General features: G+C 41.2%; 5 protein-coding genes and 1 long non-coding RNA gene across 7 annotated transcripts; 3 read left to right on the forward strand and 3 right to left on the reverse strand.

The window, feature by feature from the left end:
• The first annotated feature begins 3,258 nt into the window (after nucleotides 1-3,258).
• Nucleotides 3,259-21,151, forward strand: cfap58 (cilia and flagella associated protein 58). The gene is made up of 18 exons (XM_061085357.1): nucleotides 3,259-3,267; nucleotides 4,162-4,431; nucleotides 5,198-5,346; nucleotides 5,438-5,588; nucleotides 6,383-6,577; nucleotides 7,004-7,141; nucleotides 14,774-14,933; nucleotides 15,692-15,774; nucleotides 15,978-16,169; nucleotides 16,277-16,438; nucleotides 17,740-17,886; nucleotides 17,998-18,138; nucleotides 18,227-18,450; nucleotides 18,839-18,947; nucleotides 19,081-19,185; nucleotides 20,332-20,451; nucleotides 20,808-20,932; nucleotides 21,040-21,151. Exons 1-18 carry the CDS (start codon nucleotides 3,259-3,261, stop codon nucleotides 21,149-21,151), a joined length of 2,592 nt encoding a protein of 863 aa, XP_060941340.1.
• A 10,719-nt stretch (nucleotides 21,152-31,870) lies between these two features.
• Nucleotides 31,871-32,230, forward strand: LOC133019955 (fasciculation and elongation protein zeta-1-like). Its single transcript, XM_061086553.1, has one exon. It carries the CDS (start codon nucleotides 31,871-31,873, stop codon nucleotides 32,228-32,230), a length of 360 nt encoding a protein of 119 aa, XP_060942536.1.
• A 1,890-nt stretch (nucleotides 32,231-34,120) lies between these two features.
• On the forward strand, nucleotides 34,121-43,819 carry LOC133019024 (fasciculation and elongation protein zeta-1-like). The gene is made up of 9 exons (XM_061085358.1): nucleotides 34,121-34,188; nucleotides 35,435-35,584; nucleotides 35,981-36,068; nucleotides 38,972-39,058; nucleotides 39,975-40,143; nucleotides 41,085-41,416; nucleotides 43,473-43,548; nucleotides 43,633-43,698; nucleotides 43,803-43,819. Exons 1-9 carry the CDS (start codon nucleotides 34,121-34,123, stop codon nucleotides 43,817-43,819), a joined length of 1,053 nt encoding a protein of 350 aa, XP_060941341.1.
• A 2,235-nt stretch (nucleotides 43,820-46,054) lies between these two features.
• Nucleotides 46,055-102,840, reverse strand: esama (endothelial cell adhesion molecule a). The gene is made up of 7 exons (XM_061085865.1): nucleotides 102,461-102,840; nucleotides 53,443-53,594; nucleotides 51,223-51,421; nucleotides 50,991-51,146; nucleotides 49,814-49,936; nucleotides 49,508-49,640; nucleotides 46,055-48,686 (listed from the first exon to the last, which is right to left on the reverse strand). The coding sequence occupies exons 1-7, from the start codon at nucleotides 102,525-102,527 to the stop codon at nucleotides 48,155-48,157; spliced, it is 1,362 nt and encodes a 453-aa protein (XP_060941848.1). The 5' UTR covers nucleotides 102,528-102,840; the 3' UTR covers nucleotides 46,055-48,154.
• A 6,945-nt stretch (nucleotides 102,841-109,785) lies between these two features.
• LOC133019671 (myb/SANT-like DNA-binding domain-containing protein 2) lies at nucleotides 109,786-115,008 on the reverse strand. 2 transcript variants are annotated; one of them, XM_061086229.1, is made up of 4 exons: nucleotides 114,580-115,008; nucleotides 111,558-111,813; nucleotides 111,409-111,472; nucleotides 109,786-110,786 (listed from the first exon to the last, which is right to left on the reverse strand). In XM_061086229.1, the coding sequence occupies exons 1-4, from the start codon at nucleotides 115,006-115,008 to the stop codon at nucleotides 109,868-109,870; spliced, it is 1,668 nt and encodes a 555-aa protein (XP_060942212.1). In that variant the 3' UTR covers nucleotides 109,786-109,867. The 2 variants fall into 2 exon arrangements, with proteins under 2 accessions (XP_060942212.1, XP_060942211.1); XM_061086228.1 differs by having other exon boundaries at nucleotides 114,571-115,008.
• Nucleotides 115,009-136,941: 21,933 nt separating this feature from the next.
• On the reverse strand, nucleotides 136,942-138,083 carry LOC133019515 (uncharacterized). Its single transcript, XR_009682889.1, has 3 exons — nucleotides 137,496-138,083; nucleotides 137,283-137,376; nucleotides 136,942-137,191 (listed from the first exon to the last, which is right to left on the reverse strand). It is a non-coding gene; the product is annotated as an uncharacterized LOC133019515 (long non-coding RNA).
• Nucleotides 138,084-144,179: the final 6,096 nt, after the last annotated feature.

Genomic DNA, 144,179 nt, shown 5'->3' on the forward strand with positions numbered 1-144,179 from the left:
GCATTTCAGCCCTGCGACAGAAGGACCAGCCAACATCATGTCAGTGATTCTCTTGTTAACACAGGGGAGAGTGTTGATGGGGACAAGTCTGGAGATCACTCTGTCATGCTGATTTAGACAGAATACCTGACTGGAGGCTTTAAAAGGAGGGTGATGCTTGAAATCATTGTTCTTCCTCTGTTAACCATGGTTACCTGCAAGGAAACACGTGCAGTCATCGTTGCTTTGCACAAAAAGGACTTCAGAGGCCAGGATATTGCTGCCAGTAAGATTGCACCTGAATTTACCATTTATCGGATTATCAAGAACTTCAAGGAGAGAGGTTCAATTATTGTTAAAAAGTCTTCAGGGCGCCCAAGGAAGTCCAGCAAGCGCCAGGACCGTTTCCTAAAGTTGATTCAACTGCAGGAATGGGGCACCACTAGTGCAGAGATTGGTCAGGAATGGCGGCAGGCAGGTGTGAGTGCATCTGCACGCACAGTGAGGCGAAGACTTTTGGAGGATGGCCTGGTGTCAAGAAGGGCAGCAAAGAATCCCTTTATCTCCAGGAAAAACATCAGGGACAGACTGATATTCTGTCAAAGGTACAGGGATTGGACTGCTGAGGACTGGGGTAAAGTCATTTTTTCTGATGAATCCCCTTACCGATTGTTTAGGGCATCTGGAAAAAAGCTTGTCTGGAGAAGAAAAGGTGAGCGCTACCTTCAGTCCTGTGTCGTGCCAACAGTAAAGCAACCTGAGAACATTCATGTGTGGGGTTGCTTCTCAGCCAAGGGAGTGGGCTCACTAACAATTTTGCCAAAGAACACAGCCATGAATAAAGAATGGTACCAAAACATCCTCCGAGAGCCACTTCTCCCAACCATCCAAGAACAGTTTGGTGAGGAACAATGCCTTTTCCAGCATGAAGGAGCACCTTGCAATAAGGCGAAAGTGATAACTAAGTGGCTCGGGGAAAAAAACATCCAGATTTTGGGTCCATGGCTAGGAAACTCCCCAGGCCTTAATCCCATTGAGAATTTGTGGTCAATCTTCAAGAGGCGGGTGGACAAACAAAAACCCACAAAATCTGACAAAGTCAAAGCATTGATTAAGCAAGAATGAGCTGCCATCAGTCAGGATGTGGCCCAGAAGTTAATTGACAGCATACCAGGGTGAATTACAGAGGTCTTGAAAAAGAAGGGTCAACACTGCAAATATTGACTCTTTGCATAAACTTAATGTAATTGTCTAAAAAATCCTTTGACACTTGTAATTATACTTCAGTATACCATAGTAACATCTGATAAAAATATCTGAAAACACTGAAGCAACACACTTTGTGAAAACCAATACTTGTGTCATTCTCAAAACTTTTGGCCACATCTGTATATAGAGTATATAAATGCGGTGGAGTGGTGTTTTCCTAAAGGCTCTTATATACTACTACGTGTCCGTTTCTCGGAGAGGTCTCAGCGTGGGGCAAAGAGTCTTTTTGATTTTTACTTGTCCGACACAGTCTGTCGGAAAAAATTCATCGCCAAACCCATAGGTGGCGCAACGGAAGACGAGCTCAGAGAAGCCTACCCCATTTGGGAAGAAGAAGTCCACGTGTCTCTGTTTACATGTTAGCCTGCCTCCCACACACTGAACCATGGCAACTAACAGAAATAAATAAAGTGACACCCAGCGGGTCAAGATGCTGATGTAATCGTTTCTTAGCGCAGCGGTTCCCCGGTCTTGTTTCCGAACTGTGTTGCTGATTCCACAGCTTGAATCTGCTTGAGGCTACATGTAGCTAGAAGCTACCCGGAGCTAGCTCCCCCCCAGCTTCCACACACAGTCAGCAGGGACTCCCGACACTAACAACTACTATCCAGTGTTTGCTTCTAACCTGACGGTATTATAGAAACAGTGTCATGATAGAAGTGGAATTAAAGTCGTGACGGCGGGTTCTTAGAGGGCGTTTCACGACGGATAGGGCGGTCTTATCTGTCCGTAATAGAAAAAACGGAGAGGCATAAATTGGCCTTAACTCCTTGTTGAAGTTAAGCTGGTTACTTTATTACCACATCTCCTTAAATATGACCATGTAGCAGGGCCTTCATCTCAACTCTCAATTCATCTCAACTGTAAAAGGTTACAGCCTTGTTACATGAATTATTAATTTCCTCTGTATAATCAGTGTAGGAGGATTTTTTTTTTATCAATTCAAGTAACACACACACACACCTAAGTGAACTAGGTGAAGTGAAGTAGATTTATAATTACACTTCTTACCGTCAGTTCAATAAATAGTAAAAGTCAAACTACATGTTCAACAAACATATATAAACTGTTTGGCTTGTCTCACCTACTTTAACACAGGCTGTTTAAGGTACTGCATGGTTAGAGGTCTGAGGCAACACAGATACAAGTAAAAAAGTTGGGCGGGGAGGGTCTCTTTGGTTTCTTGGTGTCCATTGGTGCATGTGTTAAACATAAACATGGTCGGTGATTTATGTAAGAAAAACCTCCGACTTCCATCGAAACGTGTGTAAATCCTTGTTCTATGATGTGATTGTGTTCTTATATTGAAACAGGTTGGACTAGGTTCCACAGTCCACTTCCGTGTACAAACAGAACAACAGTGCATGTTGTAGCAACACTTCCAAAGTTGCTCTATTCCACGGACCTGTCAACCCGCTCTGCACCGGAGGCTCGTTCTCTCGCGAGATCACCGGTTGCTTAGCAACAGAAGTCAACAGCTCTGATCCGCCGTGTTCTTCCTGAGAGGATTCACTAACAATTATTATAACTATACATCCGCTGTTCAACACCCATTATGGAGGTAACTTCTCTTTCTGACACTTGTGTTAACATATGAGGCTGGTGGTTTTTCTTGTCATAAAAATGCGCTTCAACTTATTGAAATATGGTCAATGTGACGCCAGGTCACTCTTTGATCCGCACGCTATGCAATATCCTTCTAATGCACAACATGGGTCAAAAATATATCCGTATTGATTTTCTGTTTCATGCATGGCTGGGTGTTTCTTTGCTATATTATTTTATAGCTTATTCTTCCTTCTTCATTAAGGAGACAGCTCCTTTGATGACATACAAGATACTTCGCCTATGTCATCAGAGGAATCTTCTCCTTTTAGAATACACACCCACAGCTCCAGCTTGATCCTGTGGAACATAGTCTAGGTTCTCAGCTTCAGGTTTCAGAGTCAGAATCAAGACCAAGAATTGGCTCCTCATTTCCCTCATACTGTTGACAGTATCTCTATTACCATGTCAGACGTAAGTCTGAAATGATTGTGACCAGCTATACTAACACTCCGGACAAAGAAAATCAAAAGCATATTTTCAAATGCATATAAATCAGTCTATTATATACTATTATATATACATACTGTTATATTCAGAGTTTTATGTTGATGATTTAGCTATGATTAGCTAGCCAGAAAAGAAGCTAGCCAGCTATCAGATAGTCAGTATTGTACATATTTCTCTTTAGTAATGGATTGTAAATTAAGACAAACATGCATCAGATGTGCAGAAACAGCTTCCCTTAGTGAATACATACTCTGTGGGTCATTTTTGACCCATGTGTGTAAAAGTGATTTAGAAATACATAATTTAAGTGTATTTATAAAGGAAGGAAGGAAAAAGAAAAAAAAAATGATTTTGGGAAATCAAAAACAAGATATTTAATGAATACTTTGAATATTAAATGTTAAAATACATTTATTTTAAAAATGTAGCAAAGAGACAATCATGCATTAAATAACAGGAAATGGATACGGGTCATTTTTGCCCCAGGTTGTGCATTGGAAGGGTAGTGATACAAACAGGATGTGTAGTTGCTCTATCTGTAGCTTATCTGACTTGGTTTGAGTGGTGCATTATAGCAGAAGAAGCTTGAAGAAATTTGTTTAACATACATTTTGAAGACAAAATATAAAAAAGGGGTACAACTCATAAATTGTGCACTAAAATTGTTGCCATTGTTGTTGTTTTCTTTTCTAAAATGTCCAAATCAACTTTCATCCATTCATTCAAAACTATATTTTTAACATGAGGTTACTTTGATATAACATAAGGCTGCATGTTAAATGTGGTTTGTATGAGTGGAGTCCCTGTCTCACAGCTCATCTCTCCCATGCTGAGTGTGTGTCTCTGCTGTCCCTGCAGGAGACAGGACAGGGAGCAGAGGACCCTGCTGACTCTCTGGAAGAGTTCCAGATGGTTCTCGGTGAGCTGGTTGGGGACGAGAGCATGGACAGGATCAGGGTGGAGTACGAGAAGCTGATCCAGGCTCTGAAGAAGTCGCGGGAGAATGAGAAGAGGCTGATGTCCAAATGCAGGGAGCTGAACGGTGAGATTGTGTCCAGCTCAACTAAAGTCGTAGCTGCCCTCAAACTGTCCCAAGAAGATGAGTCAACTATCAGCTTACTAAAGAGGGTAAGCCGTCATGGCCACAACCAAAGAGGCTACTGCAATGTACAGCGTGAATTATTTGTTAGTTTAAGATTATTTCAAATACAAAGGTTATAAAAGTATAGAATCATAGGCTGAATCAAAAATACACATTTGCACTATTTAAAATAAAACACAATAGTATCATGATCATTTTTATCCGAACCAAACAGGACAAGAGAACATTTCTAAGTCTCTCTTTTGTACATAGACAATGACACAGAGGAATCCTGAATTCACATATTCGTTTCACAAATTTACTCCCATATATTTAATAGAAAACTGAATATAGTATATAAATAACGCCTGTCTGGTTGGGTTATTATGGGATTTGTAAATATTAACTAAACTAAATCTAAAACTATGAAATAGATATGTTGTCTTACATTTCCTGGTAAAAAATGTACTCTCATATTTTATATTCAGATAAATTCAGTGACATAATTGAAAATAAAATCAATCCGTTCCCTACGAAATGGTTGACCAAAAGTCATAATACTTCAAACTGCAATTTCATCATTCTGAACAAATTGTTTTACTTTGCTCAATATCATATTTTCTGCAAATAATATGAAATGACATATTTTACATTTGATGACAACTTACTTCTCTGAAACCATACTAACTAACTGAGAATGAGTTAGTTTTAATTAAGTCATGTTGAATGGATGTTTTATCATTTATTCTCTGAACTCTGACTATCAGTTCAATGAAAGTTTTTACTAAAAAGTGTACTTTGCCCCCACTAAAGGAGCTGGAAAAAGCTTGGGAAATGATCAAGGCTACTCATGATCAAGAGAAGAAGGATAACGAGATCATCAGGAAACTAAAAAACAACATAGAAGACCTTACTACACATACTGACAAACCAAAAGACTTCAATACACAGCAGGAGCAGAAGTGAGCCATGTTTGATCCTCCCCACCCTCTTAATAATCTATTGTTTGAATACTGTGAAAGTGAATGGAACCTACTGTGACCTTCTTTTCAGTGATCTACTAAAAATGAACGCGGAGTTGACGAAGGAGCGTAATCAGCTGCTGGCATCTGTGGAGGGCCTGAGAGAAAAATTAAACCAGGCCACTGTCACCCAGCAGGAGATAGAGGCTCAAAGACAGAGTGCTATGGAGAACACGGCTCAGGTAAATATGGAGAAAAGACTCAGACAGGACACCAAGTGACTTCTGATGTCATTCTTATTATATGACATATTTAAATCAATGGTTGAGACCAAGTTTTTTATTCACAAATACATCAGAATTTTTGAAAACAGAGTCTACATGAAAAATCAGATTTTAAATTATCATTAGAAAGTGTTTTTCACAGCACTGTCACCACAGAAATGACTCTGCACATGGTCTTACTGTGTCCACATGAAGACTGTTACAGTTTGCAGGCAAAGGGCAGGGCAACTGAGAAGGTAGGAGATAGAAGGATTCATACAATGCAAGCCTAGAGAGGACAGGCAAAGTGTGAGTCTGGGAGGATGATAGGGCAGGCAAGCTCAAAGTCCACATTTTAAAAAAGACAAAAGGAAAAAACATGAACAGAAAACAACAGGAAATAAAACTGAAAGCCTTATAAAACCATTAGAAACATGCAAAACCAGGAACATTAATAGAAACAAACATAAAGGGTGGTGCAGACAAGAGGAGGGAAAGTTGACAAAAGACATGTAATAAAGCAAGAGACACACAAGGAAGAAGCTACAAAGTAAAATACACTAATCAGTCTAATACACTCAAAGTCTAAACAACTGAGATATAAGTTTGGGTATAATGTGGGATATAATCAAAGTGGTATAAATCTAAATTGAAAAACCAAACACAAGGAAATAACAAGGCTAAAGTCTACTAATACAAGGGTTTGACCTCTATATTATACTAAGAAAGTGAAATAAAATCCAGCTGAGTTGTTCTCTCTGTTTCCAACCCAGCTCCAGCAGGAGCTCCTGGTACAACAGAACGAGATTTCCCGGGAAGTGAGGCTGAAGGAAAAGCAGGATAAGGAGGTGAAGCTGCTGCACGTCGACTTGGAGGCAAAGACGGCTGACATCAAAGCTCTACGTCTACAAGGTCAAAGATCAAAAGAGGAGCAGCTGAGACTGGAGCAGCAGCTGAAAGAGCTAAAGGTGAACACTGGAGTGGGATGCATACTCTTTATGGTGTCACAAAACGATGTTATATAATATTAGTTGAAAATATAGACAATCGTGCAGTTGTTGTTATTGTTAAATGTTTTCTTCAATGCATACGGCATGAAAAGGGTTGATTTATACAATATATATATCTGTGCATTTATATTTTTGTACAGTATGAATCCTAATGAGTATATTCAAATACAAATAAACAGAAAAAAGAACATTGAAATTGATCACGATAAGCCTCTAAATCAGCCTTGGTACACCTTTGTATCAGTCGTGTCAGTGCATCACTTTCTTTATAGGCTGGTTGACTACAACATACAGTGTGTGTAATAACATACACTTTGCTAACTGCATAGCAGAATGCAACGATCCCTTTTAACCCACGTCTTAAACCCCCTTGTGACTGTGCAGGTCCTGAATGAGCGATCTACCAAGGATCTGGAGCAGGTGCAGCTGAGGAACTCCAAACTGCATCAGGAGTGTGAGAAGCTCTCGTCACTCAAAGAAAATCTCTCGCTGGTTAATCTGCAGAACGCAAATGAGCTCAAGGTACACATCTGTCCACTGACTCATGAACACGCAAACACACACACACACACACACACACACACACACACACACACACACACACACACACACACACACACACACACACACACACACACACGTTGTGCCCTGAAAAGGGGAGATGTTAATAACGTCACTCAGACACGGTGCTTCTGCTTCAGTAGCTGCATCAAGAATCGTTTATAATTCACAAAATCAATTTACAACATTACAACAAATGAACAGGTAACAATATATATATATATATGGCCTATTAATCTTTGAACAGTAACTTAAATTATTGATAATTAACAAAATACCTTATCTCTTATTATTTACAAACATAACATACTGAACATTAATCATACACAGACATCAGCAATATAATACTTTCTTTTAGCTGTCTTGCTAAATTAAACATGTGAACAATGCACACAACATGTGGTGCACTCATGCTCACCACGTGGTGCTACCTGCCTACACTACACAGAGCAGAGCTACATAAAAAGTGTGAACTAACTGCACAAACAGGACACAATCACAAATTCAACCATACAAACATTATAATCTTGTTGCTAAACAGGTCAATAATGTATTCACAGCACATAAACATTAATTTCCTACCTGAAAAGGGGAGATGTTAATAACGTCACTCAGACACGGTGCTTCTGCTTCAGTAGCTGCATCAAGAATGACACCCGTGCTCAGAGCTCCCCTAATCCGGCCTCTGCAGGTAAAACATTAGATGTCGTCCCGACATCACAGCAGTTATGAAATAAGGGTTCCCAGCTTGGTATGTCTTAGTTATCTTCACTGTGTCTTGAGAGCGATAGCAATATAGTGACTGTTTTTTGGCCTAACGATAAATATGACTGTACTGCCTATACATGACTCTACTATATGTAGTGATCTTTTATTTTTAGTCAAACAGACCCCTTATGTACCGAACAGCCTAGATCTATTTTATACTTAGTATCACTGCATGAATAAAGGTTGGTAAACGTGCAACGGGTTTGTCCACATGGTCACTGGTTGAACTTCTCTATATAGTAGAGGTTGGTACTGGTAGAGCGTTTCATTTGCACCTGCTACACTATAACATGCTGGAGTTCCAAGTTGATCATAGGTAAAGTATTTAGGGGCTCGTCTTTCTCTCCTCTGTAAGTAATGTTCTTGTTCCCTGTCATCCTCGCCTGAATCCGAATACTGAGGATTCTGGATCTCGTCCTGTGCTTCTCCAACTGGTAGTGAATTTTCACTCTGATTATCCTCTTCCAGTAGCTCATCCTCTTGCTGTGTCTCAGACTCATTTGTGTCCGTTGTAGACCTTTCTTCAACCACTTGCTCGTCAGAGTTTAACAATGGTGTCCCTCGATCCTCGTCCTCCTGTGCGTCAGCATACTCAATGTATCCACATTCGTCTTCGTCATCTTCCTCTTCTTGATTTGCATTTTCTGCAGCTGCTTCCGGCATCCTTTTCTTTTGCTTAGATGTTGTTTTTGGCTGCAATTCTAAAGGTAAGTGATCACACGGTAGCAACAGGTTGCGATGTAAGGTTCTTGATCTTCCTCTTCCCTGCTCAGGCTTGACTTCATAGACTGGAATGTCTTCTCCAACCTGGCGGATCACAACATGGATGTTCTCTTCCCAATGATTACGAAGCTTTCCAGTGCCTCCTCTAGGTGTCATATTTCTCACAAGGACACGATCACCAGCATGCAGAACTGAGCTTCTCACTTTTCCATCATAATGTCTCTTACTTCTCTCTGTTGACTTGTTTGCATTCTCTTGCACTATGCCATATGCCTCCTGCATTTCTCGTTTCCATTTCTCCATGTATGTTCGATGGTCTGCTTTTCCTGTCTCAGATGTGATGCCAAACAGGAGATCAATGGGTAACCTTGGTGACCTTCCGAATAAAAGGTAAAAAGGGGAGAAACCTGTTACTTCGCATCGTGTGCAGTTATATGCATAGAGCAGCTTGTTCAAAGATTCTTTCCAGTTTGTCTTCTGTTTAGTGGTCAGTGTCTTTAGCATTTGTAGCAATGTTCGGTTGAAGCGCTCAACCTGTCCATTTCCTTGTGGGTGATAAGGTGTTGTTCGTGATCCCAATACACCACAGTTCTTTTTCAGCTGGGCGAAGAGCTGGTTCTCAAATTCGCCGCCTTGATCGTGGTGTATCCGTGTCTGCAGTCCAAACTTCAGGGCGTAATCATTGAAAATGCGATCAGCAACTGTTTTGGCAGACTTTGAGGTGGTGGCGTAAGCCTGAGCAAAACGAGTGAAGTGGTCAACGATTACCAATATATACTCATATCCACCTTTACACTTGTCCAAGTGAAGAAAATCTATCGACACAAGTTCAAAGGGTTGTGTTGTGACAATACTGGTAAGAGGTGCCCGCGTTTCTTTACATGGTGTCTTTTGTTTCAGGCAAGTACAAGTCCTTGCCACATAATGCTCAATTTCTTTTTGCATGTAAGGCCAAAAGAATCTGTCTCTGATCAGCGATGTTGTTCGATCAATGCCTTGATGGCCCATCTCATCATGCAACTCTTTGAGTACAGTGGTCTTATACCTCTCAGGTAATACAAGCTGGGTTTTGTTTGTCGTCTTCCTGCGGAGAATGCCATCTTCATCAATATGAAGTCTTTCCCATCCACGCAGTAGACACTTGCTTTGTACACTGAAGCTGTTAAGTCCATGTCCGGTTGGTTTTTGGTTCCTCATCTTGCACTGCATTACTGGACCAATGTTCTTGTCGTCTTGCTGTGCTTGTCGAATCTCAGCCCCTGACAATGGTTTGTGCGTCTCTTCACTCACTGCTGTACATTGGAGAGAGGTAAATACTGGACAGACCCATGGTGAACTGGAGTCTTGAGTCTCAACAGCTTGGGTTGTTGCTGCCACACAATCTGATGCCAACTCTTCTGTACACTGTCCCATTATCATCTCGATATCTAAAGGCATTCTTGACAGACTGTCAGCATCCACATTTTCTTTCCCTGGCCGATATCGAATGGTAAAATGGAAATCTGCAAGCTCTGCTACCCATCTGCATCCAGTTGCGTTTAACTTGGCACTTGACAGGACATAAGTGAGCGGATTATTATCGCTAAACACAGTGAAAGTCGGTGCATAATATAGGTAATCTCTGAATTTTTCTGTGACTGCCCACTTTAAAGCGAGGAATTCAAGTTTTCCTGAGTGGAGATGGTAATTCCGTTCAGATGCTGTCAGTGTTCGGGAACCGTAGGCTATCACGCGAAGTTTATCATCCTGTTGTTGATATAAAACTGCCCCGAGCCCTTGGTTTGAGGCATCGGTATGGAGAATAAATGGCAATGAAAAGTCTGGAAACCCGAGGACTGGTGGTACGACCAGACAGTCTAAAAGTCGTTCCAATATGTGTTGATGCTCTTCAGTCCACACAATTGGTTTGTTTGATGGCACGCCTTTACTCTTCACTGTAACTCGTCTAGTGTTTATCCTATTCTGTGGCACAATGTTATCTTCTGTTGCCCCTTTCAGCAGGTTGTACAATGGCACCGCGATACGGGAGAAGTCCTGTATGTATTGTCTGTAATAGCTTAACAAGCCCATAATAGCTCTTAGTTCTCCTACGTTGCTAGGTCTCTTTTCTTTCAAAGCTCTCACAGCTATGGTGTCGGCTGGATCGATTTTGCTGCCTTCAGCTGACACAACTCTTCCCAGATAGCGGACCTCATGTTTGAATAATGAACACTTGCTGGGTTTTAGTTTAATTCCGTATTTCCTCAACAGCTGAAGCACTTTTCTGACATGGTTAACATGATTTTCAAATGACTGACTATACACTAGTGTGTCATCCAGGTAGGGGATACAGATGTTGTCTCGCACGTCTTCCAAACACTCCTCCATACAGCGTTGAAAGGCTGCAGGTGCGTTCATTAATCCAAATGGAATCCTTATCCATTCATACAAGCCCCATGGAGTCACAAATGCAGTCAAAGGTCGGCTGTCTTCATCCATAAAGCCCTGATGATAGGCCTTTCCTTGGTCTAGTAACGAAAACCACGAGTTGCCACCAAGACTGTCAAGGATGTCCTGCACTCGAGGAATCGGTTGTCTATCAGGATGAGTCTTTTTGTTTAGGAGTCTGTAATCTATGCAAAGGCGTAGGCTGCCATCTTTTTTCCTAACACACACAACCGGTGAAGCATAAGGTGAATACGATTTCGTCACCCATCCTTGCGCAATAAGATTGTGCAGATAATCTTTCATCTCCTTATATAACGGTTTCGGCACCGACAGGTAAGTGCGCGCTACAGGATCCATATCCTTCAACGATACGCTTAACTTCAGCTTTTTGATACATCCGATATCATCATCTGATTTAGAAAAAGAGGAGCATTCTTTACGAAGCATTTTCTGCACTACTACTCTCTCAAGTTCATTTAGATGGCTCAGGTCAATTGGTGGATTCCATGGAGTTTCAGTAACTTGCTCACTCTCTGCATTAACTTGACTCACTGACACGGGAGGGCTATGACTGGGTTTCTCAAACATGTTAGCTGGGTACACAGCCTGAACTTGCTGTAACGTACCCACAACAGTTCTTCCTGACAACTCAATATCATGATCAGTGGGATTTTGCACATCCAGCACAATGTAAGGTGAAACACCACTGCTGAGCTTCACCAACGTCTCACAAAACTCAAGGCCTTCAGCCCACTGTGGGTTTATGTCCGGCTCAAAGAGAAGGGTAATGTCTTTCTTCAGTGGCAGTGTCTGCGCTTTACAATCAATCTGAACAGAGGTGTGTTTAGGTACAATTACCTTCTCTTTTATCGTTTTCACAACATAGCCACATGACTGCTCGACAGTTACCAGATCAATGAAGCCGGTAACATCTTTTTTCTCAAGGCTAGGGAAAGCTACTCTTAATGTCTCATGCAACTGCTCTCTTCCTGTAGCACTGTTTTTTAATATTTGCTCAATAACATTAAAGCCTAGGATTGGCTGTGAGAGACTTCCACCTCTCATCACTAGCATGGGGACAACAAGTTCTTTAGGGTCGGCTCCCTCTGCAGCTAATCCAAAAGTGACCTCAATGAAACCCTTATAAGGCATGCTCTGTCCGTTAGCTGCTGTGATTTTCAAATCGTCGGTGGCATCAAGTAACTCAGAGACATCTCTTAATTTTTCACATGGCAAATGTCTCCTTTTCCACTTTTCATCCACAATACAGACTTGAGAGCCTGTGTCCCATAATGCTTGAGTCCTACGGCCTTGTATATAGCACTCAACCATACATCGTTTCCCTACCAGAGCAACAAGGCTGGAATGACTGTCCTTCTTGGTGTGGCTGGCATTTGTTCTTGGGTGGGAGAGCTGGTTTATTTGTGGGTGAGGGTGCTGGTTGCATCGTTTTCTATGTTTTGGCCAATGTTCAGCCTGACAGCTTTTAGAACAATAAGTGTCTTTTTTACAGGATGCACATGCTCTTAGTCTTTGGTCTTTTCCATGGACACCACAGTGGGAGCAATGCTGTTGGGACATTCCACTGTTGACGGTTACTCCATGTCCCGTGGGGGTAACCCTCTTCCGTTTAACGGAACATCATTTTCTTGTCTGGTTCCTCTCACTCTGCAACCTGCGAGAAAGTGTTCGCTGCTACCACATCTGTAGCAATGAGTGCAATATTCACTTCCACTTTGCTGACAGCCATTACATCTTCTCAGGCGTGCACGATACGGAGCAGGATACTGGTGCTGTGGTAAGAAGCTTTGTTGATATTGGGCTGCATCTCCTCTTCGTCCTGGTCCTGGGGGAGGCCAGTATCTTTGTGGTGCATTCTGGAACTGGGGAGGGGGAATGCATTCATCGATCACAGGTGAGGCAAGATACTGTGGCTGTGAGGGGTTCGGCTGTCGAATTGACTCTCTGATTTGTGCAACCTCAACGCTTAAATTTTTCAATAATGCCATATCAGAACGCATTTCTTTTAATTCATTTAGTACATCAGCCTGGATTTTGCTGGTGTGTTCTGAATTAGGGTTTTTTCCTTTTTTATCTTCAGGTTCTTCATTAGACTGAGCTGAGTGCACAGTGGTTGGCCGCTGTTGAATAAAAAGCTTCTTTTTATTTTGTCTCTCTGCTTCGTTTGCGCAAGCAATGTTGAGTTTCTCGAGGAGCAGCTCATCACTTGTTGTTGTCTGTTGCAGGTACGGTTGGAGGTCGCTTCTAATGCTATCATTTTGCAGGCCTGTTAGAACAGAATGGAGAAACATACTCTGTACGAGGACGGGATCATATCTTAGACCAGATTCTGTTTCCTGTGAAGCAAACAAGATTTTTTGTCTCAAATCTAACGCACGGATCAGAAAGTTTTGTGGGGTTTCCTTACTATTTTGGACCTCTGAGGTGAGCTGTTTATACAGATCTGTTGCACCCTTTTCTTGGTAATGGGATCTGAGAATCCTCCTTAAGATAGGTAAGGTAAGGTTGTTTTTTCCCTCCAGGTAGCTGCGTAACTGCAAGCCTGGTGCTATTGCCCGAATCACTGCATCAACTATTTCTATTTCAGGAAATCCCTTGTTGATGCCTTGCTCGATTTGGTGTGCTAAACTAGAGAAGGTAAGTTTGTCCTTTTGCCCTGGGTCACCAACCTGACCTGATATTTTGAATTCTCTACTCCACTGTAAGGAGACACGAGGTTGTGGGGTCTGTTGAGCTGAGTCATGTTCTTGTTTAGCATTATTACCTTCCCCACTCACTGACGTTTTGACTCCACCGGTTTGAGTTGGTCTCTCCTGTTGTGATAATGCTAATGCTAATTGTAATTTCTCGATCTCTTTTCGCAACCGCTCTCCTTCACAGCACATAAACATTAATTTCCTACCTGAAAAGGGGAGATGTTAATAACGTCACTCAGACACGGTGCTTCTGCTTCAGTAGCTGCATCAAGAATGACACCCGTGCTCAGAGCTCCCCTAATCCGGCCTCTGCAGGTAAAACTAATCGATCAGCAGATCATTCAACCAGGCTATACTAATAGAGTGCAGATGGAAATCATTCATTCATTTTAACTTTATTCATACATTTTAACTATCTATCACACACACACACACACACACACACACACACACACACACACACACACACACACACATACACACACACAGAGTGGTGAAGTAACAGCAGTGATAGTGGGTTCACACCCAAAAAACAAAAACTCTGATGCTTAATCACTAAACATGGAAATATGACAGCATGGTTGTTCCCTCAGAGCTGGTTTTCCATTATTATTTGTCTGGTCACTGTGGTAAGTTTGGTGAAAAGATCCTTACAATATTTATTTTTTTAGGATGTTGTGTTTCTGCCCTATTAGGCCGTTAGGGGGCGCTGCAGTGATATGTGGTGAGGAGGTCAGAAACGGGTCTGCTGTGTTTTATTGTCCAAGAAATAAAAGTCAGCAAACAAGAGAAAAGGAAGATTATGTTTGTCTTGAGAATTTGGAATGAGGTCTCTTTAGTCAGTAGGACAGACTAAATTAGGACTGCTGCCCTCAGGAGAATACTGTATGTGATCCACTCTCCTTGTCTGACACCCTTTCTCCCTGTTGCGTTTGTGTAATTGTAACACAACTGTTAGATGAGAGACGATGAGATGACTCAGATGCGTCAGACGATTGCCAAACAGACAAAGATGAGAGAAACCATCCAGAAGAACTTAAGCCAAATGGAGGATCAGAAAGCTGATGTGGAAGTGCAGAGGGAGACACTGAGAAGTCAGATGGCTGCTCTGGAGAAAGGTAAGGGTTCTTGTCTTGTCCTCCCTCTGGGGTCCCAGTGTGTCCATTCCTCACTGCAGCCCCATCTTAGTTCCTGTCAGTTCATCAGCGTCAGCTTTTAACTTTCTGTCATGCTTTTGACATTCCTTGTGATTAGTAAGAGTACAACACAAGGTGATGTTCAAATAGACAATAAGCTATTAATTAAAATCTATCCAAATTTCTAAGAATCATCAATTTATATAAAATGGGTATGAACAAATGTTTCAAACCTTATTATGTTCTCGTTTCTCTACACAGTATAGTGAGCTCTTTACACAACTGTTAATCACATAGTGGATATATATTTCAAAGTTCTGCTAAACCCATTATGTTCATTAGGATGCATCTACACAGAGAACAATAACTGAATGATTACTTGCACTGAAATCACTTAAAGAATGAATCTCTCTACAGCATGTGTGAACAAGTGGAATAATGACGTTGACCAAGAACTCAAGTATCAATAACTTACTGTATACACTGTATATGCATTTTACGACAGTCCTGACTATCGTATATCTGTTAACTTGAGTACATATATAGGCTTGAAGGACTTCTTATATAATGGTGTACATTGAACTGCAGATATTTTCTTCAATCTTCACGGAAAACTTTCGGTCTGCAAAATGACTTAAGTCACATTGTGGCAAACTCTTTTAGGAGAGAGCTTAGTTAGGAAAGAGCTAGGTTTCAGCTTTGATCATTAATACAAACTCTCTGCATCTTTCTCCCCGCAGACCTTGAATCATCCCGAAAGCAAGTCGAAGCTGACAAGAAAGTCACAGACGAGCTGATGCGAGAGAGAGACATCATAAATAAGGTATATTTATCCTGTATTAGTTCTGACTCTGAGCACACATGTCTCTCTTTTCTGTTCCTCCCCTGGTGGATAATTAGTAGGGAGTAAACTACAGTGCCTGCTTCTCAATCAATCTAAACCCTGTGTCAATGCCTCTCAAAGATTTTCAAAACCAGGATGAAATGTTAGGCTTCACAACTTTGTGGTTGTATTTCCATCAACAGAACATGATTAAAGCTGGACATTCGACTGAGAAACAGCAGAAGCTAGTGAAGCTCCTCGAGCAGGACAAGACGTCGCTGGAACATGAGATCAGTGGATACCAGCAGGAGGGCCAAAAACAGCGGAAGATCATCCAACAGCTGGAAAAAGAGCGAGACCGCTACATCAATGAGACCAGCACCCTCACGCAGAAGGCAGGTTATGACCTAGCTTCATGGATTTCATTGTTTGTCCTGGTCTTTATTTTACAATATGTTTGGAAAAAATCCTAAGCCTGTCTGCAACTCTCCCCCTTCCACAGGTGCAACAAAAAATGGCTGATGTTGAAGTAAGAGAGGTGGAGATATTTGATTGGAAGAAGAAGGTGACTGAAGCAGAGTACAAGCTCAAGCAGAAAGAGAACCAGCTGGATTCTGTTGTGACTGAAAGGAACCTCTACAGCAAAAACCTCACCGAGGCTCAGGTAAGAGTGATGAGTTCCTGTCAGCCATTATCTTCAGATCTGTAACATCATCATCCAGTCAGGAGTGAGTCAGCTGCAGACTGCCAGCATGCAGTAATGTTTGGAGTGAGTTTTCATTTTCTGTACTTTCTAGTGTTTATATCATGTATTTGCCACAGTTTGAAAACTGGCTGTGGTGGAAAAGTTAAAATAATGCTCTTTCATAACCATCATTTTTTGACACTGATGGAAACCTCATGAGGTCAAGGAAAGATATGAAGGAGAAGTTGTAAGGAGTTTTGAAAGAAGAACTCCTGTGCAGAGAGCTCCACTTACACTTGAAGTTTAAAAAAAACGTTTATTAACAGTAGAAGATACTCACAGACTTTACGGTACAGTGATAAACTTTGTGCTGTGTGCTGACAGTTCAGGGAAAGTTTCCTGTCCAAAACAGAATGACACATGACACGTCCTAAGAGAAGATGTTTTCAGTTTATACAGACGGATCATTTAACCATCAGTTACTCACAGGATATAACAACAAAAGAGATTTTATTTGATCAAATCAATCATTATTTTTATAGCCCATATTCACAAATCACAATCTTTCTCATAACAGGGTGCAGTGGCCTTTGTCCTTTACCATTAACAAGAATAGGGAAAAACTTCCCAAAAAACCCAGATTAAGAGGGGAAGACAAACATATAAACCTCAGAGAGCCACATGTGAGGGATCCCAGGACCAAAAGAAGTGCAATAGATGCTGTGTTTTATTGAAAATGGTAGTAAAACCAACAGGACTAGTGTAGATGTTTTTGTGTAGTGTGTGGGTGTGTGTATGTGTGTGATACGCTGTGTGAATGTATCCTCACCTGTGTACTTGTTGGCATAGGCAGGTGATGGTTTTTCTTTATAGGGGTGTAGCCGGTGAGCATAGGGTTTTTGCATCACCACACTTTTTTGTTACTTGATTGCCAAGTATATTATATATATTTGTACTAGTTTGATTATGATACTGTAAATTAATTTGCTTGTTGTTCACTGTGACTCCTGACTGGAAAGATATGAGAGAGAAGAAATCATCTGTTTCTTTTTCAAAATGTATGTAGGTCTACTGCTTTAAATGTTGCTGCTTCAATGAATTATGGGAGAGCATTTGCTCCTTTCCCTTCATAAAGGACGGTCTGGTGTTTCCTGTGCTAAAGGAAATAAGTTAGGAAGCATTGAAGCTCCTCTCCGTATCATTTAGAAAACTTCTGCATCATTTCATTCGGTTAGGAACCTTCCTAAGTTAAATGCACCCTATGTCTCCCTCTGCTTCAGGAAGAGATTGGAGAGAACAAGGGGAAGATGAAGATCATGAGCAACCATTTTGAACGGCTGAAAGACGAGATCACAGGGAAGGAGCTGGCCCTGGCCAAAGATCTCTTGGAGCAAAGGCGCTTAGAGAGGGATAACGACTCCCTCAAGGTATAACTGTCTGCCTCAGTGGTTCTTAGAAAAATCAAGCCATGGAAAGTGGGTTTACACCTCCTGAGCAATACCAACACCCATTCCATGGATCTGTGTGTCCTGTTACAGGTGGAGCTGAAGACGATTAAGCTGCAGCTTGAAGAAACAAGGCAGAAGGTTGAAATTCAAAAAACAGAGGAGCTAAAACTGCAGAAGACTTTCGCCGAAGCTGAGGCTGACCAAGTCCAACAGAAGCAACAGCTGTTCCAGGTAAAGATGATGAAGGAGGTAGATGAATGACCAGCACAGGGACCAGAGTCTCATGATCTAATGAAATGTTGGTGAAATGTCTCTCTAGGTTTTCAGAGAGCGAGACAGCCTGGGAAAACAGCTGCTACGACGCAACGAGGAGCGCGCCCTGCTGTATGAGAAGATCAGGATCCAGCAATCCATCCTCAGCAAGGGCGACTTCCACTACAACCAGTGCATGGACGACCTCCGTCTGCTCAACCTGGAGATGAAGAGGCTCCGGCGCAAGAAGACCATCATGGAAAAGACAGTCCCCAACACTAAGGACCTGAGGTAAGACAGGTCCTGGTCTGGATGAAGGGAAATGCAAAGAATTTGGAATAGACAAGGAGAGGCAGGACGTGGCTACTGCGCACAGAGAGAGAGCAGGATGGATAAACAGTGAGCTAACCTGCAGAGAGTAGATTAAAAGTGCTCCCAACCTGCATAACCGGACAGACTCTGCCCTCTTCATTCGTTGTCTTACATTAGAACTAATATTTCCAACAGACTTTTGCATTGTGAATGCTGGACCTCTGGCCTGTTATCTTGCTGATATTTGTCCTGTTATTTGTTTGTTTGATAAACAACAGGGCATATTTCCATTAAGGTGGTTGTTCCATGATTGTATGAAGCTGTATAGACCTGCTGTGTGAAACCCCATGGGCCTTTTCTGTTGCAGGCGAGAGATGTTCCACCTGCAGGGGGAGCTGCTCAGAGAGAGGATGAGAAACGGCGTCCTCGAGGAACAGCTGAAGCCCATTAATATTCACAGATGGAGGCGACTGGAGGTAAAGGACTTGTTGAGTGTCTGTGTGGGTTAGCTTAAAGCCATAGCAGCTTTGGTCTGCTCCATTGGTTCCTCTCTGCCTCCCAGTAACATGAACAGAGTAGCAGAGCTAACCCCTGGACTCTCTCCTGCAGGGCAGTGACCCCGGCAAATATGAACTCATCCAGAAGATTCAGGCCTTACAGAAGAGACTTATTGCCAAGTCACAAGAGCTTGAGGAACATGAACTCCTACTACAGGTAAACAGTGGACACTCCGTCCTCAACGTGCAAACACAAGCACACACACTCACACACCTGTAAGGTTAGTCTTATACTTGAAAAATACCTTTTTGAACAAGCAGGTCTACCTTTATCAGTAAATGACTGTCTTTTTATTACTCAAAACAAAAATGACCAAAACCAAGACTGCACCAGTCTGTATACTGTGTATTTAAGTCATGAATAAATACTTTCACTTTTTACTTCCTAAAACAGCTGAGCACTGTAGTTGTTAACAACGGTTTCTTGAACAGAGTGTAGTACAGTTCTTGTTAGAGCCTATTTTTATTGGTGGGATAGTACATATTTGTTGTGTATGTGGGTTTTTAGTCAAAATTAAACAAGTGTTTATGTACTGAGGAAATAAAGTAACATGTTATTCAGTTCAACAGTCCTACTCACTGGTGTGTGCAATAGTTTTTTGACATCGGTTGGGCTCCATGACTTTGGATACACACACAACGGTTGTTAGGAGGATATATTCAAATACCTCTCCATGGGATTTGTTGAGGGCGGCTGTGGCTAGGGCGGCTGTGGCTGAGGGGTAGAGTGGTCGTCCTCCAACCTGAAGGTCGGCGGTTCGATCCCCAGTCTGAACCATCTGCATGCCGAAGTGTCCTTGGGCAAGATGCTGAACCCTCAATAGCCCCCCATAGAATAACAAAGTGCTGCAAGTAGATGCACTGTATGAATGTGTGTGTGAATGGGTGAATGTGAAACTGTACTGTAAAGCGCTTTGAGTGGTCTTCATCAGACTAGAAAAGCACTATATAAATACAAATCCATTTACCATTTACCATTTACAATAATGATGCTTTCAAAAAAATATTTTCAGTAACACTTAAAAATATCTGACTTTGACTCTAATCAGTGATCGTATTAGGAAAGACCACCAGCACACCTAAGAACAGGAGAGCCTTTCAACCATATTTTCATTAGAATGATTCAGGTCATTTTTTAAGTAGTACTTCATCTTTGTTGTTTTGTCGTTAACTATCATGTATTTCTACAAGACTCTAAAGCGGCCGAAGCAGTTAACAAATCCTGTGCAGATTGTAGACAGAGCGGGGGCAAGTACACTTTGTCTCTTTTTCCTGTCTTATTTCTTCTTGTTTGCCCACCAAGGAAAAGGAGAAGCTGTATGTGGACCTGAAGCAAATCTTGGCTCGGCATCCTGGTCCAGAGGCGGCTGAGCAGCTCCAGCAGTGTCAGTGGCTCCTCAGAGAGAGAACCACTAAGCTCAAGGTCGTCACTCACCATCATCTCACAGTCCAAGCATCCCTCTCTTCATTTGTGTTTTGCTTGTGTTCCATTCCTCCATGTCCTTCCCGAGTTAGGGACCCTATGTCTGCGTCCGTCCCGCCATCTGTGTTTTCATTAAAACTGTGTTAATCAAGCACACTCCCTCTCTTAACGTCCACACACACTGAAAGTCATTTTATTTACATTTTAACTATAAAGCCTTTTATTATTTTTTCAAGCCACATGTTTTTTACACATGTGTTTGTTGCTGAAGTTGGCTAAACACCTAGACATAATGCAAAGATCGTGTTTTTCAAAGACTGTTGAGTTATGTGTTATATCTCTTTCTGAATTCGCAGGTGCTGATAGCAGAGCTGAAGATGCTTGACTCCAAGAATAACGAGTACAAAAGTGAGAATCAGAGATTGGACAATGAGCTTGCGAACATCAAGAAGAAGTACCTGAGTCAGAAGAAGCTCCAGAGGTGAGCTGCTGCTTTGTTCTTAACATGTTGTCTCCGTGGTGAATTTGATGGGTGCAAACTGCTTGATTGTTGTTATTATTAAATTAAATTTAATTGTGTCTCCTCAGTGAGCAGAGGAGCTCGGCCAAGGTGGAGCAGCTGGATCATCTGCCCCAGCTGAGCAGCAAACCTCACTATACTGGAGGAGGCTTCAGGACTGACAACCATGAGAGAAGATGAGACAGATTATTTTGTAATTCATCTATTTTAAACCTTTTTAAAACCAGATATTCAAAATACAGAAAGACTTGAAGAATGCATTGAGCCTCAGTCATGTTCTTCTTTTGTCCAGGTTAAAACCATTATGTGAAAATGTCTCACAAGTAGTAGTAATACGTTGTTCGTGCCTGTGTCACATCCTGAGGAGACTTCCATTACTTTGGTTACTGCATGTATTTGACTTTATATATGGTGCAGATACTAATGTTTGACACAGTGTATAAATAGCTCTGTTAAGCATAAGATAAGCGTGATTTATCCTTGTATCTTACATGATAAATAAATAATCTCTAGAAACCAGTTCATTCATTGAGTCTTAACCGGACTTTGCAGGGTTGGAGAAACTTGTGAAATGTATTTTTAAACAGAAAAACAATGTTCAGCACTCTTTACGCTGTGCAAATATGGACAGGTATCCCAATATGCAGCCAAATAGATTTCTCAAATGCAAGGGATCATCAAATGAAGCATGTACACCTTCTCTTGCCCATTTATTTATGGGCCCACTGGAAAGTTGACTACATGAATAATTCATATTATCTCAAGCTACTACAGAAAATACAGTTCATAGCTTTAAAGTTCAATAACACAATTACATTATTTGTAAAAATGTATGTAACGTTGTTTCCTCTGCCCTGATGGAGTCCTCAGGTAAAACAAGCTCGGATTTAGCATAATGTTATTTGAATAAAGAACACATTATAGAGTCAGTTCACCAAAGACACAGCAGCAAAACTATTTATCACACACCACTAAGAAGTTTTCGTTCAAAACTAAATTTCTTTACTCAAGAGGAACTCCAGCACAGTCACTGAGTATAAAAGGAAAGAATTGAGAAAATACAACACACAGAGAAGAGCAACTCTCAGCTTTATTTTCTGTTTTTGCTTCAGTCTATTTAAATACAAAGTGATAAGAGCTCTTAAGAAATTCTGCCAGTTACTGTATCAAACCCCAAAATTTACTTTAGACATTTAGCTGCTCCTCATGGAATAACAAGTTTAATTTAAAAAAAAGATGTTGATTGGCTTAACCATTTAGGATGCATGTATTACTATGCTTTGATTACATTGACAGGTGAAGCACTTTGATTTTAAGCACTTTAAAATCAAGTAAAGTGTTTTCAATCAAACATCCTATATTATTATCATTATCATCAGAAACCTTTGAGCGCAGGGTATTTGATAAGAGATTCAATGGGACTTTGTAGCTTTGTGATATTTCAAAACAGAACTTACTTAAATTTCCTCTGTGAAACAAAAAAAACTATTGGAATACTGCAGGATGCAGTACTTGTCACTTTATAATCATTATTTTGTTAAACGTTATGGAAAAATATTAGTTAAAAACATCTATATGGAGAAGCCATTGAGATACTGTACACAGAATACAGCATCTCCGCTTAATACTTCAGTGATGAAGAGAAAAAATGTATGGTGTCTGTGGGGACAAACAAATTTGAAATCAGGGGAAAACTGGCAGTACATTTTTTTTCACTTCATATTAACGCAGATTCAGTGAGATAATGTGCTATCAAAATATGATTATGTATTATAATAATAATAATAATATCATATTCATATTTGTCCACCAAAGGAGAGATATCCTGTGGCAGGATTTCAACTTTGTTGGTTGAGCAGGTTTTTGACATGGCGACACCACTAGATGTCAGCAGAATACAGACAAAATGTATATATGTACTGTATATGTATAGCTATTCTGTACATGGATGGAAATGTGTGTTTTAACATTTATATTTTGTTTTTGATGTTAATGCATTTCTATCCATATTCGGTTGTGGTATAATGATGCATTTCATACACATTTCCAGCATAGTAGATCCCTGATTAAATGAATTAAAGGAGATGATCAACTCTAGTGTGCTGATATTAGTGTGTGTGTGTGTGGGGGGGGGGGGGGGTAAGGTGTAGAAGTGTACGTGTGCTCTTTTTCTCCTTGGTTATGAAACACAGGCAAACTGTTCAAACTAGGCCAGTGTCACTCCTGTCACACTGTGGCCTGTGGCTGGGGTGCAGTGCACAGAGAAGCCGTAGCCCTGTTCTCCTCTAATCCTCATAAATGTGGGATATATATGCAGAGAGAACATTTTTCTTGAAGGCTTTATTCATGGCAAATGGATCCTAACTACTGATCCACTGTGTTTTAATAAACTCAGCAGGAGCTCAATCAGTGAAATCAGATTCTGAAGTGTCGTAGAGGAATAATGCCTCAACACACACTTTATCTGTTTCCATCCAAATTATGCTGGATTTGTATACTGGTTAGATTGTGAGATGATCAGTCAGCACAGCCTGTATAAACAATAGGATGCTGAATATTATCATGATAATTGTCAATGCCAAAACTTTATTTATAAAGATGTTTGAAAATGAAAAATTGAAGGCAAACTTTAGGTAACAATTATAAACGACCTGTTGTTCACACAACTGTAGGGCACAAATACAAAGATAAAAAGTGTTACAGATGAGAAACAGTAAAATAGCAAGATCAAATAAAACAATGTGAAGTGATCAAGATCATAACAACGTGTCTTTAAGAGAGATTTTAAAGATGATACAGAGATGCCAGATGGATCTTCTCAGGGAGTTGGTTCCAAAGAGTGGAGTCCTGACAGAAAAGGCCTGGTCACCCTTGGTCTCAAACAGTGTACTTAGGTGCAAGTCTAAAAATGGGCCTTAGTCAGCAAACCAATTTTAAAATCATTTCTAAAACTTTATTTGAAAACAGTCAAGAGAAGCGGAAATCTGAGTAATACTCTCTATAAGTCAATTTGTTGAAAAGTCTGCTGCGTTTTAAACGAGCTGTAACTCCACTGTGACTTGTGGGAATTGCAATATTCTAAAGGAGAGGTAATGAAGGCACACTGGACGAATGTGCAACTACTTCACTTCGATCAAAGCACATCAAGCATTCCATGCAATTACAAACAAACAACAAAAAGTTCTACAGATTTTAAATACTTTGCCATAGTTTGGTCTTGTTCAGGCCTGAAGCGTTCTCACTAGTGATCACACAAAGCCGGTGCATTAGCAGTAAAACTCTGGTGTGTGGACAACACTGAGATTTATTCTTATTCCACCCTGTTGCTTTCTTTGCAAGTACAATTACATCATAACCATGGCAACCGTCGTCTATGCAGTGCTGGCCTGTGTGAGCTACGTTGCTGTAGCAATGGGAGGCCTCTCTAACAGGCCACATCTCCTTTCTTCCTTTTCTTTCTCTCTCTCACTGTGTGAGGACAAAGCAGCAGCTCAAACACACACTGGATGCAAGTGTGTGTGTGTGTGTGTGTGTGTGTGTGTGTGTGTGTGTGCTGGATGAGATATTTGAGATATGGTGCAGTAAGTACAGTGTAGTCTCAGATTCATTCGTCATCGTGTCAAACCAAGCAGGTGGGAGCGGCTCCTCCTGTGTGCTGACATCTTGTGCTTGCTCAAATATGGAGCCTGTTGTCTGAAGATCAAAAAACATTTGATCCATTGATGATATTCAGTTATGTGCTGATCACCAGCTTGTGTTCACTGGAGTTCTCTCTCCGGAGGCCGAGTTGTGAATCCTGCCTGGACCTCCAGCTGCATGGCTCACTCCACTGACTTTCAGCCTAAATACATAAATGCCATAAAAATAATCATCATAATAATCATCAGCTTGGAATTTACACAAAACTATTAGTGGAGTTGTTTTGCTATAGGAAAAAGTGTGACTTCTTATTGTCTCAATTCCCTCTCATTAGGCTGTTAGAAGATACACCAGGTCGACTCAGAGACGTGGCTGTCCCAGTGCACTGCGGGTGTGATGATAACATGAGAACTGCTCCGTGTTTACATGTGTTAGAGCTGAGGATTTCAGACAGGAGGTCAAAACCCTGATCACAGATTGAGAGCAGGGATTATAACAGATTTTAAAACACAGACTGATGAAGGCACAAATTCATGATACGTTTACATTTATCTGTTTTCATACAATTTGCTGGTTGAGGACGACATTTCAATTCATTTCAAATTGTGAGGGCCTCCGAATTTTTGCGTGGGTTTCATTTTTCGTTTCTGATTATGAATTATATTTCTACAATATCTGTGAATACCCTTGTGTTATTCATTGATTTCAACGAGGGCAACACTGCGAAATGAATGAAATATTGATGAAGTGGCGTTTTATCTGTACAAATCAGGAGTTACCAGAACTCAACTCTGTATAATAAAAGTGGCAGAAAACTGAAACTTCTTCTTATTATTATTATTAATGCCTCAACACGTAACAAATATGTCACAAACCACATACACAATGCACTTATTATAAATAATAACAAACTACATAGATTAGAACAGGATGTTGTTTTATACTATATGAATCACTAGATCAGATAAACTATTACTAATATACTGATATTATTCATCTTTAAATATTCAGTGTTTGGATTTATGTTTTGTAGTGCAGCCAAACAACACTCATTTAATGTGGTACTGTTCAGATAAGATTCTGGTTAATCTGTTATCTCACACAGAATGAGACATTCTTCAGTCTTCAAATGTTAGTGGATCTAAATATTTTGATCTCAGCTCTGTGTCTTGTTTTGCTCAGTGCTTTTATTCTGCTATTTATTTCAATATTGTTAAGCTTGATAGACGTATATATCCTCCTACTCAGAGATTAAACTGGGATTTGTTGTGTGGGGGGGCTCTGTGGTTTCAGGGTTGCCATGGGAGTATATGTACGACAGTGTATTACGGCCATTCAACTGAAATTCAAGCCTTGATCCTTTGAAAGACTGAAAGCTTGTTCCTGTTCATAAATTAAAGATGTGTTTCCCTCCCCAATTTACCATCCACCTCACTGTCTGCCATCTGTGAGACTGACCCACAAGTGATCGCCTCACCCCCCAGAGAATTCTGCCTGTAAAATTGTCTCTACTACATTCTAATACTACAATTTGAATTAATGCATATTCTGAATTGGTCTTCCTGATGGTTAACATGTGATGAATTATTATACATTCCTGGAAACATTGAGCTGAAGCCTTTTGTGAGGCTATTTGACCTGACGCTTGTTCTTAGGATGCAAACACTAACAGACTATAGTGATGCACTTACCAGACATTACATTACATCTCATTAAGCTGACGCTTTTATCCAAAGTGACTTACAATAAGAGCATCCACCATGGGGGTACAAACCCAGGACAACAAGAATCATATCAGTACATTACCTTCATAAAAGCCAAACTACAAGTGCTACATACAAGTGCATCTAAACTTTAAAAAAAGTATATAACGGCAGAATTGACGTGATGCGAAGTACGTGATGACCTTCTGCTGTCCTGATGTCAATGGGGTCGGGGGGCTCGTTCCACCATTTCTGAGCGGGTAGCTCGCAGTGAGGGAGCAGCAAGCCGATTGGCGAGAGAAGTAGTGTGAGTGAACTAAGGTAGGTTGGAGACCAGTTGAGCTGCTGGATGAGCTGCAGAGGTCGGATGGCTCTAGCAGGTAGACGAGCCAGGCGGGAGTTACAATAGTGTAGACATGAGATGATCAGAGCCTGGACCAGAACCTGAGCCGCCTTCTGAGTGAGAAGGGGACGTATCTACAGGAGTGGGTTGTTGCAGTATTGTTGGAAGAGTTGTCTGTTGAGTGTCCCTTGCAGTCTGGGTGGGGGCTACCAGGGGCCAAAGTGGTCTGGGGTGTGAATTGTTTGCAATGTACAAACAGATGAAATAGACAAAAGGCAAAATAGTTTTATATCTGTTAAGGACTTCAGATAAGTAAATAACATGCAGAAGACAAAATGTAAAATTGGGAACAACAGTATGTCAGGTACACACAATCCTTGGCTCAAAATGAGGCTTTGTATTCAATTGCAATGTATTACACCTTTTAAACGTGCTGGATTTATTAGGAACAAGAAAAGTGTAAGTGGAACCTCTGCACCTCCACAGAAAATGTTTGGACCAACTTAAAAAAACGTTAAAACTCCTTATGCCAATTGGAACACATAAATAAATAAAGTTATGTTAATAAAATTGATAACTTTAATTTGAAAAGAAAAAAAACTAAATTAGGGGTTGTTTTTCCTAACTCTAGCTGAGCGTTAAGGGCAAAGGCCACTGCACCCTGTTAAGCCCTATGAGACAGATTGTTATGAATATGGGCTGTACAAATTATGATTGATTTGATCAAATAAAATCTCTTTTGTTGTTATATCCTGTGAGTAACTGATGGTTAAATGTTCCCTCCGTATAAACTTAAAACATTCTCTCTTAGGATGTGTCATCTGTCATTCTGTTTTGGACAGGAAACTTTACCTGAACTGTCGGCACACAGCACAAAGTTTATCACTGTACCATAAAGTCTGTGAGTATCTTCTGTTGTTAATAAACTTTTTTTTTAAACATCAAGTGTGAGTGGAGTTGGATTTTCTCTGCACCGGGGTTCTCCTTTCCAAACTCCTTACAGCTTCCCTCTTCATATCTTTCCTTGACCTCATGAGGTTTTCCATCAGGGTCAAACAAATGGTGGTTATGAAAGAGCATTATTCTAACTTTTTCGACCACAGAAAGTTTTCAAACTGTGGCAAATACATAATATATACAGGAGAAACCACAGAAAATGGAACAACTTGACTACCGATGTGAGGCTTATTGTGATTTTTCCTTCAATATGGGCTGTATAAATAACAATGATTGAATTTGATTGATGGATATATAGAGACTCTTTAATGTTTCCCTCCGGAGAGATTATCCTTTGTGTAAGAAGAGGTGTCCCTCAGTTTATTGCAGAACAGTAGATTGAGTTGTCTCAGCACAGTGATCCTTCTTCTGTCTGCAGTGCACATTTCTCTCAGGTGTGCGGCACAAAGATTTACCAGAGAAGCTGGTGACACAGAACCATCTTCTCCCCCTGTTCTCATGAATATTGGGGAATTAATGCGTGCAGTCAGGCAGGGAGGGGGGAGGCAGGGACAAAGGGAGACAGGAGGATAGAGCGCAAACTAAGGAGGGAGGGAGGGAGGGAGGGAGGGAGAGAGGGAGGGGGGAGCAGATGTCGTCAGAGGCCTGGCAGTGCGCAGGCTCCGTGCGCGCTGGGCTTGGATGCGTATTGATTGGAAAACAACGGGCTGTGGGAGAACGGATCAGGGAGGCTGCGGGCTAACGGGTGAGGGAAGGGACACGGACCAAACCACACCACCACGCTGCCATCTTTACCTCCCCGTGTTATTTTCCCTATTCCTGCCTTTTTCTCCATTTCACCCTGGAATGACTGGAACCGCCGCTGCTCGTCCGTAGCTGCGAAAGAGGGATTAGACACAAGATCCCGATCGCCTGAGCAGCTCCTCCATCACCAAGCCTCAGCACCCAGCGGCTCGGCCACTGCAGGTAATCCGTCTTCTCTCTGCCTGTCAGCGGCCGCACACGCCTCCGCCTCCGCGCCCGCTCCCGAGCCCTGACCCCTCTCCGAGGTCCTCGCAGTGCATCATCTCCCCTCCATCCTCCCTCCTCCTTGTAACCATGGTTTCCTCCGTCCATTCCAACCTCTCCTTCCTCGCAGCTCTTGTCTCCCTCCCCCACTCTCCTCCTTGTTCTTCCTCCGATGAGCTGATACCATGCGCTTGCTGATTGAATGATCTCCATTTCCGCCATGGACGCTTGAATATTGATGTGCCTAAAATGCGCCTCATGTATATTTGTGGGACAAACCCCTCAACGATGTCACTGTTATTTTTCCCCCAGTAGTGACTCTGAGTCATCCAATGGCTGTGACTGATGGGAATGATCGTTTCAATTCATATTCCTGATCCACACCAGGCTGGGTTATAATATATATTCTATTATTGCTCTTGACTGAAATACTAAATAACCACCATGTAAACAATGGACAGTCTGTATGTGATAAGCTTGAGGGAGAATAAAATAACAATGTGCTTTGGATATCAGCAGTGGAATTGTTGCTCAGTTTGTAGCTGGATCGCATGTGGTCCCATTGGCTCCGTTACATTAAATGACCTCTGATGAGCTCTTGTGATTGGCTCTTTTGTCTTACCTGAGGGGGATGCACCTGAGACCAGCCCCACTTTCAGTGAAGGTCAGATATCCCCGGAAAAAGAACACCTCCACACCTTCCACTCTGCGGTCCGCTTTAATGCAGAGGCTCTGATTTTACATTTCATTTTCCTCAGTTGAATCAAAAATGTTGTGCCGCGTCCATTTTGCTGAATGGATCCAGCAGTAAATAGAAAGGCCACAGCAGGACTGGAAAGTGCTATGGGCATGTTTTCACCATGTCAAGCAGCAGTGCATCAGAACCTCCTGCAAAGAAACCCTGTGGCAAGGTGAAAGTCAGCTGCTGATTTCCGTGCTGACATTGAAGACTGGAGCACCTTCAGTCAATGATCTCGAGAGTCACCCCTTGTCAGTCACTGTCTTATAAAGGAGGGGGGTCTTGATCCGCTCTTAAATTAGAAAAACTGTGACTTTATCTAACATTGAATTCAGTTGAAAACAAAACGTAAATAAATACACACTGAGGAACACAGACAGAGACAAGCAATAAAGAGAGAGAGAGAGAGGGGATGTAATTGTGCAAAACAATATCCGGCTGGAGACGGAGCAGCACTCTGCTGAGTGGCGTGCTGGGGGGGGGAGGCTTGCACAAGCTGGTTTTGAAATGGACTCCTCTGTACTCACCCACTTAGACCAGGCCACGGTCCAGCAAAGCACACAGGAGGAAATGTAGGCCTGACTACTGTAATTACACTGCGTCAGACGGCCTCACTTAAAAGTCTAACTGCAGCATTAAGTCCACCATTGACTGATGCCACCTTCTGCAGGACTACACCCTTTCAATATTTTATGAAATTGTATACAATTTTCCAAAAAAAGAATGGCTCTCACTAGCACCAGGGGAAGTTCCCAGTACTTTATTTGATCAGTAGACTGTACATTTGACCTGACATGATCTTACAGTTTCTGTGATTTGCTCTATATTAATATATATTCAATTTTTGTCAACTTTTAAGATAATTAAATGAAGTACAGTTGTATGAAGAAGCACAACTACCATTATAAACAAATCAGAGACATAAAGCCTAAGTGTTCTGGCTGCTCCTTCTCATTAACTAATGTTGGAAGGTGCGGGACAGTTTCTGTTGTTGCTTTTAGGTTCATTCTTGCTTGTAATTGTCACATGTCACATGAGTAGAACAGGAAACAAGGAATGCTATATTGTTGTGCCCAATAACAAGACGCAACATTAAAACTACTAGCTTTAACCAATAAGCTGTTTTGAATCATCAGTACTGTAATTTAAAGCTTATTTTATATTTAATCTATTGTTTTCCATGGTCTTCATGACTTGACCAATTCAAAACATGGTTGTAATATTATGGCTGATATCATAATCTTTAATATTAATAAAAAACACAGATACTTCTTGGTATGTGATAATACTGTTCGTCCCAGTAGAACCACTGGAGGTATAAATCACACATGCCAACAACAACAAACCCTGCTCCAGTTGATTGAAGAATGGAAGGGTATAAGTGTGTATATATTTATGTTAATGTGGGGTTAACTGTTAGTATTACAAATATATTACATACACATTAAGATTTGGTGAATATGTCTTGGATAATTCAGGAAACCATATTCATGTCGTGAAAACCTAAAAAGTCTAAAGTATTTTGTAGACTGCATGAGCTCTTCCGCCTCTGTGGGACAGAGAAAAGGCTTCAAACCTTTTAAAAAACTATAACTAGTGAACAGAGGAAATTCAGAATGATAACTTAGGGACTTAGACTTAACAAATTCAAAAGGGTTAGGGTTAGTATTAATATTTAAATAAAGCTCATCCTGTCAGCACCAAGATTTGCCTTAATAGTCCTCCATGGTTCACCAAGCTACCCCATTAACAGACTGAACTAAATGCTGACAAGGGATATAATGAAATTAAAATAAAAGACCCAATATATTACTATTGATCTCCTGTGTCCTCCTGGTCGCCTGACTCTTTGTTTGGTACTGTATTTAAACCAAGATTAAATATTTAGTATTAAGTTTCCAAACACTGAAGGTGGTAAGGGATGAGCTGTAAAATGTATCCATGTTTAAATCTGACATGTTTGCATTGACAATGACTGTTGACTCTCAGAGCAGCAGTATAATTATCTATCACATTTAGCCATTGGCCCGCAGTATACTATAACCTCACTGTGTTACATGATGTGCCTTGACATATCGTCCTGTAATTTCATGTCCCAGGAACTTGGTAACCTCATCACTGAAATCCCTATGGAGTCAGTTAATTAACTGTGGGTTACCAGTAAAGCCAACTGGTTTGGTTCCCTTTGGGGCCTGGTCCCCTTCTGGCACATGCACCACCATCTCCTCTTTGTCTAGACAACATGGTGCCATTTCTGATGAGGTGAGGCGGCCATGATTTAGGAGACGCCAGATAAATCCTTCTGGGTTATTAGTAAATCTTGCAGATGGGGACATATTAAAATAATGAGAGATTTTTGTGCTTTGACTGATCGGGTGTTCAAACATGTCCTGCAGCAGTGGCCTTTGAGAGAAGGCTAAAGAAACGCAGAGCATCAGTTTCATGAGGATCAAAACCTTCTCTGTGTCTGTTTCACGCAGGGCTTGGACATCAACCTGACAGGGGACATCATGGAAGCCCCTCTCGTGTGTTTGGATGAGGAGTTTGAGGATCTGCGGCCGTGTCGGATGGACGAACTGGACAATCCGGAACTGGACAATCCAGAACTGGACGATCCAGAACTGGACCACTCCTCCTACTCCACCACCACCACCGTCCCACTGGCCACCATCACCCGGGAAGACTTCTCTGAGCTGGAGAACTTCTCTGAGATGATGAGCTTCAAGTCGATGGAGGACCTGGTCAACGAGTTTGACGAGAAGCTCAATGTCTGCTTTCACAATTACAACACCAAGACGGAGGTCCTGGCACCCATACGCAACCAGTCACACAACCAGGAAGATGAGGAGCAGCTGCAGGATGAAGAGTGAGTGACTAATGTTAACATTGTGTAACAAGAAAATTGTTTACTGGAGCTCTCAGCCCATCAGCAGCCATCTGCTCATTTGTGATTTCCAGCCTGCAGTGACGGGCTGTCATAGAGACAGTTCAGAATTAAAATGAACTGGTACTTTTAACACTTAAAAACAATTTTTAAATGTTTGTAACCTCTACTTTGGAGTTTTTATTTACTTGCATCTAGAGTTCTTGACCATTGAACAGAGACAAGTCAAACCGAGGTTAACATCATGGGGACTAAAATGGACAGGTCGCCATTGTATAGTATTTGCAGTATAATCAATATGATTTTATTTTAGAACATAGGGCAATTATCAATATCATAGTCATGTTCACATGTGGCCTTCGAATCAGCTTGGGGAGGTTGCTTCCGGCCCATCGTGGGTCTGAGGGGGAGAGAGTCGGCTCATTTAGGTTTGGAAGATGGAAGGCAGAAATTAAGTGAGTTCTGTGGACGTCAGATCTCTACAACAACTTCCATGCCATCTTTAATCTACATAAGAAGGATAGCAATAATAAACAACTAAAAAGGAAAAGAGACAATGAAACAAATGAAAGAATTAACAGAATTGCAAGGAACAACAAAGTATTGTTAAGTGGGGGGGCTGCTGGAAGCTTCAAAGTTAGAAATAAATAACAACAGTGTTCATGGAAAGTATCTAAAATCATGTTCAGCTGCATTGTTTTATCGATTGCAGATAACTGAAATAATATCCCATGTTTGTTCTATTTCTCCATTACCGTTGATCTCATAATATCCTATAGATAATAATAACCACAAATATGGTGACATGATGAAATACCACAGCCAGACTCTCAGCACACACTGGAGCAGGAGCCTCCGGCCCTTTATGTAAATCACACTTGTACAGTCATTATGCTGCTGCTCTCACAGCCGAAGTCCAGGCCTAAACAGTAGCTCGGCAGCCGGGCACGGCACACATGACGACAACCAGAGTGTTTCCACACACACAGACCGCAGCATCCCAAACAAGCAGTCAATCAGGGGCCTGACCCCCCCCCCCCATCTCCAACAGTCGGGCTGCGTGCTGAATTATTCAAAGGGCAGCGTCGCATGCCTCAGTTGGCTTTGGCTCTGTGGGTCTGTCTCCGTCTCTCCACCAGCTGACTGCCACATACTCCACTGCTTTTTTCTTTTTTTTTTTTAAACACAGGCATCCTCACACTGTGAATATGAATCAGGCTAAAAATAGCCTGAACGTAGGTGTAGCAGGAGAGCGCTTGGAGGGGGATCACATGATTCTTCAGACATTATTAAATCGCCTGTATTTATGCTGCGCACGATGATTAAGGACACAGGACTGTGGGTGGATAGTGTTTGATGGTACTACACTAATCTGCATGTTATTACCTTGAAAATAATCCTAATGCTTTACACTGATTGGTTATGGCACACATGAGGAAAGCAGTGTAGATATATTCAGGTCAAGCATACCATCTCCAATCTATTGAGTCCATTAACAATGTCTCATCGCTTATGTTTTTTTTTAATAACAATTCTCCTCAATAATCATCAATTGAATTTCCTAACCATTCATTCACCTCAGTGCCACTCAGACACAGAATACAAGCAGCTATTAATAGAAAGTGATACAGTTCTGAAGCTCCTAACACTGAAAATATCTCTTTTCATTCTGATTTAAAACCAAGAAAAACACAGATCCACAGAATTCTCTCGACACTAAATCTGCCACTTGGTTAAAAACACAAATTTGTCACAAATGAAGTCCCAATCTCTTAAGTTAACTGATACGATACAGAGAAATTAGGGAGAAAATGAAACAGCATGATTCCTCCTCTGTGGCTGAGGGCCAACAAACAAAGCAGGTCGATGTTGAAACATGGGGATCCAGTTCATGTTGGCCAGAGACCACGCCCCCGTTCTACGGAGGCAGCATGTGCCGGTCATGTGATGTTGTTGTTTTCTCTCTGGTATTTTTGATTCTTTTATGTCATTGTTTAAGATTCAAGAATATTACAGTCAGGGTGCAGGCAAAACAAATCTGCGAAAGTGTCATCCTCGATTCAGTACCAGTTGTAAAGATTAACTACATTTATGAAATTACAAAATATGCAAATATTAAATAAAACAACTTTATGTTAAAATATAAGCTAAACAAAATCAAATGAAACACAATTTTTTTTTACTCCTAGTTCTAACAACATATTTGAGTTGTGATGTGCTCCTGTGTTGTCATCCAAGTATAAGCTGCAACAACTACTGTTCAGAAAGTTTACCGCACCAAGCTGAGCTTTTACTTCTTCCTTGGGTCCGGTTCATCCCACAGCAGCTGAGGTTTAATCTGCAGAAAGTGCTGCTCTGTTCCGGTGAAGCCTCCGTTGGCTTCTGTTCCTCTAATGGTTTGGCTCATTATGTTGCTGTAGGATGAAGCTCTGACCACAGCTGTATTGGTCTGTCTTGCTTTCTTACTTGTCTTTCTCTCACCACTCTGACAGAACTCCATAGTTGTGCTTCCTGCAGACTTTGTTCCAACACTGCTGTTGTACTGACAGAGGGTTCATCAACTAATGTTGTTGTACCTCTGAGAGCTGTTTGAATTAATCTGCAACGTTTCATTTACCTCTGAAAACGCATATTTCTATGAGGCTTACATGATTTTACAGATTTTGTTATTTTAGCCCTAGTCAATGTTTTCACTGGACTTACCTGGAACCGGGAATTTAAGAATATTTTCTTGTTCTAAAAAAATTCAACATGAGATTAATATGTATCTGTTGTAATGTACATGTAGATACATACAGGTATGCAGTCAGCTGCTGGTTAGCGTAGCATCAAGACTTTAAACTCTAAAGGGCTACATTTTCAATAACTCTTTTTCAGTGTGCTGGAGACAGACATGGTTCTCTGAATATTCAGTCTGTATATTAACAGAATGCAGGCAATCCAATTTAATTAGGAAACAATACATTTAGCCCAAATTACATCAAACATAAAAATGGGTAAACAGTGCAGTTCAGTATTTAGAAGGTTTATTTCATGATCAAAGTTTATTGTTTAGTTTTCTGCTAAGGGTTAAATGTAATAAACGCTGACCCTGTTTATGTGCTGGCTCTCACATCCGTGGCCCACAGACATGGCTGGTGAGGTAAGCTGTGAACTCAATAGCGTCCTCTGTGTGATGGGGTGTGGGCAGTGCCACTGGGAGCAGGGCAGCAGGCCTGGAACAACCTCTGCAGAGACACAAAGGCTCTGAGACAAAGGAGACTTCTCTTTCAGTTCTCTTTCTGTCCTGCTCAGACAGACACTTGCTCCGGGCGCAGCCAGAGACCAGCAACACGATGATGTGAGAAGCTAAATCTCTGCTAAGGAAATCTTTTAACGAGTAGTAAGCTGTGCTTTATTTTCTGTTGTGCATTGTTCCTCTGCAGCCTCCAGCTCGGCACATTGACCACCATCAGTGACTTTTCTCATTGAAATATTGTCTGAGTTGCAGGCTGCTGAAGACGGGTCTGAGTAAACCGCCTTTACAAGCTGGCAGATAAAACAACACACCAAATCCTTGTCTAATGCTGTTATATAACAGTGTAACTACACCATGTGTGGATACAGCAGCTTAACATCGTAGATGGCCTTTTAAAGCTAAGGGCACGAACCGTGTTTTTGTTTCTTGTTGATATTTGTGTTACCTGAAAGCTTCTCACATGTGTGCATCTCTGTGTTTTTGTGTGTGATTTGACAGTGTGTGGGATGCTCTAACTGACAATTACATCTCCACCTGGGACGGTCTGGATTCAGAGGGACTCAACGGCAACCTTTCTGACCAGGAGGTAAATGGCATCCACATCTTTCTTTACCTGCTTTATTGGGAACGACTATTCGGGTTTAAGTAATTTTAATTTATTTCCTATAACCTTTCGCCACATGTATTGTATTTTGTATTTATTTATTTTATTTTGCTGAGAAACCTTTTTTTGAATTACTGTCTTATTGAAATGTTCTTCCCTCTTCCCTCTTCCTCTTTATAGTTGGTCTACATTGTATTCACCTGTCCTCAGGAGCAGTTTATTATTGTTGCAAATTCCCTGGGATGATGTTTAGTTTAATGAATCTGTGCCTCAGAAGCATGAACCATGAATGGACAGTCTGATTCTGTTTCTTTACACATGTTGTGCTGCAGTGAGTGTGATTTGATTCAAACTATTACTGAAGGTCTGAGCCAGGAAACCGACTCACAGCCCCAGAACGGGACATGTTTGTTCGTATCTCTTATTCCAGTGGCTACAGATTGTTGCATAAATGTTCTGTTGTCAGCATTTTAAATCATGATCCTCACACATTATTGTTTAGTCCCTTGACATGGTTTGAGATTTCTGTAACTGTGTTGTGGAGGAATACTGAGCTGCTGACTGGCTTGTTCTCTTTGAGGCTTAATCTCGTGCTGACACGTGAAGACCATGCCTGAGCAGCCCTGACGGCTCTGCCATTCAGCAGAGCTCCACCCCCCCCCCCACCCCCCCCTTCTTTAATTGGCTGTCACATAGAACTGGACAGCAGCTCTTAGCAGTCAAGGCCGTGTTTGGGCTGGTCAAGGCCTGAGCAGACGTTTCGTCCCAGAGGGAGAGGCTTGCTGTGAGAATGCACCATAGTACTCATATTCTGTTCTTGTATTTTGTCTTAGATTCTCCCTTTTTTCAAAAGTAAACCTTTTCTTGTGGTCTTTTGGTTTGAAGGTCAAGCAGTTTTATCTTTGTCTTTAAATAGGTTCACATGTTCTGTCCTGAGCTGCCTGTTCTAATGAGGTTAATCTATTTATTTTAAACAAATCCACATTATATGTCTTTCTGCTGTAAGCTGTGAATTCTTCAGCAAATAGCAAATGACAAATCTGTCATGTACTGTCCCATTGTATCAAATTAATTATTATTTATTTATTTATTACTTTTATTATTTCTACTTGTTTTGGTACAACTCCTCAACAAGGAAGACGTAAATGAGTTAAATCTACTATAAAAATGACTATAAAATACTATTAACATAGACACAATATATGAATGAAACATGAAAATGAGCAAAAAGTAAAAAAAAAAAAAGGTCTGAGACAGAATCACAAGTGCAGGCGTGCAGTAATTGAGCAGTTGCTGCACAAGAGCTGTTCACCTGCTAATTCAAAGTTCAGGGAAGCTCGAGTCAGTAAACACAACCCCAAACTGGAGAATCAAATGTGATTTTCGTTCTCCTGATTGACAACATCACATAAGTTGATGAGTTCCAGCCTCAGCTGCTATAGAATTTTAGTCACCTAATTTTTCAAAGTATTGAACCTATCATGTGTCCAAATCGCATCAAACTCCACACCGACTCTCTTGGGCCAACAATACATCAAGTGTGAAGCTGATAATATGAACAGTTGTGTTCCACATTCAGACGGACAGAGATTTCTTGATTCATTAGATAGATGTGGCAAAAGTGGGTCAACAGTAAGTTATCAGTGTAGCAGAACACTGATGGAGATGTGCAGAAAGAGGAGGAACTGGATGGCCACAGGAAGGAGGACTGACATGAGCACAGTCTGAACCTCTGGCTTACAGAGTAGAGGTTGGGAGACTTTGTCCATGAAGGAGAGAAGTAATGACAACATCCTCCTCTCTGTGGCTACACACACAGGACTGAGCTGCTCCTCTGCATCACTTTGTTGTGTCTGGTGTCGTACGCCTACTCTCAGGCCACTGCCAGCAGCCCACAGGGTAGAAAAATGGCTCTGGTCACCACAGACAGCTAAAACATCTGCAGCATGACACTGCAGACGATGAAGGACTCTGACTTACTGACATGAAGTTCAAGGTGTTGAGTCAATAATTAGCAGTAAAGATAGATGTGGGCATGCAAAGAAAAATACTTAGATTGTTCCGTCTGCTAACATCTCCTTGATGCTGTAATTGGCATAAAGGTGCTTTAAGCCAAATAACACCACCCTATGCCCAGTTGCCCACCATGACAAAAGTTGGCATAAAGGTAAATAGTGATGTTTTGCTTATGTAATGTTCTATGTTGTTCATCTTTTAGTTGAGCAAATGTTTTTTTTTCCATCTGCACTAAATTGGTGGATTGGAGTGGCATTAGTTGTGCAGGAGTTGTCAGATAGCAAGGTGACCTATTGATTTGAATTGTTCTTGAGTGGAGAGAGATGAATTTCAAGACATGTAACACATGCTTTCAAGGAAGGAAAAGTCAGGGATCCCTAAAGTCAGAGAGATTCATCCTCTAGTACCATAAGTGTCAATAAACCAATTCCTGAATCCATCCAATAGTTGTTGATATTTTTCAATCTGGACCAGCAAAGCCCACATTGCCATCCCTATAGACCCACTTCACGCTGCAATTATACATTCACTATAAACTGACAAATACAAAACATTGCAAATAAGTCTATAAATAAATTATAAACTATTTAAACAAGTTTACAAATAGAATCGTTGATTGCTTTTTAAGAAGCAATAATTAATAATGTAAAACCTTTCAAATTTTCAAACATGACACTTGCAAGTAAGTGTGATCCGAGACTGATCTCCATATCCCAGACACTGATCAAAAAATGATGATGTATTTAGTTTAATATTCCAATGCAAAGTGGCAGCTACGAGTCTTCTTAGCCTAATTTTCAAAGTTAGGCCTTCTGTCAGTATTTATTTCTCTGTTGACTGATTTCCATGTTGTGTCCTGCTATCTGCAGATTCACGAAAAAGAGGAGGAAGAGATGAATGAGAAGAATGACAACGCCAAATGCTTGAATGAAGAGCCTCTCATAACAGCTGATCAGGTGTGTGTGTGTGTGTGTGTGTGTGTGTGTGTGTGTGTGTGTGTGTGTGTGTCTGTCTGCCTGTCTGACTGTTGTGGGCACTGTGTGGGGTTAGCAGGGGTGTGTAGAGTGAAATGTGATAATGTTGAATGGGCCTTGAAAAGCTACATTTTAAAATCAACTCCAAACACCACAGGTAACCAGGAGAAAAAATGTCTCAATCTTGAATGAGCTACTGTATTTTCTCCAAGCTGGACGTCTGTAAAGTAGGAGTTGAGGTAATTTAGATGTCTGCTGAAAGAAAGGCATTAACAAAGGTTTATCCATCGCAGAATAAAATAAAGATCTGATCCTGGCACTGCTCTTGAGCTGGCAGACACCTGACTTAGTCATACTGTTAGAATAGTTGGAGACGTTCCAGTCACCCTCAAAAAATGCTTACACACTGCAACTCAACAGAGCCTGTCTTCTTTAGGGCCAATCACCATCACTTCTGTTTTATTTTCACTAACATTAAATGTTACCGTTGTTCTGCAAGATTGTGTACATAGACATGTGTATTAGAAACCTAACAGGAAAAATCAACCTGTCATTGTTGATTGGGGCCTTCACATTTTGATTGTTCAGTCTCCATGTTGTCTGAATTGCAATTGCACATCGTCTGAGTGCCGATGGGCATGTTGGCATGTGGTCAGGAATATTGTTGTCCAACTGGAGCTGACCTCCGCTGCTGCAGCCTGTGTCGACATAAATAATGGATTAAAGTACATGTATCCTTCAGGAGGAGACATTTGGTATTTTACTCGTTCCATTTTACTGATAAATGACAGACATGAATGTGTGTGTTCTTACCGGTGTCTGCTCATCATTTTGCTGTCGGTCTACTCGTCATCTCCCTATATCTCTCCATCTAACCTAGTCACTCTCTCTCTTCAAGGTAATTGAGGAGATAGTCGAGATGATGGAGAACTCTCCGGATCCTGGTGAAACAGAGGAGGAGGAGGATGAGGAGGAGAGCAGCCACTGCTCCTCCAGGACCAGCCCCTCTCTGCTGGAGGAGATCCGGCAGCTGTCCGAGGCCTCCAACAACAACTGCTCCTACGAAGGTGAAACTAGAAATAATCCATGTTAATTCTTTTGTTTAATTTATGCAACTTCCTAACTGACACTGGGGCAGCAGCTGTGGAGAGTACTTTGTTGACTCCGAGCACTGTTCCTGCATTTGTAAAGGTAAATCTCCGTTGGTCCAAGAAATAGTTCATCAGTACAATTCAAGTATTGTCACTGAAACTCATCAAACAAGACCTTGCCCCAGGCTGAACATAAAAAATTTCATTTTCATGATTTATAGATTTTTATATTAAGACCAGTTAAGATGACACACCAGCACAGACTGTGGAGACATATGGAGCTCATGCTTCAGGTTACTGTCTATAAATCTTTGTTTAGGGGAGAAAAGGTGAACTGAGCACCCTACAAACACACACACACACACACACACACTGACACACACACACTGACACACACACACACACACACATTCGAGTTGTCTGATTTCTGCAGGACCATAGGTGAGAGTTCAAGACGACAGTGTTCTCTGCCATAAGGCCTCCTTTTGCTGAGCAGATTGGAGATCCATGCGGTGGGACTGAACACATAGCTGTGTGAATAGCTACTGTCATGTATTCAAATCATACATAGTTGTTCATTTGTTCTGGACTTAACTAGCAGGGTATACATTTTAAGGGGAGAAATGTCTTCAGTGCTAAAATGAGCCATAGCCATTTGGTTAATATCTTTCTTTTTTTTTTAAATAAATGATATTGCCACAATGTTACAGAAACCAAAAGATTGCAGAAACCTGCAGTAAATATTATCTCTACTGATTTTGCAGTTTATTTGTATGGCACATTATCATAGACAAAGATCAGTCAATGTGCTTTTCAGAAAAAAGAAGCATAAGAAAGCAGAGTTTAGCACTGTGTCTGAAAGTTTGGGTAAGGAAAAATATTTTTGCACAAAACAACATCCAACTGTCTGCGTTCAGGCCTGAGCCTGATGCCCAGCTCAGCTCTGGTGGAGCTGCTGCACCGGGTGGAGGCTGCCATCCTGGAGTACTCAGAGGAGCTGGTCAGTAATCTGGCTCGGCGCGAGGAGCTGGAGTTCGAGAAAGAGGTGAAGAACACTTTCATCACGGCCCTGATGGAGGTGCAGAACAGGCAGAAGGAGCAGCGAGACAGCAGCAAACGTCGACGCCGGGACAAGGCCCTGAGCCTGCAGGGTGGAGGCACGCAGGCTGTGAACGTGGGGAACACAGGGAACGCCGGGAACACAGGCTCCATGGGACGCACAGAGAAGACAGGGAGCATGCCTGTCAAGGTGAGAGGGAGGGAGGGACGGCCTTGTTTACTTCATACACTTCAATTATTAACATTTAATGAGTACATGTATGTGACCCATAATTGTTTGTCCTGTCACACAAACCTTTCTTAACCTAGTACTCTCATCAGTTTTACTACATCAGAATTGATTGTGCAAATAAGTATATTCTTGATTAGGTTTGCTGATGAATATGGAAGTCCATGTTTAATCCTGTGTAAAACAGAGAAAGGTGAAACAACAGTGTGTGTCAGCTCTACACCCCCCCCCCCCTTACTGTGATCATAATGAATGTAAATGAAGTGAATGTAAACATGACAAAGTGATGCGGATGCAATGTAAACAACCAGGATCAGTGTATCTCATAGGGATTTAATGATAATAATAATCCTTACAATTTCAATAGGGCCTCACCTGACCTTTGTTCAGTGCTCGGGCCCTAATTACTAGCATAGTTTGTTTGACATGCTGAAAATGAAAATGAAATATTCTTCATCTTGTATTAATCAATGAATTGTGTGCTTGTGTTTGTGTGTGTGTGTGTGTGTGTGTGTGTGTGTGTGTGTGTGTGTGTGTGTGTGTGTGTGTGTGTGTGTGTGTGTGTGTGTGTGTGTGTGTGCGTGTGTGTTGTGCCCTGCAGCGTTTCAGCATGGAAGGACTGTCCAGCATCCTGCAGACGGGCATCAGACAGACGTTTGGAAGCACAGGCAACGATAAACAGGTGAGGTCAAAGGTCAAAACAAATGCCATCTACAATTATAAATTCATGTTGGCTCATCAGAAAGAGCGAGGGGGGGGGCACAATTTCTCTGACACGCCCTGTACACACTGTAGCCTGGTAACCTTTTAGTTCTGTGCTGCTTCCTGCACTTATGGATAGAAACATATTGATACTGGACATTAGACAGCAGTATTACAAGGAGTACATTTGTAAGACTGATTATTTAATAAATTTCACATATTTCATAGAACATAAAGTCATCAGAAAACCTGGTTGCAGTTTGACATATATATTTAGACACAAACTAGAAGTATAGGATTATTGTAGGGTTCTTTCTCCTGGGTGCTTTTCATGTTACAGCCGTGAGGTGACAACATGTATTTACAGTGTGGAGGGGCCTTCACTGTGTTGTAGCTGCCGTGCTGATGGCTCATGCTCGGGCCCTTTCAGGCCGTGGGCCCCAGAGCAGTTGCTGCAGCTTCACTGGCTTTGTTTACATCACTGCCTCAGCACAAGGCTCAGCTAAGGTCATATGATCGTCCCTCACTGTGTAATTTAATCTCTGCTGCTACTGTAAGCAACAACTCTGATATACTGCAAGAAACAGGCCTGTTTTAGTTCATGTACTGTAAATGTCAAACAGATGCTCCCATGACAGGTTCGACTTTATTTGTTTAAAGTTTTAAGTCATAATTGGAAATATTGGTCTGCTTAACTCCAGTTATCCTCTCAATAGGTTTGGGAGTGACTGCAGGTATTTTGTATTTACCCTTGTGTTTATATGTGATCACAGACTCATATGACGCATTATACAGTCCATTAACTTTTAATGGACCTGTTCTGCATTTTGAGAGATTTGCTTCCTCATCAAGCATTTGATGAAAAGATCAACAGCAGCTAATAAGCTTAGTTTATAGACTGGAAACAGGAAAATGAAATGCACATATAGAATGTTACTGGTCTCCACCACTGCTCAAAGAGCTTTACATCACATTACCCATTCACAGTCATAGTGTTCTTATGTTCCTAGTACTTTGTCTAGACATTTATTTACACACTCACACCCGCCCTGAGTCATTTGGGGTTCAGTGTCTTGCCAAAGGACATTTGGACAGGCAGACTGGAGGAACCGGATATCAACCTACCGACATTTCAACCATCCAATCAGGCGACTTGCTCTACCTCCTCTACTATAGCCGGCCCAGCTTATAATTAAAGGACAGATTTGGGAGCAGTAACAATCTTTTAATCTGACTCTGTCCTCACCAGTGACAGAAAGCTGTCGTCACAACCAGCTATTAACTTGACCTTGAAATTTCCCCCTTTTATTTTTAGTATCTGAACACAGTTATTCCATTTGAGAAGAAAGCCACCCTTCCATCTGTTGACGACCTGCAGATGCTCACAAAAAGTAAGTGTCCAAAACTTTTCTATAAATCTGCAAATGAAAACAAAAGGGCAAATATATCCTGACCCTTTCGACATCTTCTACCAGTTCTTTATGCCATGAAGGAGGACAGTGAGAAGGTGCCCACACTGCTAACTGACTACATATTGAAAGGTAAACGCAACAACACAACTGACTGCTGAAGATAAAGTCAACTTTAAAGTGACGTTGTCTACTCACACTGAGACGTAACTTTATTCTCCATTATTCTCTTACAGTCCTGTGTCCTACCTAAACCACCGGTATGCCAGGAGCCACAGTGTGACGGAGGGTCCCCCCCCCCCCGAGGGCCTTTCCAGACCCTCCTCACCTCTGGCCCGAGCTGCATGACCTCCCATCTTTGACCATTATCAACCACGGATCCTCACCATCGACATCATCGTGTTCACCTCAACTATGACTACTGCCTTTTGCTGAGCTCACCTTCTCCCTCCCTGCACATTTAAGTTCAGGCCAGACTGTAAAATGGCCGCCGTCTTAATACTTTAACAAGTGGGGCGGTAAGTCCCGTTTGAAAGGACTTCACTAACGGAGCAGGACATGCTGTTACTGACACAACACCACTCTGGTACAGGGATCCATGTCATCGCTGCTTTCTGTTCCTTAATCTCTTTAGATTTGTCTTCTTTCTTTCCTCTAACAGAATTTCAGTGTTGCCAAGTTTTACTCATCAACTGACGTCTTAACCACAGTCCATTGTTGTATTCTTTGATTCTGTTTCAGAAAAAAAAAAAAGTGATTCATTTGAATACAAAAGCCATGCACCTTTTTCTGCCGACTTAGTACTGTAGCTCCATGTGAATAAACAGAAACACACAACTATTACGGGTGCGGTGCATCACAAAGCTTTTCTTATTTCGTTGTTTCTTATACTTTTTGTTTCACTGTCTTATATCCAGTGCTCTTATGACTTTTTACTAATTTCTTTTCATTTGTATCTCAATATTTGATATAAAGTCTGATTTTGTATTTTATTTACTGTCTTGAGAGCGACAGTGCGCTGTGAACTCCACCCTGTCCAGCCACATGGAGGTGTATTTTTGAGTTATCATCCCCTGACGAGACGAGCTCATTTCAATGAAGGCGTGCATATTTGCATATTAGCATATTTAAGACTTCCTTTGCGCCATGTAGGTGAATGTTACATCCTAAATCGCAAATTCTAATAAACATTCTGCCCGAAAGCTGTGTGACATGTGTGTCTTTCTGTCTTGACCCCTCTCAGGGAACATCCTGTGAGGTTTAATTTTTCTTTTTTTTTTTACTTTACTATCTTTTAGAATTCGTTCTTCTGACCAATGCATCAATTGAAAAGCGTGCCGCAAAACACCATACAGTATAATTATAATGTTGAGCATGCAAATGTCCTCTTATTTAAATGTTGTTGTTTCAAATGTATCTAAAGGCCCCATTCAGACATGACTACAACATATAAAATACTGAATTCTCTTAGTCATATTTTTGCCACAACTCATCTGCATTTTTTATGTCCTAAAATCCAGCTCATAAGCCCACATGTAAAACTGAGATTCAAGGTTTCTATACAGAAATATGATGCGAAAACAGTTTCTAGTTTCAATCTCTGCACATGGTTCATTCTTCATTCACACTACCTCTCCGTCAATATGCAAAGTGCATATTGTCCTATTAACCTAAATGCACAGCTTGACCTTGAGGCAAGAGGAAGAAGGGTTAAAGAATAAGTATTAAAATAAAACATGTCTCTATATAATCAGTTAGGCGTCTTATCATACTCATTTTAATGCTTTATTGTGTTTTCCAGCAAGTCCAAGGTTTTGAATAGTCACATTTATACATTTTTCCACCTCAAAATGCATCATCATAGTTTCTTCACAGAAATATGATAATGTATACACTACTTATAATAATCTACGATCATACATATCTGTTGAATCAGTTTAACAATGATTGCTTTAGAGCAGCTGATCATCAGGATTGTTCCTGCCTTTCACGTACAGAGAAGCTGTGCTGCCCCCTGGTGGCGGAGCTGCAATCTTAACGTCATGTCTGGGAATGTGTAACATCAAATAGTAAACTTCAGTAAAATACACAAATTTCCAATAGAACCTGAAATGCATGAGGAAGTGAATTTAATATATAAACTTCGCAAACCTCCAAAAGGGATGGTTACAACTTATTAAAGGCAGCATCACTCACCACTGAATAGGACGCACTGTAATGTTTTACTGGTGGAAGTTACACAAATCGTGTATAAGATATTGTTGCAGGAAATATGAATGGGAATTTTCTTTCCCACCTGTAGTGGCTCATTATGGCCACTAGAGGGGGAAACAATGGACTTTGATTTCTGATCAATTGACCAAGTAAGTTTATATTCAGCTCGTTTCTAGAACATAACCTCAGTCAGTGCTCCTCCAAGCTGTCGCTCTAGCAACCAATGTAGGTCACTTTTAAAATGGAAATACATTCTCACAAACGCACACACACATCTGATCATTTGTAGTTTAATTGAAAATAGCATACAAAGCATTTCCATGAACATAAATATGGAGGATACAAGTGCACGCTGCACATTCATGTCCATAGTTGAGGCCGACTGTATAAATAAGCCTGTTTGTCCACAGCAGTTGTACAATCCATCCTGACTCACTGACAGTGAACACTTCTTTATTCCATAAAACTAGCAACTATTTACTGATTATAAACTCTGCTCATGTGCTCTCATACGTGACTGTATAAAAATAAAGGTTTGTCTTGAGTACATCTTCATATTCGTAATCTACACTTTTTAAATGACCCATTCACCAGTTGACAGAGTCTATTAACTGTAGCTGTAAATGTGTTACTCATCAAACTGCTTTTCCTCGACACTTTCAACTTCCCTCGACACTTTCCACATCTAAGTCTTTCCCCGCAGCTGCGATCGCTGTCACTTTCCTGCCAAGCTCGTGTCAAACAGACAATAATACTCTGTGTGAGTCTGTCGAAGAAGCTCCTGTCCTTTCTTTCAGCATCATTGAATTTCACATGATCCATTTGAAAGTGTTTGTTGCTCTTGCTGTGCACACTAAGAAAAAGAAAAACAAACCTATGCTCCAGTGTAGTGACAATACAGCCTAGATGGTGATGTAGATCACTATCATTATACATAAAATAAATGTGTTTTAAAATCCAGATGATATTTATCTATATTTAGGCATTTGTGTGACTAAGAAGTGGACAGAACAAGATGAGAGAAAATCATGTTTGGATACAGTTGTGACTCTGCAATAAAATAAATATAAAAACTAAGGAGACATTGTTAACAGTGTTTGAACTTTACTCCCCCAGCTTTAAGGAGGATGGTGTTGTCTCACCATACTAATAATCTGCCTATTTATGTTCTTCAAACAGAGAAACTCATATAAGCTTGTAATTGTCATCACATGGGGAAGATGTTTTCTCTGAAGCTCCTGAACCCTGTAGCAGTGAATTGTATCATATTAATTAAAACTGACCTAGCATCTCTTTATATACCACAACATACAGAGAGCATGTCAAAGTAATGAAGTGATACATACTGAATGTCTTTGGTTCACTATCCAGTGTTGCAGGCAAACACATTACTTCAATAAAAGTTGTGGTCACAATGCTCTGTTCGGCATTAAACAGGAAATAAATATCATATTTACAATGTCAATGCTGCCGGCAACTTTAAATTATTAAAACCCAAGTGTGGACTTGTGTATTAGCAAAGTCATCACACTGCAGTTCTGAATGGTGCTCGATATAATAAGGAGCTTTGACTAATCTATGTTTGAAGAATTGAGTCTGAGAGCGTTTTATAAGCTGAGCCACAGACAGAAATGACGCCAGAAAAGGATTAGGATATTTTTGCAATGGCAAACTTTTTCATTATGTGTATATTGTTGTCTTATCTTTTTTCCCACAAGTCTACGGCAGAAATACACTCATCACTACATAGATCTTCATATATTACAGCCAGCTTCACTGACTTCCCTTTGAACATTCACTGCTCTGAACAGTTCTGTTATAATGTGCTTACACCTATTTTGTTCTGCTCGCGTCCTCCTTCAGGTTCTTCTTGAAGTAACAATGACAAAGTGCAGCAGACCTGCGTCTTATTTCATCTGCATTTCTTCAAAGGCTCCAGTGAGCATTTACTTGCTGTTCACTTTGAGTTGTTAGTTCAGCAGGAGGACAAAAAAAATACATTTTACAACATTTAAAAGATACATTTGAAAAAATAAAATAATTAGAAATATAAAGTAGAAAAGAGGACACTGGACAAATGTATGAAAATCATGTGTATACACAGTTTTCAATGTTCAGTATACAGTGCATACAGAATATAAAAGATGTAGGTATACTTAAAGCAAGTCAACACTCAGAGTCTGAGAGTCTTGCCATCGAAGCTTCTTTAAACAAAAGCAGAAGTGAATAAGACATTTTCATCTAATGTAATTCTTTGCTAAATAGTAGTTTAAGTGTTCCCTTTAAAAACGGATCAGCAGCCGACCCTTTCACAGAGACAGCAGTATTCCACTGGCTTATGTCAACAGCACTGTTTAGCCAGCGCTGGCTGGTGTTAGACCAGCGATCCGGCCTGGTTCTGTGCTGGCACCATAATGGGCACCCCTCCCATACGGGCGATGTTAGCGGCGGTCACACCAGAGTTGGGCAGTGGTGGAGGAGAGGGAGCGGCCTGGAGCTGCAGCTGAGGATGGCTGAAGGTCAGTGGCAGCGCCTGGGCCTGGGGCAGCTGGGCGTAGCGCTCCGGTCTGGGTGGGGAGCCACCGTTGGTGTTGGCTTCAGAGGGGACGGCCTGCCCACGTGGCAGGGTGGTGTTGTTGTTGTAGCTGTAGTGGGTAGGGGTGGAGGCTCCGTGATGGCGTGACGGCCTGTAGCCGGCCATGCTGCCAGTGGCAGTGATGATGGAGGCGGTGTCCGAGGGCGGACGCTGGGGGTAGTGCTGCATGTGGTGGTTGTTGTGGTGGTTGGAGGGGTCTTTGTGGTGCGGGCTGGAGGCGATGGACGACAGGGTGCCATTCTTGGAGATGATATCTGAGCCCATGCCGCTCTTAGCCCAGGACACACGCTTAGGAGCTTGAGCGTCCTCCCTGGAGGTGGAGAGGACAAAGAGGTTTGACACAAAGCTACTCTACCTCCACTCTGAATACACCCATCCTAAGTGGTGGTGGTGAAGATGACTCATCAAGAAGTTTTTTTTTCTACTTTTTATTTATGTATTAAAATTTAAAAATAAGAAACCACTAGCTGAATTTTAAAGCCACACTCAAAACAAGAGAAAAAAGTCGAAGGCATTAATATCAGATCACAAAGTTACAATAACGCTGCACAACACAACACACTGATGAAGCTGATCCTCACTGAATATCTGAGCTTTCTCTTATTTACTGACATCTTTTCCAATCTGCATCTTGAAAAGATCACACTGTGAAACAACCATCAGCCGCATCACACTGAGAGTGAATCTGGTGAGTGTGTTTTAAGGAATGCCTTTTTTCTGTTAGTTCTCTGGGGATTTATCCTCCATGAACATCTCATGCATGAACTGAAAAAAATCACATGTTCAGAGTATATTTTCTGTCCTTAACTCACTGATGTATTGTCCAAATAGTTTGCTTGTATTTCATTATTTATTCATCGCATGAATATTTGATTTTTTTTTTACAGATGTTTGCACAAAGGAACACAAACTGTCACATATGCAACTTTGATTTATAACTTTGTTCAACTACATACGTCTCTTAAATGTATCATAGCTTATAAAAAACAAACTTTCCATTAGTAAAATGGCCGTCAAGCATCTGTGTCAAGCATCTGTGTTTGGTAATATGATGTAAACACAGCGAACTGCTCCCATCAGTTATGTCCTTGTGACCGAGCACTAACTGCTGCTGTAACCTCGTGAACTCACTTGATTTCGTTGGCCAGTTCGTCCTCGCTGTCTCGCCGCCTCCTCGACAGGAAAACGAAGCAGATGAGGAGGAGGAAGATGAAGCCGGCCACTGAGCCAATGGTGGCGCCAACGATCATACCCACATTGGTGGCTGTGGTCAGAAAAACACACAACGGTCACGTGTTGCCAAAGCACATACATCTACATAACATACAAAGTGCAGAGTTAAACAACGGCAGAGTGAAGGAAGAGTCAGATTCCAACTGTTATCATTTCCTGTTTTTCTGAACATGATGGTTGCTGGTGTTGCTGTGTGGTACGTACATGTGACAATCTCCAGGTTGATGAAGCAGGTCTCGGAGCCGGCTGGGTTACTGGCTGTGCACACGTACTTCCCCGACATGTTACTGCTCAGGTTGCTCAGCTTCAGAGTGCCGGTCTTCTCATCTACAACAGCATTGAACATGGAGGACGACAGTCAAGCATGAACACATACAATTGGTTCTATGCAAAAATACCTGTTGTATCAATTTATTAATAAATCCACAACATAATAAAGTTTGCAAAGAGTGACAGGTACAAATACTTATACCACAGACAGACACACACACACACACACACACACACCCTCACACACACACACACACACACACATACACACAAACGCACGCACGCACGCACACACACACACACACACACACACACACACACACACACACACACACACACACACACACACACACACACACACACACACACACACACTTTGTGATGTCTTGTTTCTGTATTTGATCCCCTTCTTCTCTCCTTGTCTTCTCCCTCATCTCTAACCTCTCCACCTTTCCTCTTTGTCTGTCACTCCCTTCACTTCACACGGGAGTTGCTGTTTTAGTTTCTCATTCTCTTAAATAATCTTAATTAACCAATGTCAATATTGAGCTTTTTAATTACCTAAACAATATACTGTCTCAAAGCCAGATGGAGATATAATATATTATTTAGAAATGTGTTCGTATTCAGTGTGTGTACAAAATAACTCAATAACATATATGTGAATTTTTTTAGGTAAAAAACATTGTAAGAAAAACACATTTTCCAAGATATTCCTAATCTAATCTATATTTAATACTGATCAGAAAATATATTCCCATCATATGAGTCCGAAAATTAGGTCATGCATAGTTAAAAAATTTGAAATATCAATCAATCTGAAAGTATCGTCATAAATGTAGTATTGCATTATCTTTTGCAAACCATAGTTTGTCGAGATTAGCCAATCATTTGTCATCATCATGAATCATTATGAAATTGCATTATCACAGTATCTTAAAGTCAGCATTGCCTGATTGGTGGACATACAGTGCACATGCAGGGTACCCGTCACCCCTCTGATGCTTTTTTATTTTAAATGAATCAATCGGGAGAAACACAAGAACATCCGTTAATCTTCTGCTGTTACTTCTGAGTGCAAATAATTAATTTCTGATCAGTCTCCACTCACTGAGCATGGGTGAAAAGAAGACCTCAGAGGTGGGACTGGTTTTCCTCCACTTGTACACAGGGATGGGTTTCCCAGAACTGGACTTGCAGCTCAGAGTCACGTTTCCTTTCAGCACCGGCTTCCCTGATAGCGAGCACTTAGGAACACCAGGCGGGACTGAGGAGAGACAACAGGAGTGTTAGATTGTACAACATACTGTACGTCAGTCAGTTAAACAGGATCTATATCTTACCCTTTACATCAAGACTGAGTTCTCTGGATAAGATTTTATCGGCCGTGATGACCTGGCAGAGGTAGCGTCCTGAGTCGGACTCCTGGGTGTTGTTGATGTACAGGGACACGTCCCGCGAGGGCATGCCAGTGGAGAAACCAACACGGCCCCTAAACTGGGAGCTCCCCTCTATCATGGAGCCTTTGGTGTAGGAGATGATCTGGACAAGAGAGCAGGGAGCCAGTGTTAAATGTAAAGAAATATACAGTAAGGAGTTTATGAGTAGAGTTCAGTATATTCATATGGTGTAGGAATAATTGGAAAAATAGTTCACAACCAGGACAATTCATGTGAACGCCATTTCAAGTGAAAATCTGTGAAAATATTCTCACACTCAGCTATTAGCAATTTACAGCATCCATGGTATTTTCACATGTTGAAACTTAAAAAAACATGAACACACTGACGTTGGAGCAATGACTTCACACACTTTGAAAATTAGACCTTTCGAAGAGCATGTGAATGCACAATCTGATCAGGGCCAACAGAGGAACTCATTAAAAGTCAAGTCAATATGATTGTTTGTGTTAAGCGGTTTATCCTGGGTCCAAAGCTCAAAGAACATAAAGGGATTTTAAATCTCAACACCTCTAAATAAAACTGTGACTGGCATTTGGTGAGATGCGTTACAGAGAAAATGATTTACTCTTCTCAGAGAATCCATTTGATTATTGTGGGAGGGACCGTTGTCGATGTAACAAAGTGACCAATCACAAGGTATTAAACATACAATTACAAACTAGTGAGAATTCAGTCTTCAGATTTAAAAAAGAATAGTTAGTAAAAGAGTATTTCAATTGAGGATTCTGGCGATATTCTGTATTTTCATAATAATCAACAAATCCAATGTCAAGACTTGAACCATATTGCCAGTGTATTCTGAGCCTGATGTATGATATGCCTTCGAGCAATGCGGTTCCATTGATGGTAAATGGTAAATGGTAAATGGATTTGTATTTATATAGCGCTTTTCTAGTCTGATGAAGACCACTCAAAGCGCTTTACAGTACAGTTTCACATTCACCCATTCACACACACATTCATACAGTGCATCTACTCGCAGCACTTTGTTATTCTATGGGGGGCTATTGAGGGTTCAGCATCTTGCCCAAGGACGCTTCGGCATGCAGATGGTTCAGACTGGGGATCGAACCGCCGACCTTCAGGTTGGAGGACGACCACTCTACCCCTCAGCCACAGCCGCCCGATGATTGATGTCCAAAGACTATTAAAATCCCTTCACTGATGAAGAGGGGGACATGCTCCTTCATCACCATGACCACACACACACACAGGCTTATTTTGACTCAGTACCACATATCCTGCTGCCCCTAATATGTGGATTAATCCACAGCTAAAAATAGTCCTCACCAAAAGCAGTATTTTATATATATTTTCTAGGTGTCCCTTTGTCTTTTTCTCCATATTACTGTATATGGTAGAACAGAGCACACATTTTAATTCACTAGTAAATGTATGAGTGTTGATGTCCTCTCATGCTGCTGAGCTGTGAGCAAACTGATCTGGCTGGACTCTCTGCAGAGATTGTAGCAGAGCTTTGAAGCCTGAGGTTTTGTCCTTTTATTTACCTTTTTGGATACAAATGAAGGTTAAGCATTGAAACACTGGATGTCTGTCCAGACGTTAAAAAAACTCTACCGTGTCTTTTCAAGCTCTCTGAGTTCTCTTTTCCCCTGCTTTCTTTTGAAATGTGATCCTCTTTTGGGTCCTCCATCTGTACAGCCCAATAATCTGCCCTGACCTGAAGGATATGTAAGCTGAGCCACAGCCTGGTCCCAAGATAACATGTTTAAAAAAAAAACAATATGAGGAGGGGGCTGATCAGCTGGGCTCTTTATGTAAAAGCCCTCTGCTTCATGTTATGTTTAAGCAATGATTTCACAAAAAATCTGATTTGAAAAACACACAGATCCTACAGTATGGTGCATTAAAGCAGTAAAGAAATAGTACAGTGTTTATATGGATTAATTTCCAAGGGTTTACAAAAGAAAGAGCTTTGCCAGATTAACAGTATAAGAACAAGCAAAAATCCTTCATAACTGTAATCCCAGATATCATAGCCACAGATGGCAAAGTGTAAAGATTTCACTGCGGGCCTGTATATACTGCATGTATATACAGGCATAGACATGAGTGTTTCTCCAGCGTCTCCTTTCTTACCGACTGGGTGTCGTTGGAGACAAAGTTCCACAGGACGGTGTTGCTGCTCAGGTCACTGCCTGGCGTGGAGCTGTACGAGGCCCTCAGCACCACCACCTTACCCTTGATCACATCCATGTTGGTTTGGGGCATCTGGAGCTGGGCTAATATGCCTGAGAGAGAAAGGCAGAGAAAGGAAAACTGTCAGTATGAGCCTTCTGCAAACCTACTATCAATATATGCTAAACTGTTACGAATAATACATCATTTGCATTCAGCTGTGGCTTCCACTAGAACAATATGCTGTCATTTAAAAAATATCCTTACCCCACCTGTAAATATTAGATAAATGAATATGTATTCACAATTTATTACAACAAAGACAAAAAAAACAACTGTGGTGAGGAGCTCTGACATCATCCATATCCAAATAGGATCCTCAGCCTAGTGTTAAACACGTCACAGGAATGTCCTCCAATGACACCCACGAGAAATATTTTAGAAAAATGTTTGAAAGTTTCTAACAAAAAGAAGAAGAAGCTATGAATGATCCAAAGCCCATTTATCATTATCAAACTCTAAGCTGAAGCTGTTCCCACCAACCAGATATTATATCCATGAAGCCGAGCACTCGAAGATTTTCTGGAGGTTAAATCTTCATTGATCTACAGTAAACGATTTCTGAGATGATTTTTTTCATCAGGCAACCGACCAGACGAGCACTGAAACAACTTTAGTCACTGATGAGCTACTCTGGTAAATCTCTCAGTCTGCATGTACGCTACTTTTTTTTTTTTTTTTATGTTCACTAATAATCTTCAAAACAAATTCATGTTGTTTTCTGTTTACCGACCGCAGCTTTAAAAATGTTTCATCTCTGACGGATTTAATCAGAGGGAATTATATGTGACGTTGATATGTGACGCTATGACAGCAAAAGGTTAAAAAAAGCTTAAATTCATAGTTTATGTGAAAACATAACTGTCTGTACTGGTGCTGCTGTTAGGCGACAGTAACTGGTGATTAAGTGCAGTGATCATCCAGGAAACAATGTCAAATATTTACCTCTGTACTTATTGACCTTATTAGAAGAAAAGTAGAAATTATCTTAGTGAGCATGTTAACAAATGACAGACTAAACAAGGTGTTGTAAAGGTATCTCCTGGATAAGATGTTCTTATATGATTGTCTCATCTTAGTGGGTATTAGAAAAGTATCTCTATTAACTATAAATGTTTAGTTGATTCATTATCTCAGTTTAAAGTTAAACAGTTAGATGAATATAATAATAAGCAAAGAACAATCTGGTTGAGGTTGTAAAATGGCAAAGTGAACAGCGGTCAAGAGTTATGTGGAGTGGCCTGATGTGAACTACTCAGGGCTCATTGGCAGAGTAAAGTGTAGAGTGTGTTTATGGCCAGAGGGAGGCAGCAGAGAGTCGAAACAGATCTGCTCAGGAACAAATGTCATATCAAAAATATGTTAATGTTAATTCATGTTAGAGATCATTATATGTGAAAATATTTTTAAATGATTTTTTGTATTGTACACGTGCTATGAAAAAAAAGGTTGTTTATGTACAGTGACTGAGCTTGATTTCTATTTACTACAATTAAGGGTATTGAGGGTCAAATTAATAATGAATTGAATCAAGCTGTTAAACACCCACACCCACACACCCACAGACACACACACACACACACACACACACACACACACACACACACACAAACACACACACACACACACACACACACACACACACACACACACACACACACAGCATGATGACAGTATCCCTTTCCCTTCTCCATCACCCTCTCTTAACCTCTCTCCTGGTGTTCTCTAACCTCTCATCTCTAACCTCTCCACCTCTCCTCTCTGTCACTCTCTACCCCTTTAAGCTGTATTGTTCTGATCAAATCCAACATGGAGGAGAGGCTGTCGGAGTAGCATTTGAACAGTCTCATATAACCTGCAGCGCAAAGTGTGTTAGAAAACATGCAATATGAAGGTGAATACACATAAAAGAGATGGTAATTGTGTGTGTGTAAGTGTGTGTGTGTGCCCTAGTTGTGTGTGTTAATGACTGACAGACATCTGACAGGACCCAGAAAAGACAAGGTTCTTAAATATGCACAAGATTGTTTTACACAATCATGACCCATGCATACTTTATTACTTTATTATTCGGCAAAACATTCCAACTAATTAGTACCGTTGTTTTGGTGCCACAATTGTCACTAACAAGTAAAGAGCTCAATAAACAGGAAGTTATGCAATGGAATGCAAGTGCTGAGTGTTTTCTGAACTGAGAGGATGTTCTGTCCAGACTCAACATCTTCATCAGCTCTGGACCAGCTGGACACTAAAAAGAAGAAACTTGTGCCATGTCCCAGCATATTTCCATACTCACACTTTCTATTTTGAGTGCCTTTACACTGGCAAGTATGGCAAGATGCAATGCACTATAAATACCTGGTGCACTCAGAATGGACTAAAAGTTGAGTGTAAAACGATGGACACCTCTCCCCCTTAACAGTCGCCATCTTGGCTTGAATTAGATTTCCTTTTATTTTCATTGCACATAGCATGACAAAACTTAATAGTAATCTTGTCATTCTCTAGTTAAAAGTTGCTGGTTTGATCCCAGGCTCATCCAGTCTGCATTTCCAGTGTGATAGAAAAAAGCCCTGCGTACAGAAACTTGTACTTTGATCGCTAGGACTGGAAAAGCACTTTATAAATATAGACCATTTAACAACTTTGAATTTCACTGGTGCTGCTTCTAAAAGTGCTGTGCTCGCTCAAAGAGTTCAATGTTTAGGATTTAGTGGCATCAGGTGGTGAACTTGCAAATTGTAGCCAACTGAATAGGACTCCTCTCTCATCCAAGTGTGTTTGGTCAACCTACTGATGCCTTCAGGTAATGTAAAAACATGGAGGGCCCTCTCTAGAGCCAGTGCTGGGTTTGCTGGTTCTGGCTACTGTAGGAACATGGCAACATGGTGGACTCCATGGTGGAAGATTTTAAATGCTTTGTTTTAAACATAACAAAACGAGTGAAAATTTAAATGAAGTGAAATACAACACACATTGTTACATGTACTCCCTTTTATGTGTGAAATTAATGTTATTAACAAAATTTTGCAACCAGAAAATGTACTGAGACATGAGAAGACTGCTGCTGCCGCAGGTTCGGTTCTGACCCTTTGCTACAAGTCTTCTCCATTCTCTCTCCCCTGTCATTGTTCGATTAAAAAAAGGCCATGTCCAAAAATATCTTTTGAAAAAATTGGTGAAGCTGTAGGATATTGAGTAAAGATAGTGGCACAATGGGATTGTTCAATGAAAGTAGTTCCGGTTACAGTGAAATTATACTTTCAATAAGGCATTTCATTTTCACATCTCATAATAATAATAAAAAACATTGGATCAAGATAATCAGCTTTGGAACAAGATTAGTATTTGAAAACAATTAGTTTTCCAATATCTGGTTTTATCTGGTAGGTGTCAAATAAATGATGTTACTGTGATTTTGGGGGAAACGCTCTTGTGTTTTTTAGGCACAGTTGAAATTAGAATTGCAACAATAAACCACGTAAAGAGATCTCTGCAGACGGTGGAGTAGATTTCAGTTTCTCTGTCACCATGGAGACGGATGGAGTGGATAAGTGACAATGACGAGGGAGACAGAGAATGTGGGAGATACTCCTACTTAGAGAACATTGTTTGTAATGAAGAAACACGCTAATGAAGTCAAGGAGATGGACAGAGCTAAGGAGGAAAAGGAACATAAGTGGAGGAAGGCGAAACAGATAACAGGACAAAAGAAGGACAAGAGACGGCCAACAATAAGAAGAGTCATAGTGTCAATTACTCTTTAGACCCTAAGAAGATTTGCAGCAGCAGTGAGAGTAAGACCTCAAGTCAGTGGAGGTGCTGACTGACGGCTGGCAGCTTGGAGCAGTGGATATGTAGAGATGAGAGAAAGAGGCTTAAACATAAATGTAATGAGTCACTGAGGAGCAGCTCTCAGATGATTGCAGTGAGTCTGGAACAGGCTCCACGGAAAGGCTCAGAGAGACGGATGGAGAAATCGATGGATCAACACATTCGATTGATGACAATAAGAATAAAGACAGAATAAAGAAATATTACAAGAATTACAAGGAAAAAGTCACAATATTACAAGAATAATGTTGTAGTGTAGAATAATAATGTCCTGAAAATCTTTAAGGAAATAAGAAGCTAGAAGAATCCATTCGTGCTTTATTTATTACTTATACTGAGCTTAACAAGAAGCTTTACAATCCTCATCTTAAGGCAGGTAAAAAAATTATATTCTGATATTTTCCTTGTAAAATGACACGTAGCTTAAAACTATGACTTCAGTTTTGTAAAATTACATCTTTATTTTGCAATATTACAACTTTATTCCTCATATCTTTTCTTATTTTCCTCAACATTGCCCTAATAAGGCATTAACTGAAAAACAGTAGCGTTGTTTTTAGCCTGTTTTTGCTTTCGGTGAGTAGAGTTTTCTTACTCACTATTGTGGATTTTCTTCTTACACAGCACTTCATGACCCAACGTGTGTACACACAACTTCCCATCAGGCACCAACATCTCACTGGAGAAAATAGGCCAAATCTTCAGCTACTCATTAGTGTAGATGGGCTGCTCTTCATGATTCAGCCTGATCAGATGGGCATATTTCCCCCCATAAAAATCTTGCCAAGTGCTGCTTTAAGAAGATTTCCCGACAGAAATCCTCCCTGATTCTGATGAGAGTGCACCACAGCTGAGGAAAAGATGAATGAATGTTCGTAGAGGTGGAAAACAGAGGGATGAATAGAGAAAAGAACAAAGCCACAGGGCTCACATTCATAACATTCATTCTTCACTCTTAATTTGGTCAGTGAGGCTTAATCTTCCCCTCTGTGGCAGGTCTGAAATCCAGTGCGCAGGCTTCAGGACGATTGGCTTTAAATATTCCATGGTGACTGATGGCGAGGCAGATGAGAGCGAGTTCTCTCAGTGTAAAGACAATGAAGGGAGTAATGAGGTCTGGATGATGCTCACTTGAGGTAATGGAGGAATTTCACTAAGTCTGATTTAACAAGGTGTTTCATGGTTAGGTTGGTTCTATCTTTGTAGGCGAGCATTTATAAGAGGATTTGTAAGAAACATGAGAGCAGGATTAAGGAAAACCTTGATTTGGATTACCTTGATTACGGTCATGTGAATTAAACATGTAAAACAACAGGGAGGAAGTTGGGAGTGAATAATAAGAGCTGTTTAATGCTGACAGAAAACAGAGAAGAAGAACTTGCTGCATCAGCCTAAAGGAGAAACGAAAGAAGCCTACTCGAACATATTAGTATCTAGTTTTATTAAAGGCTCTGACAATGTGTTTCCACACTCAGCTGCAATATGAACAAGGTTCTACATGACTCATCGTAGAGGATACAGCATTTGACTGTGCTCTCCTCACTGGTTTGGCTCAATTGAGCTTTGGAATGCGTAACATCCAACACATAGTAACTAAATGATACTTAATACCAAGGATACTGCTGGGCCTCTGTAGAGGTATGTGCTCCATTGAGAGACTCCATTGTAGTTTCTTAACTTTTACTTTAGTAGTGATACATATTCAATATTTTAGAGAAATACTTAAAATCAGAACTGCTAAGTTTCTTAAAGTGGTATATTTGAGGATGACCCGCTCTACCCCCTGAGCCACAGCCACCTCTGTGCATAGCAAATAAATTCAAACATTGCCATTGGACATTTCCCAAATAATTTTTTACAAGTTAAATTAATTAATAAGTATTCAGCAGAAAATAACAAAACTGAACTAGTTCCCCTACGTTATTACATTTTTGTAATATTCATGTGGGTAGTTTGTACATATCTGGTAGGCTCTGTATGGTGGAAATATGCTGGTGATTTGTCCAAATCAGCTGAGATTGGCTCCAGCTCCCCCCAGTGACCCTCAAAGGGTAAGCATTATAGATAATGGAAGGATGGAACTAACTAATTTTACCTTTGTGTAAAATCTGGGTAATTAACAAATGTATATATATTTGATCTGCAGATTTGATAAAACTCATATTTCCTCTTAGAAAACTATCCTATGCTGTTCCATTCCATTCCATTCTATTCTATTTATAATAGGTTACCAGTATGGTAGCTCTCGGGAGAAAGATATTTCCAGTACAATGCTCTTTAAAAAAGGCCAGGATATTACACACGATCCTGCTTTAAACTCTCATAATGGAATCTTGTTTAGTCATGTCAAGCTATTTCCTGATAGTGAAACAATGAGATTGGCTCCTAACATGCTGTCACTGAGAGCGACGGTGAAGCCAGGCTGTTGCTGTGAGCGACGGCGGTAAAACCGAGGTGTTTCTGTGGAAAACAACCAAAGAGGACGCTGGCCACACATTATTCATGTGTCAGGGTGTGTTGAATTCAGTGCTCCGGCCCAATCTCTCTCTCATGTGTAGGTGGTTTTACTGTGGCTGAGGACTGGCAAATACAGAGCAAGGACATGAGCCAACATGTGATTGCTGAAAAACATCTGATGAATCGGCCTTTTCCTCCGTTCAGTGTAAGAACGTCAGAGCCAAGTGTGTATAGTATACATGAGTCGGTTGGCATTCCTCAGCGCCCGCTTAGGAGGCACAACAGAGCCTGTTCTTTCCCTTGATGATAGTTGCTGCCTGTGTGTGTGTGTGTGTGTGTGTGTGTGTGTGTGTGTGTGTGTGTGTAGGTTTCTGTATGTTCATATCGCCTAATTACAGGAAACACTTTAAATTGAGCCTGTTTATCTCTACAGGCCTTGGTGAAGATAAAGCAGAAGCCATGCAGCCTTTGATGAGGGACAACATAACTAGTGTCTTTCATGCTACAAAGATGGGCGCGGTGGGCAGGTCGCTTCCTCCCAGAGTCTTATCGGCTACTTTGAGTAAACTTCTACAGTGACTGAGGTAGAGAAGTAGCTGGAAAATAAGGACGTCATATGTAAACTATTGTTTTCTTCTGCATTCTAATTTTAAATACGTCAAGAAGCTTGAAGTGAGGGAAGAGATGAGAGGATGATAGGATGAGGACAAGGTCCTGATTAAAGACAGAGTGGTGGGGGAGGAGGAAAAGATTATATGATCTGCATGATCAGCAGTGAGAGGGAGTTCAGTTTGAAAAGATGTCTCCCTGGAGAGCGACAGTCGTCTCTCTGGAGGCTGGGTGGAGATGTGATGCTATGTGTTCTCATGCAGATAAACTACTGGAGCCAAACCCAACACAATCATCCCAGATCTGTCTTTGTATTTGTGGGGGCTCCTCTGTCAGCAAAGTGTAGCAGCAAACATGTAAAAATGGAAATGGTCTGTATTTAGTGAGAGCTTTTCTCGTCTTGATGACCAGTCAAAAGACATTTGTAGCACTGATGTGGTGCACTGTCTGCATCACAGATCCCTGGAGCAGGTTGTTTGCCTGAGTCAGGAGCCTGTCATTCTCTGAGCTATGTTACAGCAGCTGTCAGGCAGATGGAAGGTTCAGCGTCTCAGACACACTGAGTGTTATTTCCCTCTGACATGGGACTTGTTTGTTTGCCTTATCCCTAAGCTGCAGTTTCCTTCCTCGGAAGTGTCACATGCTGCATCAGATGTGTGTGTATATACAATTGTCTTTGCAAAAATAGTGAAGGATTTCCACTGCTATAAAGTGAGAACAGTGTGAGGATGATGTCGTGTGTGGTTTGAATTATTTAGTCAAGCAATAGAAGACCACACAATCACTGCTAAAACACTTTTCACCTATCACCTCCAACATGTAAAAATGGGCATCATAGATTAAGAACAAATTACCCTAATAAAGTGCGGCCACGTGGTTAGAATTTATGTCAATGGATATGTTTTAGTTTGTTGATAAACCTTAAAAGTAATTAACTAACCCTAACCCTAACCCTTTTCAAAATAAATTGAATTTGTTATCAACAGACATTTTTTTAACTCATATTAGATACCATTCCAAAGAAAGACCTGCATCATAGTGTCTGGTTTCAAGATGCGGTACTCTCACTGAGACTTGAATTTTTCAAAGTGTGTTGTAGGTTTGTTCCACTGAGATCCAGGGGTTTTGTCAAGTGCAACATTAGCAGCACATTTACACACACACAGAACAAAAGCATTTCATCGTGAATAATTGATGGGACAAAAGTGAGAGCAGAGGAAAAATATGCACTACTGAAACAGTGGCCGCCTGCATGCAAATCTAGTCCAAACATCTATACCCAAAGTCATTCAGAGCAAAAAGGTGTTGAAGTTCCATTAGGGGGTGATGCTTTAATATGCACACTCTGATTTTAAAATGTGTTTAGGCGTGAATATTTAAATAAACATGGAGAAACAGGAATCTAGGTTTCAGACGAACATGGTGTGTTGAACATTTGTCAAAAAATAAACTGTGGGCCCAACTATTGACCAACCTTCCTTTCAATAATGGTCATGCTCAACTGACTCCTCTCTAACACAGAAATAATGCAGAATTAGTCTCACTACAGCGAGAATCCAAAAATCTATTTAATCTCAATATTCTTGTATGGACAGCGCGAGAGTACTCATGCATGTACACACACACACACACACACACACACACACACACACACACACACACACACACACACACGAACACACACACCATTGAGCGTCTCATTCACACAGGACTCAGGGCTGGAGAGCGAGGCAGAGCTTATCATCTGATAACTGTGCGAGTGACTCTCCTCTCAGTATAATTAAAGCATAGACACAGCGGTGGGACTCTCAGAGAAAAGAATGTGTCATCTCTGTCCTCGAGCTGCAAAACTACCAGCCACTCATCAGTCGGGTACATCGAGAGAGAGAGAGAGAGAGAGCAGAGGAGAGCAGACGAGACAAGAGGAGAGGAGAAGGAAAGCATCTGCTTAATTGGGGAGCAGAGATAGTATGAGGCCAGGAGGGTCAGCAATGTTTGTGTTTGTGTTCGTAGCGGCAGAAGTCTGCAGGTGTGTTCACATGTTTCTGTATTCCTTCTACCTACACTGCACACTATAGGATAGATACACATCTTCAGTGCTGGACTCTTTTGTCTCCCTCGACAGCACCAAACGTGTCCTGGGATGCATACTGAATGCTTCGGGGTCCCACTTCATCCTGCACTCTGACTGCTAAACATACAGAATGATAGCATCTGCTGCACAGTGTGGAAGGTCCTGGTGACCTTGCACATGGTGTGACAGTACGTACATTTATCATGGTCGCAATGCTAAATATGGTATGTATACATGCATCATATAATAATTTGGCAGGGCAATCAGTGACCTTCACTGTTAACATGTGACATGCACTCATCAGTTAGATCTTGAAAAGGACTAGTTTTGTTATTACAGTCAGTAGAATGAGTTAATTTCCCTCCAAAACGTGAATGGTTAGAGAAACTTGGTTGTCTCATAGAGGGACAGTATGTTTATTAGTGGGGAACAACTGGCCATGGAGGAAAAGTTGTTATCAACACTGGCCATAAGCCAATCAGATGACTGCTCCTCCATGTTTCGTTACTGATATCATTTGATTACATAATCACTGCCTCGCCGTGGAAAATGAAAATCAGATTAATTGCAGGTACTCAGATTCTCAGCCCTCTACAGTTTAAGGTCCATAATGATTATGATTAATCTCAGTGATTATAGGATACATTTTCATGGAATATGGTACAGATGGTGCCCAGAGAATAAATCATACCAACATTGTGATTCCCTGACCGTATTATCCTGTTCATTAAGAGGATTCCTGGCGCATATTAGCTTCATTACTTCCTCATTGTTTAATTGAGTCTTTGAATTAAAGAGAATACCAACAAACATCAAATTATACAAAATCACAAAAAACATAATCCTATTATAGTGTTTACATGAAACTTGTTACTCTTGCAAAATTGTCTTAATTCCATTAGTCGTGTTTTCTGTGACAAACAAGCAGAGAAAGATGATTCCTACACATTCTGTGCTTGACAGATCACAGGATTCTTATTCTCATATCTCTGTTCTCATAGTCTCACTCAACAGTGTTCATGTGCCAGTCTGACGCACAGGTTCCTGACAGCAACTGAGCCTTTAGCAAGAACAGAGAGTGCTTTGGTTAATTGGATCCGCCCTCCATCTGATCGAGACATTATGGGAACTGCTGCAAAGGAGAAATTACTAAAGATCTGTCAATCAACAGAGCTGGAAGCTTTTATTAAAGACAAACTGCAGATAAAAACCCAACGTCGTTCATCTGAGGCAATCAGTCTTATCAGGTGAGAGAAACAATGGAACTTCAATTTCATTCCTGCTTTAGACCAAAAACATTGAAAAGAGAAATAGGTCACACCCGCCGTCATGGCCCTAACTTAACAGCAAACGTCTAGAACTGTTCTGCTTTTGCTGATTAGAAGTGGGACTGGACAATCTTTTGGGAAAAAAGAAGCAAAAGTTCACATTGTCTAGAAGAAAAAAATTCAAAGACATCCTCAAACCCCTCAAGACAAACATACACTTCCTCTCTATTGTGTGGATGATGGCAGGGAGGAAAAAGCTGTGCGTCCTGATAGTGCTGTGATGGAGCATTATTCCAGGATTAGCCTGTTTGTATTGGTAGGTAGTGTTAAAGTGAAGTTCAGTAGTCGATGTCTGGCAGGAAGCAGCCCACACTGTGACAGCAGCAGCAGCCTTTAAAACACTCTGCTTGCTGACTACTCCCATATTTAAATCCTGAGTCATTGACCTTAATTTAAATGTCAACATTTTACAATGAATAAAAGCCAAAAAGAATGAATTTCAGACTAGGGTTAAAAAAATGATAGTTCATAGTTTCATATTTTCAAAGAAATGGTACTGCATTATTTATTTCGTTATTTATTATTCCATACTCCATTAGTGATAGAAAAAATGAAGAATGAGCGTGAAACATCGATTTGAAACAATCGACCTCACGTTCCACTTTGAGAGTTGGAACTGGAGGAGAGATGACTGTGGTTTTATCGGAGTCAAAATGCTGGGTGGATAAACAATGCGGCAGGAAACGCTAGCGTAGTGGATCATTCAGCGACATTCAGAGCAGTAGGCCCCACCCTGAAAGTTCCTGAACCTAAGAGAGAACTACCCTCGGAGCAGAGACTTTTCCCCAGTAACTAATGTGAATCTTGGTTCTTTCATTTAGAACACAGGTCAACAGTGTTCTTCAAAAGGTGGAACATTTCTGATGCCTACACACTAAACTGACACTGCTAATTTGCATTCATTTATTTTAGGTGAGGTGACATCTGTATGTTGAAGGTGCCAAAGGTTATTGTAACTAGTATCTATGGCACATGCAGCTCCAGCTTAACAGAACATAAAAGATCCATTTGGAATTCATGCAGTGCACAGCAAAGCAAGCGGTGATATGTCACGTCAAACAAAAGCTGCCATCTGGAGCACTCAGTGACAAATGTGCTACCTGTACCTGCAGTGACACCCGAGGTTAATCAGTGTCAATTTGACAAACACAGAAGCGTGAGGCCACATTTCCTGTTTTTGTTCAAAATCGGAGTAAAAGGACACAGATCTGTCACCCTCCCACAAAAAGCACACAACTTTTAATAGCCAGCAGTGTGGGTGAGAAGCCGTGATTCAACTGTATAATGCAACACAAACGCACACGCAGGTTTGTTCTTATTAGGACTTGCATTGACCTCCATTCATCGTGGACATCCTAACCAAAACCTTTTCATTTAACTTACCCGTGACATTTTCATACCTAACCCTAACCTAAGCACAATTCACTTATCCCTAACCTTAACCATAACCACAGAAATTAAGTTTTGCCTCATCAAGACTGAGCCTTGGTCTCCATGAGGTCTACCTGTCCTGACAGGGTCAGTGTTTATGCAGGAGAAGGTTCTGAAGAGGTAACAAAAAGACACACACACACACACAGACACACACACACACACACACGGTAAAGACTTGATTTGTCCACGGAGCCACTGACAGCTGTGGAAATCAATCCAGACTACACGGAGAGCTGACAGGTGACATGATCTTCTCAGGACACCATTGGATCATGGTGAATTCAGCCCAGGGTTATTCTGCCCGGCTCCCCTCCTCCAACTAGAATATGACCTGACATGAGAGATAGAGTGAGCGTGTTGACATGAAAACCCAGCAGCCCTCAATCTAGGAATCTGAGTATCATTTCTCCACTTTAATCAAAAGATGGGAAACATTATGGAATGACGTGACTCTGTTGTGCCAAGAAAGATGGACGAAGATGGGCTCTCACCAGTGTGTTTGTTTGTGTGTGTGTGTGTGTGTGTGTATGTGTGTGTATGTGTGTGTGTGTGTGTGTGTCAGTGGATGCCATTACAGAGATGTGGTAGCATGGTTGGAGGTTGACAGGCGGTTAAGTGAAACAGGAGAGATTGGATTCTGCGAGACATGAGTGAAGTAAGGACGGCTTTGTGGCTACTGTGTAGAACTGTGTAGAATGGATGACTAGTGAACAGCTGTGCACACTTGGTCATGCTGGGCATCTCTAATATGTGCTATCTCATATAGAGCATGTGTCGTGCATGTTTAGTTGCTATGTTAAATTGGCATCACCTTCAATCCATAATGCAATTTCGCTGCTGCCAGCTGAGTGCAGAGCTCGGAGCCACCACAAAGCCGGGCGGAGGTTGTACTGATTAGAAATGGAGACGATCAACACAAACTTTCATTTTAACTCAACCAATTCTCAGACAAAGCACTTTCATCACAAAAAGCACAGGAATTCTACGGATCCTCGGGGAACAGCAGAGCTCTGGAGCGATTCACTTTAAGACACAAGAGAGGAAGAAAGACTCGGTTTTGGGGGAGATGAAAGCAGTTCGTCTGGCACCAAAGGAGCGGACAAGGTCCATAATGACGCCATTTGGTCCTCCTATGGTGCAATGCACACCCCGCAGTCGGTCCGCCTCCTCTCTCTCAGAACTAGAAGCAGCAGATGTTGATGTTTGGATGGTTAGCTCAGTGTGTGTATGTGTGTGTGAGAGACAAAGTCACCTGCCTTATTAGGAAGAAAGACCTCAGGAAACGGGCGTATACTGTGAACACATCTGATTCAATCTCAGTTGGCTTTTTCTTCCAAGTTCCTTTATTTCCCCAAAGGATGTGAAGATTCTAATGTCTCCCTCTCATTAGCATTAATAGCTTCCGTCTCATTTTGGGTGTATCATTAAGTGTCACATATCTTTTAGGCTGTAACTCTTTGTTGTTGAAAATGTGTTCCTCCATAATTAGGAGCCTGGTCTTGCATACCCTTGAATAAAGGCGAGGAAGGAAAGATGAGGACAGTGCTCAGAATCAAAGATAAGGGCTCTGCAGAGAGGCATTCATCTCGTTTTGACACAAAAACTGATAACATATAGGGTCATTGGAGGGAGAGAGAGAGAGGGTGAGGTTGTCTGCTGCGTAGCGACACTTCCTAAAGATGTCAAATAGCAACACATTCTAGTGGTGCTTTACTATGCTATGTACACGGACAGACATACACACACACACACACACACATGCACACACACACTTTGGAATGTTTAGGATCAAGCATCTACAAGAGGATTTAAGTGTGAACACGTAATGTTTCTGTTATGGTCTTGTTACAATTAAGTTTATAATGATTCATTAAGGGAGAGTAGACACAGGGAGAGAGATTCATCCAAACCTTGAATCTCTGAATTGTTGTGGTGCAGCTCTGTTGAGGACAGAATGAGAGAATCTGTCATGATTACTTTGGAGGGAATCACAGCATATAAAGAATAGTTGGACATTTTGGGAAAAATATTCTTAGCCACTCTTTCCCCCCAGGGTTACAGTAAATGAGGAAATCCACACAACTCCCCTATGTATCCATTTAATAGGACGAGAGAACTAGGAGTTGGTTAGCTTAACTCAGCTTGGCATGAAGATTGGGGGAACAGATATAAAAGAACAAGATGTGGTTTGACAAGGGGTTATGTGTGAGACTATCATCTGCAGTTTCAACCGACAGACATAAGAGACATCATATAACTTCTCATGTAATGTTAAACTTCTCATGTAATGTTTCTTAAAGAGAAATCAAATACCTTCCATAAAGTAGATCCAACTTAAGAAAAGCTTATTTAGCAATCAAACAGTTGATTATTAATGTAGAAAGCATGGTCTTATTTAAAGCTGCTTTCTGACATCTAGTGGACTCTGCAGCTCCTCCAAATCTTCTCCGGAAGAGGAAGTGAAACGCTCAGCAGCTTCGGCAGATTTTATACTTTTATACTAGTTGTTATATGGCCTTTTTATACTAGTAGAAAGACCATATTGGAGAGTTCGTTGTGGAACACTGCAGGGGATCCCCTACTGGATTCACAGTGAGAGGTCGTTGATTATGCTTCTAACGTGCGAAAGATGCAACAATGAAAAAATAAAGAGAAAAGAAATATGAAAAGCGGTGACACACACACATAGAATTATTGATCATTTTGATTATTTGATCTACGCAGCAGAGTTAATACGTCACTCAGTAGCCACTTCTCCAGATCTTAGCCGGTGTTGATGTCTGGAAATGGCTTAAGAATCAGAGTATGTTACAGTACCAATGTGAACCCATTTATACACACGTTCATATTAACACTTCTAAGCAGTGCCTTCAAACACTGCCATAAGGGACTTGCCCATGGACAATTTGGAGCGCAGACTTGAAGAGCTGGGGATCAAACCACCAACATTCTGTTTTGTGGACGACCCTTTCTACCTCCTGACCCACAGCCACCTTTTGACATGGCTCATATTTTTTGCTGTGATGCCACTTTCCAAAAAAACACAGCCTGCTCATATGGTCAGTGTAGAGAAATATCACTTGTGTTTTGTTTCTGAAATGTATAAACAAGCTGAAGTGATAAACATTCAACCAGCTGTTAAACTGTATATCTATCACGTCACCAAACAAGACTATGGCGCCCTTAGCATCCTCCGAAAACATCCTGTCTTTCCTTCTTACAGAAGACATTGCATATCCTAATTAGCAAACGTACAATCCCAGAGAGTGCATGGTGGGGGTAGGGAATCAAAAACCAACAAAACAGGTCTTGGAGGCGGGAAGTGGCAGACTAAGGTCAATGTCTCCTGAGGAAAGGGTTATTTTTCTGTTTGGTCTCTGATATCCCTCGAAGCCTGAGTGCAGGGGAAAAGACGTTTTTATTTTCACAGTAGCTGGAGTTTGTCCAACTCAAGCTCAAAAAAGGAAAAAAAAATCGTCCCATTGCTGGGATATTTGTTGAGCATTACCCTCAAGAGACAGCATGAAAACAGAGGAGAAACAGTCCCCTGTGTATTCATGACAAGCTATCAAAGAGCTACTTGTGGATATATTATTCAGAGGGACATCCGTCTCTGATGAAGCTAAATCTCTCAACTATGAGGAGTTGTTTACTGAAAACATGCCAGATTGCACAGACTCAGCTTTCTGATGGAAGAGGGTCATGGAAACGACTTAGGCCAAAGATAGACATGTCAAATGATAAATCTGTGAATATCACCCTTTCTGGAAAAACTATAACTTGGATACATGTTTGAGGTTAGATTTTTATACAAGGAATGCAAACAAAAGAAGGCATAAACATCCATTCATCTCTCATCCATGGAAGTCCAATAGAAACTGATATAGATGATCATTTTCTTTCTATGAGGAACTGTCACGCTGTGTTGTGTTGGCAACCTGCCAAATCTCATAAAAGCCTTTTAATGGAGATTAAAGTGTTAGTTATTTGCATATTTATGTACCTGTGGCTTTAAGGGGTCAGTTATGAGCCAAAGGAGAAGCCTGTGATCCAGGAGAAGATGCATCAGTGCTGAAAAATAAAATACGAGGTGACATGTTTCACAGTCAGAGGATTTAGTACCAATGTCACCTTCAGACCACAGATATAAAGTTCACTCCATTCACAACTACTGACAGCACTTATGACCAGAATTGATTGTTGGTTATAACTAGAAAATGGGGAAGTAACTGCAAATATTGAGGTTGGGTCCGTTGGGTAATAGTATTTTTTATTTAATGCTCCTTTGTACTTCCTACTTCACAAATTTTACTATACTATCTCAACTATATGGAGCTATAGTGTCTGAATAATTATCAGTGAGATTTTAATTACAAAAGAGATGTAAAATATAAAAAAAATCCAAGTACACACATACTGTTTTCAACTCAACTAGCTCAACAATAACTATATTTAGTACTGATCACATTAATGTTGCATTTATTGTATTTATAACATTAGAAATTAATAATATAAAAATTACCTTGATATATCCCAAGTGCATCTTGCTTAAAGTTAATCTGTTTCTACTTTTAATTTCTAAATAAAAGACAATTTGAAATACCAAAATACAATACCTGATTTTAAAGGGATATTTTTTGACAATGTTTTTAAAAGCTGTGGCACATGTGGCTTGAGCTCATGAAAGTTCCAAAATATTCCATGGCACCATGTATAACCTTGAGTAAATCAAAAAACAGTCTGGTTCAGTCGATTACAGTTCACTGATGTTATCACTGTGTCCGGGGGATTTTGTGGCTGTCACAAAGAATTTTGACAATAAATATAAAAGCTTAACTGTGTTGACTGTGAAATGTTTGATGTCAAGATTCATGACACAGTTTGACCTTCAGTGACTCAGAGCTGTGGCACATACATCCTAATGAGGCATAATTAATAAAATATGTATTATAATAATAGCAATTTTTCCAATCTAATAATAGGGTTGCTGCACATAGTGTGGCCCACACGGTAGCTTGGGTCAGTGTGGCAATAGCTTGAGTGTGTGAATACTGAATAGAATAAAGGCCTGGAGAGAAAATGTGTATTTATGCTTTAATTGCTGTTGTTGAAGGAGATAATTATCCTACTACAGCACCTGTCTCTAACATAAAGTCAGATATTACTACACTAATGGCAATACCCATTTGTGGCACTAATCTCAGCAGGGGCTTCGCAAGCAGGCAGTTCACTGGGGAGCCAAGCTGAGATTGGTTCCTCAACATGCTTCAAGATCTCAGTAATCCACTGTAGTATTTCACTGAGTTCATTCTCATGTCCCTCTACCTGACTTCACTGCCCTGGAGAAACTGCACAGGAGCCCAAGTCCCAGCTCAGGAAGTGCTCTGGCCTCAGCTCTCTCTGCTCCTCGACTAAATCCGTTGCTTCAATGACCAAAAACATTTGTCGTTACACGAAAAAGTGTCTCCTGTCACCCAGTGTAGCCAAACCTGTTACCACCTCAGCTGCTCTCAGTTTGTCTCCAGCAACAATGACCGCTGCTTCAACGCAGTCAGCTACATCTGTCACCTGCCTCCAACCAAATAGGGAACCATGCTATTATAGTTTCTAATTTCTTCCATTTTCAAGGTTTTAATTTTGCCTGACACATACCGTCCGTTTTACAGTAGTGAAGATTCTCCTTGCCTTTTTTATGATTTAAAAAATACATGTACTATGTATGGCACAGGAAAGAACTGAAAGAAGGTCCTCAGGTTGTCTACCTGAAGCATTACACCATCTAATCTCATTCACATTACCTGTGGGCCTATGTCTTCGCCACTGCCCAATGACCTGCCTGAATATAAATTGGTGTTGTGTGTTCTAACCTCTTGTACATAGACCTGATCACTGTTATTCCTTAGAATTCTGCTTCCTCTCAGACTAAATGTCATCACGAGTCTGATCCATATACAGTGACATTGGCTTAATTCATTTCAATATTAGTCTACTCCAGCATCAGCAACTTGATCACTTGAATATTAGACCCTTATTCAGATACAAATATTTCTACTCGTTCCGTAACATGGCTTAAGAAACCATTACTGATTCTGTGCTGGCCTTAGATGATTTTAATTATAATTTTGAGTAATAGAATTGGAGGAAGTGCTTGGGTGACAATATATGTCAAATCCTTTTTTCATGCGCACAGGCTACATGCTATTACTGTGCTCAAATCTTCTGAATTCAATGTCTTAAAGATAAATTGTGGGTCTAATATTATTATTGTCATTGGGATTTATAGACCTCCGTCAGCTGATGTTAGATCTATTGATTATGTAGCAGAGTTACTGTCTTAGTGTATTCACTCTGAAATCATGGCCCTTGGAGAATTTAACATTGATAGTTTGACTAATGGCTCCAATTATCTATGAGAGGTTTCCTTTAGCCTCAATGTAACTGAGTTGATCAATGAACACATCAGGACTTTGTTACAATATTTTTAGACGTAGGTTCAGTTCCTTTTTCATCTTATATTAATAATATTATTTAATCTCTTTCTAGAATGGCTCTAAGTATTCTGCAGACCTCCACCAATTAAGGCCAAGCAATACATGTCTGTCTAGCTCTCACAATAGAAAGATAAAAGGAGAAAGGAAGAAGTCTGATAATCTTCAACAAATTGGACAAACTCAGACGTGAACACCGCAGAGAGTTGAGAGCCACTCATTTTCTAAAAATGTTGGCAAATTACTCATCTGTCTCAAACACCACATTAAGTTTGGTACAAATGTATCCATTACTTTTGTGTTATCCTGCGGACAAGTAAACAAACAGAGTCAGTAGGACAACATTTGTTCTACTGCACCATCCACAATCAACAACCATTAAACATCAACTACAAAATATTAAAGATGCCCACAGTTATTATTCAACAACTAAATGTGTTTTTTTTCACCTTCAGTTTGGAAGGTTCTATCTTGAATAGTGAGCCCACAGTGTTTCCACTTGAACCATATTTGAGATGGAATTAAATCAAGTCAGACTGGAGTAAGAATCTTTCAACACTGAAATTATGATCAGGAGAATTTATATCCTCAGAAATGTCTCTATCCACATCTAAAACATCCGACGCACAGCATTAGTTATATTATGGATGGTATATTAACTGTATAACACTTCAGAGAAACACTGCATTCCAGATTCTGTGAGGGGATACAACATAAAAGCGTGTGGACAGAGGTGTTGGCCCGGTACCTCTTCCTCTCATCTCTGCTGCACTCAAAGCTGATTGGGTTAGATGGCGAAGCGGCGAGGACTCTGTGCTAAGCCTCAACACTCCTAATCCTATCAGTGTTCAAAGGCAGTGCTAAAGGTAAGGCTCCCAAAAGAGACAAGCACATCTGGTGCTTGGGTGGAGGGAGGCTGGCAGCAGACGGAATGGGAGTCAGACACATAGGCCTACACGCAGCCACACTGAACCGTACACCGACATCCACCTGCTAACACATGTAACTGATGAAACTCCCAGCCATAAATAAAAAGTGACTGACAGTAAATATGTCACTGATGGAAATCAAACTCACTGAGAAATATTAGAAATGGGACCAACAGCCTAGCTGCACAGTTATCAGGGTTATCAGTCATCATGCAAGCTGTCAACATGTCAGCCAGGAGATGACGAGATAAGGTTACTTATAATGAGATAAGGAAGGAGGTAGATATCATTTTTTCTGAAAATAAAAAACAAAATACATAGGAAAAGGGGAATGAAACATTGAAGTGTATCAGATATATTCTACATCTGTTATCATTAATTAAAGCTACCAAAAGAAACTTTATATGCCTAAACGCATGAGTCAAACCAATATTGACTCATCCTCCACAGACTTTGACAGATGCATCCACATGAAACTGAAGGGTTTTTCAGAATCAGAAAATCAGGTGTTAGACGTGTGATTGCCAACAAGAGGCTGCAGACAAGCAAATAGCTGAACAGTGACAAATCTGGAATACTGAGGTTTAGCAGGTTTATTCTTACGATCTTTAGCATGCTATCATTTGCCAATAAGCAATTAATTACTGTCTTTAGTTTTGCAGGTATTGGTTCGCAAACCAAGCAAGGCACAAATTGGAATTTTGATCTATGCTAGATGAAAAGTCTGAGAGTCATTGGAGTTATTACAATTCATCCATAAGGCAACATGAATACCTGTAATATATGCCATGATAATTCAACAGTTGAGATGTTGAGGTCTCGACCAAAGTGCTGAACTGATGGAAGAACAAAGATTTTCCTTTGTCTCCTTTGACTTTGTCTGCACAGTCTTGCTGTCAATGCTAACCATAATAATAATTTAAAAAAAGTTTGGCTCATCTTGCCAGACTAATCTTTGTCCTTGTGTGATCCTTACATCAGCCAGCAATCTCCAGTGGTTCTGTTTGGCACTTTTCTATAAGGTAAAGATAAAATGTGCATTGAAACGAAAACACATTTATCATTTTTTTTCTCTGTATGTGAAGAAGTAACACATCTTATAGAGACAAAAACAAGGTTACAGCAGCAGGCTGAAAAGCCAACATGGATATCTGCACCAAAGACGTGTTCAATGTCATTTCCTTTCTGTGGGTGGAAAAAGATGACATTAAAAACATCTGCTGAAGGATGTCTTACAAAGCTATAAAAGTCAAATAGATTATCCTTTTCGTTAAAGAGAAGGTATTCATGGTCATACTTTGACACAAAGGTTAAAGGTCAGTCTGTCTTAATCTGCTGCTCTGAGGATGCTAAAGAATTTCCAGTTTTATTTAGAAACTATTTTCCTGGTGAGTCGTTTGCCTGTAATTGCCAATCGTGTCTTGTTGCCTGTGTTCTCCTTCCTTCTCTGTCAGTTACTCTGTTCTGTCATGTCGTGCCTTCTTACGTTCCTGGTTATATTCCTTGTGTCCGTATCTTGCCTTGCTTTTCTGGATACTTGCTGCTCATCTTGTCACAATTTCCATGAAAATATTTTCACTGCAGCTAACTGTGCTTTCCAACCATAGAGGGAACTATGAGAGCCAACAGGTAACCCATGAGGTTGTATGAACACTGGTGTGATGTGATTCGGTCTGTCAGCATGAGCAGAGGCGCTGGTCACACATGAGGGTTAAGGCAATAACACACAGTTGTAGAAGGCAAAATAATTCTCCCCACATTCTTAAATGAGAACATCAACATTAAGATCTTAGAACATATCAGCATCTATAAAATCTGTATACAAGCTGTGCTCAGTGTTGACGTATGAGTGAGGCCTGGCCCGTTTATGTAGGTTGATTATTGTGATCGTACAGTGAACATGTACACTGCAGTTTACTCTCATGTGCACCACAGTGACACCAGAGCGAGGACTGCCTGTACATGATTTATAGATGCAGAGGTCTGCCTGCCCTCCATGGATGGTAAAAACTTTATGACTGTTTTGATGACAGAGTGGGACTGATCCCAGGGCTGCAGGTGGCCAATCCAATTTAGAGAGATGGGTCAATGTATGTTTGTTTGTGTGATAGAGAGAGAGCAACAGTGGGGTAAAGATCACTGCATGGTTAACACTGTGTCCGCCTGTTTGTCTGATTTATTCTGTTTTATTCATCTTCACATCAGTGCTGCAGGTGTTTGATGATGTGTGAACTATCATGTTGTATTGTTTATCTACACATTCACAGATGCATGCACACTTTTGAAGATGTGTCTACACATGTACCGATGTCTCTAATCTCTCCATAATACATTTAAAGATTTTTGGAAACTCTTAAAAATCTGATTACGCACACACAGATACTGAATACACATTTGGAAATCTATATATTTGCAAATCTTAGCATGAATTGGCGGAATCCTTTACAAATGAATTATGCAAACATGAGATACAGTAACATAACTACCCAAGCACACACACACACAAACATAAATAATTGCGCTATAATAATGGTCCCACATGTCAAACTCCAATATTCTGTGCTATTTTGGTTTAAGAAAATCTATTCAGTGCCCAAATCTGATTCAATAACAGTTTCCAGTACAATTACAAGGTGAAATATCAACATTTATAAGACACACAAATATGTTTATGTTAAATATCAGACAAGTCATTTGAAGGCTTGAAAGTTTCTCCTGCTTGCAGGTATTGAGAAAAGTGAACAAAACACTGCTCGGTCCATTCCTAAATAGATCCTCCTGTTTAAAAGAAACAGCCTGTTGCTCCCAGTCACACACTCTTTTCTTCTTTGTTACTGCAGAAGCAGCTGCTGTTGTTTGATCCAGTGCTGCAGTGGGAGTAAAGACTTCCCTACCTCTCCTTTCCAGGTAATAGCCGCTGTACTCTAAATCGAGCGATTGTATGAGTTGCCAGCTCTACTACCCAGAATCCCTTAGGACAATGGACAATGGGGTCCGGCTCCAGTTACCAAGCACCTGTACACCGGTGCACATAAGCAGAAACAGGAGACAGAAAGTCACACACACTCTCTCCGTGAGTTCAGACGACCCCCCTCCCTCCCCTCCCTTCACCAGCTACCACAGCAAGGATACTGTTGCAGGAAGGATGGGCGTGGTGCCGGCTACAGACTGACTAAGTTAACAAGGCCTTATTGAGTTCGAGCTCGGTTTCAGTGCAGACACATTCCCTCGCCTCAATATATCCATCAGCCATAAAAGGTTACAAAATATTGATCTGTAACTGGTGAGCAGCTGAGGTCTCTACCACCTCCACATGATACAGCACAGTCACTTCTCCATATGTCATTCTTCACCTAATCCCCTGGACAGGTGGTTTTTCTCCACCCTGCTACAACAATTGAGGTTGTTTTTCACCAACAACCTCGTGCCTTTTGTATTGAGACGTGAATGACAGAAAGACAGAAAGACAGAATGTATTTATTCACTTTGACGATAACTGCTATCGGTGGGATTGATCACTGTGGGCACGATTGATGCTGGATGGAGGGGAGCGCGACGACAGGAAGGAGGAATGTACTGGAAGGCCTTATCTGGGAGCGCCAGGCGGCTGTGACGGGAAGTGGAATGTCAGGAGGGGAAAGAGGAAGTAGGCAAGGATGTTAACGCGCAAACACACACATATGGGCAGGCACACACAAATACACAGATCCAGGCCTGCACACGAGCACATAGTCTTTCCTGCCTAATCAGTTAGGCTTGTGCGACAGACAGCTCCCATCTTTCTCCCGTCTCTGTTATTTCAGTTTATTTTCTCTATCTCCTAATGTGTTTTCCTTCACTCACTGTCTCGCTCTTTCTATTTTTCTGTTTCTTTATCAGCTGGTTTTAAATGACATGGGGACGAACGAAGGAGAAAATTGCAGCATTTTGCTGCAGGGTCTAGTGAATATCAAACCAGGGGACAGTTCTTTTTCATCTAGAAAACTAGATAAAAAGGGTTTCACATGAGCAGTGCGAGCACATGTTGATCTTAGGATGTTCCTTATTTAACCACGTTTTGTTTTTTTTCATGGATATTTCTTTTGATTTCCCCAAAGAATAGGTGTATAGAATAGCAGTTTAGTAATAGAACCAATTCACCAATTTAAGCAAATACTAATCTTATATATTATATATTATATATACATATAAGCAGTGAAGCGTATTGAGTTAAAACATGGCAGAGGAAGAGGGCATAATCTGATGACACAACTAAATGTCAGACAGAACACAAAATGTGGAAACTGTTGAAAACACTTGTGTTTAACTTTCAGCAGGATTACACAGATTTTCACTGAACTTGGTATCAGGTTGAGGCGTGGCCCAGGAAATAAGATATAACATTTTTGGGCAGATTCATATCCTTTCAAATTTATTTAAGGTTTTTTCACTGAAATCTGGTGTATGTTATTTGACACTGGCTTTGGCAGAGATCTACACTTGCTGAGCGGCCATCAAATTTTGGGAATTTCACAGTCTCTGTATTAAGTAACAAATACATCTTGATTTACTGTGTTAGGTCAGTTTCGAAAGCATCTAGCTGTTATTGGTATGCATTTGCACTTCGGCCAAATACAAAATCATATTTTTACATATTTGGAATATTTTTCTCTCATCTCATTTGCAACCATTTCTACACATAAATTGGAAATGTGCATCAAATGGTGAACTTTTGGTGCAATAAAAAAGTAAAATAGGGTTTGCTTACATTTCCATATTAAGAGAAAGGCAATCATATCACCCAAGCCTAACATGTAAGCAGAATTAGGTAGCAGAAAATGTAAATAATAATAAATTAAACTGTACTACAGTAATTGAGGACATATAATTTCCACCACCTTTAAACCTGAACCAGATTATTCACAGGCTTATAAAATGAATATTTTATACACAAATTTTAAGGGTGATTTAAAAGTAATTAATGAAACCTTTAGTGAAGCTTAGTAGATGAAGGAATCTGTCTACACCTCATGACTCCAATGATGAAGAAAAAATAACTGTTTACAAGCCATTTACACAGGCTCCGCCAGTTAACATCCTCGTCCAATTATAGTATATAATGAGAGCAGCCACAACCTAATGATGCATCCTTCTCATTTAAAATGAATGAGTTACTGCTCTGTAAAGTCAATGGGCCTTTACAGAACAATGCAGGAACAAATAGCTCAGAATGTGAAGGTCATGAAACATAACAACTCAAGAAAATACAAAAAAGAGGAAAGAGACTGAGTGCACTGCAGGTGGCTGTTCTGAGTAACCTAGATGAAAAGGAAAACATGAGCTGCATCCAATTGGCAATCAGGAAAGAGCAAATTAAAAGATTTGCCTTATTTCAGCTTGCATCTTGTCTTGTGTTCTCAGCTATTGTGGTTAAAGAGAGTCTTGAGACCTGGGAACAGTTCTGTTCGTAATTCATCTTTTAGCAGACACAGCCTCAATAAACTCCCAACTTCACTTAATCCTGTCCAATCCTAATCTAGGTTGTTCGTCTGCAAAGTATACTGTTTGCTTTCACAGAAGCAGTGCCATAGAACCTCACTCACACACACACACGCGCACACAGACACAGGCATCCACGCATCAGCATACACACACACACACCTCTCATTGACACCCAGGCATCTGTTGGCATTTGTGCCTCTGTGCTGGGCTGTCACTTGCTGTGTGAAATAATGCATGGGCTCCAGAGCTGGGCCACTTTCTCCCTCCCATTCTCCTGAGTGGCCTGACAGGGAGGGCCAGCTTTGGCACAACAACCAGCTCGACTTAAAGTTCTCCCCCCGTTCAACCAGGACCCACTCCACTCTTGGGGAAGGACCAGTTAATGGAACCCACTGGGTCTTCTGCATTCACCTCCATAAGCCAGTGAAATAAAGTAAGAGGGAACAGGGGAGGGGGCGTGGAGGTTAAAGTAGACACCAAAACAGCAATTTGTGAACAGACTGCAATTTGTGCTGACAGAGCAGGAATGACAATGACGCCTCACCGCACCATGTGATGAAAATAACAACCACCATGCATAATGCAAGGCACTCTTCTACCACTGAACCAAGCACTTTGGACTCTCCAGGACGTTGTTGTCCCTCCAAGAGAGCCGTTCACCACCGGGGGGGATTGTCTTTACAGTTTGTACATCCCATCTCATAGACAACGATCGTGCAACAACACTCTGCATCCATTGGGAAAAGGGACTGCAATTATGTGATAGTCAGTAATGCTAGTGATATCCTGCTCTTGTCTCGCAAGTGACTTGTTCTCACTTGATCTGCCCAGTGAATCCCAAAGGTGGCAGGAAATACCCACTCAAGATGTTTAACTGCAACACAAACAAGTCAACAGCGGAGGAAGGAGAAAAGGTCAAAGTTAGGTCATTACAGCCAGGAGCCAGGACCCTGTCGTTTCCTGTGCGATATGTTAGGTTAGTCGTACTAATTAAGACGCTGTGAAATAACTAATCCTATAGATATAATAGATCAATTTCTTTACTCTCACTTTGTGCATACCTGGTGTTTAGTGCATGTGCAAAGCATTCAGCATTCAAAATACAAACATATTTACTGATATAAATTGTGCTGTTTTAATATTCTGTATAGAAAACTGTAATAATGAAGCATAATATCTGGGAAAGGAGCAAAGTGATGATATGAAGATTCAATTGTTGTCAGTATAAACAAAACAAAATGTGGGTGTGCTCAAGTTGTGAGAGAAGAGTCGGTGAAGGCCACGTTGGAGCGACACAATCAAAACAGAAGGATTTCATTTAAGCGACTTGCTTAACTTTACCTCAACCACATATTTGATTTCACTTGGAAGTATCTCTCCTTAAAGAATATAAATACCTAACAGCTGCCTCACAGTGACTTTTAACTATTGGATATTCTAAGGTAAATGCTCACCTGGCAAATATACCTTGGGCGAGTTACTGGTCACTGTAACGATTCCTCCTGTTGACCAGTGAAGCAAGTCCATTGTAACACTGCTACCTTGTAATTCCACCTCCATCTGAGATGTTTTTCCAATGATCAGAAGGTATTCTGGGCGTGAATTTTTGTTTGTGTTTCTGCAGGTTACATCCATTGTACTTTGTTTTTGTTTGAATACCTAATTGTCCTGCAAAAACAATCAAAACCTTGTTAAAACAAATGTCTACACTCAGTCAACGGAAACACTAGAGTGCTTTTACTTTGAAACAGGTACAGGGCGCGTAACAAATATTTATGTTTATGACATATTCGACAGAAAATTCAAAATGTTTCGGATTTTGTACACCATTTAATGGTCAGTATGAACAGGAGTAATGATAATAGCAAACTATAAATCAGTGGTCTTGAAAAAACCTGAACCAGTCTTTGGCTTCATGTTGATAATTTAATCTAATCTAGTTAGCATGTCATGAATTTGTCTTTGTCATTTGTAAAATATGTTGCTTTCAAGCCAGAAACAAATGGACTGGGGCTGTTAATATTCAGTGTCATGCAACAATGTCCATTTAGCAAAACAGCACTGGACACATTGGATTTCTTTGGCTCGAGATACAGACATTAAGATCTCTAGCCACACATGAAGAAAAGTTACATTGAACTATATTTAGTATTTGCGCTCAAAGAAGAGTCTCAATATCCTCATCAGATGACGTACTCAGTACATTTAGTTGTTCTTCTCCTAATATACAGTGAATTTTCCGAGCCCAAAGGGAACCTAACAAAGAGCAACTCTTATCGCTCTAGTAGCTTCCCCAAAGTTCTCTGTCACTTCCCAGCTCGCCGCGGACGAAGAAAAATGGGTTAGAAGAGCAGCAAACAAACACAAGCATTCGTCCGGCAGAGACCAAGTTGCGTAAGCACAGTCTTACGAAAATGACTACCAACAAGCCCCGTGGTGAAGTGGGTGTAGCACGGCATGTGCAAATATGAGAAGATGTCTGCGGCGTGTTAGCGAGTGCTTGGGCGGGAAACGAAGGCACAAAGTGGCCGCAACTCCAGCGAAGGACTAGACTGAAGCTGTGTAGGAGGCAAAAACAGCCAAGGTGCAACTGTGGGTTGAAAATGAGCCCTTATGTAAGTAACTTTATCCTGTCCTCTATAATCCAACCCAACACCCTGCCCCCCATCTTTCCAGCATTAATAAGTCATAAGTCAGATGTTTAGCTCTCCTCTATACCCGTCTATCCTCATTTACTGAGGTACAGTAAGCTAGGCAGAGGTGAGGGGCAGGCAATTCTTCCACCTCCATCACTAGTAATATGTGTGTGTGTTAACTGTGCTACACACTCAGGTGTAACTTTGTGCGGGCTTCTGTGTAGTGTGTGGCATGTCATAGCTGATAAGACTGTGTATGCAGGAGTCACTGGACTGTTTCTGCCTTTGTGGAGACCTGACCTACCTGCTCTGATCAGGTTTCATCTGGGCTGGACTGCTCACACAGCCAGTTATTCACTTCAGTTCAGGTCTGTACTGAATGGTAATTCCTGCTGTCCCAGTGAACTTACAGCTCAGTGGTAACAAAAAGCTTCAGCAAAAAGCATTTCTCCTTGAATTGCATTTCTTTGAAGCAGATTGTTTGCAGTTGTCATGATTTTTAAAGGAAACAATGCCTCCTAGAAATTAAGTTGATACCTATGTTGTGAAAAATAAGTTAATTATTTCCTAATTGCATTATGGTTACACACAAAACCATTAGCTTGAAAACATTCTGGGTTCAAAAGCACTAGCTTATTGCATTGCAACCAACTACAATGAGATAGATTGACTGTAAAAGCAAATCTTGGTGTTTACATCCTGACCATGGTCTATGGTTAGTTTTAGACTTTAGGTTAAGGGAAGGTTAAAGTGATAGTTCATCGAAAGTCATTATTTACTCACCCCTGTGCCGATGGAAGGGTGGGGGAACTGTTTGAGTCTCAGGGGTAAACAGTGTTTCAGCCAAATCCAATATAATAAAAGTAAATGGTGATACATTTTTCAAATGTAATAAAACAACAGGAGAAAAAACTGAAAATGCCTATTATATGTCATATAAAATATCACATAACAAAATCCTGGAGAATAAGGTGATAAGGGTGAGTGTATATTATTCTGTGGCTTCTTGTGGTGAGGCTGCAGACTGCAAACAACTGAAAACCCCTCCCCTACCCTTCCAAGTGTGTAGGAGAAACTACAATGACCTTCTGGTAACATTAAAATATGAAAGGCCCTCACTAGAGAGAGTGTTTGGTTTGTCCATTCTGGGCTACTGTAGAAACATGGTGTTACATGGCAGATGCTATATCATAGGACACCTAGATATAAAAGAGTCGTTCTGAGGTAGAAAAAACACAATTGTTGCTGCTCTGATCCAGAGTCAGTGTGAAAATACAGACTTATGTTTATGTTTGTTCAAGAAATTTGGGAAGAAGAAATAACAACAAATATAAATCAATAGTAAGCTGTGTTGTTATGATTACAGTGTTGTTTTTACCACTACAACAAAAAAGAGCAAGATCACTGAATCTGTGTGTGTATATGTGTCAGTACACCCTCTGACCATGTGTGTTTTAACGAACTATGTCACCTCATTACTTATGTGTAACTCACACACACACACACACACACACACACACACACACACACACACACACATACACACACCCATGATGCTGTCTGGTCAAGTACTTTGGCTTTGTCCGCCTCTCAGATTAAAGCTACCGGGCTAATTTGCTGCTATATCGCAATTCCTACATAATCCGGCTTTAATCCTCACAGACTCGATTAAACAGCCAAATCTCCCGCTCAGTATCTGGCTCTATCTGCCACACTCTTCATTTATACTTGCTCTCCTCCACTTTCTCCCTTCCTTCTCTCTCTCTCTCTATCTATTTCAATGCCCTCCCCTACATCTCTTGACTCGCAACAAAATCTTCTTTATCTGCTTTGCGCCGTCTGCCTTCTTCTCTTTCAGCCGCCCTCTCACTGATTCTGCTCTGTCTTTTTTGTAAGCGCTCATTCTGTGTCAGTCCCAGAGATGCCTCAGTCACATCTTTCCTCCAGCTACGAGATAAAACCTAAATCCACAAAAACAATTCGACCACGAGGTCACCTTCAGAGGTGCTTGAGACACTTTTGGCAAACTACGTCCAAAACACTTTAAAGATCCCCACATTTTTAGTCAAAAGCGTCTCTTCATTTGAGCATTAAGTTGGTCAAAATGTGTTTATGTTGTGACGCACACAGGCACAAGTAGAATTTCATATCCTTTTTTTTTCTTTAAAAACGATCCCACTGCATAGCTTTGGAGCTTAAACGTGCAATGAGCTTAGTGACTCATGTCTGTTAATAGTATAAAAAAATGTCTCCACACATTCAAGAAGAGTTTATGAAGAGTTTTCCCATCACATCCACAACATAATTGAGTGATGAGACATGAAGACTGGTGGAGTGTTTTTTATGTTTTTCTTTATCTTTGATTAGCACCATTTTTTCATCATTCCTATTCTCCTCTGTGACCATGTATATACAGAAATTCACATGTTCTTCCCTGAAAAATGAAGAATCTAATTGAACTTCACTCAATCAATCAAATAGTATAGCCCATTTTCACAAATCACAATTTGCCTTATACGGTTTAACAAGGTGCAAATTCCTCTGCCCTCAACAAGAGTCAGGAGAAACTAACAATAGAAACCCCTATTAACAGGGGGATCCCTCTCCCAGGATGGACAGAAGTGATATACAGTAGATATCGTGTGTAACTGAACACATCCACAAAATAACACTATTTACAACATTGATTAGTAGAAACAGTTTTTAACATAATGGAAATGTGTGTCTATGTTTAAAGTATTAATAATACATAATAAAATATCTGATAGAAATGAAGGCAGCAGCAATGACAATTGAAATGGAGGAGTTATTGCTAGTAATGGCAGAATATGGTAAATGGTGTGTATTTATAAAGAGCTTCTCTAGTCTTGATTACCACTCATAGCACTTTACAGTACAGTTTATTACCATTCACACACAAATTAATATAGTGCATCTATGGGCAGCACCTTTTCTATGAAGGGCATTCGGGGTTCAGTGTCTTGCCCGAGGACACTTAGGCATGCAGCTGTGGAAGACTGGGATCAAACCGCCCACCTTCTGGTTAGAGGACTGGACAAGACTGTAAGAGATTCTGGTTATGTGAGTAGGTATATTGTATATCAAGCAGTGTTGTTGTAATCATAATCCATGATCAGCTGCCTCCACGATCAAGATCCGCCATCACGATCTCTGATTCGCGATCCATCCGTCATGATCTGTGGTCCGCGATCAAGATCCATGATGTGGCCACGGCACATATAGGAGGATGAGTTGGATATTATATTAGCAACTAATGTAAGCATCATAATCAAAATAATGTCTTATTCTGAGTGAGGTCAATAGTCAGAATATTGTTGTCCATGTAAACGTAGTCAATGAAGTCCTCGTCTCCCTGTTTCCAATCACCCAAAATGGTATTCCAGACAGACCCAATTGCTGTATGACAGAAGCATATGTAACAAAATAGTCCTGCCAACAGGAGACAGATCAGAAAATGGCTCTATATGTCCCCCTAGAAGACAACAAAAACAACAAATCTTTTGCTTTGGAGAGGAAGTCTAAGATGAAGTCCACAAACACACTCAAGCTTCGTGTTAACACCGAAACAAAACCAGTCAGAGCATTTGAAGTGAAATCCAGGAGAACATTCACTTCGTGTTCCAAACATCTTCCTTTACCTCTTACTTGACCACTTGTTATAATGTGACTTAAATTCCATTGTCTGCCAACTCTCCTGATGAAGACTGAGATGATGTTAAAAGCTGTGTTAAGGACAAGCTGTGGACATTGAGTTAAAGCAGCCATGGCCTTGAGACTTGGGCAGAACCTTGTTTTCCAACATGGAACTTGGATGAATTCGTGCATGACCGATTGCAGCTGTAGGCTACAGGTGAAATGGTTTCTGGAGTGCAGCACTGAGCATTACAATGACCCACATCACCCAACAGGGTGAGACACCTCCACCTGAATCTCCATTTTGTGGATTGAGACACAATTTACCTAATTTACGGTATCTCACCTATTCTTTTGTCCTTCAATCACAACTACTGTAATATTTAATACCTCAATGTTTTTTTCTTACATCCCACTGTCAGCCTTTCTCCTCTCTGTGGGTTTATAATTTATTGAGAAGCACTGGGTGGTGTCACGCACCACCTTACCGTGCCTAACCTTGGGCGGCCATCACCCCACTGAGTACAATCCAAACTGAGCAGTAACAAATCAGCCTCGGTGCACTCTGTGTCACTCCGCTCTCATTGAGTCAACTGGTAATCAGCACACAGACCTCAAGAACTGGGAGTTTTCTAACTCGTCGGACATGTTGGGCTCATCCACAGACCCTGTGTATTAAATGTCCCATGATTTGGTCTGAATGTATTTTATTATGTTGTATTTTTGCGCCACAACATGCACTGCTTTCAGACGTGCACTAAACTACGGAGATCTTCCATTTTTCTCCAGAGGATGTGTATGTGTGAACGTAAATGTCCAAATGAGGGCCTCTGGATTATCTGCCCCCCTAGTATAATGTCTGCAGAAAGTCCACAGACTGTGATTAACCGCGAGCGAGTGAGGGGTAGGGGGTGGTGACGCTTCTAACACACGCTACATGCAACAACAAAAAAAGCAGAGCTATACACATATAGAAGACCCTGTTAACTGGTGCTGCTATCATGAATAACATCGTCTCTCTCTTTCTCTCCATTAAAACATTTTTGAGAATACAACCCCAAAGATAAAAAGCTTTTCAGGCCACTATAAATGTGTCCCTTGTTAATGTTTGAGATACGGATTTTGCATTATGCAGACCCAACATGATGAATTTCAGAAGCCATGTTCAATTTAACCAGACAAATGACGATCTGGGCAATTTACATAAACCATCCATCAAACACTGAAGGGAAGATGAATGAGCCTTCCATTCGTGATAACAATCAAAGATTAAAATTGTGTGTTTGTGTGTGTGTGTGTGTGTGTGGGTGGGTGGGTGGGTGTGTGGGTGGGTGGGTGTGTGTGTCAGCCAACAACCTGTGTAGTAGTGGGTCTTACAATTGCACGAGTGTGAACACGTCTCCAGTCTTATCTCACACTCTACATGTTGTTTGTACCAGTAATTGGTTGCATAATTCCTGCTCTGAACTTTGCTGGTGAAACATAAACAGAAGTTTGGAGAAAGACAGCGATGTAATCACCATCTATCCTAATGAAAGCAGCGGACGTTCCTTCAGCACTTTGTTTCTCAGCTTTGGGTTCCTGTCAACACATGTGCACCAAAGTTTGAGTCAATCCACTCGTGGTTAAATATATTCAAAGTGATGCTGCAGTTAACAAAAAAGTATTCTCTTAATAATTGTGTATGACACTTTAATGTCAGGTTAAAACCCAATTAAACTATTTCACTTCTGCCACACAGGTACATACATATGCAGGGGAACCTAATCTCAATGGAGTTAAATCTGAGAGAGAGAAAGAAGATTTTCTGGCCTTCTCTACAGCTTTGGTTACTTCTTGGCATTTTATAACCAGTAATTTAGATAAGTAGAAGTCAGTGCTTTCTCTGCACAAACATTTGTTTTTTATCCCTTTACCTCCACAGGTTGATGGAGATTCTGTTTCATCAAAATAAGGAAAACACTGGATTCACAGGGTAAAACCTTGAAGACAATCACAAAAAAACTATAAAATGAGGACAGAGTCATGTCTACATGATGTAGGCCTCCATATGTATCACTCAGATTTACCCCATTTCTCATACTTGAATATTTTCAACAGCATATTGCAGTAGCAAGCACCTCCACATTACCCTGCACATTCAGTATATGCAAAGGCAATAACACAGATGTGTGCTCCCTCATTAAAGTATTGCAGATAATATTAACAGTATTGCATTGTGTTATAAGACGCGTTTCCATCCCAGGACATTTGAAATATAAAATCTTTTATATAAAATATTTAAAAAAATTGCAGAGGACAATTTTTTAAATTACATTAGTGGAAAGTGACATCACACCACACTTACATACTGTTCACCACATCTTTCACCACATCGACAGACTAATCACCTCATGTTTCCATATAAATTAATTTGTTAGAAGCTGACGGTGGCTTAGATGTGTCCGTGGTGTTGCCTTTGTGATTGTGCTTAACTTTCAGCAGTTCTTCATCTTGTTTTGCACGCTGCCTTGACAAGCGCACACATTAGCAGAGATTGACATGGAGAGAAATGGGAGACAGTTTATACTGACGAGCCATGCATGATCCTGTCATGTGGCTACGATGATCAACAAAACTGCTGCAGCCAGCAAATCAGGGAAAGACGAGGAAAGCGAGTAAAAGAGGGAAAGGGAGGGAGAGAAAGACGGGAAAGAAATTGTGATTAGCATTTGACAGCTTGGGTCTATTTTTAACCTTTGGGAGGAGGTATGAGACAGATGATCGACAACTTTCTGCAGTTAAGGGGAGTTCTGATCACTTCCCCTGCACTGCGCTGTGTGATGTCTTGCTCACTGACAGGTAGTGTCAGGAGGAGGGGTGACACAGAGATTGGAATTCCTCTGTGGGTTTCCTGTGCGTGCCAATGCTGTTATTAAACGGAATCTGTGAAGCCAATTTACCTGATAATCCTGATAGCGGAGGAGGTGCGCACGGGGGGAACTCGGGGGAGAGAGAGCGATTACGGATCAGACGAGACTTGCCTTTCGTCCTCCAAGAGGATATGTGTTAAGATGAGTGAGTGTGTGTCACTGTGGGTGGGGATATATGGATCTGCCATCATGATTAAAGTGTTCCCATTGAGGGAATTGGAGTGGGTGTTGTGGAAACAGTATGGGGGTGTACGACACGAGTAAGGCAGAATGGGCCACAGCGTATGGTCTCCAGGAGGGACAAAAAACATGTTGCTTCTAAATGAGGATTTTCATTTCATATGACAGTGTGATGAAGACATTTAATAGGGGCTTTGTGTGCATGTATGTACTTACACTACACGTATATGTGCATGTGAGTGTGAGCCTACACCATCTGACAGGAACCCTCCCGGCGCTATAGCACAACTACAGGGGTTTCATCCTTTTCCCCTTTGATAGTCAAATCTACTGTACATCACAGCTGAAACAAACCCACAAAACGAAGAGGTCAGTTTCATCCCTAATGTAGACAGCCAATTACCTTCCGGATGCCATGCATACATCCACATAAAGCTCCACCGAGTGAAAATTTCTGAGCAAAAAGTGAACACTTTGCCTAATTACTCTTAATGTCTGAGGTTAATGGGCTCTTACAGATGGTCGCCCTCAGGAAATCAGTGAACGTAATGACCAGTCACTAATGAACACTCAAAACATCAATGATGATCCGAACCTAAAAAAAGTCTTTCTGTGTGTTGGTGCTGGCAATGGGCCAGGTTTGCCACAGTGTCCCAGTGTGAGCGAAATCTGTCGCTTTGTGGTAACAGTGGCAAGCTTTTCCAAATTTGCAGTTGTGAAACAGAGTCAGCAATAAGGCAAACCGCTTCCAACCCAGACTTAATCCTGATGGATCCCGTTTAGCATTCAGCTGAGCGCCATCCACCGCTTCAAACACATGTGCAGGGAAGATTATGGGGGCTTTCTGTGCCTCTGCAGTGTTGTACTTCAGAGCCCATGTACAGTAGTGCTGCTGCATGCAGATGCATGAGAAGACAGATGAAGGAAGGAGGGGCAATGTGTGCTTCCTCTGTCAGTAGGGGACACAGCCAAGGCAACAGTGACATTTAGAAGTAGGGTAGAATTGTGTTGTGTCAAAGTTAGTATTTCCTTTGCACTTTCCTGTCTTGTAGATACATATCACTTTATGTGCTATTGTTTTTGGCTGAAGAGCCAGAAAATAGACCTTACGTCAGACATGCAGTGCAAGGAAACTGATGTAGCCTTTCAGTGGCGCACAGATCTTGGCTTTCACAATTAACAATGGTTGCATGTGAGGACAGCTGGACCTGGGGAGTGCATATCAGTACCTTACTGCAAGTGAGGGGAAGTGTCCCTTCCAGGACAGAAATCGACCGCTTTTGCCAAATGAAACAGCCCGCGATAAAGGAAACTGTCCTCACAAGAAGAATGACTTCATCAGGTGTTTATGCCACATACCAAATATGGTTTACCTTAATGTTCAAGAGCCAGTGCCCTTTAGTGGTTGTAGTGATTATGACAGTAGCAAAGGAATAAGTCAGGGGACCGTGGCATAGCTATATAGATAAAAATGGCTCCTTGTAAGCATGACAACTGCTCCCAGACCGTTACCATGACAATGTTCCTTAACCTTAGCAGGGATGTCATTTTAAGACATCCCTTAACCTTACTATTCTTCTACACATAAAGTGTTTCAGCCAGTTTTTCAGATTACACAAAGTCCTATTGTAATTCATGAAGCAGTCTAAAAAGACCATGTTTTACTCATGCTATATGCACATAGAATAAACGTGAGCCAAAGTGAAATTAAGCTTCACACAGCTTTTAAGCTCTGAACACAAAACTGTGCTTGAACACATCCTGCACAGACAGCGAGGAAGGACTGAACCTGCAGCTCTGCTAACGTGCAGTTGCTACATCATAAATCAGGAACAAAGAACTAATTTTGTTGCGGAATTTGAAGGACTTGTGAGAACGATTGAAAATTTCTGTCCACTTGTGTAATAGTTTGTTAAAAGCACTTTCGTACCTAATCTGATGATGGAAAACGTGTTTTCTCTCAGGGCTCTTGTCACTTGGAAAGGAAATGAAGAGAGAAAAATCCAATTATGACAGTTTTGGCAGGGATACTCCTGCATAGTGGAAAAAGCAGCATATTAGCAGCACATTAAAACATATCCGCTCTCATAACTGAAGGTGCATTAGCCGAAAGAGAGAACCGGGGAGGGCAGCGATGTGGGAGATATTGTGAATAAATAGCAATTATACTGTATATGATGGAGCATGGTGACGATTGGGGGTGCGAGGTGGGGTCTTCACCTCTAAGCCATTATGGGAGATAATTGCATCATCTGAGCTCTCTCCAGAGTGTAGCTGTGTGTGACAGAAAAACAGATAAGAGCTTATAGTAATATACACCAGCCACAGAGGAGAGGAGCAGTGAGGAGGGAGGAGAGATGGAGGAAGAAATAATTTGAAAGAATGAAGAGTAAACACATGGAAGTGATGGGCTGAGGACTGCACACACACACACACACACACACACACACACACACACACACACACACACACACACACACACACACACACACACACACACACACACACATATGCACCAACCCACATTGTGCTCAAAAACACAAAAAACAATGTGAGGGAATGGAAGACAGACTACACACACATTTAATATGTGCAGGAAAACAACACACACACACATACATATACGCTGGTCTAACCCTTCCGGCTGACCCGAGACACTGATGCTGATGAGATGCCGGAGCTGCAGACCTCAGGAGAGATGGGATGAAGGATAGGAGGAGGAGGATGGTTGCACGATAAGATGAAGAGAAAAAGAAGAGGGCAAGAAGGAAGAGGAGGGGGAGGAAGAGAACATAATAATGTTGATAAAAGGCACAGGGGGATGTCTGTGAGCAGGATTAGGAGGGAAAAAAGAGGAGATATATTCTTAACCTATAATTTACTCTGCCTCTGTCAATAAGCAATGACCACAGATGTTATTAATGAAATGGCGTGTGGTGGAGGGTGGGGGGGCGAGAAGAACGTTGCATGCAGTGAGTGCTGAGATGACAAGAGGTCCTGCCCTTTGGAACATCACACACATGAGCTTTTGAAATAATGTGATCAGTAGAGCGGCTAGTTTCCATGCTGCTGGCCACAGGGCTTTAAGGATTGAGACTTCAGAAACCCCAGGCTAACTCTGGAGCCGTGGAGACTGATGCCAAAGCTTGTAAGGTGTGAATTTACCTCAGTACTACTCTTGAGGACTTACTTCACGTTTAACAAACCTTCAATTTGTGCTTTTAAATCACCTAGATTAATGAAGCTAGTTTCAACTAAAGACGTCCTCCAAAAGAGGAAAAGATGTAATTATGTCACAATGACGGTCTTAACTTAAGTGATATATTCCTGAATCTTTTTTTCAAATAAATAAATTACCATATAATTTACATATGCTCTGTGTTTGATAATGGCTTTTCTCTGATTCCTAAATCACAGAAACACAGAATACTTGCATCTATTGTAGTTTACAACGATGAGCTAAAAGATTACGAACACTCCCAGATGAATGGAATAATAATGAATTTAGTTACATCAGCACATGTCAGGGTCTGTGGTAGTGAATGGTAAGTGATCTGTCACATCTCATAGTCAAATGTGTAGCTACTCGAAACTTTGAAAAGGACCTGGGACCTCATTTATAACTGTTCTGTACACACAAAACGGGGCCTGAATGATGCGTACGCAACTTCTCATTCAAACATTGGGAGTAATTAAAACAAACTTGAGGGGAGAATGTGCACACTTGTACGTTAACTCTTATCCATGCGTGTGAGCATTTTGGAGACGGGAGAATGACGATGCAGATGTGAGGTGATGAACTGAAGCCAGATTATTGATCCACTTCATCATGAACATTAAGCCCAACAGCGTTAGTTGTGCTCGTGCAACATAACTGTTCCATAATAACCTTCAATTGAGAAAGATATAAAACAACCTACAGCAGATAACGTTCAGATTCCATTAAACAGCAGAGTTACAGAGCTGAGTCATCAATAGTTTTTAATAATATATTAACACTGTGCGTGTATCCGTAAAGTCCGAGTATCTGTAAAATTGTTGCAGTTCAGCGAAGGTTTTTTGTCCCATGATCATGATTAATCAGCTAATATAGATTCTATATATCTGTAATCTTGGATCTTTTTGCTGAACTGAGTCCAGTATTATACACAGATCGACCCGACCGAGCCAAACCATCCCAGTACAAACACAAGGGCTCACCAATCTGGTTTATTAACCGACAGGTCTGTGTGTGGTATGAATAACACTGTATAAAATGTACCTTTCTATGTAAAGCCTCTTTTAATCATTTTAAATATATAACTCTGTGACGTTACTCTGTGATAATATTACAGCTGTCTCTGAATTTAACAATCCTGCCGTTTTGGATGAATAAAATACGCAAATTCTGACAGTGTGAAGCGATTATTTATATGTCTCCACTTGGAGTTGGATTTTTTTTCAGGCACTGTTCTTTATATCGTACTCACTCTCACTCACTGCATTTAGAAACTATAGAAACCCATTGGTCAGAAGGAAAATTTAATATTCATGAGGTGCTCTGCATTGACTATTTATGGTTGAATGTAGGTGTTTAGAGGGCGGACTTTGAGGCAGATTCATGTACACACATTTCCAGGTGGACTGTGATTTATAAAGTGAACATTGCCTTCAGGTGTGCCTTGCATTTCTGAGGTGCTCTGACCCAATCATCTTTTCATAAAGATCGAGGGCCTCATTTATAAAACAGTGCGTAGGATTCATACTCAAAGTCTGCATGGGCACAAAACATATCAGATTTATAAAACCCTGCCTACACTTTTATTAAGAATCCTATTCACTGTTTTATAAATGAGGCCCCCAATCTGAAAAGACGATCGGGTCAGAGCACGTCAGAAATGGCAAGGCTCATATGCTGCTGACATACATACCACACCTGCTGACAGTGGAAGAGAATGTGTGTCAGAACAATTCCGATCTGCAGCGACTTAGCCTCGCAGTTAACAGAATTTAAGGGATCTTCTGCCAAAGTCTTGGTGTCCATGACTGTTCTTTGTGGACGCAAAGAACAGCAGCATATTAGTTTTGGATTGATCATACTATTTTTGCTTATCACTTCGTCTATCAATCTATACCCCCCATCCTTTCAGGGTCACAAGGGGAGCTGGAGCCATTAGCCAACGCAGGGCCAACATACAGAATCAAGCAACCATTCACTCTCACATTCACACCTATGAAACTTGCAGTCAGTTTGTAGTGACATGCATAGAAGACTCAGCTCATCATCTCTTTGCTGTAGCTCCATTTAGCATACAGAGATGACAGAGGTATCAATCTTTTCAAAGTTTAAGTGAGCATATTTCCCAGTATGTTGACCTATCCCTTCAAAGATCTCTGTCTGACAGCTTGCATGCATAAAACTGACTTTGGCATATCATCTACAAAAAAGGGTTGCAAAGTTTTTAAATGTGATCTTTATGCTTGAAAACCAAAATAGATCTGAATTTGAATAGTCCTTGATGTGCATGTCTTTGGCCTTTTCTGAGCAGGAGCCCAAATCTCAGTAATCCCTGACACTGAATTGCACTGTACTGTTTGATCACCGCTGACATCCTCCTTAATGCACCTTTTCTCCCCCTTTCAGCACAGTCAAGTTCACAGCGATTCAATGTAGTATCCAAACGGGTGTGCTGTGTCATAGCATATCATGTGCCATACACTACACCAGATATGGCCCTCAGTATCCCCATTGTTCAGTCCCTTTAACTCTTGTGACTGTCAACACTCTCTCCTCTGATTAAACTACCATACTGTGTGACTTCTCAAATTAGTCTTCAGCATAGCAGAGCATTTCGAGCATCATGGAAGAGAACATTTACCCTGAGCAAGGTCTGCAAGCCACTGGAGGCATAAACCTTACTTGTGTCCTACTGTCTTTTTTAATGGTTCTCCTTCACACGTTCTGCCTCACTGAGAACTCCAATGAGGACTCCAATACAGTTCTGATACCCTAAAGGCCTCGGCTTAATAGTGTGACTCTAATGGCTTTTTCCACATAGCTGCCTGCTGCCACTGTCGCCTCATACACAATTACTTTAGCTAATGTCAAATAATTTCCTCTAAGGACACAGGTGTCAGTTGATGAAAAAATTAAAAAAATGACTACCTGTCTCTGTGTGTGTCACACTGAACCGATAAATCATAACATGAAAAAAGGGATGTTTTCCGTTATAGTGACAGTTATTACTTTGCTTCTGTTAAACTAACTAAATCTAGTGTGTGGTGGTGGATTTCTAAGTTGTGGATATAAAAACAAGTCCAAGGGGCTCAACTTCTTGCCACTTACAACTAAACTTTATTCATCAATGAAGTGGGTTATCAAATGCCTCAAATATCAATGTTTTAAATAATATTAACATAGAAGATCATAGACTATCAAGCAGTAGAACTACATCAGACAACAAAGCATACAATTAATTTATATTTAATCTCTCAACAAACTGAGATTACATACCTCCAAATCCTTACCAAACTGTGTACTACATAATATTAATAATAATAATACAAAAAATCAAAAACAACTCACTTCTTCAGATAGTTCACTGCTACCAGCCTACTACATTCATCCAATCACATGCGTATTTAAGACATTTATAACATTCCCATGATGAAAGAAATGTTGGATTAACACAACACTGCCTGAAAACACTACACTGCATCTGCAGTCATGAAAAACCTTTATACTCATCTAAGAAAGTAAAAGTAAGTGAAGGGGGCAGTCAGCACGTGACAAATAATACAATAAACACAAAGACATAGAATTTTTTTTTTTTTTAAGATTAAGATTAAGTCACCTCGCAGTTGAATGCCTCTGCCAACCAATGTAGTTAGAGTTTATATCAACATCATATCCAAGGAATTCAATAAAAATTCCATGTTGAAAAAAGTGCATGTTGTTAATTAGTGTATGAATTCTTGGGAAAACAAATGTTGAGGTTACAGGGACCTTGGCCTCTGACCAAACTCTATCCAGGTCATCTTTGAGTCTTAAATAAACCTTTGTGTTAAAGGTGAAGAAATTCCCTCAAGGCATTCTGGACATGTTGGATTCAGAAGACAAGTTCCCAGGTCACAGAGAACTTGACCTTTGACCATAGGTGTTTGTGCCACATGTAATGAAATTTTCTCTGTGCGTTCTTGATATATCACAAGACAGGAGGTCACTGTGACCTCGACCTCTGACTTAAGACCACCAAAACCTAATCAGTTCATCTTTGACTCAAATTAAAGTTTGTATCACAACCGTAGAAATTCCCTTGAGGCGGTCCTAAAATATCAAGAGAAAGAGAAAGAGAAAGAGATGAACATGGAGGCACAAAAAATGTGGAAAATAAACCAAGTAAAGGTAGCGGTAGCAGCTAATTCTATTTTTTACAAGGACAGGATTGAGGAAGGGGTTCTCCCTGGGGGGAAACATTTCAGCTAATGGTTTAATAATTCACTACATATCACAAATCAAAGCTATTTTTCTGACTCTTTTGCTGAAGCCCTATTCAACCATAAGAGCAGGAGGGGAACACAATGACAGCTCTTCCATCCATTCCATTAATGGTAATACACCTATTACTGAAAATGTTCTGTAAGGCAGGAGGCACACAAATGGATTTGATTGGCAGTATGTGATTACGCGCTCTGTAAACACTTGGAGAAGAAAACCAGGATTATGTCAATGTCCCTGAAGTCATAAGTGCATCAGGCTCTAACCCCCACCCCCACCTAAGTACCTCCAAGTAAGAATAATTTAACACAGCCTATCTTGTCTAAGCCCATGCCCTCAATTCCCGTCTGTCCACAGCTTTATTAACTTTTTTTTTTTTTATTTAAAGAACAGGTCAGACGGATGTGTGATTGTGGTTGTTGTTGACTTCTGCCTGCAACATCTGTCAGGGCCACTGAAAGCCAGCTGCATTTCTTCTACCTCTGACTGGAATACCATTTTTTGGGGCTGAGAATTACAGCAAATGCTTGAAGCTTCGTGTGATTTGCCCTGTTCTTTTGACATGCGTGGCTGTAAACTTTTGGGCATCATCTGCACAAATATAAAAGTGACTCCAGACACTACTTGGTTACCCCCGGCATTTGTTGACTTCTTGGTAGTGTTGGTATAACTTGTTAACCTGTCACATTGTCACAGGTCACTTCCAGTGTCAGAGCTGGTAATGTTAGATGAGAGATTGAATATATAACCTGAACTCTGGAGAATATCTGCACAATTGGTTCCAGACATTCTCTGGAGTTTTCCTTTCACATATGAAGAAAGTAGCAGGAGATACAACAACAGGAAAATCCTTCAGTCCATATACGAAGTGATGATATATTTAGTTCTACGTATAAAACCCTTTAAACATGCCAGTTTTGGATATTGTAGCTCCACACACTTCCATTTATTGTTGACTACACTGCTTAGACCAGAGACCACTCATGGATGACAGCAATCTGTTTTAATATTATTAGTATTGTTTATATAATTATCAGCAATCCTAAAAGGACCTGTCTTGCCATTCAACGCACCAGACAGCATGTACTTAAGAGACACGAATAACAGGCTGCCACTGCAAATTCTGCCCATATGGGCGGGTGCCAGGTATTCACACACATTTTACCCACAATTAGGATCTTTCTGCATTGCTGTCACTATTATCTATGTTGAGCACAGAGTCAGTAACCTATTATTAACCATTATGAAATGGTTACTCTGCTACTCAGTCCAGAGGCAGATCAGTTTTTAACATCAGCAGCCTGATTTGAGGCTGAGAGCGGAGGGAGAACACCCAGCATAGCAGCCAGACCGGCTTTAAGAGCCACCTGATAAGCCTCCTGTGGCATTCTTGGCTGTAAATAGTCATTAGCCAGAGTGCTGTCAAAGCCTGGCTACAGTAGTGTCACAGTCAACCCTAAATTACAGGAGTGGGGTACACAGCTGACACTGCAATCTTGCCTTGTGAAGAGCGATTCAGCAGCACATGCTACTATTATGACTTTGGGCAGACCCTACAGGAATCACGATATCTCTATAAATATACATCTTGTGTTTATTTATATACATAAAGCCTTGTTGAAGGAAACTATTATTGTCCATAAATTGCCAACATCCGCTGGGAATAACTCTGTTTATGTGACCCCTAGACAAAACAATATAGATAACCATGCGTGTTTTACCATCTACAAGAGATTTCTATCAGTACTTGCAGGCATCTTTCCAGGCATCAATCACTCATGTGGGAAAAGATCAACGCCCACATACAATCACTCTGCCTATGTGGGCAGGCTGGTTATGCTCTTCGTTCTTAGAGAGGAAGGACAGTGAACTGGGAAACATAGAGAAAGATGAAGTCAGAAAGTATGTGTGTCTGTGCCTTTAAGAGTCCCTAGGCCAGGGCTGAACGTTGGGAAAGTCACCCAGTGAATTTCTCATGACCCCTGAGAGGAGGCCTTCTTCCTTCTGGATCCATGGATGGAGATGGGACGTCCCAAAAAAAAAAAAAAAACAGGAACGGGGCATCCACCATATCGCAGCAACAGCACATGTGACAGCGTTGTTCTTACAGTCACTGAGAGAATCACTCACAATTTGTTATTATAATGCAATGACAAACACCAACTACACACCCACATATCTCAAAGCAACATGTCACACTTCATACATAACCACAAATGTCTCATTCCCACAGTTTATCCCACATTGAGACTAAAAATATGAATGTGTATATATATTTAAAAATGGTAAGTCAGTGAATGTGGGGCAGGAGTGGCAATCCGTCAAACCTCTGATGGTCTGAAAATGGTCTTTAGAGGTCAGCAGCCTTTAGAAATGCAGCTAATACTTCAGTGCTCCACATTCATTAATCACAGCATTAATCCTGTGAAAGTGACTTTAATTAAAGTAATATAATTAGATTAAGGTGTTTACATGACCCCAGGCTTAATTGCAGTATTTTTAGAATTAGACTCAAGTATCGATGCTCATACTGTATGTGTCAGAGCCCTAGCTTAAAGGGGCTGCAAAACATTTATTGTAAAAAAAAATTCAAACAACTGCAATGAATGGGATGCAGAATGAATAAAACAAGATGCAAAGCATTCAGAAATACATTACAACTACAAAGACATGAAAACTACTATTAAGTGACAAAAATGACAACAAAGAGATGTTGTTAGCAAATGAAAATGTGTGATGTGAGATTATGGGCCAATAACATAAAGACAAAAGCCTGAGGTTTCCCAGGATATTAGAGAAAAAGACTGAAATAAAGAAGCTCTGGTTAGACTTTCCATTTCTGTATGACGTGTCCTGCACAGGGATGGCTCTCTCTTTATCCATCAGTGAGCGGTGCAACCTGAACTAATCTCCCTTCAGGTTCTTGTTCTCCTGGGTCTTGTACAGAGCGCCAGTGGGTGTAAATACATAGGATTACAAGAGGCACTGGCACACTTACACAGCGCAGACTGACGATTGGACGGCAAACTGCCTCGTTGGGTCGAGAAAAAGTGCACTGTTGTGTTTCTGTGTCATTACGTATGTACCAATAAATCCCTCAATCTCCTTCGTCAAATCAAAATTGCACCAGTTGCTGGGGACACGTACATGAAGACTGTGGGCTTCAAACTGCTGTAATCCCGGCTCAAGGAGGAAAGGGGCTTTGCTGCACATCCATTTAGTATTATTCTAAGAAATAGGCAATTAGAGATAAGGCCATACATAGTTGTACGTTGGATGAACTGCATTCCATGACTCTCCCTTTGACACTCTCAGGGGACATGTAGTATATTTTGGGACGAAGTGTCGTCAGGGTGACAATAGGGAGTGGAAGAGGACACAAAACCCATGTTGACATAGGATACTTTCAGACATGCACTGGTTTCTCCAGAGGAGGTGAATGTGTGAACGCAAATGTCAGAGTCAGACGCTCCGCAGTGTCTAAGGTCTTTCTTTGCCTGGCCTCCTGGTATAATGTCCGTAGAAAGCCAGGAGAGTGTGGAGTTGTGAACACAGCAGGGGATCCTCACTGGAGATTCACCACGAGCTACTGGGAGGGATTGATGACGCTTCTTACACGTGACAGACGCAAAAAAAAGAAAACTAATATCTTCCGGTGAAAAAGCGGTGTCATACACGTAGAAGACCCCGACGAGGATGTCAAGGGAGTTTGTGGTGATAAGGGCTGACGGTGGTGTCGGGGTGATGTAAACAAAAACATGTGATCTTCGCAGCGGATTTAATGCGTCACTTCCTGTCTCTGTCTGCCTCTTGCCTGATTCACATTGAGGTTTTGTTGCTGCTGTAAACGCGTGTGTGTAGAGAACCTCCCGCTGTGTTGCGCATGTGTGAAAGACAAACTGCGGGTAAACTCCGTAGCCAATTCTCCGGACATTACCCGGTCATGTCTGAAAACAACTATATTGTCATATAAAGATAAAATGTGTATGCCAGGCTTTAAGACATGGTATGTTTTAATGGGTGCAAGGGTTAAGTGGCCATGTGTTAAGAATAACACATATGGCTCAAATTAATTCTTGTAACCTTCTCACTTACTACTCTAAACCACAGTTGACATTGAAAATCAGCCGTGGTAGCTACACTACCCCCACCATCCCAATGGATCCTTTGAAGCTTGTATGGATTGACCTTGTTAAATAAGTAAAGTCCACTGTGGGGACCCACCTGGAAAACAAATGAAGATGTTCTTTTGCCAGATGTTGTGTCCAGAGCGGAACAGTGATTGTGCAACTGTTGGTTACGATAAGATAAAGCATCGCTTATGTGTTGCTGCCATGAACTGTCCTATGATACGGGCTTCAAGAGTACCACATGTGCTCATGCAAATGCATTCGCAAATCACACACACACACACACACACTTTACACCAGCTGACATTCATTTTCTGAGGACATACCTTAGACTAGCCTTAACCTAACCTCAAAACATACCTTAAATTGTAATTATTTATATTGGGGACTTGCCTTTTGTCCCCCTAAGGAAGAAACTATTCATAATATGACTTCATAAATAAACAGACTGACAGTTTAAATGTCCTCACTTTCCAAAAATGTCCTCACTCTGTATGGGGTCTATGCTTCAAATGGTCCTCAAAAAGATATAAGTACAGAAACACACACACACAGTAAAACACAGTGCTATTTCCAGGAATAAAAAACACCTTTTTCTTTGCAAACATTCAATCATCTAAAATAGTCTGAGTGCGGATCGTCCACATTTCAACGTGAGGGGACCAAGTGTCAATGCAATCTCACAAACATTTAGAGCATTGCTGGCAAACTTACCAGCTTCCTAACGATTTACTGTTTGAGTCTGCACAGCCTATTTTTTTTGTTCAGATCATGGTGTCCAGATAACAGCAACCAGAGCGCCTGTATCTGACATTTCCCTGAAATAAAGCTAAAATATAGACAATATCGTCTTACACAAACATCACTGACAAAAGGGAAATAAAGGTCATTCACCCTGAATGGGATTTTTGTGTTAACCTGCCTGAAAACTAAATTAAGGAGGGCAAAGTAATTTAACTAATTCGAACACTGTTGAACTTAGGCTAATGTAATGTTATTATCTGGTCCGAACACAACTTTACTGAGACAATCGTTATGAGTTCATGCGATTGTGAAGCATTGTGAGCTTCAAAAGAAAAACAGGGCTGTGAGCACACACAGACATTTAGTGTTAAATTCAATTCAGACAAGCAACAATGAATCAAACAAAGGTTCAAATTAAAGTTCACTGATTGGCAAAATCTGAATTAGATCTCACAATGTGTATGTTCAGCTGCTCTGGCTTGTGGTCATACTATTACAACACAGTACACGTTTCAGGTCTTGGTTTTACACTATTTGTTTGATCTATTATGTTTAATCTGCTGCTTGTTCATTTCTTCTGTCCAAACCTCAAAATAGGTTTTATGTAAGACAAGGAAAAACAGCAATTTGTAAAACTTTTGTATCTTAACTAACAAAATTATCTAAAATATAAAATGGTTGACAGTCAAATTTTTGTCAGATAAATTGTTGTAGTTCTCACGTTGCACATATGTGATGATGACTTTGTTGCCAAAACTCTGCTCATATACAGAATCAGCAGATGAATGAGCCAAACAGTAAACAGTGCAGCTCTTAATTTTCAAACTCCTCCATGTGCAGACCACAATCCCTCATCGATCTGTGCTGAAACAGCAGTGTGACAGCTTCCTGCACTGTTCTGAGACCCCAAATTTCAAATGATGCCTTTGTCGTGTTCTTGGGACGCCATTTGCTCCCTTCCTGCTCCAACTACATCAGGGACTGGAGGAGTGCACGGCTTTTCCTGTCGCCACAGGCCGCAATTCATGAGCACTTCCTCTCTGTGTCTCGACCACTCCGTGTTTTCAGGACACACCTGCAGGGTGACTGATAGTGAGAAGGCCGAGGTCAAGGTCGGCTGCTGTGCTTGTATTGTCCAGTTGTGCCGTGAATCAAAGCCTGTTGTTAAAACTCAAGATGAGTCACTGGGGGACGTTATTACCAATCACTGCTTGAAATGTCTTTGAGGTGTTGAACTCATGTAATGTCCGCACAGGGGTCTGGGTGGTAAATGGCAGCCTTTCTCAGGTAAAACCCTTCCCTCAGGGTGTAACAAGCCCGTCTGAGATTGCCTGTGTCAGCGCAAGTGATTGTTTTGGCAACAGCGGTGAAGAGCACACATGGGCTTTGAGCAACCCAGAGTGAATGTAGGTCAAATGTGAAGCTCCTGCTTGTTCTGGTGTCTCACGAACCAAACAGAATACACACTCACCTGTAGTAGACGGAGTAACCTTAATGGATATCTCCTGTTTTTAGGAGAGCCAGAGGGTTTTGCAGAGAAGTTAAAGGCCATTTAAAGTAGCATTTGCTTGTTACAAAAATATAGTTTCTGGTGAGAGCTGAGTTGGTACAAAAGGAACATTAATTCACCTCCAGATGAATATAAACATGCAGTAACCATATGTTGCTGTTGAAGGACACCTAATGATTTTCAGTGCAATCAGAAACATGCAATTGCTCCACCTCCATCCGTGCAGTCTGGTGGAGACTAAATGTTGCTTTAGTTTTCTAGTTTTATCTACCTCCTGCGAAATCAGCTATCTTCCTGAAAATCTTATCAATATTCTCCTGTGTGAGTGTAAAACGATGCTTTGCGTCTGCACGGCTCTTGTTGAGAGTTTTACCTGAATGAATCATTTAGAACTTGTCATTTCTTAAAACATTTTTGCAGGAGCCCTTGTGCGGCTGAAGCGTGCCCCAATTTCAGAATCAAAAGAGACGGCGGGGGAAAGTAGGCTGCGTGTACTGTACAGCTATCAGTGAAAGTAGGAGTTTAATACATTGCTCGAGAGAGTGAAGGCTGAGCCAATGTTGCGGCAGATATAAAGGGATTATTTGTCCCTGGAAGACATAATCATGTGTAACACTTGTTTCAAATCCTGTGAAAAACAAACAGGTGTTTTAGCTTTAAATCCACCCCTCCATCCTCTGGCACACATACAGAGGCTAACGAGAGAGAGACCCCATACACTTCCTCATTAATTATTAGCATATGATTATGACCAATATTGTATACGTGTCACATACTGAAGAAGAATGGAGATATTTTTAACATCATGCTCTAAAAAGATACAAGTATTGCCTTGATTTGTTCATAAACTGGATGACAATGTGATTTTAGTGTTGGATGAATGTCACCTTGAATCGTTTGCCTGATTTTATTTACAAGATATTAGCATGACTTGGAAAATATCTGAACTTTAAGGGAGGGCTACGTCACGAGTACGGTGTTCCGGGGAAACACATGAAAACCCACTTGTGAATGAATGAGTGAAAATCAGCTGCTCACTCACCTGAGAGCCCGCACAGGAAGGTGAAGGAGAGCAAAGGAAGTTTCCTGGAAGTAGCACAGACCTCCATGGCTGATGGGTCCACTTCTCAGCGGGTGAATGCCCTTCACTCGGCTGTATGTCTTTATATATGTAAAGATATATATATATATATATATGTATAGATATATATGAGCTTTTTGGCCAAAGCTCGTCCAGGTCTGTCAGCTGGTCTCGCTTCAGGTCTCCAGCAGAGACGTTACAGGTGAGGGACACGTCAGGTGAGAAGAGCCGGTTTAGTGCTCAGTGGTTCACCGCCTCCGACACCGAGGACCCTCCGTGACTCCTCTTCTCCTCCTCTTCACACCAGCGGCATGCGCGACTCCCGCTCATCGACAACTCTGAGCGGTCATACTCAGTCCTCTCCAGAGAGAGAGAGGGGGGGGGGGGGGGGGGTAGGAGAGAGAGGAGAGAGAGAGGGAGAGGAGGGAGAGAGAGAGAGAGAGAGAGAGAGAGAGAGAGAGAGAGAGCGAGAGAGAGAGAGAGAGAGAGAGAGAGAGAGCAGTGTCGCCTCAGCGAGCTGGCGTCATTTAACTCAATATAGGCGACATCTTCCGGTTATTGGCTTAAATAAATATAACCCTCTAACGTGCGGATCCGCTATGAATGAATGCGTTTCATGACAGCGTTTCTCTTATTTTGAAAGGCAGACATCCGCGGTTTCATTCGTGAATGCCGGATTTTTGCACCTGTTCGCGGACTCGCAGGTGCAAAAAAAAAGAGAGAAAAAAACTAACCTACTTTCCCCCGAAGAATTTCCTACTTTTTTAATATTTACATATTTTTATCGAGAGACATTTTCAAAGATTATTCTTTTAAAATGTGATCTTTCTCAATGTTGCTCTCATGTTTGACATACATGTAAAGGAAAGCATGAATAAAACTTGTACAGTACCTACAAATAATAACAAAGTAGTAAAATTAAATAGAAAAAATTAAGAAATAGATATATCGATAGAGGCACCTATGGTTATTTAGGGTAGATTTGAGTTAGGACAAACTGTATATTTAAAGGCAATGTATTCACTTCACATCACAATTTAAAGAAAAATAAATGTCATTAATTGAAACAGGCAGGTTTAATGACACTATACTGTATCCACCTAACCCAATCTGAAAGAATTTCAGATGTACTTATGAATACATTTGATTTGCTTTAATTTCACTTTATTGTCAGAATCCTCTCTAAAGTTTGTAGTTGGTCAAAACACATCAAAAGGCAGATTCTCAACAACACAAGACGTGTCACAAAATAACTATAAACTATAACTATAAAAATGATAAACATATACAGCCAATGGGTCTGGATCAGGAGGAAAGACCCCATGGGCCCCACATGTTGGGGACACACACCCAGGTCTCTCTCTCTCTCTCTCTCTCTCTCTCTCTCTCTCTCTCTCTCTCTCTCTCTCTCTCTCTCTATCTCTCTCTATCTCTCCCTCCCCTCTGTTCCATCCACCTTTCCTCTCTTTCCTATTTCACCCGGTCGAGGCCGCCCACATTGAAATTGTTTCAGCCATTAAAAGTTTTTATTCTATCCACAGTCACCAAAAGGTTTCCTCGTTGTGGGAACTGTTGGGATTCGCTATCATCTTGTAAGGTCTTGACCATACTATGTATTATGGGATAATGTATGTTGCACTATACAATTAAAAATGAATTGAATTTTCTAACACAACAAAAAACCCAAACACACGTCGAGTAGCAGATTTTAAAGACAAATCTCAAATATCACCACAGAAAGAGAGAGAAAGAATTCATTATAAAATCACTTCCTCGAGTCTTCAAGCTGACAAGTCTCATTAATGCCCCGATACGACCAGCCAGACGTGCTCGTGTGCAACTCGCCCATTTCAAATACCCCATGGCTCGAGCCTTTTCCCAACGATCAGCCCATTTTCAAAGCTCCATCCTTTTCCCGACTCTCCCCCTGCAAATCTGCAGCTCCTGTTCCATCATGTGTGAAAAGGTGTGGGTCTGAAAGCAGTGGAACAGACTGGACTCAGCTTGACGTGAATTCCCAAGGTGAGCTCACCCTCTGATGTAAAAATATGGAGTGACCTGTGCTCTCCGAGGTGGCCAGACCCCTTTATTTCATTTTTCTAAGGTTGCCCAGTTGCCTCAGCAACAACGGTGAGGCTAATGCAGCAGGACTGCTCAATTATGAGAGGTGAACAGGGGTTATTTCTCTGATTAAATCCAAAGAAGCAGGGTCCGATCCCCCTGGGGATGAGATTTTGTTGTGTTGTTGTAAATTTCATCTCGGCCCCCAGCTGAAGTCTATAGAATTCAGACGAGAAGAGCTGTCAAAACAGGGCTCTTTTTATTATTGCTGCAAACATGAATGTGAGCAAGGCATGGAGGCGAATACTGGATTCTAATCCAAAGCAACTAAATGCCGTCTAGTCAAATGGTGAGCACATGTGACTCCTGGAGGGCAAACATATTTCTTGCATCATCCAATTTATCAAATCAAATGAAATCCACCAGGTAAGTGCCAAGTGTTAACATAGTATATATGACACATGTGGTTATAATGTAATAAATGAATGACTGCTTCATATATAATACAAATACCAGTACATTACTCCAGATGTAATATGATACCAGGTGTACGCCCAGATATAAATGGTCTAAATGTAATTTTCTAGTCTTGAAGTGCTTTACAGTACAGTTTTTACATTCACCCATTCACACACATTCATCTATGAGAAGGCTATTTGGGGTTTGGTTTCTTGCCAAAGGACACTTCAGCATAGAGATACAACCACTTTAACCCCTGAGCCGCAGCTGCCCATATAATACAGAAGATCTACTATAACTGTGTACACAAATACTTCCACATACGCAAATATGGCACATTGTGAGCGGGAAGATTCATTATGAACCCATGTGTCATAAATAGTTAATATTTACAAAGGGGCCGGATGCAGTCAACACATTACTATACATGTTTGGAGCTTGTTTGATGGATTATTTCCAGTGAAAGTCATTGAGGAAAAATACCACAGGCTACATTAATGTTCCAAAGGTCTTAAGTACACTGCATGAAAATGTAACCGTGATCAGATTATCTCAGACTATACACTGCAGAGTGAAATCTACACAAACCTAAATAAAAGTCTCATTGGCTTATAGCACTTGTCATCACTGCCCTAGATACTGTAGATGTGGTATAAAGTCAGGGCACCTGCTTACTGATCAAAGACCTGTCCTCTGTGTGTCTTTACATCACATCCACACACACACACACACATACAGAGAGAGAGAGAGGGGGGGGGGGGGGGCGGGGCAAAGGACAAATCAAATCAATGGATTTATAGTAGAATATGTTCACAGCTTGTGACGGGATTTATTTTTAAAGGACTCACCTCCACACTTAAAAAAAAAAGATAAAGTACATTTTCAGCTTTAATTTACAGTTTTTCACAATTGTTAACACACGTTTTTCAAAACAATAACGGCTTTCTCAAAACTGCACACAGAAAACTCAAAACCTCACACACAAAATCCTAAACCTGACACTCCCTTTGCAAGATGACTCTTTGCCATCAAAATGGAACTCGTGTTTTCATTTGGTACACACAGCCATATTTTCAAATGACACACACATACCAATTATTGAGTACACACAACTAAGCATTTGCTTGCACACTTCTAAGCATTTACAGCACACTGAAGTGCAAAATTGAAAACACAACCATCGAAATGGAACACACCATATGAATGACAATGACTCTGGAGAATTAGCCATTTCTCCTTTTGTAAACTGTCTCAGTGTAGGCCTACTTTTTTCATAGTCAAACATAAAACAGCACACAAATATGCAGCAAAAAAAGGTTTATTTCAGTACACACAGAGAACAGTACAGTACTGACACAGACAGCCTGAGAATGCAAGTTACAGTATGGACACAGAGAGGTCAACACAGTGGGCTACAGTGAGACACTGTAGAGAAGGAACAATATTGGATTACAGGTAAAATACATGCATGTGTCAGTGCTGAATGTTTGGTACTAACAAGCACAAACTCTCTCCGTAACTCCTTGATGCGTCTGTGTTCCGTTCGAAAGGGACCCTGTACACTTGTTTCATCCACATGGCATTCCTATGAAGAATACGGTCTAATGTAGAGAGGCTGACATGGTCAGCCAGGATCCTTGTTTTTATTTGTCTGAGTGTGATAGCGTTGTTCTCACAAACCATATCTACAATTTCAGTCTCCTGTTGGGCTGTGAAAATGCGTGTTCTTCCTCCACGGTGTGGTTCTCTTTCAGTCCTGCAAAATATAAATACTGTGAGCACACTGTATTCTATTCTATTCCATTGTTCATCAAACAAAACAGATGCTGAAGGCACTTTTATGCTGCAGTCCTGATTGCAAATTGCTCAACAGACCTGAATGTTTAGAGATTTGAGTATTTGTGTGTTGTAGGTTGATGCTTTGAGATTTTACTTGAGAAGTGTGTGCAACAACTGAACATTGTGTGTAGTGTTTTGACAACAAGGTGATGTGTAATTGAAATCAGAGTGTAAAGAAGGAAAGTCAGAGTCTAATGAGATAAGGGAGTGTGAAGTAGTTCCAAATTGGGTCAAGCTATTGGTACATGAAGTGCAAGTTGTGCAAATTGTGCCGAAATTTTTGCTTTTTGTGTGTTAACAACTGTGAAAAACTGTAATATGTTCTGCAAACTTAAAAATTAAAATGTATTTCTGAAAAGTAAATCCTGTTGTTTCATGCAAGTTGTACAGCATGAATGAAAAGCCTATTACACAGCACAACGCAAATATAAAATATACAAGAGCAGAGCACAATGAAATATTGATTCACACTATGTGAATGTAATGTATTTCACTGACTCATTTTGCACCTACAATGTAAATATAACAGGGAATGGAAAAATGTAACATTAATTATTAACTAACAAAGGGCAGAACACAATGCTTTTGGTTCTGTCTGTTGTAGCGTCACTTTGTGTAAACTGTTCAATCTAAAAATAGCTGATTTTGTTAGCTTACAATAATGTCTAATACTTTAAGTTAAATACTTTTTGATGAGGTCAGTGAAGAAGTAGCTAATATCTGTTCCAGCTCCAAAGGCTAATTTCCAAAAGGTCAGTGGCATCGTGTCCTTGTGTCCATCACACACATGCACAGTGTCAGTTGACCCATTCAAACGATTTATCGTTTATCCTATGTTCATGTCTTTCATATCGCTTTCGGGTACAGATTTTATTTCTCTGTGACAGCAAGGTACAGTCAACAGTTGACGGCCCATGTAGGGATTTTCCACAGTGGCTGTCTATGGCCACCTCCTGGCCACCTGGGTGAATGACATCCTACATCTAAATTCATTCTCACTGCCGTGGCTCTCTCTGTTAATAGGTTTTTGGTAGTTTTTCTTTTCTCTTGTTGAGCAAGGACAGAGGAGGATGCTAAGCCCTATGAGACAAATTGTTTGGCTATACAAATTTGAGTGAATGATTGACTATTAAGGACACATGACAAGACTTAGAACCATTTCTGATAATCTACATGCACATGAGCCATAAAACAGCGGGATACAGTATTACTCCAATGTACCCCAGAAAAAAAACAATTATATACAATCTAATTTCCACTGTGTGGCATATGTCAGTGAGTGCCCCATTTATTGTTTTTTGAACATGTAAACATACAAGACGGTGACTTCAAAACATCACATACAAGACATTGTGTCAACCAATAAATTAGAAAATATTATATTCATCTTAATATGCTGTATACCCAAACAAATGAACACTGTAATCTGCAAAAGCCGGAATGCTCAAGAACATTAATAATCTTAAATATATATTTTAGATATAGAAGGTAGTTTTTATATACATTGATTCATCGTGGACGTCTCCATCGTTTGATTTTTCTCCAGTCTTTCCTGGCACATTGCACATCATCTCTGGAATCATGTTCGTAAAGAACTCAGTTTGATTATTGGTTAAATGTGAGTTAACCTCTGCAGCTTATAGTCAGAACCTGACCTGAAGTCATAGGCTTGATTTACACTTGCACACAAGCAGATTATCACAAAACCCCTGCACATTCTGTAAGAATGGTGTATTTGAAACACCAGTATCTGAGAGGAGCTGGTAACTGGTTAACACAGCTTTGTACTGACACACAAATCCATGAGTGCAGCTAGAGATGCTCCACAGTACTGGCTCCGAATACATATTGTCTAATGGTATATTTACGATCCAGTGTGTTATTAGTGATCCTTAGCAGAAGAAACAATTAATGATGTCCTTTCTGTTCAGGCAGTATTTGATCATCTTAAGCAAAGTGATTGTGTGCAACAGACTTTGCTTGTGCTGGAGCAAAAACTACAAACATATTCAAGTATTTGAATGTGCATTAGATCATTGGAAGATCATGCAACAGGGTTAGTAAGACACATCAAAATAACCAAGACAGCTTAAATGTGGTCCTTCTGCCGTGACTTTTTTTTAACATCTGGTTGAGGGCAGGAAATAGAATTAAATGAAGTGCAGGGAGCCAATGAGGCCAGCTGACATTCAAACAGCAGGAAGTGGTTAAGACGCTGTGATTTAAATCTCGTCTTTTTTACAGTAACTGACACTGGCGGTCATTTTCCATTTGGATTCGGACATAACAAGTTGAGACTAAAGTGACGTGTGTTGTTCCATCTGCTGAGCTGAAACAGAGTGAAAAGCATGATGCTGCAGCGTGCGTCTGATGTTCACACTGCTGGGTAAACATATTCACACTGGCCAATACAAATTTGTTACCCTTTGTCCCTATTTTGCATAGAAGCATCTTCTAGCTGCAGCCCAGTTACACTTGCAAAAAAAACAAAAGACGTAAATAAACCATTATACGTAGATGCTTTGTGAATTCAGGTCCAGATTTCAACAGTCAAAGTAAAGGCAGTTGAAGAATAAATCCACGCTATGGTCCCCTGGCTGCCTCGTTTGCTACATCCTACTGAGGTAGACAGATGCATACTGCAATAGTCACCTTGCCAACCCCCCCCCTGCTCCCTGATGAAGCAATGTTTATTGACACTCAACAAGCAGCAAAAACATTTGTAGTGCACATTAGCAGAAAATATTAAGTACATACTTCAACAGTTAACCTACTGTTCCCGTGTTTCCACACAACACATCTGACATATTGTGCACTGTCATTCTTTTTAGAATTAATAAGAAAGAAAGAAAAGTCAGCTCAAAAGAAACAGCAAAAATATGCCAGAATCCTGCACACATCCATGCTGTGTAACAGAGGTGGTCACCGTTCATGTTGCCTCGCTGGCTGTTATACTTATTAAATAAATCTTCAGTGTGTACAAGTCATAAGCACTGTCGTGGTGAGTAGTTATGATGATTCTCTGTTGTTGTATTTCAAGGGATAACCCACAGCGGTTTCGAGGCACTCCACCAGGGACCCTGCTGAGAGGAAGTCCAGCTCCACCTCAATGAATTTTATGTAAATAGAAAAACGCTGCGACAAGTCGTTGCCTCCCGCGTCCCAACTCGTGACAACGCCGCGGCAGTTCTCCTGCAGGAAATGCGTCATGGCGGAGGGTTCACCGTGGACGTGGTGTTTGGCAGAACCCTGAAAGTGCTGGAAGAGACCCTGCTGTAGGGTCCTATCCTCAGCTATGCCCAAGTAGCAGTAAGTGACTTTAGCCCCAGTCCTGTCACCCTGCCCTGCTCCCTCTCCATCAGCCTGACTCAGAGCCCAGCTTTCCGATTCGCACTGGGGTAAGCTGTGGTCTTCGCTGTCACCCTGGGGAGAGGCCAGACCGGTGTCGCTGGAGGAAGACACTGCCACATAGCCGATAGCGTAGAGTCCGTATGCCTTAGGGATGTCCCCAGGAAGGAGGTAGTGCCATGTGCATTTGCTGCCACCTGCTGCCCTGGACTGGGACACAGGGATCCAGTCCACCTCCATGTGCAGCTCCAGGCAGCGTGCCTCGCTGATGGTGATGTCCAGAAACTTATAGTAGACATTCTTCCAGTTCATCTTTTGAACTTTGGTCATGATTATACGGCCCTCAGGCTTTTCTGGGTTGAAGTATTCGCGAAGCCTCTTGCCCAGTGGCACTTGCGAGCTGATTTCAGCATAGTGATAGCGCACGTCCTCACGCCAGCGCGTGTTGTAGCCCACGCCAAAGATGGCCAGTTTGTTGGAGAGGTGCAGCCGTGAGAACTCAGTCCATGTTTGGAAGTGCTCCCATTTCAGCTCCACTGATTCAAGGATACGCATCACAGTCTGCATCATGCCCCTTTTTCTGCAGAGAACCAAAATGCAGTGAGAAAGTGTCGTACAAGTGGCAGACATACTAGCCTGGATTGGAGAGCTACTGATGGTAAGAACTCACTTTTATATAAACAGCAGCTTTAATAAATATTTACGCACCAACATCTATACAGATGACAACTAATGTAAAAAATAATATCAAATAAGCTGTACATGATCATTTCTTATTTTGAATATATATATAGGTACAGTATATTGGAGCTTAATTCTCAATTTAAACAAGAAAACATAACCAGACTAATAGAGATTCCTTTAAACCCTGACTTGACTTCTCAGGCTTTGGCGACTCCAAGTGGAAGTATCAAGAAAAGACAGTGTGGCAGACAGAAGTGCACACACATTTGAGAATGTTAACCAAATTTTTGTTACTGTACTTTTACACTGTATATTTACGGGCTAAGGCCATATTTATCTTGCCCTGATCGGTTCATCTCTATCAAAGTGATCCCATTCAGAGAAATGTCAAACTAGCTGCACGGTACAGTGTAATGTGTATGAGAAGGTGAAGTGAACTTACAACACAAAGCTTTTTTATCAAACATGCTCAGTTTACAGAAGCACAGTGAAGTCAGCCTTTGTTCTCGGTGACTTACTGGGTTTGCTCTGACAGCTCTGCTTGAATCTGCAGAGCTCTGTTTTTAGGCACCTGGATTTCGTCTGAGGGGGAATAAAACAAGTACAAATCTTAGCTTAAATGCACCATCCCTTCAGCTATCTGGCCGCTGCTCGATGACACACTCACCAGTCTCCATGTCTCCCTCCTGGAAAGCCGAGTCCAGCACCTGGTTGCACCAGTCCTCCTGGGAGAAGTCTTCCAGGGTGCTGCCATCAGACTCCATCTCCTGATAGAGGCCGCTGCTGTTGATCAGCACCGGAGCACAGCTCTGGGAGTCCCAGCCTCCCTGACCAAACACTTTCTCCAGCTGCTCAATAGTGTAGCTGCTCTTCCTTTTACCGATGCCATGCTCCTTCACACGGCTGTAACAGCGGCGCAGTGTCTGTTTGTGATGGGAGGATAAGTCAGTGACTTCAGGCTGCTCATAAGGAGTGAAAACAAACAATTATTACTCGGCTGTTTCATTTGGATGGTTCTACACTGTGGTGACTCAGAGGCACAAAGACGAGATATATTGCTGTAAACCTTTATAGCCAAGTCGACCGATATTTTCAGTTTGAATAGCAATTGATTCTCTGGCTGCAGGCTACAATGCGTTTTGAGCTGGGATCAACAAATCTGAAAATGTCCTGCATGTGCTGAGCAATACTTTTAATCTGAAAACGCTGACAGTGCTTTTTGTGATTAGCGTCAATTAGCAAAGGTTGACTCTGGCACAGTTTTATATTTTCTGCAGTTTTTGTTGAGACGTCTGAAACACTGCAACAACATTTTATCACATGTAAAAAGGATCAATTAAAACAAATCATCAAGAGTTATGTTAAATACTCTGCTTGTTAAAATAACAATTACTAAATGTATTGCTATTTCAATCATAATTACAAAGGAGACTTGAGGAGCTCATTTAAAAATGCTAAAAGAAAAATCAGATAAATGAGAATGTATTTAAATACCCAAGGTGCAACAAAACAAAGGAGGAGAAAAACACAAAACAATATAACTGTGCCCGAGGCTTACAATTCAGAGTTCAAATAACCAAAACATATTAAAAAGTACAGGAGAAAAAAAATCCCAATTTAAATGATAAACTAAGAGAAAGTGCTTCAAATTGCAACTTCAAGAGTAAATAGCCTCAGAGAAAGTAGTTTAAAGGGCTCAGATATGAAAGGGAGATCTCTAAACCGTCTCCCAAAGGACACTCCTTCAAAGAGAGGAGCAGCTGGGTGAGATTCATCCCTTACCACTAATTCAGGAGAGCGAGGGGAAGGAGCCGCCGGGAACTTTCAACTACTTTGTCTGATATAGTTGTTTATATGGTGGTCAGTGATAGAGAGAGAATAAAACAAAAGATTATGACCACTTCTTCCTGTTCTTCCTTCTCTTAAGGCTCGCATGTTCACCTTTCCTTGAAGGCTATGATCATCTCTCTAGTTTTCTTATCTACCTGTTATATATTTGACAAGTTAAATAATTTGTTAGCAGCTCTGTCTGCTGTCCATCATTGAACAATCCAGAACCGATGAGCAGGTAAATATGGAGTGTCTAACTGCACATACTGTACATCACGATGCACAGTGAGGCTCAAACATTCAGGTGTAAGAACAAGAGGCAATTACACTTTTGAGATGCTAAGTCTGACTATTGCATTCCTAAATGTCTATAGGCTTATGTGTAATTTGATCGTATAATCAGATCTGCATTACACACTTATTATTTCATATTTAAATTCTTTCATACTCTGTGGTGGAATTCAAATTTTGAAGAACATAATTTCAGGTTGATAAAGACTGATGCGAAACAACCTGCCATGGTGTGCCCTACCTTTACCCCAATGTAAACTGGGATTGGCTCAAGCTGTATGTATGCATGTATATATGTATGGATGGATATTGGAATCCAATGCAATGGTGTCAAATTCAGGGATATGTCATATGAATATAGAGCACTGAGAGTTTAGCCGTTTTCAGACATGCCCTGCGGGTAAAAATCCGGATAATTGGCTACAAAGTTTACCCAAATTTGTCTTTCACACATGCACAGCAAAACGGGAGGTTCTCTGCACAGACACATTTACAACAGCATCAAATCCTCCACGTTATTCAGGTGAGAGGTGGAGCAGCCGGGTGCAGCAGGCAGAGGCAGGAAGTGACGCATTAACTCGACTGCAGAGAGCATATGATTTTCTTTAGATTAATTCAGTGTCAGCTCTTATCACCACATCTTAACATCTTAGTTGGTGTCCTCTATGTGTATGACTACACCTTTTCACGGAGATATTTTTGTTGTCTTTTTGTCTTTTTCATTTTTGCATCAGGTTTTAAGTTTCTTCAACCTCCTCGCTGGCAGTGAGTCTATCTGGCGCTTCCCCTGCTGGATGTCTACTGTCTTTATACTAGGGGGCCATGGCAGAGAAAGTCAGTAGAAACTGCAGAGCATCTCACTCAGACATTTGCATTCACACCTCCTGAGAAAATACGGAGTCTCTTCGGAGTTCAGTGCATGTCCGACAGCTTTCTGACAATGAATGCTAACACTGTGTTTAATAACTTATCTGTTTGTTATATGTAGAAAGGTGTGTGAACAGATGAATGCCTGAATTATTCAATCAAAACTTTAGAGTCAAAGGTTTGATTACGTACTAACACTGCCAACTCTTTCTGAGCGAACGAGTCTCGTGATTTGAATAACACTAATTTTACATCCTTTTGATTCATAAACCCACTGCTGATGTCCACTGAGTGATCATCATATGGACACATCTCAGCTGAATACAAATAAAAGACAATCCAATGTATTTTGTACAATGTAGAGCCACTGTTTGGTGCCATAGGAAATGTGAGGTGCTGCAACAAATTCACATTTTTTTGTTCCTGATGTGGGAGCTTATTAGGAGGCTAGAGTTTTGCATCGTGGGTTGTCAGCGTGTCTAAGCTGCACATGTATGTCTGATGTCTGGTCAGCTGCTGGAGATGAGAACATGTGAGCTGGTGTATTGAAGTGAACACGTCCTGCTCCTGTTTGTCTACAACCTGCACGGCAGCAGCTGCTAGCCCCTGCAGCTACAGAGCTACAGGTCCAGGTGAAAGCTGGGGGGGGGGGGGGGATTCAGCCCCTCCAGCCATTGCTGTGTCCTCCTAACCTCATTTACCTTCATCCTCTCCCTGCACTGGGACGGGGTCCTCTCGTATCCCAGCTCAGACAGGGCTCTGGACACCCGCTCGTACATGGCCGGACCGGGGGCCTTGCCGGAGAACACGGTGCCCGCCACCTCCAGCTGCTGCATCCGCGCCTCCGTCAGCCGCTCGTTGCCCCACACCGCGATGAGGGCGTTCGTCTCGGACGGGGTCCACGACATCCCGCGGCAAGCGGTGAAGCTGTTGGAGGATGAGGCCGCCGTCCGGCCCGCGGCCCCGGAGCCCACGTTCAGAGGCGAGAAGCGGTTCGGGGTCGGCGGGTTGGAGTGGTATTGATTGCTGTCACTCAAATCCTCCGACTCGGGGGATGGCACCTCGGTTTTCGGAATCTTCAACGGCGTCGATATCTCTGGAGAATGCTCCGCGTTACTGGACGCCGCCATGTTTCCTCTGTTGCTAAGGGGAGGGGGGGAATGTGACGTGCGGGAAAGAGCGGAGAAAGATGCGGCGTGGATCACCGGCTGTGTGGGAGAGATGTGGTGGAGAGGTGGATTCTGGAAGGTTTCAGGTAACTAAAGGAAACCCAGACTAACAAACCCACATCTGGACAGATCCAGGGGCGGAGGAGAGTGTGTCACCTCCCCACAGCACAGGTCACCGCTTTTGCCCCAAAACCCATGATACTGCTGAGGGGGCCAGGGTGGCCATCATGCCAGTGTGGGCTTGAAAAAAGGGATAGTTCACCCAAAAATGATAATAAATGATAATTTACTCATTATCTACACACCACTATGCCAATGGAGAGGTGGGGGAAATGTTTGAGTCCACACAACACTTTTGGAGTTATTTGGGTAAACAGCATTGCAGCCAAATCCAATACAATTGAAGTTGAGTCCTTCTTCACAGGTAATAAAAGAACAGAAAAACAACAGAAAAGGCCTCCATACTGCTCCCGTGGTGTCATCCAAGTGTCATTTACTTTCATTCACTTTCAACCCGAAACGTTTTTTAGCCTAAATGAGTGGATAACAGTGGACATTTGGGCTCAAAACTTGGTATAAATTAGGCTGTTTCAAGTCAAATTTAACCGCAGAGTTCACGTAAACTTGGATGACACCACACTTTTATTTAAATAGTTTACTCATTTTTGACTTTCAACCAGTGTCTCTCTCTCTTTTTGTCACGACTTCTGAGCCGGGCTGTTACAGTGGTTTGGTTTGATTGCTTGACCTGTGGTGAAGCTGCGGAGCTCCCCAAACAGTTAAGACTTTTCATTTAGGACAAATTGCAAAATGGGAAGTAATTTCATGAATGTCTGTCTCTGTCAGTCCAATTTGATGAAATAAAAATGTATATCAAAATGATCGGGCTTCAATTTTGACCCGAGATTGAACTCTGTCCGCATTCTGAAGACACACTGCTCCACCTGGTCACCTGTTTGTTCATTTGTTATTAATAATGAATAAGATTCTCCAAATCAATCCACATTTGAGACTGCACTTCTCCAGGCCATTAACAACGCACAAGTGTGAGGCCATTAAGAGTGAAAGTCTCAGATGTGTGCTCAGCATACTGACAGATAGAGAGACAGACAGACATACATCTGTGGAACTAGTAGGCAAATATTTTATGCTAAATAAATCATTTTTATATTTCTACCATATGAATGAGAAAATGATATGCAGGATTGTTCGGCTGTGGCAGAAATGTGTGCTCTACTGAGTGACTGTGTCGCTATGATAGCTGAATAATAGGTTTATGGATAAGATATATTGTATTTTACTGTCCATGTGAAAGTTTGGTCTATGTCTGCTTTTTGAAATATACCATTATGTAGAGAAATGTAACGTGTGTAGAATCAGATGTAGAATCACATTTTGTATGTGTGTTAGCCAAATCACAACAGTAGGCCAAAAGAGCAGCCCTTACATAACTGTCATTCATCATACAGTAAATCTTACTTACATCACAATACTCTGAGTGCTCTCACATTTAAATACGTTGAGACTTATTTGCATTTATGAATTAATGAAATCATCACAACTCACACAATTAATTACTCCAGAAAGACCAATATCGGCTATTTGATAGCTCCTTTGCTGCCTATTACTGCAGCAAGGGTGAAAAGTCCAACAGACTGCAGTCATCACTGGGCTGTAAAGAGACCTTTTATTGGATTTTGGCTGTAATTGGTCATTTGATATGGTCCGACTGATGTATTGTGTCATTGTTTACTTTATCTTTCCTGTCAAAGTGTTTGATTGTCGTCCTTAGGGACTACAAGTCATTTCAGCCTGCTCTGCCATCTGTCCAGTGGTTGGCTGTGTTTGTGTGCGTGTGCCTGTGTGTGTGTGTGTGTGCCTGTGTGTGGTCATTTGGGTGTTGACCTGGCCAAAGGCACAGTACAATCCCTTTTGGATGAGGTCAACACACGGTCTGTCCAGGAAATGTCAAAGACAGGCAAGGCTGGTCAGTCTAACCTTTACGTGACACAACTGAAGCTGTCAATCAGTTGTCATATCTGCTGTCAGACTGTGAGGCTCAAACTCTGATATATTTAAATAAGAATAAACCTCATGATACTGTTATCCACCAAAATATAAACCAAATTTTCCTCACTTGGATAATATTGGGGTACCCACTCGGGAATGTCCCTTAGGCTTTTGCTTTACACTTCTGCTTAGTTGTATGAAAGAACAATACAAGAGAAATGTTTTAGAAAGATATTGGACATGTAGACATGTGAAATCAATTTTAATGGATGAATCTCAAGACTTTTTATGGACCCCATTTCTGTGTGAGAACCAATAACTTAACAATTGCATGTGTATTCAAAGTCTGTTGTACTTTATCTAATTGGTAAGAAACAAAGCCTCACTGGGTAACTTACTCCTAATGCATGCCATAAGTCAAGCTGGAAGAGAAGTTTTAGAACACCTTCTACTGCATCACGTGAACAATTACTCGAAACCGTGCTGCACTTAAAGACTGAAGAATTAGATTCCAAACAAGTCCTAACAGTCCAAATATATATTCAAACAAATATTGAAAAGTCGAATAAATCGTGACCTTCCTCTTATGCCACCACAGTTTTGTTTTTTTGTGAAATGTTGGGTTGACAGCTTCGAAATTTTGAAGACTACATGGTGCTCAAAGAATTGATTCTCTTGGCTTCGGTGACCTCTTGACTTTTCCTTTAGCGCCACCAGCTGGTGATAATTTCGAACATATTCACTGACATATCTTGACGCCTTTACATTTTCCCAAATTTGGTCTAAATGTTTATCATTCCCAGCGGGTAAATTCGGCTGACTTTGGTTCAGAGTAAAATATCCCAAGCTGCAGCTAACATGGTAAGCTAATGAGGAGATGCTTGTGAAGATCAAGTTATTACACAGCATGAGCCTACATCCATACTAATATTAAAATAGTGTTTTAAAATTAAAGTGATCTCTGTCCACACAAGCCTTTTAGCTCAGTGTCAGCAATAATCCCTGTGCATACTATCAGACCTGACCATTTACAGACAATGGCCATGTGCATGCTGTTGTAAACAGGTAGCAAGTTGTCTACACTGCAGTTGATGGCTTATCTACAGAAAATACTACAAATGTGAAACAATAATGGTGAAAAGTAAGTCAATTCAGGGAATTAATATCTAGGGTGGATATGTGGTGTGGCCTGATTGAATTTGTGGAGGCTGTTGGGTCTGTGTTTGTGTGTGTGTGTGTGTGTGTGTGTGTGTGTGTGTGTGTGTGTGTGTGTGTGTGTGTGGGATCATGGCAAAATATGATCCTGGGGTGTTCCATTGTAGCAGGAACTACCACAGAGGTGATTTTCATTTTGTCACTGCAATAACTGGATCAAAATGAAGACTGGGTTTGAAGAATTGTATTATGAAGTGTTTTATTATTGCATATTCTTCTGCAATTACGTAATGGTTACATTACATCATTATGACCTCTCAATTAGAAATGTTGAAGATGTTAGAAAAGTGGGTCTCACTCTGTTTTTTTTTCCCACTGGCATATCCAAGAGCGGTGAGGTCAAGTCGTCTGTGGCCTCATTTGTGTTTGAATATTCCATAAAGCACATCTGAACAAAATAGTGAGGATCCGTGTTAATCTATGTACCATCAAGAGGCCATCATTATGTTCTGGGGACATGTACAGACATAACTTAAAGTTAATGAGATGAGACTTTATTTGCACATGTTCAAGACACTGACTTCACATTTCAGTCCCGCAAGCTTTGCTGACGCCTCATGAATTTTAAGTTTGAGAAGAGCTTCTTTCATAATTAGCAAACGGCAGTGATCATAATCTTGGGCTTATCATCAGAGGGACGATTTGCTTTGTCAAACTGTAAATGATTAGACAGAGATGAAGGAAGGATGTACTGTGAATACAAAATTGTTTGGCTGAATGCAGATTTTCTCTTAGACCAAATGATGCTGTATGTACATATGTATGTATGCCACCTCAAAACTGTCAGAGCATCTTGATTGCCCCCTGGTGGATTTCCGCAGTATAGGTCATAAACCCTGCCATCTCCATGTTTTCAGATAGGACATGAGTAAAACTAATAAAACAAATATATATATATATACTCTTCAAAAAGGTAGTTTCTGTCGTTTAGATAGGTCTTATCATCCTGGTGTATATTCAAGTTCATAGTTATTTGATGCTATAAAAATGTGACATGACGTCATAATGCCAGCTGAGATTGACTCACGTTGACTTTTTTTTTTTTATGAGTTTGAATCAATGCTCATGTAAGAGGAGTCTGAAAATAGACCTTTGTATTGTTGAAGGCAGCAGCCTTAATTGTCCCCTTCAGTTGGGTGATTGATTTATTTTTGTCTCCATGCTCATCTTTGATTGGGCCACATCTGTTACCCATGAGCATCAGTATTAATGACAGAGCCAGGAATGCCCTCAAGTGTTTTCATTTAAGCGTATCTGAGTGCAGTTCTACATATGCCTCCAAACTCATTACTTAACATGTGTGAAGTGCCATGATGATTATGAAGTTAAAGTGCATCCTGTCAGCTTAAATTTGATGCTTTTTGTTGCCCATCAGATGGTCAGGTAAACACCTGCAGTGTGTTTCAAGGTTGAATTTGCATTGTAGCCACCTATTCTCATGCATAATGAAACGTCTTGTACAATGATTTGTAAGCAGTTGTTGCCCAATAGGACCCTGGAAGCATTACAGGAATGTAATACTCATATGTATTAAATAATTTAAGAGCTACATTCGTTGTATTTACTTTCTGGGGGATCTTAGACCTTGTGTATTTCAGTCTGCGCTTGACAATACATTGAAGCAGCATGAAATACTGCATGTACAGCTAAATTATCAAATAGCCCTAAGCTAGCTCAGATACTATCGCTAAACTATTGTGGCAGACACAGAGATGACTCCTTTTCCTTGGATTCAAAGTAAATTCAGTAGACATGGCTAACTTAAATTTTTAGTAAAGTGGATTTGATGTATGGATTAACGAATCCATTGATTGATTCACACTGATAAATAGCATTTGTATGCCTCCCGCGCTTTACCGCCAAATCATCACATTCAAAATTCCTCCAACACAATAACACATTCAGTCTTTTAGACTTTCCCCTATAATGATTTTTTTCTACCATGCAGTCTTTGAAAACGAGCTATGATTTTTAGAGAAGGCTTTCACATCCTCCCATCAATTGTAATGTCCTCTCACTCTTATCATCTCAGTGGTCTGATTGGCTCATTACTAGATAGGTGTGAAATGACCATTACGTGGGCTGCCTCCTTGATACTGATTGCGGTAGACATGTCATCTTAAGGACACCAGGCTGGAAAAGAGCAGGACTTCACAGAGGAAATCATGTCCTCCCTGCCCTCTTAGTAGACAGAATAATCACACCAGACTCACACTTTAGATGGTGTCAAATAAGAAAGAAAAAGAAATGTAACTTTACCAAGATAGAAAACCATGTTGTCCACCTCATATTAACAAGTTGGAACCAGTGAATCTTTGGTAGTTTTATTAAAGGAAATAAATAGTGTATTGGCCTATAGATTTAAAGGAGTTGATGTAGAAGTGTGTGCCGATGCTACCAAATTACTCTCTCATTAACAGGTGTACTTAACATCCATCCATTATTTATACCCCTTATCCTGTGAAGCTCACGGGGGAAGCTGGAGTTGATTGATCCCGGGTGATATTGGGCGTAAGAGTTTTCTTACAAGTCTTGCAGAATATTTTTTTAAGTCTTTCCTTTACTTGACAAGAGCTGTCTAAGTCAGGTATTGGAAAGCAAAGCCAATGCTAACTTTTCTATTACTTCGTTTCTTCTACTGAGGTTAGCAGGCTTATCAGTTAGCCCAAGCCTCACTGGCCCGTTTCGTTTCATTTCCATTCCTGTGACTCAGTAAAATGTACTGAGTCACAGGAGCATCGTAGTGCTGCTCAGCATGTTAAAACCTATTGTCTGGTAAAACATCAATGTCAATTATCGCCACCAGTTCCCAACAAGAAGTTGTGTTTGGTGGCAGAGAAAAATTATTTCTTCTTTAAAGCACGAGAGGAAAAGTCAGAGCATTACCAACTGTCACGGCCCCCCGCTTCTCCATACAAACTTCTGAGTCTCTTGACTGATGTACACGGCTCTTTATTTTTGTATCTGGTCTGCCGTTGTAGCACCGTAAAACAGTTACAAGTTACAAAGATTTTAATCATTAAAACCAAACACGAACGTTAAAATACAATGAACAAACAAATCGCCACGTGAGACACATCTGACTCTTTAACGTGACAGCGACTCCCTTCCGCACTACCCGCAGCAAAGTGAATGGAACCAGCTTCCTTACCTCGTTCCGCTTGGCGAGGGGTGTTAAGCTAAAGTTGTTTCGATGGTTCTTTCGGTCCGAGAAATGCCGCAAAGCTGGCGTCCGGTTTGGTTTCCTATCTGTGCCGGGCTGACGGCAGGTATTTTATTGCACTGGGGCGGAAACGAGGGATCAGGTGTGTCGAATAAAACCGTCCGCTCCTTTGCTGCAGGTAACTATGCGAGGGGAGTCGCTACGTGTAAAAGACAACGAAAATAACCCAAACCGTAGTTGAACATAAGAACAATAACCCTAAAATAAAGAATAAAACAGTCTGCATAAACTGGCCGGTTTTGCTGACAGTTACACTCCCACCAAATCCTGATATAAACATTTTAACCGACTGTGCTATACAGGATTTCTAGAGCATTTAATGGCCCTTTTAGTTCAAATATCTAGGAGTGTTATGTCCTTTTAACTACTCCTTATGCAGGCAAGTGGGATGCCTACGACCACAGGTATTACATGCATGTCGCCCTCTACAGTCTTTATTGATGTGTCCCTTCCTTAGGCAACCAAAACAGAGGCGGTTTTCGTGGATGAATGCCTTTTTGTCTTCCAAAGATTTCGCAGCGAAAGAAGGGCACCTGACGATGCCATGCGTTTCATCTTTGCAGAGCACACATGGGGGTCTTCCCCTATAATTGGCCGTTTCAGGTGCATCTCGGGTGGCGTACTTTAATTGGGCAGTTGCATTGAGGGATCTGGCTTCCTTCTCGACTGTGGGATTAAAGTTCATCCAATGTGGGGAGGTGATAGGGTTGCAAGATATCCGGGCCTCTTTGTTCAGGAACGCTGTGAAACTTTTGAAATCGGGGTAATCCCCCGATTTATACAGGTTATCGTCGACGATTCGGCCCCACTTTCGTACAATCCAGTCAGGTAGTTTTTGAAGTAGCTTGTGGTTTTCTTCGCAATCATTCAAGATGGTCAAACCTCTAACATGTGGGATTGCCTCTGCGCAGCCTTGGAGAAAGTCTGTGAAATCTCTCAGTGCTAAAGGATCAGTCGCACTGATTTTGGGCCATCTGGCGAGCTTGTCTCTGAAGGCCTTTTGAACGAGGAATGGGTTTCCGTATCTTTCATGTAGGACTTTCCAGGCGCCTGTATATGCGTCCTCAGAGTTCCTATAGAAGAACCCTTCCACCGCTCTGCGGGCTTCTCCGACGAGGTAGATCTTTAGATAACACATCTTCTCGCTTGGTGAGAGAGGTTTCTGATCGATAAGGGTTGTAAAAGACATCTTCCAATCAGTGAATTTCAAAGGATCGCCATTAAACGTTTCTGGCTCAGGTACAGGCAAGCGATTTATGCTTAGTGCGCTTGCTATTGCTTGGGCCAGAGAGACGGTATCTTCAGATGTTGTTGCTCGCAAAGGTGCTAGTCGAGGTTGAGATGGTGACCCATTTGAATTTAGCCGAGCTTCATATCTGGTCTCCTGTTGAGCAGCGACTGATTCATGGTTCATGCCATCTTGGCGGACATCTTCAAAACTGTTATAAGCTCTTACTCTAGCAGCTGCTACCTGGACTTCCTTCTCTGCCTTAAGCTGCTGCAGGTTCCTTCTTTCCTCTTCTAGCTTTGATTGTCTCTCTGTCCTTTTCCGCTCCAATTCAGTCAACATGGCCGCCTCTTCAAGTTTCCATTCATCTTCCAGTATTCTGAGCTTGGATTCCTGAGATAGAATGTCTTTTGTTGCCTTTACCTCCGCTTGCTTGGCTGCGAGTTCTGCTTCTGCATCTTGTCGTTTGCTAGAGCTTGTGGAAATTGCATTTGATTGGTCTGAGTTCCGTGATGTAACATAAATATTATAAGCAAAGAAAAGGGTTTGGTTGCGTACAAACAAAATTTAAGTCAGATAATTTAAACAGTGTTTACGCTCCTCAAACAAACAATAAATAATGTTGCAACATGACACATATTTACCATTGGTTGTTATAATCATCATCATTATTATTTCGTGATCAGTTTTGACACAGCAGGAAAGTCCACAACATTTTTGTATAACATGTGAAAAGCTTCATTCAACTTCCATATACATGTCTCTAGAGCGTCTATAGTGCGTGCACTTTCATGCGTTATCCGGTCTTGTCTGACGGTCGATGTGTCAGTTTTGTGTCTTCGGGTGACGACACGGGTCAGGAAGACAGTGTAGCTCCGAGTTTTACTGTAACGGCCCCCCGCTTCTCCATACAAACTTCTGAGTCTCTTGACTGATGTACACGGCTCTTTATTTTTGTATCTGGTCTGCCGTTGTAGCACCGTAAAACTGTAATGACAGTTACAAGTTACAAAGATTTTAATCATTAAAACCAAACACGAACGTTAAAATACAATGAACAAACAAATCGCCACGTGAGACACATCTGACTCTTTAACGTGACAGCGACTCCCTTCCGCACTACCCGCAGCATAGTGAATGGAACCAGCTTCCTTACCTCGTTCCGCTTGGCGAGGGGTGTTAAGCTAAAGTTGTTTCGATGGTTCTTTCGGTCCGAGAAATGCCGCAAAGCTGGCGTCCGGTTTGGTTTCCTATCTGTGCCGGGCTGACGGCAGGTATTTTATTGCACTGGGGCAGAAACGAGGGATCAGGTGTGTCGAATAAAACCGTCCGCTCCTTTGCTGCAGGTAACTATGCGAGGGGAGTCGCTACGTGTAAAAGACAACGAAAATAACTCAAACCGTAGTTGAACATAAGAACAATAACCCGAAAATAAAGAATAAAACAGTCTGCATAAACTGGCCGGTTTTGCTGACAGTTACACCAACATTGCTGGATTCATCATCTGTGGCCTATGAATATAAATTATCTTTGAAATCCATCCAGTGTTTCTCCACATTTTATTTTGGTTCGCAGTGGTGGATTGCTCAAGGCAGAGTGAAACTGCCTCCCCTGGAATTGTTGCTAAAAACCTAAATATAATAATATTGTAAAATTGAGTAATTGATCCATTTGTCTTTAGCTCATGCAGTTCCATTTGCCTCAAATATCAAGCACAAAGCCTTAACTGCCTCAACATTTGCAACAAACACAGAATTAATGCATTAACCTCAACTCTGGAATTTTCCACAGGATAGTTATGTTGGATTTTGGATTCTCCCACATCTCCTCAAACAAAGGAACCCCCAAGAGTCCCCGTTGACTCCCCTAATGCTGAAACGCCTCTCTCATCCAAGCCAACCTCAATCAGCATTTAGCTCTTTAACTTCCTCCAGCTGGGCTCCAGGTCCCCCCCCCCCCCAAAGGATTCCCCTACCCTGAGCTAACCTCCCCCGAGCGACAAGGGGGCCCAGGTGCCATGGCGGAACAAGGCGTCTGGGTAATTTGGCTCGACGTGCCCTAACACACACAGGATCCTTATATCAGGGGCAGGGAGGGACTCTGGACATTAAACACTGTCTCATTAGGTTTGTTTGGACGAAACGGGAGCCCTAATGGGAGGCGGTGTAATGACCAAAAACATCTGATCTCCACACGCTCAAAACAAAACATCCAGGTAGGGACCAGGGTCAGGGCCAAAGTCATGTCACGCCTCCCTGCTTCTGAGGAAGAGGGAGGAAGGAGAAGATGGGGGGCTCGGTGGGAGTCCAAGTTCATGCAGTTGTGATGGAGAGAAGAAAATGGAGTGACGATGCAACCTACTTAAGTGAAGTGGTGCTCTTTGTCTTCCGGACACTTTAAAACTAAACCATCCAGACTTTTATGTGGAGGGCCTCATGTGAAGTGGGTTTATTTTGATGTTCATGCCTCCGTGATTTTGAGTAACCACATGATTTCTGTCTCTTGAGTTTGTGTTGATCAAAAAGAAATATCCCGAAAAATCTCCACCATTCACTGACTTTTTCAAATCAGCCTTTTTCGTCAGATGTCAGGTTTGTGAAGTCAATTTATATGACTTTGGGAGGAATTGGGTGAATGTTTGGGCCTTAACTAACCCGTGCGACTAAAAGTTTTTCCATCCATTTTCATCCAGACACATCAGCAGCTGGGTACCATTACCTAATTAATCCTAAAAATCATTTGCTGCTATTTGAATTAGGGACATTTCTCCCCTCATTAACATCTCATGAATGTTAAATCAAGAAGCAAATAATTGGTTGGTGATGATATAGTTTGCAGTGTCATCACTATGTAAATTCATAAATCCCAATGTAGATGTGGTGCTTTTGTTGTAGTTGTTTGGATTTTATTGGAACACAGCACAGTCTGTAATATTTTATGCAGAGTTAGCGTAGCAAACAGATGTACTTGATTTCAAAAAGAGCATTATGCAAACTCTCACATCACACTCCCCCATTAGCTCTTCCTGCAGTGAGCACTCTGAGATGGGTTGGTATAAGCAATTCCCCAAATGTCAGGCATCAGTGGTAAGACAAAGGAAAACAGTTGACACAGGTGAATGAAGGACTGCTAATGGTCATCACTGTCTCCTGATCCTTGCCCCCCCCCCCCCCAGTCACTGAGGTCTGTTTCGGGGGGGAGGCTCATTCATGAGGCGATGGAGGTTGGACAGATAGACTCAATGACGGATGAATGTTCCTCTTCATGGTGGAGAGGAGTGCTGAGTGCCCCCCCCCCCTTATCATCACCAGACCCCAGGTGTGGAGCAGCTGAGCGACCAAGTCCTCTTGACCCACGGCCTGTCCACAGCTCAATACACCATTAGCCTCTACAGCTGACCTGACCAGTGTGGCCAGCTCTCACTGTCTACTCTCAAGTACTGAAGAGACAATAATTGGCTCCTGACACCATCATGTATTTCTATTTTACAGCTCCCCAGATTCTTAATAGGTTCACTGGATAGAATTAGGTAAATATAGGTGGAATATAGTGAAGCTAATACACTTCAAATGTATTCAGTCCATTGTCTTAATATCATTAATGTCCAAAAAGTATTTTGTGGACAGCAATTCAAACTTGTCTGCAATTGACAGAACACACCAAAGCAGAAGTAACAATTAGAGATGTTTATTTTGAAAGGTTGAGTGACTTTTCAAATTGAAGTCAGAGACAGTTGAATGGCTCTCCTGTGAACCAGTGTTCATGCAGACGCAACTTGATAATTGCACACAAAGTCAAAGACACAACAAGAGGCACATTTATTTGATAAAGAAAATTGTGGTGATAATCTGATTGGAAGTTTGAGTGAAGTTAATGGATAGTGAATGGGGATTTATTTTTGTTTTATGTAACTTTTACTTCAAGGACAATTACATAGTTTGTTCCCAAGATAATTGTGCAGCAGTCAAATCAAGATTTATCCCCTGGTGTTGAAAATATAGATTTTAAGGTGATTCCAACTTTTTCTTGGTGTTTAGACATAAACTTTGGATGACTAATGATAGAATAGTAATAACACTATCTGACAAAAGTTTTTTCTTTGACTTTGATATCACATTTTTCAAATGTATTGCTGATATTGTTGAAGATACTGAACTTTAGTTTACTTTAGTATAATCTTCTGTTCAATGCATTGAATGTCTTTAAGACATCTTTCAAACCACAATGGGACATATTTCACTGCACCCAGCAGCCCTAACATTGTTTAACTATGTTGACTTATTATAAAGTTACTATGGAGTAAATTGAGCACAGGAACATTAGTTTTACTTACAATATCAGTATATTTAGATATTTTGAAAAGATCTTAAATCAGCCCGATGTATTAGATAGTGAGATATAATACCTCTGACAACAATTAGACTAAATTTATAATATTTTTAAATAAAAACTCATGCAAAAATAAACTTAACAAGAAATAAATGATAAATTAAGTCTTGTTCTGCTCTTTGTCTAAATTATTTACAGGTCAAATAGAGTGCTATATATTTTACAGCCAGCATAAAGGCTAATTCTAAGGACAGATATACTGCTGTGGTTGTTAACCATCAGTGCAGGTCAGTGGCAACTTTTAAATTGCTTGGGATCAAATTATGGTCAGTACTATTTAGTGCTTGTTAAGTGATGCTCACAAAGAATTTCACAGTTTGTTGTTGTACCTCATGTTTTAGTGTGTGTGAAGCTGCAGAGGTTTTGTGCACATATGTAAAAAGGAGTTTTGCTGCTATAACAATATTGTGTGACTGGACGTTTTGTTTAGAGCTGTCGAGGCACAAAGGAAGGACAAGACAAAAATCCAGCATATTATCAGGATTCCAGCAGATCAGAAACTAAATCTGCAGCACGCACTGTGGTACAAAGTGGACCGATGACAGAGTCCTGTGGTCTAGAATGATGCTGATTTCCTTGGTATAATTACACAGATGAGCGACTGTAGTTAGATACTTTCAAAATCTACATTTATACTAGGTCCCCAAAGGAATATTTTCAGGCACCAGGCAAAAGAAGTTCTGATGATATCCTCAGTGTTCCTATTAAATCCCTCCTTAATGTGACTAAAATTAAATGGATAGGACTTTATCTTTTTTACCTTCATGTGACCGTCCTTTCTCCATTTCTTGCATGGAAATTCACTGTCATCACTCAGGTATGAAGTCTTCCACCTGGCATGTAAAACTTACTGCTCAACTGGGTCACATTTCTGTTTTGTTTTCTTTGTTCAAATGCTGTCGTGTCACTTTGAATGTGTTCACCAGTTAAGAGTTTACTGTTTAGGTTCTATTGTATCAGGCTGACTTCTGGTGTCATGACATTTCCGAGCAAGGTTAAAGGTCCCCGGCCAAATGTCAGAAAGCACTGGAGTCCAGGCAGATGGTGAGCTGCATTTCAGTGCCTCTGTGATGCCGTCAATTAATCTAATGAGGTAAGGTCCAAACGTTTGTGCTTGAAATTCGGCAGCTGTGATTATTTGATGAGAGCAAAGGAGAATTTATGGGTTATTTATGGGTTCAGAAATTCTATTTCTATTGTTTGATAATTGTTTTTATATTGAAAAGAAATCTGTCATTCTTCCTGAAGTGAGTTAAGATTTTACCTAAAACATTTAACAATTTGTCCAATTATGCCACATAATAAAAAGATGTGCTGAATAAATAATGATATTTTAGTAATTGCTTCTCATTTTTATTTTCTGCAATGTATTAAAACATGTAGGTTGATCCATTTTTCCCGGGCAGAGACTCTGCAATGCCTTGGAGGCTGTAAATTGATGCCCCAGAACACACACACCACCTATAATCCCCTGTGTTAGACAAAAAGCTTGTGACATAGCATGGATAGCAGAAAGAAAAAGGTCACGGAGCATCAGAACAAACCATCTCCGCTCCTGTGACAAGTGCTGGGACAGAAGACATCCAAAGCCCCAATTTATCAGGAAATCGGGACGACACACACAATGGAATAATGAAGCAGAAAAATGTATGTGACTGTCAGTTTATATGAGTATGTGCATGCATCTGTGTGTAAGTGATGAGGTGTGTGTGTGTGTGTGTGTGTGTGTGTGTGTGTGTGTGTGTGTGTGTGTGTGTGTGTGTGTGTGTGTGTGTGTGTGTGTGTGTGTGTTTGTGTGTGTGTGTGTTTGTGTGTGTGTGTCTGTGCAGCGTCCCTGCTGTGAGCCTAATTAAAAGGCTCTGGGTGCAGAGGGGTCTGCTTCACCAAGTCCCTTTATATCCCTGCTTCCCTCCCTTGCTATGCTCTGCCTTTGATTATCAGGGAGCATTAATGCCCCACAAATTCAGCCGCAGATGTGACCCCTCCGTGGCTGAGGTAAGGAAAGGAGATTGACAGAGTATACCCTCCACCCCCACCACCCCTTCCCTAGTTTTCATTGTTACAGCTAAGGTGTAGAAAGTACTTTGTCAAGTTGAAGTGAAATTACATCAAAACTATGAAAATCTGTTGTCTCATGCACCCGACATGATTCAGCCATGACTCATTTTGTCTTTGGGGTGGCTGCCATGTGCACTTTCTCCCTCTGGACCAGGGCCGACTATAGGCATATGCCACATAGGCAGTTTCATGGGTGGCCTCCAGCTGGATGGGCACCAAAGAGGATAAAGAAATACTTTGTAATTGCTCCTGATCTACATTTAAAAGTCTGTTGACGTCAGTCTGAAGCACACTGCTGTGGGCTGACCTGCTGTTGTTATGCTTTTCCAACTGCTTTTCTCACAGTGTTGGAAGAAGAAAAATCAAAGAATGGAAGACTCACATATGAGAAAACCAGTCAGTGAGTTGGTATAAACCAGGAGACTAACCTAAAGTTAACACACTGTCTCTGATATCGTGAGGCAGGAAAATCCAGAAAGCCTATCAGCAATAAATCCAGATATCAAAATCACACCAATGTGCTCTAATAAAGCACTGAAGGCTTTGAGAGCCAGTGACCCGCTGAGCCACAAAATCTATAAAAGCAGTTAGTTTCAGTTTCAGTTATTTAACGGCATCAGCTGGATGAAGTGAGCATGTGGTGTCGCTGCCTCTGTTCCAGTGAAATTCAGCAGATGTCTTTGATCAACGGAGCCATTCAATAAAACAAAGACTATAACCTGACAGACCTGATGGGAGGGAACCCAGGTCTTAACAGGTCTGAAAGAGGGAGCTCCATCCATTTTACCCATTTAAATCTGTCAGGTCTGGGGCAGCTACAATACATATGAGATCAAAGTTTAATGAATCTTGTAGTGTCTTCAGCTGAGCTGTTTAAAGTCTAGCAAATGTCCTCCGCTGATGTCACTTGAGTCGGGGTTGGCTGGTTCTGTATGGAATGCTGTTTCAAAATTAAATACATTTAAAAAATTTCATAATGCCAAATTGATTTATTTCATGGGACTTTTATTTCATAATGCCACGTGTATTTCATTGCTCTATTTATTTCCATCCTTATATGCAAATGAGGGGGCGTGGTTATATCTGTCCAGGAAGTAACTTCTACACAGGTGCGGGATGCCCGGCTCTGGATATTCCAGGCAATGTGCTCGCTACCTTTGTGTTGTCGGGCCTATCCACACGAATATGCATATTAGGAATGAAAATAAATAGAGCAGTGAAATAAATGTGGCATTATAAAATAAAAGTCCCATGAAATAAATAAATGTGGCATTATAAAATTAAAGTACCGTGAAATAATTAAATGTGACATTATGAAATAAAAGTACCGTGAAATAAATAAATGTCTTCTTTAGAAAAACATAAATACAATTACTTTTTTGAAAATTATTTATTTATTTCAGAAAATGGATTCAGTTATATATCTAGATCATGATATATTTATACATTTATCAACATATATTTTTATTTCATGTTTCAATGTTTACTTATCTATTTATTTATTAACATATTTATTTTATTATTTTATTTTGACTCAAACTGCATTCCATTGTTTCCGAACACTGCGGGTTTGAAAATGAAAAAAATCCATGTGGGTGTGTGGAAGTGAGCTTACATCAGCAGGCCGCTCCTCTTCTGTGCTCGAGGCTGGAGGCTGCTACTACGAGCATATCACACCCAAATCTCAATCTTAAGTGTTAGTGCTTGAGCTGCACTGTGGGTAATGTAGGCATAAGATTTTGAAATCTCTGGTTTGTCAAAATTGATACTGATCTGAATCCGTTGCTCTTCAGTGTCATTGGTGTGCAATGATAAATCACTGCAGTACTCATTTAAACTGTGCATGACACTTATCACAGAACCGGCTGTCGAATTGAAGAAAACGTTAAAGGAACAATGTTGATACTACTTGGATCTTTATATCTCACAATCTAAATCCCAATTGATTTTATCTCATGGTCAGGATGTCAAAAGACACGGCAGAACAAACAAGTCCTGATTTTGAGGCTGAGCCCAGGTCATTAAAATATGTCTTTCTCTTATTTAAGCCAGGATTTCAGCACTGAGACCAAAGAGGGCAAATGGAGATTTGTTGTGTCACACCAAACGATCATATCATTCCCACTTCCTGCTGTAGAATAGCTCTTAGATAGTGTTTAATAGTGTAGTTGAGTCATGTCTCATAAACATCAGATACAACATTATCATCACTCATAACTGAATATTAAAGCTCCGTCACAACAACAACCACGTACGGTCTAATCAATATTTTATACAATGCACTGTTTGCCTTGCTGCGTAAACAGTAAAAGGATTCCAGGCCTGCGTTTTGACAGCCCCAAAATAGAGGCCCTGGGGGTTCAGCTGCCACTAACAAGCCCTCCTACTTCATATGCACAAAAAACATACACTTAAACACACACTGGTCAATTTGACTTTATCCCATTGCAGAGTAGAAGCATAATCCCCTGCTGTAATTGCATTTGGGGCTTTTCTCAGAGGCTTGATACACCACTGAAGCCACTTCAGCCGAGAAATGCGAGTCTCAGGTCTCTCCAAGGTCGCTGCTTGACAGCATATGTCTCTCCATGCCTTAATCTCTCTATTCCCAAACAAGATGGCTAAAGTACACGCATCAGGGCTGGTAATTAGTCAGCCCCTGTGATGTGCCTCTTGATTTGACATCATGTGAAATGAGCAGCTGAGTCAGATAACAATGGTAGACCTATGAAAACTGACTAAAGGAGTGAGAGAGGGGAACAAGAAAGGTACGAGACAGACAGCTGTAGAATGAAATGTGTTAATTTTCCACTGTGGTTTATAGCTTTCAAAGAAGTGGGGGGATGGAGTTAGGAGAGATCAAGTCTGTCCTTGGCAGCAGTTAGTTAGATTCTGCACTTTGTTGGGTTCAGCCCTCTGCAAGTTTGGTACAAGGGAAAGAGGTGACTTTGACGGGAATAATTTCATTTTTGGAAGAAATAATCTATTTACATTACATATAATTTAGCTGACACTTTTATCAAAAGCGACTGACAATGTAAGTCCATTCAACTATTAGGGTACAACCCAGAACAGCAAGAATCATGTTAGTATGTGAGCTTAAAGAAACCAAACTGTTCTACATGTATAGTGTAATATACTGTATGAGTGCAACTAAACTAAATATGTATATTTTTTTGAGAGTTGACGATCGTTACTAGACCAAGGTGCAGCAAACTGTTGTAATAATCGTTATTACAGCAGTTTATTCTAATACCATAATTTGTTAAGGGTTCTCTGTGGAATGATTTGTAAGAGTGTAGCAGGGTGACATGCTGAGCCCCTTTCCACTTGTCAAAACTCCACTAACACCCGCTAACATCTAGCTTTTATAAATCAGCATTCACTCCCAGGTCAAATGCCTCCGCAGTAGATGCAGGATTTTGCAATTGGCAGTGATGGAAACATGACACCCAAGAGATCGCACACATTTGTTGTTGTTTTTCTTCGTTATTTTGGCATTCTAATGCTGACGCAGCAGATTTCCTGTGCAATGTTATGACACATATTGAACTTCTGAACATTGGTGTGTAAATAGCCACAAACACACAAAACAAATCTTGAGCTAAACTTGATCTCCAGAGAATGTCCGCAAAAGTGGGTCTGGAGTTCTTTCCATAGTTTGCCTTTCACACATCAACAAATCAGCAAGAGATTCTCAGAGATCACATGTTTTTGTTTCGACACTGGTGTCGGCTCCTATCACCAAAAACTTTCTTGACATCTTCAGCAGTGTGGCACTGCTTTTTCATCCCAAGATATTTGTATAAATGTTTTAATTTTTGCGTCTGTCTCATGTTAGAAACGTCAACAATAAACCCATTTATTTGCAGTGAATCCTCCAGACAATCTCCTGCTCTTTTACCACAACTGGCTCATCGGACATTATCCAGGGATTTTAACTACGGGGTTGACGGGACAAAGTCCGGGGCCTCACACTCAGACATTTGCAGCCTCATGCACAGCCTCTCAGGAGAACTGTAACAGAGGTCCTCTCAGTCTCGGTTACTTTTCTGTGTCAATTTCGTACAGTGTTGTTCCAGTTCAAACTTAACAAGAACTAGTTCAAAGTTCAGTTCATAGAGATGATCATGAACTAGTTTTGTAATTAGTTTTTTTTATTGGGATGGTTTAGATTTAGATGACAAACTTACAATCATATATTTAGTTATTAATCGATGGTGTTGATCATGAATGTGGATTGTTACGGTCACTTTAACACTGAGTGCGAACAAAATGTTTAAACGCAGCTTCATAAACTCTGGAGTGAATCAATCACCAGGTAAATTTCAGAACTGATCATGTTCTAATAACTTGTGATGAGTGTTGATGTTTATTAGTTAAAGTGAGTGCAGGTCAGCAGGAGCACACAGGGAACTCCAGGACGGTACACTGCACACTGCAGTCAGTACGTGTGTGAGTCGCTGTGTGAGTGAGGGGGGGGCCAGGCCTGTGTGTGTGTGTGTGTGCAAACTCCAACTCGCTCCCAGTAGTAGATGCGTCTGTACCGCTATCACCAGCCCTGCTGGGCCGTGGAGACATCATGCGGCGTGTGGTAAAACAGTGTCGTAAAACATGAACGCCGTTCACCTATCATTTGTTAACTGGTAAGTTCAGCGTTCACAAAAATATGAATGAGTTCAATGAACCATATTGGTGAAAAATATTTCCAAAGACAAAAAAAGTGATTTGCACAGCTAAATAATTGCACGTTAAATAATGAGGACAAGCAGTGAATACATTTAATACGTTGTTTTGAGAATTGTGTTGAGGTTGGGTTTTCACATTGTCATTGGTGCGACACCTATAAACCACAGTTCAGTGAATTGATTAGTGGCTGGAACAGCGAGATATACTACATACTGCATGTAGGCAATACAAAAATAACAAACACTCCCATGTACTTTACACTCAGCCGTGCTCTCCTGTCTCCAGCTGCCAGGATGAGCAGTTAAAAGAGTCCCCGGGGAAACAAACAAATTTATGTCATTTCTGGAGGGTTCGAAAGGTGCAGGAGAGGAATAGGTGGGTGGGCGAGATATGACGGAATTGTTTGTTGGCTTTGTGTGGGTTTAGGATTTCTTGAATTACATTTTTATATATTTTATTTTATGTTATGTTAGTATTTTGTTTTGTCCAATTTTTGCAGTTAGTTTATTATATTATGTAAAATAGGTCACTTTGAACACCTCTGTGGTTGGTAGCACACGAAGGTGAGGAGTATATAAGGCTGCCCTTTGATATAGCTTGGTTAGGTTAGCGACCACCCGCCAATAAACAGAAGACACAGTGGATTGTGTCTTGGTTGCCACCCGCAAATACACCGAACAAAGAAGAGGAAGAAGACAGCTCCGTTAGTCAGTGCTGGCAGATCTGCCTGCGAATGCTGCTGAATATTTCATCGATGGTGTCTGACCTGAACTTTTTGTCATTGCTGTGAATAAATGCCCACATCTGGGGTCTGTCGAATCTCTGGTCTCTGCCTCATCACTATTGGTCGTGACTGCTCTCAAGGTCAGTCCTAACAAGAACGTCAGGAGATTATCTGGAGTTCAGAGCATGTCTGAAAGCAGCATTTTTTTGCAGGTTTACCTGCATTAAAAAAAATCCTCTGAATTTTGATTTAGAGGTTGAAGTGACCTTGGGCCTGGTGCAGAGCAATTCTCAAGTAGCTTCAAATTAAAAAAAAATGTATGTGTACATATCTTTCTTATATTTTACATGTAATGGGCTGGAATACCTTCGGACATTCCTTATCCTTTATCCTTCCTTTCATCAGACTTCTTTTCTCACCTCCATCATGTTCTGCTGTTACATTGCCACAGTCTCTTTATTAAGTCTATGGAACTTGAAACCCCTTTTGTTACGGTGTGAGGGACCCCAGATGATGCCTGACCACAGTCGTCCATCACCCCCTGTCACACGTCCCCACATCCTCCAACTACTACAGCCCACATCCCAGCATGCATATTCACAGGAGCTGGTCTCCTGTCTGAGGAAACCAAATTGCCTCTGCCTGTCTCTGTTCTTAGTCAATTTTAAAATGGGCTAATAAAGAGGGGCAAGATTCCCCCGTGGTAATGGCTCCCCAGAGAGCGCTGACTAATTAAAGGGCTGCCCCTTCCAATGAACAGTAATCACTCATGGCTGTGGATAGACAAACACATGAGCTTTTAAATGAAAAACAAACAGGATTTTGTTTTATTACCAAACAAAGGCTTAAAATGAAGAATACTGAAACCGTCTAATCCTGACCCTTACATGTAAAAGTCATTATATTTAATGTGTTTCACATGTCACGTGTATTTTTAAACCTTTGACAGAGTTAGGACTGGGCACAAGTCTAAAAATGATAGCCAATACAATAAAGGTATAACTGAGTGTATTATATTTTTTTCAAAGTTCATTTTGATAAAATTAAAATGTGTTACCTCAAAACTGACAAAATGCCTGCATGTCAACTTTCAAATGTTGGCTTTTTGTCCATCCTTATAACAAAGAATTTGTTCTCTGACAGTGTCATCCTCTATGCTGCTGAAGAACAGAGAGGAAAAGATGTTTACCAATTCAGTTTAAATATTAGCCTGACGAAACTACTAATCTGTGAGAATTGAGAGACTGACAATGTTTGTAGCATTTGTAAAGATCATGCCAGAGATTTATCTGTGGGTTTGTGGGGAGTGAGGTCTTTGTTTGGATCTGTTTGAAATGCCAACATAACTCGAACGTCACCGAGAACGTGTTTGTAGACAATTTTGTCTGTTTGTAGAAGACCTGCTGTGGTCTGGTTAATAATATGCACTCCTGCAGTTATTGTTGTGTTGTTGCTGCCATTGTGCTGCTCTCTGCATGTTCACAGTTGAAAAAGGGAAAGAAATCTTCACAATATTTATTCTTCAGTCAGGGTCGGATGAAGAAACTAACCAGATCAGGTTCCATAGAGTTTTGATTGAAATGTTTTATTTCAGTGATTTATTCACAAGGACACTTTTATATTCATAGCTGAGTTGTGACTCCAAAATGAAGACATGAAATTTAAAGATGATCAGATGAAATCAGTACACAAGACCTCCCCATACAGCCCAAAGACACATCGTGTTGAAGAGATTCTTTTGTACAGTTCTTCCTACATACTGACGAGCAGAAAGGTCGACTCCTCTGCCTGCACTAGACGAAAAGCAGTATTATTGTCACAGTGAACCTCTACGGACAGGCCTAATCCCCTGCTGTAACCAACTGTTTCCATGATGTTACCTCGGCGTTCGCCAGTGAAGACAAGGTGGGTCTATCGGCGTTTGCGGACCTTAAGGGGGATTTGGAGAACAAAGGAGAGAGCCGCGGGGGGGCTCGCTGAGCCTCGCGGACCGATCGCGACGTGTGATCTAATTAGCATATGAATCGGAGTCCAGCCGCTGGCTAAAACCTCTCTCTACTCACCATTGGAGGAAACCACAGACCCTTGAAACTAATGTCACTCGTGATTGGTTGGTAGAAGTGTTGCTATTGGTCACCTTATGGGTCATTGCAGTGCACACGTGGGGTCACAGCATTCCGCACGTGGGGTAAGCCCCTCCCACACAATATTTATAATAAAAATGTATATATTAATATTTATTATTATTTATAAGTAAGCCTTTACCAAAAGCACTGCAGTTAATTAAAACTAAACATTCATGTGATGCTTGATGTTATAGGTGAACATATTGTACAGGGAACAAATGTGAACAAGGTATATGTGGAGTGAAAGCTTTATTTACATACAGCAAAAATATTGTACAAAAACTCAGATGAGGCTTGAAATGTTTCTCTGCAGCCTCTGGGTCATGACTTCTTTGTGGGACTCTTCTCCAGTGTGTAGACGTCTGTGGTGTGTAGCTGTGAGATCAGTGTAGCTTCCAGTCTTATATGAAGTGTGGGACACAGGTCGGTGCACTCCTGGCTGTGGAAGGATGGATCCATGTCATCTGTCCCGCTTCAATCAGCTGTAAACACATTCAGTAAAATTAGCACAGTTCAATTACAACATACACCTTTACATGTAACTGGAAAATTATTTAATGAATATAACCTTACCCTCTTTCTTCTCCGACAACTCCTCAATGCTGATGTAAGGTCTGGTCGGATCATACTGGCTCATAGTGTGTCTTTGTACGTCATGGACAGGCAGCTGGAAAACAACACATGTAACATGACTTTATTATTAATAAACGGAAATAGCCGCGCTGCATCACCGTTGGAAGATCCACAGCAAATAAACACCAAAACAATTCAAAAACAGTTACTTACATTCAATGGCTTAATTTTCTGCACTTTAAATCCGGACTTTCAGCGTCTCAGCCTAACGCCTCTTTGTTTGTGTGTGTGTGTGTGTGTGTGTGTGTGTGGAGGGGGGGGGGGCTGAGGCTGTGAAAACATACAGAAAAAAGTCACGTTGATGAAAAAACTTAACGAGAACAAACTGTTACATCTAAGTAATTCATACATATTTACACATGCACTAGATCTGCTCCAGCACTCGATGCTGTATTCGTATTTTAGCAACTTTCTCGCTATCCCAAAGAGTGGCGGACATGCTTTCAGATGTAGGGTTAGCTTAGTGGTTAGCATGGCGTCTCTAGCTCACCGTAACTCAGGGACTGTGCTTCCGTCTTCTCCGCCTCGACTCGTCCACACCGGGCCCGCGGCTCTGCCTCCACACGCACTCATCTTCTCCTCCAGGGAAAAGCGTCGTGTTGACTTCAGCAAGTTATTTACCCCGAAGACAGAGTCACTCGTACGGGACAAGCTAAACACGACCCGCTTCCTGTCTGCGGGACACTCGACGCTGCTGCACGGCGTTTACGAGGCTCTGATTGGACGAGTCCATCAGCTGATGACGCGAGCGGGTGACTTGAGCAGCGGTGTTTAGTACATTTACACACATGATTCACGCTGTTCTGTGTTCGTAACCTTATAGTTGAATGCACTTATCGTAAGTCGCTTTGGATAAAAGTGTTGACTGTTTTAATGGAATACTGAGAAAGTTTAATAACAACAATTAGACAATTGAAGTTCAAATTATGAAGGAATTTAAGCTCTATATTGTGTCTCCTTTATATTTAAAATAATAATCAAACTGAGTGGAGATGTATGTTGTATCCAAACAGCCGGCTGCTGTGTTTTGTCACTGTGCAGTCCATGGGGGATTAAATATTACACTGAAAAAATAAATCATTAAATCAATGAATGTTTCATAGCAATTTTGAAAGTAGTGGTGAAAAGGTACCATTTATAATTCATGGAACAGCTTAGTTTGCCATTGACATGTGAATTTGATGCCAGTATTTTGGGAGGACAGATATTTTTATGGAAAGCCAGTAGAAGTTTGGAGCTTACAGGACACAGCATCATACCCAGCATCATTTATTTGCTGGAAGAGGTGTGGTTTACACTTCCTCTGTGCATTTAACCAGCACAATTGAAAAAGTGACTGTAATCATGCCACTCTGTACAGTTGTTGAGATTTAGGATTGGATGACAATAAAAATTTGAAATAAAGTGCATTGTTTCATTTCTTTTGACTGCATTGACCTTTGTTCGTGGTATACAATATAATTCATTATAGCACACTTACTTACTTAAGAACAATTTAAAATTTCAGGTTTAATATTTATTTTAAGCCTGGTTTACTCAGCCAGATAGTTTGTTGGTGCCTCTTACATATTGGTGTTATCTGCTCTCAGGGAAACTGATTTGCATTTGTGAAGCTCAGAGCATTGTCATTTGCATGTGAAAGCGTCCTCTAGGAGTTGGAGCAGGGGGGGTCAAATCTCAACAGCTCACAGGCTTGACAACTGCAGGAACCCTGAGCGTTTCCTTTGCTGCCTGCAGATACGTGTGAAAGTCGTTAACCGAAGGATGTGCCAACACTTCTCTGCGACACAGATTGACACAAACGCTTCTTTTCATGCAGTGCTGAGAACTGATCAAGCATCAAATTTTAACAAGACTTTCCTAATGATCTCAATGAAATGCTCAGTGAATTAATTATCATGTGCTCTGAGAATTGGGCCTGTGTGTGGAGGGGGGTTAGGGTGATGGTGGTGTGAGGGGCTCTTCAAAGAAATAAAGTCTTTGTTCTAGTATAACAAATTCCTTGAGTGTTCATCGTGACCATGAAATTGGATAAAATGGTTTTATGATTTACATCCTTTGATATAAAGATAACTGTGGTATAAATATTTTCCTTTGGCACGTCCATTTGTTCTTTATTAATAATAAACCCCTATTTTGGGGGCCATTTTGCTCCATACACTGGGGGGGTGACTGTCGTACTAATAGCAACACTCACTATACTTTATTATATTACACTGCCCAGGAACATGTGCCAAGCCAAAAAGTCAAAGTTGTCATTAATTAATGAATTTTCTCGCAAATCATTTAAGGTTCTTTTCACAATGATGTATGTTCAAGTGATCATGTGTTTGATAAGTTTGGTTTAAAATACTCATTTATCATTTGATGCTGTAAAAACGGGCTGAGATCTAGTGATTGATGGCTGAAACTGACTCACGATTGGTTGAATGGGTATCAGCAGGACCTTGAGCTCCAGTAACGATCACTAATGCGCAAACTCAAATGACGTCACCAGTGCAGGATGACATCACCTGTACTGTCCTTGCGTGTTCGTTTATCCTAAATATGAGAAGAGCCGGTCTCTGTTTGGTTCAATCAAGTATTTATTTAGAAGCAAGGAAAAGGTATGAAAAGTTACAGCAAAGCAATGGGCACCCAATGTACAGCCCCGGCCCTCTAGCAGCACCGGACAGTCACGAGTCGCGCCAAACAGAAGCCGGGTGTAATATTTTATAACAATAGGTAGAACCGGATTGGTCAATAGTGAGGGGCAGTCTTCCTTGGTTCTTCCTCGATGGTTCGCAGGCATAGTCCACCCTCTTGGCATTGGAATCAGGAAGTGATGAGCAGCCGCTCCTATTCTCTCTCCTCCTCTGATAGTTGCTGGGCAAAATGTTCACTTCATGACAAGCCTTGACACAGCGGACGCCTTGTGGGTTGATGTTGTTGTTCATTGGAGTAAAGAATATTGCCTTCCTGCTCTATGGGCTGTATGTTCTGTTTGTGTAAACATTTGAATACTCTAAACCAAAACAATGGCACTCTGTCTGTCCCCCAGAACTTATCAGACCTTTTATCAAGACAGGTGTGAGACTGACCAGCGGTGTGACGCACATACATTTCTAGCTAACTTCAAGATTAACACCAAGCAGCAAAGGTTATTATAAATCATTTGTGTGAAGGCCATTTATCTGGCCCAAACTGCTCCTGCTTTATTGTTTAGACTAGAGTACAGTTCCTTTTCCTATTGCAAGCTAATGAATCACAAGACAAGTTTCACTCCTTCTTTGAAACCAAACTGTAAGCGGGATTGTACATAATGATAATGATGTCCAAATGTAGCCTAATCACAAATGCTTCATTAGACAGGTATGTAACAGGAGATCAAAAGTCTGCATCTGAAACTTTTTTAGTAGCTGTTTGGCCTGAACACCTCGGGTCATCGTAAAGCAACTGTCTCTGATCTCAGGAGCCTCTAAATGACGGCAGCACCATTTCAACCGCTGTCATTTCCTGAGAGGCCAACAATTAGTCCATGCCAGCGGGCCAGCCGTGCTAATGGCTTCAGTGTGAAAGATGTGAGAGCCTTCGGTACCAGTGGCGGAGGAAGGCCAGTGGGTGCCTGGAAAAGAGCCACCCATCTCTCCACCCTAATTGCCATGAAAACTCCATCTAGTTGGCATTATGGAGTAGCAGGAGGGACTGGTGCCCTTTGAGAGGATTTGTTAAGCTAGCCCTGGTGTCTCCTGCTCCCGACCCCCCCTAAGGGGCAGAGGGAGGTGGACGGCAAAATGGGCACCAGATGGAAGAAGCATAACAGAGAAGCAGAGCAGGAGGAGGAGGAGGGGGGTGAGCATGGAGCATGGTGGGCGATTTGGCCGGCTCCGCACTTCTTGTTGTTCTATGTTGTATGGACATATGCCTCAGTATTATCCCAGATGACTGTAGATGTGAAATTACATTGAAACCCTGGATAGTTGAAGATGCTGAGGGGCAAATTAAAGTTGAAATTGCACCAACAAACAAATGGTGTTCCAAAATTACCTCTTCAGAAACATTTTGGGCAGTTTTGTTCCACAGTTTATTCAGAACGGGAGCTAAAACAAATCTCCTGACTTTGGATCTCATGCTGCACCCGCTGTGTTATTCCAACCAATTTTCTGGGGCCTATCCAGTGACGGCACAGTTAACCAAGCAAGGCCTGTGTATTTGCATCACAGAGACAGTGGTGAAAATAAATGGATGGGGACTAAATTGAGAGGGAAAGGCTGACAGTGGGTCATGTTGTGAGGTCTGTTAATCATTTCTTGAGCCCCTCTGGCTCCAATAAAGCAGAATAAAAGAATATAAAAGAACAATTTGGGCTGCCCCAGCTGTGAATAACCAACCCATCACACCACACAATAGTCCAGTCACGCTTGCTATAATTCAGCTTGTGATCTCAGACACGCCCCTCTCTTGCCACATCTTTGTTAAAGTCACCCGTCAGGCATATCATCGTCCTCTCCCCGCCCCTCCTCAATGGCCAGATGGTTAAAATCCATAATTCACTGCCAGGAAGAAGAAAAAAGCCTCTTGGACCCCCCCCCTCCACAACTTCCTCATCCCTCAATGCTATGACATTACTCTCACCGCGGCTCATTATTGGCCAGTCGAAGCCCACCCCCTCCCTGGCTAATTAAGCTCAGCTTTGTTGAGCTGGGTGCAATAGCTTAGTGATCTGGGAGGAGGTCCCTGCACCTGGGGAGTCTACCTGTTACAGTGCCTGGCTCATCAGCCTCACAGAGAGGGAGAAGCAGGCGGGGACGGAGGGGGGGACGGAGGGGGGGGGGGGACGGGGACGCAGCTGTCTGGTCTGCAATGGCACTTAGAGAAGAGGCGGGGCGGTAGCTGCTGGTGTGTTATGCAGTTGAGGGCGTTTTAGTCAAGACACGTCGGTAGGTGTGCGTTCATAAGGACATAAGTTTCGATCAGCAGCGCCCCACAAATATTTTTTCAACTTACTAGAATACATGTTAGAAGCTGAACCAAACCAGAGCAAACTATGCATCTAACATCATTTGCCACCTCTGACAAATCTAGTTTAGCTTCATTTATATCTGAGTGACAAGAGGGATGGTTCAGTGGGACAGGGATTAACTGGAAAACTGGCGATGGATCCTCCGGTCAAGGTCATTGTTTTTTAATTTCTGTATTTAGCATGAGAAAATACAGAAGATGAAATAGACGCACAAACGTTGGACATCCTGATGAAGTGGATTATTTGCTTGAGGATATAGATGTATTCTTTATTTGAGGATCATATCACTGTCATGACATTTAATGGGTGAGATGAAATCAGATTATATAATGTGAAGAATGACAGCAGAGATGGTTGAATCTCTCCAGGTGAGTCCTGGTTACAACACTTATTAAGCTGTGACAGGCACTTGCCATTGATTTTCCCCTGGAATGCAGTGCCTCTTTGAAGTTGGATGCGCAAAGCACTGTGGGAAAGCAATCAAGCTCAAAAGTTTTCACCTCCTTCACATTCTGAGGCTGACAAATAACTCATCTTTTTTTGCTGCCAATCAATATGACACAGACGTCCTCACTCCTGCACCACAATATTTTCACTCTCCGACGCTGATTGGAATGAACTCCAGTGTTTCTAAGGTCCACACGTGCCGATTGTGAGAACGTGAACCAATCTTGTTGAATAGCGCAAGGTCTTTTTCAGGCCAGTCACATCAAAGAGTCGATGCGGCATAGGGGAAAGGGTCAGTCTCCAAGAAGCTCTCGAAAATGGCAGCGCTCCCCCGTAGGACTTGGGGAGTCTAACCCCCCGAAGCACACATGGTCACCAAAATATCCTCCATCATTTGAGGAGGGGGGCTGGTAATAATGCTAATGCATATTTAAATGAGTACTTTGCATTTATCTGCATTCATCTGAAAACAAAATAGTATAAAAATTTGAATAGAATAAACTAATATGAAAAGGTGCAGAGGGGAATTCATGAGATGCAAATGTCTGATAGGATAAATGACGGATCCATCTTTTCCTACTTAATGTCCATGGAGTCATGGTTAATCGTGCTTTTGTTGTGCAATTACCCAGAGTTTGCTCAGGGTTTAGAGAGTCGGGCGGAGGGGTGCGGTTAGTCCTTTGTTTAACTTCCTCCCCTTGTGGCCCTGCATGTAACTTAGGCCTCTGGAGATCAGATAATCCCCTGACTAAAGCATATTGACTCTGTCACTTCCAGTTACGCGTCCTGCTATGTGACTGGTGATGAGAAGACATAAATATATAGAGAGAGAGATGACTAACAAGGATTTCTCCTGCTCTTAAAGTGGCATGATTGTCTCGGTTTCAACCACGTCAGCGGGCAGTCCAAATGCTTTGAAGCTGGCTTTGAAGTTCTGAGGCAATTGGAGGAAATGAGGAAATCAGCCGCGGGGTTTCCTGAAGAGCCACTTTGTGAGAGGGGTGATTGGACACTGTCCCCCAGAGAGAGACAGCGGCCATTTTGTGCAAGGGGCCTGTCCTTCTGGCCTACACAATAAATGTAGAGGACAGAGGCACCAATTATGGCACTTTGGCATATGGGCAGTAGGGAGAACCAAGCTCTAATGATGGATCCTGCCAACTGCTTGCCAGGGCAGGTCAGAAGCTCACGATATCTATTGGCAGAAAAACAAAAACACCCCCCAATTACTGCCACCACCTCTCCTGATGTATCAGTGCAGGAGGCAAATGTTGAGGGGGGGTGTATCATACACCTGCAGCCTGGTAGAGATGCTGTATCTGGCTGCTTGCCACCTTTAACCCTCCACTATCCAGCTGAGGGAGTGGGGTTGGAGATGTATCCGGCTG

Source organism: Limanda limanda, chromosome 14 (genome assembly GCF_963576545.1).
Source record: "Limanda limanda chromosome 14, fLimLim1.1, whole genome shotgun sequence".
Lineage (NCBI taxonomy): Eukaryota > Metazoa > Chordata > Actinopteri > Pleuronectiformes > Pleuronectidae > Limanda > Limanda limanda.

Coding starts and splice junctions, on each gene's coding strand:
- esama (XM_061085865.1), bottom strand. CDS start 102,527: ATGGAGGTCTGTGCTACTTCCAGGAAACTTCCTTTGCTCTCCTTCACC. Junction 51,147..51,222: donor ACTCAGTCTTGATGTAAAGG/GTAAGATATAGA, acceptor GTCTCTCCTCAG/TCCCGCCTGGTGTTCCTAAG. Junction 48,687..49,507: donor GAACTGGCCAACGAAATCAA/GTGAGTTCACGA, acceptor CTCCACCTCCAG/GGAGGACGCTCAAGCTCCTA.
- LOC133019024 (XM_061085358.1), top strand. CDS start 34,121: ATGGGGATCCAGTTCATGTTGGCCAGAGACCACGCCCCCGTTCTACGG. Junction 34,189..35,434: donor AGGCAGCATGTGCCGGTCAT/GTGATGTTGTTG, acceptor GGGTGTGGGCAG/TGCCACTGGGAGCAGGGCAG. Junction 40,144..41,084: donor CAACAACTGCTCCTACGAAG/GTGAAACTAGAA, acceptor GTCTGCGTTCAG/GCCTGAGCCTGATGCCCAGC.
- LOC133019955 (XM_061086553.1), top strand. CDS start 31,871: ATGGAAGCCCCTCTCGTGTGTTTGGATGAGGAGTTTGAGGATCTGCGG.
- cfap58 (XM_061085357.1), top strand. Junction 7,142..14,773: donor AGAACGCAAATGAGCTCAAG/GTACACATCTGT, acceptor CACAACTGTTAG/ATGAGAGACGATGAGATGAC. Junction 14,934..15,691: donor GATGGCTGCTCTGGAGAAAG/GTAAGGGTTCTT, acceptor TTCTCCCCGCAG/ACCTTGAATCATCCCGAAAG.
- LOC133019671 (XM_061086228.1), bottom strand. CDS start 115,008: ATGGCGGCGTCCAGTAACGCGGAGCATTCTCCAGAGATATCGACGCCG. Junction 111,473..111,557: donor GGAGGGAGACATGGAGACTG/GTGAGTGTGTCA, acceptor ATTCCCCCTCAG/ACGAAATCCAGGTGCCTAAA. Junction 110,787..111,408: donor GAGCTGTCAGAGCAAACCCA/GTAAGTCACCGA, acceptor GGTTCTCTGCAG/AAAAAGGGGCATGATGCAGA.